The sequence below is a fragment of the Brienomyrus brachyistius genome, chromosome 4 (genome assembly GCF_023856365.1).
Source record: "Brienomyrus brachyistius isolate T26 chromosome 4, BBRACH_0.4, whole genome shotgun sequence".
NCBI classification, from domain to species: domain Eukaryota; kingdom Metazoa; phylum Chordata; class Actinopteri; order Osteoglossiformes; family Mormyridae; genus Brienomyrus; species Brienomyrus brachyistius.
Window position 1 is genome coordinate 37,756,943 of NC_064536.1, and position 142,831 is coordinate 37,899,773.

General features: G+C 48.0%; 4 protein-coding genes and 2 long non-coding RNA genes across 18 annotated transcripts; 3 read left to right on the forward strand and 3 right to left on the reverse strand.

The window, feature by feature from the left end:
• The first annotated feature begins 4,087 nt into the window (after window positions 1-4,087).
• Window positions 4,088-65,616, forward strand: LOC125740868 (disco-interacting protein 2 homolog C-like). 2 transcript variants are annotated; one of them, XM_049012648.1, is made up of 39 exons: window positions 4,088-4,510; window positions 33,945-34,016; window positions 34,847-34,954; window positions 35,772-35,897; window positions 36,590-36,796; window positions 37,498-37,623; window positions 39,891-40,025; window positions 40,128-40,247; window positions 41,133-41,330; window positions 45,137-45,228; window positions 45,666-45,776; window positions 46,601-46,724; window positions 46,944-47,053; window positions 49,419-49,521; window positions 49,679-49,743; window positions 49,833-49,926; window positions 50,257-50,376; window positions 50,939-51,053; window positions 51,855-51,994; window positions 52,102-52,238; window positions 52,580-52,788; window positions 52,936-53,050; window positions 53,231-53,432; window positions 53,955-54,055; window positions 54,215-54,295; window positions 54,825-54,948; window positions 55,061-55,182; window positions 55,320-55,431; window positions 55,578-55,687; window positions 56,900-57,030; window positions 57,156-57,324; window positions 57,775-57,945; window positions 58,489-58,518; window positions 59,943-60,004; window positions 60,419-60,476; window positions 60,574-60,648; window positions 60,731-60,905; window positions 62,840-62,963; window positions 63,859-65,616. In XM_049012648.1, the coding sequence occupies exons 1-39, from the start codon at window positions 4,432-4,434 to the stop codon at window positions 64,109-64,111; spliced, it is 4,806 nt and encodes a 1,601-aa protein (XP_048868605.1). In that variant the 5' UTR covers window positions 4,088-4,431; the 3' UTR covers window positions 64,112-65,616. The 2 variants fall into 2 exon arrangements, with proteins under 2 accessions (XP_048868605.1, XP_048868606.1); XM_049012649.1 differs by lacking the exon at window positions 58,489-58,518.
• A 1,105-nt stretch (window positions 65,617-66,721) lies between these two features.
• Window positions 66,722-67,445, reverse strand: LOC125740879 (uncharacterized). The gene is made up of 3 exons (XR_007397796.1): window positions 67,307-67,445; window positions 67,157-67,231; window positions 66,722-66,831 (listed from the first exon to the last, which is right to left on the reverse strand). It is a non-coding gene; the product is annotated as an uncharacterized LOC125740879 (long non-coding RNA).
• A 2,562-nt stretch (window positions 67,446-70,007) lies between these two features.
• Window positions 70,008-85,374, reverse strand: LOC125740870 (uncharacterized). Of its 8 annotated transcripts, none has more exons than XM_049012658.1 (7): window positions 85,279-85,374; window positions 83,163-83,221; window positions 74,671-74,958; window positions 74,184-74,231; window positions 73,649-73,693; window positions 73,420-73,464; window positions 70,008-72,062 (listed from the first exon to the last, which is right to left on the reverse strand). In XM_049012658.1, the coding sequence occupies exons 2-7, from the start codon at window positions 83,218-83,220 to the stop codon at window positions 71,839-71,841; spliced, it is 708 nt and encodes a 235-aa protein (XP_048868615.1). In that variant the 5' UTR covers window position 83,221; window positions 85,279-85,374; the 3' UTR covers window positions 70,008-71,838. The 8 variants fall into 8 exon arrangements, with proteins under 8 accessions (XP_048868615.1, XP_048868610.1, XP_048868612.1 ...); XM_049012653.1 differs by having other exon boundaries at window positions 74,184-74,311; window positions 74,347-74,958; XM_049012655.1 differs by having other exon boundaries at window positions 74,184-74,311; window positions 74,347-76,228.
• A 5,326-nt stretch (window positions 85,375-90,700) lies between these two features.
• Window positions 90,701-114,239, forward strand: LOC125740878 (uncharacterized). 2 transcript variants are annotated; one of them, XM_049012684.1, is made up of 5 exons: window positions 90,701-90,949; window positions 106,644-106,994; window positions 113,052-113,207; window positions 113,736-113,797; window positions 113,926-114,239. In XM_049012684.1, the coding sequence occupies exons 2-5, from the start codon at window positions 106,793-106,795 to the stop codon at window positions 114,031-114,033; spliced, it is 528 nt and encodes a 175-aa protein (XP_048868641.1). In that variant the 5' UTR covers window positions 90,701-90,949; window positions 106,644-106,792; the 3' UTR covers window positions 114,034-114,239. The 2 variants fall into 2 exon arrangements, with proteins under 2 accessions (XP_048868641.1, XP_048868639.1); XM_049012682.1 differs by lacking the exon at window positions 90,701-90,949 and adding an exon at window positions 105,803-105,930.
• Window positions 92,330-99,421, reverse strand: LOC125740869 (uncharacterized). Of its 3 annotated transcripts, XM_049012652.1 has the most exons (3): window positions 99,220-99,421; window positions 96,992-99,006; window positions 92,330-92,454 (listed from the first exon to the last, which is right to left on the reverse strand). In XM_049012652.1, exons 2-3 carry the CDS (start codon window positions 98,801-98,803, stop codon window positions 92,437-92,439), a joined length of 1,830 nt encoding a protein of 609 aa, XP_048868609.1. In that variant the 5' UTR covers window positions 98,804-99,006; window positions 99,220-99,421; the 3' UTR covers window positions 92,330-92,436. The 3 variants fall into 2 exon arrangements, with proteins under 3 accessions (XP_048868609.1, XP_048868607.1, XP_048868608.1); XM_049012650.1 differs by lacking the exon at window positions 92,330-92,454 and having other exon boundaries at window positions 92,573-99,006.
• A 19,606-nt stretch (window positions 114,240-133,845) lies between the features above and the next one.
• LOC125740880 (uncharacterized) lies at window positions 133,846-134,835 on the forward strand. 2 transcript variants are annotated; one of them, XR_007397798.1, is made up of 3 exons: window positions 133,846-133,891; window positions 134,191-134,365; window positions 134,491-134,835. It is a non-coding gene; the product is annotated as an uncharacterized LOC125740880 (long non-coding RNA). The 2 variants fall into 2 exon arrangements; XR_007397797.1 differs by lacking the exon at window positions 133,846-133,891 and adding an exon at window positions 134,045-134,090.
• The last annotated feature ends 7,996 nt before the right edge of the window (window positions 134,836-142,831 follow it).

Here is a 142,831-nt window from a genome sequence, read left to right on the forward strand (position 1 = left end):
CACATACACACACATTTTATATATATTTATTTATATATATATATATATATATATATATATATACACACATACACACACATTTTATATATATTTATTTTTATTTTTATATATATATACACACACATTTTATATATATTTATTTTTATATATATATATATATATATATATATATATTTTTTTTTTTTTCCCTCACAGATATATATGAGAGGCGGCATGGTGGTGCAGTGGTCAGCACTGTTGCCTCACACCTCTGGGACCCAGGTTCAAGTCTCCACCTGAATCACGTGTGTGTGGAGTTTGCATGTTCTCCCCATGTCGTCATGGGGTTTCCCCCGGGTTCTCCGGTTTCCCCCCACAGTCCAAAAACATGCTGAGGCTGATTGGGCTAAATTGTGAGAGTGAATGGTGTGTGAGTGTGCACTGCGATGGGCTGGCCCCCCATCCTGGGTTGTTCCCTGCCTCGTGCCCATTGCTTCCGAGATAGGCTCCGGACCCCCCGCAACCCAGTAGGATAAGCAGTTTGGAAAATGGATGGATGGATATTTGAATAAAAGTATGTCTATCGATGCTTTATTAACATTTTTTTAAATTCAGATTCTCTTTCTCACTATAACTTTGCATAATGTACCACGATGGAGTACAGCATCTTGGAAGGGCACACTTCCTACGTCTGTGAGAAAGTAGTCCTTGAACCGGGTTCCAATGTCAGCAGCTACTCTAGTAGCTTGGTCAGCAGTGAGACATCCCGGGTCAGTAAGGTTTGAGTCTCCCAGGACCACCTGTCTCCATTCCCCAGGGACTTCCCCCTCATCTACCAAAGAGTGTGATATGTACCCTGGCCCTTCAAACTGGTCACTCACACAGAGAAAATTGGGAAGAGCAACACAGGCTTTGGTGATATCCTGAGCAATGTCAATGGAACACTCCATAGCTTTTCCAAACACCCTCCATTTTGCAGATAAAATGATAAAAGGCATTTTCAACTACACGCCTAGCTCTTGAATGGTAATAATACACTTCTGGTCTGGAGTGAGAGTCCCTAAAACAAAGAAAAAAGAATCTAACAATGTGTTAGTTTTGTTCAAAACAAAATGCTATCATGTTTTTCATGCTTTATCTAGTTGTCAAATACAATTCAGTCACTGTGACATTGCATAAAATCATATAAAATGTTGATAGAATAGCGATAGAATGATGCACACTTACCTGGATAAGGCCGCATAAGATTCACTTTCAGTAGGAAAGCTTCATCACCGACTAAGACCTGGGGGCTATAGTTCTATAGCTCATCCCAGTTGCGGGAAACCGAAGGGTGACAACCAGTCGCTGAGCGTTCCCTATTGGGTCTCTGTGAGTTTGATTGTGTTCAATATGAGGGCGAATTCGACGGAGCAATTCGTCAAACACTTTATGAGACTTTCGGAAATATTCCCGCTGTTTTTCCTCGTCAATATCTCTCATTGGCAAAACCAGAGAAAAGAATTCCCCATTTTGCTAACGAGATCTATTAATTAGTCGAATATACCATCTCCGCGATTTGCGTTTTCTTCTCTGGTGTCATCTCAGTATAATTAGATTAATATTTCTTGTGAAGACATGTTTATTCGTAATAACAGATGACGGCTTTAAGATACAGGTATTCATTCATTTATTTAGTTTGCGGCCTCGACACTGACCCCTGGTGGTAAGGAGTACACATTACAGATTACGACGCACAGTACGGACGCAAGTATATCAGCTCACAGCAAGTGTATTTCTGTCTCACTCGTCAGAACACCGGCGCTGTGATCCTCAAATGCGGAGCTGTAATGATGGCACTTCCACGCTAGGCGGCGACACTCACACAGTCTTCACAGATAGAATTCCGGAGAGCGCCAAAATCCATTAATCTGACACCAGCATGCACTCTCTTTCTCGGCGTCTTGCTTGAAATTCTACGTGACTACAATTGGCTGTGGACACCCGCCTTTCACCTACTAAAACATCCATCCATTTTCCAAACCGCTTATCCTACTGGGTCGCGGGGGGTCCGGGGCCTATCCCGGAAGCAATGGGCACGAGGCAGGGAACAACCCAGGATGGGGGGCCAGCCCATCGCAGGGCACACTCAAACATGCACACCTACGGGCAATTTAGCAACTCCAATTAGCCTCAGCATGTCTTTGGACTGTGGGGGAAAACCGGAGTACCCGGAGGAAACTCCACGACATGGGGAGAACATGCAAACTCCACACACATGTAACCCAGGCGGAGACTTGAACAGAGGTGTGAGGCAACAGTGCTAACCACTGCGCCCCCCCCTTCTAAAACATTTTAACCGAACTGCGGGTAAATGTCTTTCTGTAATATAATTGATTTTAATCCGGGTTCGGGGTGAGTATCCGCTGGCTCGCGCTGTTTACATCTGCCATTCGGCTGTTATCCTCAGAAACCCCCTAAACGTTACAAAGGCGGCCGGCAAAATAAGGGAATCCCGCTGAGAGAGATTGCGTGTGTCAGTGTGGCCCATTGATTACGACCCACTTTGACCCGGTCTGGCTCGACCCCATTACATGGGCTACACAATTTCAACGCAAATATTAGTTATATTTGTCAGAATCACCGCCGATGCGGGCCCTGTCTATCGCCCGTGTGCCTGAGGTTTTCAGCGCGAAGTATCTCGTAAGTTTCTGCATACGTCTTCATTTAATCACCGCCGGACAGCAACAACGAAGTTTCTCTCACCTCTTTAGTCTTATTTGTGGCATCCATGCGTTCAGCGATGGATGGGTAACATAGCGGGGCTGTTATACTGGCCGATATAACAACCGTAAAGGAAGTGCGCTTTTCCGAAGTGGATGTTGTGGGACAGTGAGGGGCTTTTCGGGACGCGTCGAAACGGCAGCTGACGGTGCGTCGCGGTGCAAAAGGAACTGGCGCTCGGATACCGCCTTTATTCCCGAAATCATGTTAAATTTCGCCCGAAAGTGCTTCTGAAAGACTCATATCCATTTATGTGTTATCCGGTTGGCATCCTTAAGCTTCAAAGTAATTATACAGAAACGAGGTGATGTCATTTGAAGATACGGCAAATGCTCTCAGTGAGACCTGGGACCACGGCCAGGTTCGGACCCAGGTCCTTCCCGAGTTAGTACCAGGGCGGTTTGCGATCGGTGCAGCCAGCCTTTCCCCTACACTACAGCCTTGGAGCTGAGCGCGGTGCCTTTTTTGCAATTACCGAAAGTGGGTCACCCGCTGAATGCAACTGGAGGTAACAGAGCTCAGGAAGAAAGTTGTTATTTGGATGGACAACAGTGAGAGAGCCCCGGGCCGGATCCCGGCATTAACAGTGACTGATTCTGTTTCTGCCCTGCGCATCGCACCATCGTGAATCCAGAGTACACGACTGGTCAGTTAACTGATGGAGAGACATTCGCTTGTGCCAAATAGCACACGACATGCAGACCTCATTCGTGACTCAGTTCTTTTTATATGAAACCTGACATGCGATGGATCAACAGGTAAAGGCTTCTGACGGACAGCGTGCCCACATATACTGATTGATTATGAGTTATGGTTCATACCAAACTGGCGGTGACTTGAACCGGAAACCTTTTGGTTAGGCCTGCAAGTCAGAAGACGGATATTGCGAATGTACCAGTGAAAGTTTTCATACCATGTAATAGGAAATCGTCATTTTAAAGAATAAGGTATCAAACTTGGGTGAAAGTCGATGTTTGCAAGAATAACTTAATAATAATAATACTAATAATAAGAGCTATGATTGATTTATTTTCCGTAGATTTTTAATTAATGTGTGAAGATTTACAGACAATGCTGTATACCACGTAATTCGTTTGATTGAAACGCTTTCCTACATTTTAAAAAGTAATTAGACTTAGTCATTTTGCAGTATTTTGTAAATATGACGATACATACGCTTTGCATACCACACAATAATTGCGCTGAGGAATTTTGAATATTTTCCCCCTCAGCATAAGTGGACTATATATTTATCGGAGCGTGCAGGAGGAGGCAGATGTAGCGGTTTATACTGGGTTTGAGCGGCGCTGTAGCGCCCCCGTGTGGTCTGAAGCGGCGCCTTTGTTTGGCCTCGATCACGTGGGCGTGACAGTCGGAGCTGTAGGAGAGCCGCAGACAGGCGCTGCGAAGCGGCAGCAGCCAGCCAGCCCTCCCTCCCTTCGCCAGCACCGACAGCCTACCTTTGCAAGCGACGGACGGCCATGGCGGGGCATCGCTGACGGAGAGCCGCATCGACCCCCCCTCTTTCCTCCTTGCGACCCTTCGGTTCCGTTGTCCCTCGTTTGTCCGGCGCAGCTCAGCTGTGCGGAGTAGAGGAGGAGGCGGGGGAGGCGACGTTGAAAGACTGGGCTAAAAAAAAAGACAGGAAAGAAATACACACACATACAATACAATCATCTGAAAAATAGCATGGCGGATCGTGATACGCTGCATCTTCCTCTGGAGGTCCGAGCGAGGCTGGCGGAGCTGGAGCTCGAGTTATCGGAAGGTAAGCCGCCTAAACATTGCTATGTGGCCGCTGTGCTGGACGACGGGTAGCTCTCCGTGCCTTAGCGCAGCTTTTGCATTTTCTCCGTCGTTAATATTCCCGATGGACCGGATCGCCAACATCCCCGGTTTTGCGTTGAGCCACCGAGATGTGTCCAGTTGGCATTTAACTAGGATACAGTGTGACGATCCCCCTCTCCTTTGCATGCAATGGCAGTCTCTCTTATACATTTAAGATGCCGAGTGACCTTGAGGTTGTGTTTTAAAGGCGATTTTGTCCGGATGCGCTCCCCCCATTCGTTTGGATTGTGATCTTATCGCTGCATAATGTTGCTAACGTGGGATCATACTCCGATCCGATTTAATATGGTGGACTGATGTTGATCGATAACGTGCACTGCTTGTAAACAGTGTGCCTAAGTGCCACGGTTGGCATCTGGATTAAGGACGACCCGAGGTCCATTTGTCACCAAGTCCCCCCTCCCCCCGTATTTTCAGAACCAAGTTGACGGCGCACCAAAGGCAGAGGGGCGATGTGGAGGAAACATCTGCAGTCTTCGGTCCGAGGTTGTTTCTCCACCGAAGCGTGAAATAAAAGCGTATAGTGCCGTGATATTTGGCAGACTACGTTTCTGGGTGAAAATGTCACCTGCTCTCCTGTGTGGGACTATAGATCTGGTGTGTTTTTACTGTTTTTCGTGTGCAGTGGGTGCTGGGGGGCTGGGCAAGGAGTTATTCGTGGTGTTTATATGTAGAACTCAACCATTTAAGGCAACAAAACTCCATCTCACCCCTAAGCAGCATAGAGCCGCCTGCCGTTGTGCAGCTACATAAACCCAGTTTTCCTATGACATGCTGCTCCGTTTTTGTATTTTTTTATTTGCGTTGGGGAAAAAGGTTGTTTGATGTCAAAATATCCCTGCTCATAGTATTAAGTCATAACAAAGACGAGGGCCAACCCTTTCGGACTTAGGCTGATGCAGTCTTACATTCATTTGTGGTTGGTCACCCTTGCCTTTGGCTAACACATCAGTGTATTTTGGTCTTGTTAAAATAAATTTGGATTCTAAACCTTACTTAGGCATTTGTTGAGTGAATGTCTGTTTAAGCAGTGCTTGCATCTCATTGGCACTTTTGGTGGACACGTGCATTTCTGATATTTAATTTTATGGATTTACATTTTCTGATTTTGTTGCCACTGCCATTGGACCCTTCAGGTTCGGTTGTGACTCTCATGTAAGTACAGCTTATTCTATCAGCCTAGCACCTGTCAGGGGAAAAGAGGGACAACCAAAAAAATGGAATTTATACCAAATTCTAGGGTTCACGGTTTCTTTTTAGTATTCAGCTCATGGAAATGGCTTGCTTTGCATCTATGCTGCAATAGGGCGTATGTCTATCCAGGTGTGACCTGCTACTTATGATCTTAGTGAGTTTGCCAGGTGTCCATTCAGAGTGGCTGGTGGTTGGGGTCACACTTGGTGGTGTGTCCGATGGTGGGTGGGGTCACACTTGGTGGTGTGTCCGATGGTGGGTGGGGTCACACTTGGTGGTGTGTCCGACGGGTGTCAGCAATCTAGTGTCACGTCAGTAGGACACAAGGGGAGCCTGTTAGCTTCTCAGAAATGAATATTCGCAGGGGTGCACCACAACTAAAGAATGGTATGTTGTCAAACATCTCCTTCAAAGTCAAGTGCTACAGGTCATATGGTCTGTTTCCAGTAACATTGCTGCTTTAGTATTATAGTTGACCAGAGAGACACTATATGTAACTTACACCGGCTCATTTGGACAGCTTTACATTTCACTGCAGTGATTTATGTGATGAATTTTTTAATATGCTTACAGCTCCCTGATCCTTTGGGACGTGAACTAGTATCCTGGATGTAGTGTTTGTTTTTGTGGTGGGCTGGTATTGGGAGGTGTTTTTGGCTTTGGGGATGATTTTAGATGTTGTTTCTGATAGGTTTGGGCGTTCAGTATTCTGGGAGTGTGTAGCCCCAGTATACCAGTTAAAGGATGTTTCAAGAGCAGAGTTAGCTGGGCAGTGTGTGAACAGGCGCAGCTCTTAATCTCAGCTGCCCCCCCAAGCAAAGCTCTCTAGTCCGTTCCTCCAGTTGTCTCCTGGTTATTCTGCTCGGACCTGTTTTCGGAGAGGAAGCTCTGCCCGTCGATGTGGTCCAGTGGCTGGAACTTCTCCCATTTGTCCTCCGTGAGAGGTTTCCATGGACTCTCATCTATCCCTGTTGGATAGATTTCTCCAGGCCCTGGCGTGTAGTTACGCCCCCGCTGAGAGAGTCCCACTTTCAGCCTGGGCTCCCTGTGGTGAAAGTACCTTAACACGTTAATTTTCTGGAAATCCTCAGTCTGACCAAGGAGAGGCCATCATACTCTGCTCTAACGGGGCTTCGGACTTAATTAATTAGGAGACTTGCCACAGGGGCTGGAGCACCTGACAGGGCCAGACTTTGGAACATTTCTGCACCTGAGAAGTTAAGATGTTTTGCTGGGTTTGGAGGACCCTAGTGAAACTGATATTTTGCTAACGGACTGCATGCAGGTCCAGAACACGGTGCATCGGTTCTTGTATCCCGTGACATTCAGTTTGCTGATCCTGTAGATCTGTGAGGGGAATCGAGGTGCCAGTTCAGCTCCCTGTTTGTTTTAATTAAGACTTGATGGAGCTGGCTGTGTGGGGCTGGTTCATTACCATTTCTTATTCTTAGCTGCCTTTTCAGCCTCGTTAACCTTAATTAGCTCTCTTCTTCGTGTCTGTGTGATGGTGGCCTGTAATCTGTAGGTGGAGTTTCTGTGATGCTGCTATTTTAAGGCCTGCTTCTGTCACCCATCCCATCAAACTTGCATTTCTACTGACGCTTCTTTACTGGTATCATCTCCAAAGTCATATCTCTGGTCCCAGTAGCCTCCTGGGTCTGTCTGGATCTGATGAGCCCCTTCCACTGTAGCACGGGGTCCCAGTCTTGACTGTTACCTTCTGTGTCCTACTCCACCAGCCCCGGCCATAAATGGAGTGCTTGGTCAGATCGCTGGGCTCCTTTCACTGCTGTATTCAGACTCCGTGTTCAGTGTTCCCGGGCCTGTCTCAGCGTGGGCCGCAAGCTCAGCAATGCTGGAGTCATGCGTTTTCTAAGTTTGGAATGATCCACAGCTGTATTATTGTGAGCAGAGAGGCCGACTGCATCATCAGCGTGGGCCGACTTGTGTGATGTGACACCATGGTCATGCTTGTTCAGCTGTAGTTTGATCACTGGGCAGAGCCAACCTGGGGCCGCAGCCTATTGCACCATCAACAAGGGCCCTGGCGTCTCTTTCAGGGCCGAGCTGGCGTCTGTGCACGTAGGCGCGGGCCATGACTCACCACTGTCCTCGGGAGCCATAAAAAGCATCCCTGTGTGTGGTGGCTGAAAGGCTTTTCGTTCTTCATCGTCTTCGCGATTGCCAGCTGTGTGACCATGCCTGGCGGACTATTACAGCTCGGGTCGTATTGATTTCAGTACAAGTTGTTAAGGGATCCCAAATGGACAGGCTACTCCATGTCCCGTTACCATCTATGCGACTGAAAGACGTTCTGGGGGCCCTATGCCTGTTAATAAGAGGCTGTACTCCTCCCCACTCTCTTCCCCGGTGACTAACACATTACTCAGCCCCAGCCGAGCTGCACTCTGTAATAAATGTTTAATGCCTTCATTGGATCCTCACAGAACACTTCATAGATAGCGTCCGGATTATTTTAAGAGCCCGGCTTGGTTTCGGGCTGCTGGGAGTGGTCCGAGCCGACTGGGGAGGGGGTGGGAGGGAGGAATTCTCTGCGATCCTGCACATGGAAATGAAGAGTCAGATGTGCATGGAGGCCTGGCAGCCATCTTGGTGGGGCTTGAATCAGCCCCTTTGTTCGGGTTTTCGCTGGGGCTGCCGCGGTTGCAGAGGCTGTTTCTTGGTCCTGGCCTGGGGGGTGGGGCAGGGCATCATTGGGGTTCAGCTCTGAAAGGAGAAAGGACAGACACACTTAAGGGTGGTGTCCATCAACTAAGGGTCACTGTGAACGATGTGTTGGGTCTTTGGGGCCTGAGGGCGGCGTAGCGCTTTGTCTTAACTCTCCTGCCTGAGTGCCTCTGGTCACCATTGCCTTTGGACTGGCGGTTGCCATGGTGATGCAGCCCCCCCTCAATTGTGTGGGGAGTGGAGGCGCTGCTTTGCAGGCGGGACATGGCTGAGCTATGTACATGAAAAGAGCAGCACCTCAAAAATTCATAGGTGCTCCTCCCCGTGACACTGTGTGAGACATCACTGCATGACACGTTGACCAGTTTGAACCATAACCTACTTCTTAACCTGGGTCTCAGGCTGTCTAAGGGCTGCGGATTCAAATTCTGCACAGGGCCAGCACACCCAGACCTCTAAGTGTGGTGTGTTTGATGCGTGTGTGAGTTATACCGCTGTACCCTACATTATGGCTAATTACATGATGTTACATGAGTTGAAACAAGACATAATAAACAAAATGTGTGGTCTGTGTTTTTAAGCTTCTCTCCTCGTGTAGAACTGAGTGAGGCAGGTGATGTACACCACTCAGCACATACAGCTCTTACATTCTCGTATGTTGTAGACCCCCCACCACCCATACGACTGTTACATTCTTTTCTATTGTAGACTCCCCTGGCCCACATACAGGGGTTACATTCTTTTCTATTGTAGACCCACATCACACATACAGCTGTTACATTCATTTCTGTTGTAGACTCCCGCCCCACCAAATACTCAGCTGTAAGACTGCTTCTTAATGCAGACCTCCCCCCGCCTCTGGCTGGTCTGCAGCATGTTGCATGGCAGATCAAGCCTCTATAGGAATTACTGAGAGAGTGCCCCCGGGGGCGGCATTGATTTTTTTTTTTCTGATGTGGCCCTCTAATGGTTTTCTGGCTGTACTTACACGTGACGTAAATCTCCCAGAGACATGGGAAGCACAAACTGCTCCCGTTGTAAAGCCCTGCCCCTTTTTGTTTGCTGTATGAGGTGTGCTTGTTTGCCATAGACTTACTTCATAGAACTGTGGACGCCCCCAGTTTTGTCCGTCTATCTCCACTTCCTGCCCCGGGGGATGTTGGGATTTTGAGTCTTTCCACTTGTTTAGTCTATCCTCAATTCCCCCCAGTAGCACATAGAGTCCTGGACTGAACACAATGTAGGTGAAGCTCCTTAGCGCAGAATGGTCAGATTTGCACGTGAGAAAAAAGGGCTTAACCTTCAGGTCCGCCTCACAGCATCAGAAACACCTACTGATTGGCTGATACTGTCGTCATGGGGATTCTTGCCTGGTTTGTTTGTTTTTCCATGTATCGTGCTACAGTGGAAAGCAGCTGCACTGGGAACTTTGTTGAGCCTCTGAATTTATGATGGAGAAAGGTGAACACTGGAAAGACATCAAACACTGATGTTACATTTCCAGATGGGTTTGAGCATAGCCAATGAATGTCAGAATGTACACTGCCTTAACTGGAGAATGAACTGTGTAGATCAAATCCCAGTGGAGAATACCAGTCACTTTTGGTTTATACAGTACAGTGTATGAACTCCATAGCACAGTATCCTTTAGAAGCTTGTGTTGCTTTCATGTGTTATGAAATGCAACATGATTCTGATTTATAATCTTGCCTTTGTATAAGAAATTGCTCAGATTTTTTATGGGTTATTTCATATACCTAAAGATCTATTGGCGTCATCAAAAACTAAATTTGGACCAAAACATTTCTTGCTCTCTATTTGTGTACTGTTAGAAATTCTTTGTACTGGCTGTGGCTGAGTGAGCATGAATCACCATGCATTTGTTGCACACAAACCAGTAAAACTCAAATCTCAAATCCTTAAACAGTATGTAGATGGATGGTGAAAATAATTGGTTGGTGACACCAAGCTAATATGTTCTTGACTGTGTCTAAATTCAGGGGCTGCATCTTTCTAAGGCTGCATTCAGAGACTGAGTGCTTTAAAGTGACGTGACAAGGCTGTCCCATTTCAAATGCTCCTTCAAATGAGGTCTAGGAATGCGTCCTTATTTTGCCGAGTTGCAAAGGATCCACCCATTGGATCCTTCGCAGCCAATATATCCCAAGATTCATTGCACGGACCTTCAAAGGATGCAGCTTACAAAGGCTACATAGACTGTGTCGTTGGAAGGACGCAGCCCCCAAATTCGAACACAGCCATAGTTGTAAGGCGCCGTCACTCTGCTTGCCATCTGTTCCATGTTGTATGTTTGGTGTGACCAGACAGCTGTTTTTCTGAATTCATCTTATTAGCTTTTTTTTATATAAAAATATAAAACCCAATAACCAAATTCTGTGGCCCCTTAAAACAGACTTGAATGTCTTTTAACTCCTGATTTAGCTTCAGAATTGTATGAAGAGTTACCGTTGCTTCATACCTGTGTGGGTGGACTGATTAAGAATACAATTCTGGTTCTTTTGTGGTGGTGACCCAAGCATTCCTGGGCCCTGAACGCACTGTTGGTGGTTCTCCACCCTCTGTCAAGGCTCAGCATCGACCTTTGTGGTTTAGGCCATGGTACCTTCTCTTCATCCATTCATTTTAATGTACAGCCACACCTGCTGAAAATTTGTTTTTCAACAAGACAATGGTCCTAAGTCCACATTGAGATTATGGAAGGAAAGATGTGGAGATGTGGATGACCTGGCCCACTCAATCCCCCCACCTAAACCCTATAGAGCTGATTTGGGAAGAGATGGATTGAAGAGTAAGTGGAAGGTAGCTAACTTGTGCCCAGAACTTGTGGAACTCCTTCGGATATGTTTGAGAGGCGTTCCAGATGGATACCTCTGGAAGCTGGTTGACACCACGGCACACAGCGCACAACAACGAAATGTGTTCTCTGCATTTAACCCATACAGTCAAAGTAAAACGTTTGTGAACCCATTGGAATTGTATGGAATGTGTAATTCTCATATAAAACATGGCTGTATCTCCATATAAGTCACAATAATGAACAAACACAGTCTCTTAAAACTAAAGAGACACATATTTTCAGAGAATTTTTGATCATATTGAATAATTCATTCAAACTGAAACTGAAGGTTGGAAAAAGTGAACCCTAAGCTAATCCTAAAAGCTCATTGCAGTCAGAATTTAGCAAACCTGGAGTCAATTTAATGAAAAGAGGTCAGAGGTGTGGGATAGAATTACTGTGATTGATGAAAAACACCCGAAAGGTTGAGTTTGAGCTTTTGACAAGGAGCATATCCAGATGGGAATCATGCCTCGCACAACAGAGCTACGATCAAGAATTGTTCATTTACATAAGGCTGGAAAGGGTTGCAAAGTCATCTCAGATATTTTACATATTCATCAGGCTACTGTTAGGCAAGTTTTCTATAAATGGTGATAATTTGGTATTGTGCCTACTTTGCCTAGAAGTGGGTGCCCTGCCAAGATGACCCCAAGAGCACAATGCAAAGCCATGAATAAGGTAATGAAGAACCCTAGAGCAGCTTTTCTCAAACTTATTTGTCCTGGGGACCAGTTATGTCAGACTTTGGGGCTGCAGGGCCCTGCATAAACGACAGCCCCTAACCGAACCACCCACCCCCCCGCGGATGCGTATCTGCATAGATAGATGGATAGATAGATGAATAGATATTATTACTATAGATAGGTAGTATTACTATTATTATTGTTGTTGTTGTTGTTATTATTACACCACTACCACTACTGTTATTATTACTATAAATATTAGTATTATTAGGGCTTATGCCTATGTAAAAACAATATTAAACATGACCTAACAGGAATGCTTTGGCTAAATTTGAGATTATTGCCAATTAAATATACAGATTAGGCTGTTATTGTTGTAATTATTATTATGTACCTATGCCTATATATAAGAAGTAAGAAACCTAGTTTTTTTCCCCACTTTTTTTGTTTAACTACACTTTTGAACACTGCTAAATGGTGCTGAACGTGCTAATTGACTTTTAACATAAATTAAATTACAGGTCTAGTCACCCACAGGGATTATTTGGCACCAAAAATTTAAAATCGACATTTTAATGTGATGGGTGTGCCTGCTTTCTCGCCTCTGACTGGTGGAAACGAGGGAGGCACGCTGACACTTGGAGCGTGTGTTCTGAGTTCAGCCTGTTTCTGCTCTCGCACAGATACGTGGAGTGGAAGGGCAAAATTGTTTTAACTGCCATCTCATTCAGCTGGAGATATTTCTCATAGCATGACAGCCAGAACTCGGACAGGGACAGCCGGCCGAATTTCGACTGTGACCAAGCATCGCATGACAGCGCCAAAAGTTTATCCTGGATTACAGGTGGCAGATCGATCATCTCTGGATTGGCGAACGGGTCTCGTACCCATTGCTTTTCCATGAGATGGGATTTTGAAGGGGAGTACGAATCGAAATGATGCATTGTTTCTGTAAGGTATTGTGCGATCACTGCGGGCTCCTCCCGCAGATCCACACCCTCATCAGCCAGAGATGACACAGTCGAACATGTCAAACACACCTCTGTTGTCTCTGTTGGTCCAGACCGAGAGCTTTTTGAAGGCCATGATTTTATCGTTGGCCTGAGAAATGTCACACGCTCACAAGTTCATCATGTTGAAATGGTCCAGGATGTCAGAGAGAGAGGCTGCCTTAATAATCCAGGACTGATCTTGCAGATGATCGGCAAGACTGGATTGTTTATTTGTCAAAAAGACCTCAATCTCACATCTTAACTCATATACTCTGCTTACCACTTTACCCCGCGACAGCCTACGAACCTCAGAGTGCAAAAGCAGATGGACATCATCTGTACCCATCTCCTCACGCAGAGCAGTAAATAGACGTGAATTTGTCGGGTTGGCTTTAATGAAGTTCACGATCCGGACCACTTGATTTAGAACTTCATGCTGTTCTGTGGACAAGTGTTTAGAGGCAAGCACCTCTCGATGGATAATGCAGTGCGTTGCCTGGACTGACGGAGAAACCTGCTTTCACCTGAGCTACAACTCCGTTGTGCCTACCGGTCATAGCCGCTGCCCCATCTGTACTGATACCGACACAACGACCCCACAGCAACCCACAAAATATTTCTCCAGTGGTTATGGTCCCTGCCAGTTCCTTACAGAACAAGAAATCCTCATGAAACCGGCCCTCATGAACATATCTGATGTACAGCAGAAGCATAGCTAGCTTAGAAATGTCAGCACTCTCGTCTAATTGAATGGCAAACCAGTCAGATACTTTTGCCCTCTCTATGATTTGCATTTCAATGTCTGCTGCCTTGTCGTCAATTCGGCGACAGACGGTGTCCTTTGACAGCGGGATCTCCTTTACCTTTGCTGCTACAATGGAAGGCAAAGCTAGCTTCTCCCCAATCATGAATGGCTCCTGACATTTGGCTATGTGATGGGACAGAATGTATGACGCCTTTGTAAGTTTTTCATTGTCTGTTAAATTACTTTTCAGCACTTTGTTTGGGTGGCCAATTCATCGCGTTTTCTTTTGAAGAAGTCATCTGATTTATCTTTTAGATGTGCATGTTTTGTTTCCAAATGCCGGCGTAATTTTGATGGTTTCATAGCCTCGTTACTTAGCATAGCTTGGCAGATGACACAGATTGGTTTCAGGGGGGAACTATCGCTAGAAATAAAATTTAATTTAATGTATGAAATGTTGTAATTTCGAGTAAATGGGCGATGCTTTTTTCCCTTTGGCTCATCCTGTAAATCGGCTTCATTTGATGGACGCTTCCGAAAGAAAGAATCCAGACCTGCTTGCTTTGAACATGCCATGATTTATTGACAGCTCTCGTAACGCGTGTGCGTCTGTGAAAAGTTTGGAGTGAATGAGGGCGGGAACGCTGAACATTCTAGAATGCTGAAACAAGGGACGGGCCGTGAAGTTGGGGGGGGGCGGGGAGGGATACGCTGTGACAACAGCGCTGAGATCAGACCTGATCTGACTGAATTTTGATTGGTGCAGAAGCGAGGCTCCGCGGACCAGCAGGAACCCTCTCACGGACCAGCACCAGTACGCGGTCCATAGTTTGAGAAACGCTGCCCTAGAGTGACAGTGAATAACAGGAAGTCAGTTGAACCGAGTAACATCTCTGTTCGTGATTCAACAATATGCAACATACTGAACAAGAAAGGAGTCCATGGCAGGACACCAAGGAGGAAGCCACTGCTGTCAAAAAGAACATTGCTGCATACCTGAAGTTTGCAATAGAGCAGTTGGACACTCCACAGTGATCCTGGGAAAATGTTTTCTGCAGTGATGAAACCGAAATTGAACTATTTGGGAGGAACAAGCAGAACTTCATTTGGCATAAAAAAGGCAGCTGCCTATCACCATCAAAACATTATCCCTACAGTAAAGTATGGTGAAGGGAACATCGTGATTTGGGCCTGCTTTGCTGTGTCAGGACCTGGACAGCTTGCCATCATTGAGGTGAAAATGAATTCCCAAGTTTATCAACAAATTATCCAAGATAATGTGAAGGTGTCTGTCCATCAACTGAAGCTCAGAAGAGGCTGGGTGATGGAACAGGACAATGACCCCAAACATCACAGCAACTCCACAGCACAATGGTTTCAGAAGAACAAAATCTTTGGAGTGGCATAGTCAGAGCCCCTATCTCAATCCTATTGAGATGCTGTGGAATGACTTGCAGAGAGCCATACACAGAAAACAACCAAAGAATATTGAAGAGTTAAAACCGTTCTGCAGGGAAGAATAGGCTAAAATTCCCCCTGCATGAGGTGCAGGTCTGACCTGCAGTTACAGGAAGCGGCTGGTTGAGGTCATTGCTACCAAAGGATGGTCAACCAGTTGTTAAATCCAAAGGTTCACTTACTTTTTCCACTTCCACTGTGAATGTGTTTGTATGTTAAAGACATGAAAGAGTAGATTTTTTTTGTGTATTATTGGCTTAAGCTCATTGTGTATATCAATACCTGTAACTTAGATGAAGATCAGATCACTTTTTATGACCAATTCATGCAGAAATGGAAATGGAGGAGGGCTGTGTATGCATAAACATGATTTGGGGCCAGGTTCATTTGGGACAGGATGCTGTTCACTCACATTAAGCACAAATTCAGATCCCCATTTCACTCAGCTATGTTTTGGACTATAGGAGAGCCATGCTGCATGCTGGGATGGGACGGCATCTTAGGCAAACATTCTGTGTACCTATGCTTGCTCTGGCGGTTTACTGCATACCTTTTCTTTACGTTTGGATACAAGCTTTTTTAAGCTTTTCAAAGAGATGGAGAGAGGAAAAGCGACAGAAAAAGGACTCTGCTGGGAGAAATGATACCCCAACGCCTAGCTACGGTACTCGGACAGACTAAAAACAATTAACATAGATCCATACGACTTACCAGCAGTAAAGTGGATTACGCACCTCAATGCACTACCTCTGCTCACATACCTGGACATTATAAATGACCTTGTATTTGGAATAAGTGCATACACTTTGTGTGAGTTTGAGTTATACATCTCTTGATATTCTGTGATTTATAACGCTGTCATACATATTTACATATGTTGAATTATACGAATATGACATACACACGCACACACACACTAGAAACAAATGTGAGTCCAAGTCTTTAATATTCTCGTATAAAAAGTTGCACTAGAGTGTCTTCATTGAAACCATCCAAAATAAAGTCCGTTTTACTCATGTGATGTGCCCTGGCAACATAAACAACATAAACCAGGTATTGATCGACAGAAACAGTCATCTTACCTTTTAAAACAGGGATGGGATACACATGATCTGGGAGCTGCAATTACATGACATCTTTGTTCAGCTTCTAACATTACGATTAGTGTTTATGGTCAACTGCACAGGCATACGACTGCTATCAGGGACAGGGTCACCGAAGTACACTCAGACAATTTAGTCTAAGAGAGTCACATTCTCATTTCATAGGGCAGAATCATACTGTTTGGAATTTTGAAAGACTGCAGTTTGTATTTGCTGCGTACAATACCAGTAACTTTCTCTTTGTGTGATGTCTTCTCGTCACCACCTCAACCTGCTTCCGTTCGTGTTTTTTCCTTGCAGGAAAGCCGAAAAAAAATGTATTCCATGTATTCCATTGTCCAGTTTTCTCCCTGAATGATAGTGTGACATACCGTTGCGGTTCCTGATGCAGCAGGTTTGACCTGCCATGGTGACGTTTTTCAGAATCACAACAAAAAACCAAAATATGATCCCTGACACAGCAATTGCTTTAAAACAAAGCGTATTAACAGATGTTACCCAAAATTCAATGTGGCGTGTGACGTCCATCACACAGATACTATAGAAAGAAACAGGGTGGAAATTGGAAGAAAACCAGTTTGAGCACTGGGAAAAGGTGTGGAGATGTAACAGTCTCACCCTGCAGACCACTGAGCCAGTCTGGCTTTGAATAGGTCACTTGGAAAGACCGTAATAACGGGCTGCCATGTTTAAGTTTCTTGGACATGAGTGTTTCCAAGACAATTTGGAACACTGTTTTCAGAAATATGAGCCATCCCTTCTGACCACATGCATGCAGGACATGGAATTCCATCCTCCAAACAGTAAATCCGAGCTTATTTACAGAACGTGTTTTCTCTGCAGTCCATGCTTTTGAACTGAGCTTTTATAACGCAGGTGTTCAGTTGTACACCGCGTTGTGGGGAAGTGAATGTCACCTTGTTCCCTGAACTGACAGTGGTGCTGGATGCGGGCCACCATGAAATGGACTGCTGCTTCTTCGTCTCGGTGGACTTGATTCTTAGTGTTTATTGTGTTGTTGAGGGCACTCCCTGTGGAGGCAGGGAAGCCCCCTGTTTTGGACAGAGAAGCATTACCAGCACGGGGCTTTTCTGGAGGACAGCTCATTGGGCAAGGGAACTGGGGTTTTCCCATTATAGTTGTTTACATTGCCTTCTGATATTGAATAAAGAAATTGACTGCATACTGCTGGCCACTGACCGGTGGTATTTTTGCCCTGAAGGTTGTCCTCTGGAAAATAACACAAATAAGCAGGAGGAATGTGACATATCTGATGGTGACCCTTGCTGTTGGTGCAGGAGCACCTCCTGGTGGACGTGGTGGATGAGTGGGCTGCTCTGTAGATGATTTGGAGGAGCCGTCCAGCGCATGCCTGGAACTTGAGGCCCCAAACCCTTTCCTGGGATTCATTTATCTCACTGTCATGATGTGGCACGTTGCCCTTATCGCTGGAGGCTGCCCCCCCCCCCCCCCCCGGTTTGCTGAAATGCTGGTCTGGCCTGGAGTTGGCACTGATCTTGGCCCAGAAAGAAAGGGGGAGCTAGATTTACAGTGATCCTGCCCTCTCCTCAGCCCACCATCAAGGGCTTTCTGGCCTTCTTTGACTGGCCTTACTTGACAAACAGGCTGTTTTGCTGCAGCTGAGAAAAGGTGGTCTGTGGAGGAAGGAATGAAACCTCTGAGCTCAAGTGCAGACACCAGGAAAGCTGATGTCATCATGGTGAACATGAGCCTGTGCTTCCCCCCTTCCACCCACTGAGGGGTTTTTGTGCTTCTACCCATCACAAGTGGAGCCGTGCCTCTTCTGTCTGAGCTGCTGTGGCTCCTCTCCTTCTACTGATTCACTGAGGAGGCCCTTGGTGTATCCTGATACCTAGTGTCAAGCTGCTCGCCTCGCCTCCTCCTCAGTTTTCAGGAGATCCGCGTGTGGAGAGAGGCAGCCTGCCTTAAATCCAGTAGGATCCCTCAGAGTGTTCTGGCAAAGGAAGAACAATCAGGCATGATCATCTGTGTTCAGGGTTCTGTGCATATATGACCCATGATCTGCCTCATTCCGGTTTCCCCTAGCTTGCTTGTACATGGAGGTGACAATGAAATGAACTTTTGCCCTTTGACCCTTGACTGGTGAGAGTCAGGTCAGCAGAGCTCCTGGGGACGGCTGTAAGAAGTGACCTTTCTACCAGTGTGGGTCTTGGTTTTATGTGTAGCTCCACAAGTAGAGCAGTGCACTAACGATGCAAAGGCTTGAACCCTATTTAGTCACTGAAATCCTCTCCATTGTATTCTTAGGTGTGATCTCGGTACTGCCCAGAAGGTAAACAAGCTGGGATGCAGGGATTACTAAACTCGTCATTATAGCTTGAGGCACAATGATGTCTTATTAAGATGCAGATCACAGAGGATGTACGAGTATGTGTGTTGATGCGTGCGTCCATGCGTGTATGTGTCACGTAATGACCTGGGGGCTATTTTTTCATATGGGGATTACTCGTCTAGCCGGATGTTGACGATTTGACATGATCCTGGATCTGTCAGTTATTCGAAACTCTTGCTGGATGTGTTGTCATAGCATCACATCCAAATCCTCAAACCTGCTCGGAGCAGGTTTGTTCTACGTAAACAAGGATTAGCTCACACACTGAACCAGTGTCCGTGCATGGAAATCCAATTTTTTATATAATATATATATATATATATATATATATATATATATATATATATATATATAAATTTTTTATGTTATGAATGGATCCCGCTAGACTAATCTACTACACAGCTGCGTTTGAAAAACTGACTTATCCCGGATGAGTTTCACCGGCATTAACTCATGAGGCACCTGATCTTAGATGATTTAAGCAACGTTTGGAAAATACCCCCCCCGTTCCTTTTCAGCTTGTGGGGACATTTTCCAGGTCCTCACAATATAGGTCTCAATGTTATAAAAATGGTGGTGCAGTGGTTAGCACCGTTGCCACACACCTTTGGGACCCGGGTTCGAGTCTCCGCCTGGGTCCTATGTGTGGAGTTTGCATGTTCTCCCCATGTTATCTTGGGGTTTCCTCCGCGTTCTCCGGTTTCCCCCCACAGTTCAATGACATGCTGAGGCTAATTGGAGTTGCTATACTGCCCATAGGTGTGCATGTGTGTGTGAATGGTGTGTGAGTGTGCCCTGCGATGGGCTGGCCCCCCATCCTGGGTTGTTTCCTGCCTCGTGCCCATTGCTTCCGGGATAGGCTCCGGACCCCCTGCGACTCAGTAGGATAAGCGGTTTGAAAAATGGATGGATGGATGTTATAAAAATCTGTGACTGCAATCAAAAAAACTAAAAAAGCTGAAAGTCTTGTATTTTGTTTGGTTACTTCTGGTTAAGGTTTGGGCTGGGTGGGGGGTTAAGGTTGTTATAGTCAGGATTAAGGTTATGCCCATAGAAATGAATGGAGAGTTCCCACAATGATAGAAATGTATGAACTGTGTGTATATGTTTGTGTGTGTTTCTGGCCCAACCATTGGACAATAGACAATTTCACAGAGTGTCTGCTCAGTACAAAGGCAGGGATCACTGTGGTGCCCATAGCAGTGGCGTGTGTGCATTTGCGTGTCTCTGTGGGCCCCGGTGACATCATCGGCAAGGGAGGGGGTGTCCAGCTGGGAGCCGCCTCAGGATAGGATTTGAGAGTTGCTGCCAGATGGTTGGCTGTTGTTGACCATGGCGTGCTCTGCTCATGTTGCTGTAGTGTCCCCATTAAGTGAAATGGCCTGAGCGTTTTAGCTGGAGAAGTGGTCGGCCTGTCCCGTGCACTTAATGGGGGAGGGCAACCTGGTGTTACGGCAACGTGCAGCATCCACAGAGCAAACGGCACATAAGCTGCATTTCTTCTACCTGAACAGACTCTGTCCGACCTGAATGTGTTTTTCAGGGTGTGGACAGCCTGGATCGTCCTGTGTGAGGTGTCACCTTCTGAAGTCTTTACTGTTTGACCTTCCACAGCGCAGGTTTTAAATCCAGGTCCCACCTGCCTACTGAGTTATAATTCCAGAAATCATTGCCACCAGCTGCAAGCCTCGCACTCCTTAAAAAATTCAGATTTTGTTAATCATGAATACGAAATAAGTATTTAATTGAATTATTATGTTTTTTTTTGTGAAATAAATTGTGATCGGATTTCTGTGCGGTTAATGTCAAAATCGTAACTGAAAGAGGCCGGGTCTGTGTTGCAGAATTCTGAGACACCTGTGACAGTGAGCCCTGGGCGGTGGGAGGGGGGCGGAGGGAGAGCTAGGTGGGGCAGGCTTGGGGGGGGACTGGCTTTGCCTTAATGCCCGCACTTTGGAGTGGGTGCCTGCGATGAATGGACGCTTTGTGCAGTCGATCTCTTATTCTCCACCGACTCACCAGTTAGAGAGGCTGTTTTTTGTTAAAGGAGTCTGGGCTGGTGCTGTCTCAGACAATGTGCTGTGTGTGTGTCTCTGTGTGTCTTTGTGTGTGTGTGTGTGTGTGTGTGTGTGTGATGTGCTTTGGATTTAGATGTGTCTCTAAGCATGGTTTTGACTGTGTGCTGATCTGGTGTTTAGGATAGAAACTGGAGTCAAACAGGGCATATAACCTGTTCTGTGGGTGTGGTGATCAGAAGGTCATGTGACTAGGTCCAACATGCTGTTCACCTCATGGGGGGGTCTCAGTGTGGCAGCCCTCTCAAAATGGTCTTTTTTTTTTAATCCGCTGAGGGCAAAGTACTAAACCCATTCCCTAGGTAACCTGTACCGAAATTTGATCCTGAGGAGGGGGGCCATTGTGGTATTCAGGAAAAAGCTCCAACACGCTGAGTGTCTCTGGCAGGGTGTGCTGGGAAGCAAGTTTCTGGGCTATATTAATAATCACACCCCCTCCCCCCCAGTGCTCTGATCATCACTTTAATATGTTCATATGAGGAGGTTGGCAGTGCCCTGTCTGTTATGGGGGGAGGGGCTTTCAAGGTTTTGTGTGGGGTAGAGGTTGCTGTGCTCCTGAAGTGTGACCAGGCACTTTTCCCCATTGTCTTGTACCCGGGTTGCTTCCTTGACAGCGATGTGTTTCTTATCGGCAGAACAGTCAGCTGGATATGAATAAATGAGTCAGGGATCCTTTGCTATCTGGATTCTTCATGGTAGTCTGATTGGGGGGGGGGTGCCTGATGGATGGTGGCCTGAAAAAGCCCTGGCCAGGGGTCCCTGGAATGTCTCAGGTCATTTTTTTATTGTATTTGGCGTACCTGCCGATACCACAATCCCATCCTGGAGTTCTGTGGCTTGTGTTCAATGAGGTCTGGGGGTCTGAATCATTGTGAGCTAAATTAATGAGATTGGGGAAGAAGCCCACTGATGTGGCGGCCTGCCAGGGCTTGGGGTGGGGTGGGGTGCGGTGGGGGGGCAGTGCCAGTCTAGAAGATTCACGGGGCACCTTCGCAAGCAGAAAGCTGAAATGGAAACACAAAGCGGGGCAAGTGTGCTGGAGTGGGTCTCTGGGGGTGGCGCCTTTCCTGACATTCTTAGTTGGATCCTGTGTGCCGCTGTCTCTCAGGGGGAGGGGGGTGATTTCCCAATCCAATCATCAACATTATTTCAGTAGTTTTGTCTGTAGCTCTGGTTCTGCTCACTTTGAAGGTCAGTGTGTCAGGTTTGGCCGATACTTGAAGTTTTCATGAAGGTGCTACTCGTCTTTCGAGCCGCTGACGCAGGGCCGTCGCTCCAGCTGTCATGCAGTGTCCGACTGTAGCGTGCTGTGATTGCATCGAGGCTCATCAGATGTGATGCCACCAGCTCAAAAACGCGCCGTCTATGCTTTCCATAATCCCATGGCAGCTCTCCTGAGACCTTACAGTGAGGTTTCTCCTCTGTTGCTATGGCGCCAGCAGCCGAGGCTGGATAATGAGTTATTCATTTATGAATCACATCTGTGTCACACTTGAAATGCCAGAGTGCCTCCAGTTTTGATTCGTGGCCCAGCTGCTGAAAGAGGAGGATTCTGGTAGAGCATTTTAATTTTGCTCGTCGGTGAAACACTAGGCTCATTATTTGTGTTATCGGAACATCTTCCCCACAGCAGATGAACCACGTCGCGGTCGGGGTCAGACAGGATGAGTGTGATCCTCAGGTCATGTAGAAAGAGGGAGACGAGGCGGCAAGCTTTCAGCGCCTCTCTTACCCCCACACACATACTTTGGCTGCCCTACCTTTCAGTTGCTTCTCAGGACCGTCCTGCCCTCAGCGGACCTGAACACGGAAGCTGACTGAGATCCAGACACTCGGGGCAGCACATGTCTGGTTATTTGGGAGCTGGAAGAACGATTAGTGTCTTTAGCGGTTGCCGGATTAACCAGAGCTTCTCCTGCTGTTTGAGAGGTGTTAGCTTGAATGTACCAATTAACACTAAATGTGGTGGTAAAAATGAAATCTGCTATGCAGCATCGCTGTAATGTGGAAGCAGGATGCCAGGGTTGAACACCATCCTTCTTCGTCATGACAATGGAAGCTGTTCCGACCAGAGATTTGAAATTTTTCCCTCCAGCCCTAAAGCCTTTCCTGTCTTTCTGGGATTTGACATTGCATTTGGAGTGAGGGTGCTGCCCCCCTATTTCGGAGCTGCAGCAGAGTCTTGGAAGCTTGGTAGCCCCATGCGGTGGTGTAGGGTTAGGGGGTTGCCCCGGCTGGACCTGAGCTCCTCTCCCATTCCCCTGTTTGAAGGGCTCATTGCCTCCAGAAGGGTGCTCATTATTCTGAAGCCGTGAAGATCACCACCCCAAGTGTGCTAAGACCCCTTTCCCTTGATCCATATGTGTCTCTCCTGTGATGTTTGGGGAGTTCTGACTTCCTGAAGGGCTTCTGTGTGACTGACTGACCCACTATGAGTCATTCTCAGTCTTTCCTCTGCTCGGCATCTTGCAAAGACGAAGGACTTTCGCGTCATGGGTGAGTGCTGTGCTGTATACGTTACAAAACACCATCCATCAGCTTGTTTAAGTAATAAATGCCAGCTTGGTCCTGCACTTGGTGGCATTTATTGATAGTTATTATTATTGATGGTTGTGTGACATGAGTTTTATTTGTTACATTGTTTCCTGCCTCCATGCTAAATCCTTCTGAAACGAAAACTGGAAAGCGTGATTCCCCCCACCCTCTTTTCCCTGGAACTGTGGATTTTGACGTGGCGGTGAAATGTTTATGCAGATTCCCAGCAGGAGCGGCCTTTCCCAGAGTTGCAATTTACGCAAGCGAGGAGCAGTCGAGCATGTCACGCACGCACCTCACGCACGCGAGTCCGTCAGCACTCCGTCTCGCCCATATCGCAGGATTAAAAATGGCTGTGCTTGCCACTTGAGGCAGGCGGTTGCTAGGCAACAGTCTCACTCCGTTCCATGGTGTGAATGACGCCAGGCCGGTGGCCTTCCCCATGAGGATCAGAGGCAGAGATCCAGAACACTGGCCTGTCGGACGCATTCTACCGGCCATCCCGCTAACCACCCCGCGTGTTCCTGCGCGCCTGCACATCTGTCACATGTTCATTTGTGACTTTTCTGCATCTCTCACAGAAGCAAGGTACAGTTTTATGACCTGAATTAATAACACAACTGGGGTTATATATTACTGCTGTTCCCGTGCTTTCTAGTTGATTTTAAAATTTACTTTTACTTCAAATGGGGGTTGCTTGATATTTTTGCGGTGACTTTGCCCTTCGGTCCCTTAGCCTGGCCCCTGTGGGGCCTCTCAGTTTGACATGCCCAAATGCTGTTTTCCAGAAAAGGCAGGACGGTGACCAACTTACAACATAGATAAACTGAACAGCGGAAAGGCTGGATGAGCGGTGATGTTTGGTCAGTATCGGGGCACCAGAGGGGGTGTGTGAGCCATGCCTTCGGGCCCTCTGAAATCCTTCGAGTGTTGCTGTTGTACTTCTCAATAATGTGCTGGATCCGACCCACTACAGCAAAGCATCCAGAAACATACAGAGGACATGAGCCGTACAGCAAATCAGGAACACAAACGGGTTTAACAGGCAGCCACAGCGCTAAAGAGAAACGTTTACCCTCTTAAGTACAGAGCGTAACATCGGCTTGGGAGCCCGTTACAGTGCTTTGTCACTGGAGGGCGACCTGTGTAGGACCCTCAGGGGCCCTGTGACTCTGCAGTTGTTCCCTGCACTCAATGGACTGAGCCGGAGGCCGTGAGGCTCCCAGAAGCAGGCGAATAACTGAAAGTAATAATGGCCTGTTTTCTCCATTGTTGGATTAGATTACCTGCCTTGGGACAGTAGGGGGCACAGTGGACACTGGCAACTTAGTGGGCTGTGTGACAGGTGACTTCTGGCCCTCAATCAGTCAACAGGTCCAATTCTTTGGGTTTCAGTCTTGCTGTAATGTATAACTCCATGGGCCTCTGTCAAAGGGACCCAGCCCTGCAGTACCCCGAGAACTTGGGTGACACTCATCCAGGGAGAGCTGTTCTGGAATTTTCCATGGAGAGCTGAGGTGACACCGGAAAAGACTTGGGGAGTGAACCAGTGGTTGAAACAAATATCTCTGAGAGGGGGTAGAACAGTGTCCCTAGAAGGGGGGGGGGGGTCACATGGAGCCCTGGGCAGGGTGGGGCTTGTGACAGCTGTTTCCCGCTTGCCTGAGGATTCCAGACTGCACAGACACAGCCAGTCAGCCAAGTCAGCGCGGTCGTAAATGTTAATCAGCATGAATAATAAATGGCTCTGCCCTCCCTCTCCCCCTCCCTCCCTTGTCACAGGTCTGTCTGGGGGGGGGTTACAGCACTGTGCAGTGGAAGTGTAGTCCCTAGCAATTTATTGTGTGTTAGGGTTAAAAATAGCGCTGTGCTTGGGGCTCCATGACTCAGCCCTTGCCTTCATCATCATCATCTTCATTAGGCAGAGAATGTTCTAGGTCGTTTACTGTGTCTCACAGGTCACTAATAATCATGATGATTTTTTGTTTATTAATAGCAGTCACCATATATAGGTATGAGTTTCCGTGGGGATGGTGACAACCAAATGTGGGGATGCCGTCTGTGTGGCTCACATCTGGAGTCGTCCACATCTCATTTCTCACTCTGTTGCTTAGTAATGTGGTCTCACCTTATTGGTTGGTTCGACTGGCCTTGTGATACAGAGGCACTGACCTAAGGGTCACTCTTGTCTTTACCAAATTGGACCTGATGTCACCCCACGAAACACATGGTCTTGCGAGGATGATCTAGCACGCCCAGCAGCTTTCGATCGCCTGACCCCAGTGTGCTCAAGGGCCTCATGGGGCCTCATATGGAGAATAGCTACTGCCTGCCAAATCCTATCTCTTAGGTGACCATGAGATGGTGCGGGAGTGCAGCATAATGATCAAGGTCTCGATCGCTGGGGGACGCGGGCCGTGTGTCCGAGTTAATGAGGTTCATTATTTACGGTGGCCTCCCGGCTTGGCAGCAAATGGAAGTGTCTCAGTGTTAGGATACAGTAGTCGGAAGGTTGCCGGTTCAAGTCCCAGGGTTGGCAGACCGATTCCACTATCAGGGCCCTGAGCAAGACCCTTAACCCCCAATTTCTCCAGTGACTGTCTGATCCTGCTCTTTCAATAAAAAATAGCATGTTGTTTTGGGTTAAAGTGTTGGCCAATAAAATATATAGAATATATAAGAAATGCCTAGAAAAGATGGACACGTCCTGTCCCAGGATGGCGGAGATGACAGCGGCTTGCCATGCCTACCCGATTGTGCCTTTTGCAGCCTCCCTGAATTATTCTGGATAACTGAACGCCCTAGGTGCTGTGCTCTCAGGAACGGCCGGCCCTTAAAAAACACCATACTGCAGACGTCATTGAATTCCAGCGTGTTTTGATGATTTAATGTGGGCACATAGACTCCCGCTGTGAAGTTAGCTGCCAGCTGCTGGAGGTTAGGCCCCGTTGGGCCCCTGGGGCTCAAGGAGGGGGGGAGGGCTTACTTGCATTCAATGTTTTCAGTCTCCTGCCCCAACCTTCCTTTTCACTTTCCACACCCTCCCACCATTTCCTGTGTGTTTGGGAAAATGTGCTGTGTGAAATGAAAAGGGATGTTTTATTGACTGCCAAATGAATGTCGGGTGCCAAGGTCATGAGGACCAGCCTAGGTCACGCCGTCACCGGTGCGACTGCTGCCCCCACCCCCGATGGTGTCCTCAGCACTGATTCTCCCTGTCCTTGCGACGGCTGCCTCTCTGCTTTCCCTCCTGCCCATCGGTGTATCAGTGTTCACGCTTGTGCAAGCACAGTTCAGACTCCATTGTTTGAATTAGACCGAGTGCCAGCATTCAGCTTGCTCACCTCAGCTGTGGGCCACATGCTCAGGCTTCAAATGCATGCAGCTCCCTATATAGATCACAGAAATGAAACTGTCCTCATCCAAACACATTCCCGGGGAGGGGGAGGCTTTCATTTTGGTCATGTTTTCTTCTTCCTTCTCTGGGCCCGACGGACAGCAGAGTAAGGAGCCACATGCCATCTGTCCATTGGTGCCAGCTGAGTATGCTGTTGGGGATTCTGGGGATTATGTGGGAGGGTCCTGCAGTTTGGGGTGAGTGGCAGTGGCATTGCCAGTGTGCCAGGTCCCCACAGAAGCCCCAGGAGCGTGGCTGGACCCAGCCTTTCCGAGACGCGGGTGAAACTTTGTCAGCTTCATCAGCGACTCCTGCTTCAGGCTGGCGGGTTGTGTGAAGCCAAGCCGCCAGCTAACAAGGGGGTGGCTCTGAAGTAGGAAACAGCCAATAATGGGGAGAGCTGCAAAGGTGAAGTGGCGGCTGTATCCATGCGGTCCCTCTGGGGCCATTTGGAAAGACTACGGGGGGGAAAAGGCATGCAGGGGGAGCTGAGGGTTTTTAAGAGAGAAGCCTCCCTCCCCTGAAGCCATTAATTCCAGGTTATTATTGTTCGGTGATGTAATACGAGTGTCAGTCTCACGCTTTTCAATGCTGGGACAAGCAGAATGCCTTGCGTTTCCAGCACCGTAAGTCAGAGGCGAGCCACTGAACCTGAACCCATAATTAAAGCCTCTGGGGAGGACGGTGGGGCCACTGGAGCTGCAGGCTTGTGGAACACGCATTTCAGTTTAAAAGTTCCTCTGTCTCTGGGCACTTGCACTGAAGTCAACTTTTGCGCAGTATCTGAAGTGTCACGCTTGATGTATCGCTGTTAGTCACCGGTCAGCATTTTGATGAACGCCTGATTGTTAAGGGAGATGTGCCGCATCTCTTGTGCTTTGTCGGGCTTACGATCGCATCAGCGACTCCTGCTTCAGGCTTGTTCAGCAGCTCAGCCTCCAGAACCTTCTGGCGGGGTCTGCTGTGCTGGCATTTGTTGGACCTTGAAAGGAATGACGATTGTTTACTTGAATGTGCTTGAATGTAAATCAAATGAGAATTAAGGCTGTACCAGCCAGCTGATCACATGACCTGTTTACATGACCTGGCCTGATGGGCTCCTTTCTGGTCCTCTTCCCAGGGGTGTGTGTGGCTAAATTGCATCCACAGTGCACTGGGCTGCTTGCCCCCTTCCCTGGCTGAGATGTAGGGTTTGATTCATGGAAGGGGAAATGTTGTGTCCTGGTGTGCAAGGTGGTTGGGGGGAGCAGGGCCATTTAATTATTCTCCTGTAGGGTCTCGGGTCAGGCCTGGGAATAATGGGAAGTGTGGCAAGGCCATCTAAGGTTGTGGCAGCTGTGTGTTCCTGAATCAGATGACTGGCATCCAGATGGTGGTTTATGACATGTAAACTGGCAGCTCTACCTGCTGGGGGAGCTGTAACGCCTGACATCTGGAGGACACCGAGGTGAAAGGGCTGTCCATGCAAACGGCTTCTCTGTTCAAAGGCTCTGCAGCACATTGCAATAAGCTGGGAGGTTCTGGCCTGTCTGGGTAATGGGGATCCTATGGAGGTATTATCACCTGTGGCACAGATTACTGGCCTCTGCTGTACTTGAGGGAAACTGCAGTGTTTAGACATTTAGTTATGGGCACCTTGCTTCTCTGGTGTGATCTGGTTCCATCCATCCATTTCTGCTGGAATACTTGCTCAAAAATTCATGAAGATTCTCCTCATCCAGCACAACTGGTAGAGCACAGGAGATGAGCCTCCAATCGGGTGCCATGGCTGATCATGATCTCCAGGGAGCTCTAATTAATCTCCCGTGGCCGGGATAGGTGTAACATGGGAGGTGGGGCTGGTGCTGCCAGTGCAGCGGAGCAGAGAAACATGGCGGTGTGCATGCTCCAGGCCAGATGGTCTGCACCCAGATGGAAGCTGGTGACACTGAATCTGCTGGCGTGGTGCACAGGGAACAGGGAGGGCCGGGGCAGGCATGGCCTGGGAGCTGGTCAACAAGGGTAGACATGCATCACATGTGAAGTGGAGAGCCTGTGAACGATATCTTCATATCAAGGAGTGCAGGGACACACCCCTGTGGAGAGAGTGAAGATCTGTGCAGTGCCATTTCAGCATTCTGTGATGCCTCTGCCGCGAATGCAGCGTGTTTGGCACGCAAACTGTGTGCTGTGCGAACTTCATTACTGCACTGAGTTCAATGCAGGTTCGTCTGCTGTTAAGTTAATTAGCTCTGGCTGCTGCGGCATAATTACACCTCCCCTCACTCCTTAAGAGGGATTCAGCCTCCAGTCAGAAGAGTTTCCTGGTCTTCTTCAGAAGTACTGATCTGACTGGACTAGTGGGTCACTTCATGGGAGCAGTTATTTGGTTCCCAGGGCAGAGACCCAGATGTGGCCAGGCAGCCTTAATCAAACCCAGAGGGGCCACTCTTAGGGCATCCTAGGCAGGATGATCTGAAGCTTTTACTATCATATGTTCAGAGGAAATCAAAAAATTTGGATAAATAGGGATGTGGAGGAGGTGCAGCCTATAACTGTACAGGATATGATTCTGAATTTACCTTCAAATGGAAACTGTATTCAAAGCCAAATCATCTTCATTCTGTCCTGAAAATACGCACTCTGTTAAGACCCGGCGAGTGAGCAAGTCCGTCTGTCTTCCGCGTGGTCGGTGGTGATGAGTGCATGAAAATGACATCTTTAACACGAAAGCAGGGGGAGGGGCAGTACCTCCACACTGTGACGCACATTCCCCAGGGCAGTCAGTACGTTAACATGCACACTAAGAAAATCAAATTATTGTGTTACTTCAACGAAAACCAGACTTTTAAAGTACATGTAAACATGTTAGTCCGACTGAAATTGTACTAAATCGAATTTCTCTTAGTCGGACTAAGACACTCAGATAATGCGATTGGGAATCAGTTTACTCCTGGATGTATACGTTCAGTTGGATTTAAACTGGCTTAGGTGCTCAGTTAAGCTCCACAGTTTCCTCCCCAAGCTTTGACCTGGAAGTAAGAGAAGTCGTCAGTACACAGAAGAAGCTTGGAGCATAGCAGAGGACATACAGCATGTATGAAATATACAGCGTGTAAAGCTGTCCAGTTCACTGCTCAACTAAAAGGTGCTTTTCTACGGCACTAGGTACTGTACTTTTGGTACTTGAAGAAGGTACTAAAAGTACGGTACTTCAAGGTGTTTGTTGTCTACTGACATAAAAACTGGTACCTGACGCCGAATGACATCACAATGTGAGGCAGGGTATTTTGTACTGAATTCGAAAAATGGTTGTGGTAGGACTGGATTGTGTGCGATATCAATACTAACATGGAATGTTATGCAATTCAATTCTTACTCGCTAGTCAGCTAGATTAAGATCAGGCTTTTTCTTATCTTCAATTTGGTATGGCTATTATAATGCATGGAGTTTAAGTCTTGCTGAAACATTTTTACTCTGTCATAGGAAAAGAAACCTAGAAAGTTTTGCAATTTTAATTAATTTTGATTATTCCTTTTCAAATTTATCTAGTATTTGTTTACAAATCAGTTTAGAGTTTACCTCATCTGCTTTTGCATAAGTGGTACATGCATTCTCAGAGACAATCATAATCATTTTCATCCTTGCTGTTTAAATCACTTCTAGATGGCTTCGTGAGAAATTTTTGTTGAACTCCTTTTTTTGTTTCATAAATACCCCAATATTGATTACAACAAAATCACATTGCAATATTTGAAATATTTCCAATACCGTGCTGTCATAGTATATTATACAAAATACTTTATTTCTTGTTATGCTATCCTGATCTTGTTGCATCTGTTGTTCTGACCAGATCACAATTGATGCTTGTGTCACTTCATTTGTCCATGCATCCATTATTAATAGTTTTATTATTTTTTATGTCTGTGATGTAATAGGTCACCCGGATAAAGCCCAGTTCTAACAAGCTGAAAAAAGCCATTTCGCCACCTATTGTAGCAGAGTTGGACATACTTTGGTCAATAAATCGATTTCCCTCCTATGCGTGTATACTGGCACAAGGGCAATAGTCTGATTAAATGGCAAGGTTGAGCTATAACCTTAGCTTGACTTAGCTGTGCATGTAAACATACTGAGTGTCAGAGCTTCAAAGATGAGCTTCCAGAGATCAATCAGACAGCCAGTGGTGTCCCTTATGAGGGACTTTATGTAGCAAAGGCCTCCTGTTTTCTGTTGTCAGTGCCTGAGTTTGATAAAGGTCCAGGTGAACTTGCACGTTTGTCCTCATGCACTGCAGTACCTCACACACTAATTTTGTTTTGTGTGCACTGCCAACAGGCAGCTCTGGATTAGGCAGGACCTGTATGTGCTGTGGCTAGGATAGGTTACTGACTGGTTAAGCGTTTTGGTGCCTCACTGCTGCTTTGAGCATTTGCTTTTTTTCTGTGGTCCACACTCTGGACTGCGATCTGTGTTATGAGCCAAGTGGCCCACTGTTTGCACCCGTCCCCCACCCTGCCAAATGTACTGTTTCGAGACAAGTTGGAGTGACAGATTGGTCCCTCCAGTGTCCCGAGGAACACATTTAGAGATGAGAATGAAAGTGATGGAGAGATGAAGTCCACACTCTCATAAATAGCACAGGGACACGGAGGAGACCTTGCCACCCAGTTGGGCTTATGCCTCCTTGTTTCCACCAGGCTTGCATGTTTTTTCAGACGAAGGTGAGGGGGGGGGGGTGTAATTGGGCTGATGGACCCGTTGGCGGGATACATGTTGTGCTGCAATTGGAATACCACTGAGACCCTCAGCAGGAAGGCGCAGCCCCGCTGGCTGGAAGGCAAATGACCTGCATTTTCCGGGGAATCTGGCTCCTGGGGTTTGCGGTGTTTGGGCCCAAAAGCACTGCGTTCGTTGGTATTTTTAGTGAGTAATTGCTACATCCGCACACTGTTCACCATGCCCCCCCCCCCTGCCAGGAGCAGTACAGGCTTATACAATCCAAAGCCCAAACTGCAAACTTAAGGGGCACTCTCAATGCTCTGGTGACATCGCCCCGCCCCAATTCCCCAGCAGGCCATTCTGCCTCTTCTGGTCCGGATGTGCGCTTATGGGCCAGAGCGGGACTGCTGTTGCAGGGAGAGGCCTTTGCTCCCCTCTAATGAGGTGCTGGACCTCTCCGACCTGTCAGCCCCATGTGTCAGCAGAAAGAGAAAAGCTTGCGCGCTGCTGGCTTGCCGGCGAGGCGTCTTTGCAGCGGGGCGTCCGTATGAGTGCAGGGCGGCTGACTGCGTGAGGTCCACACAAGCGCGTCTCAGCATTCACTGTTTTCTGATTTGAGAGATGTGGACGGCCACTTGGGGTTTCTGGGGTGTAGGCGCTGGGCCTTGCGGTGTGGGCCAGGGGACTCTGGCAGCGCCGCATGTGTTATTATCACTTGCTGCGATGCTGCGTGTGGAACGGAAAAAGACACGGTGGCAAATGAATGCATGTAGGACAAACACAGGAGTCGCTCTTCGCCTCCTGAGGACTGGGGTCAGCTGCGATCCCGGGAGAACGGTGACGTCCACGATATGAAATGCTCCTGATTTTGTGATATATTTGGATGACTGCATTTTGCGAGTCTTGCCTGCTGTCAATGTTTGCAGTCTGGCTGTACGTGCCGGGGTGGGGGTGGTCCGGCTTCAGCACTGCCGCTCTGCTCCCAGCTCCCCACTTCCACTGACGCCTCTCCTGTCTGTGCGCGTGTTTCTCTTCCCAAGTGCGAAGATCGGTGCTGGGGGGCGGTAGTAAACCAGCTTCTTATGCACTTTCCAAGCACCTCACTGAGTCAGAAGCCCCTCCCGCTAGCGATGCAGCGGCCACTGTTTCCCGATTTAAACCTGCCGCGCGGAATGACTTTCCGGAGGCTTATCTGTCCACTGCGGCTTTGCGCCATTTATTTTTAGCTCTGATGCTCGGCTCTGGATCGAAGGGGCTGCTCATCCTCCATGCGGTAGCCCAGCCACCTTCAGGTGAGGGAGCGACGTGCCGAGGGAGGGGTGACACAGATGGGAGCGCTTCTCGTGCATATCCTGAAATAAATGCCCGTTGTCATCCCCAGAATATCCTGGTGTCCCTCCCAGCACAGACTGACTGGGTCACTGTTGAAGTGTCTGAATGTGGCCTTTGCTGCCTGGGGCTCACCGACGCCACCTTCAGGTTCATCATGTGGTGGAATACTGCAGCACTCACTGCTTTGCTTGGCCTTGTGGTTTCATCCTCGTCCCCCCTCGTCCTGAGGAGCCATTCTCCTCCTGCCTCCACCCTACAGTTCCTTCGGTTTGTTTTGGGGACCGTAGAGCCCCTTTTTTAGAGTGTGATGCTGACAGCCAGGTGCTGATAGCCAGCAGAGATATTCAAGCATACTACCCCCTTCCTCGGCCTGTTAGGTTTCTGTTCCCCGGGAGCCATGGCAGTGGTGCTGAGCCTCCACGCCACTTCCTGTCCTCGCCATGACAGTAATTCCTTTTTATTGCCGGCCTTTATTGACCCATGCTACTAAGCTTCTGGGCTTTTAAATCAGAGACATACAGAGAGCTGCAGCTTCCTCTCGTGCGTCTGTGAGAGAGCGAGCGCTGTCAGGCTTTGCCAATAACCCCGGTAGGACGTTGAGTACATTAACCCACGGAGCTGAAATGCACTTTTAATAAATGATGCGGACTTTGGTAAAAGTAGGTCAGACGGCATGGTGCGGCGTGGACCCGCTGTTTGGCTCATGAAAGAATAACGCAGAACGGTTCCCCGACTGGGGCAGCCACTCAGCACTTCCCGTGGGCAGATACAGTGGGCCCCACTTCTGTACATTTCTGGGTCTGTTTCTTGATGGGGTGCAGTGTTTGGTCACTGGAGGTTTTTCCTGCTTAGTAATAATATAGCTTAAATCCTCATGGTTCAGCTGTATGTTTCTCTGGGGCATCCAGCTACTCCCTTGCAGGCGTCCCTTTCTGCTAGTCTCCGCAGCCCGTGTGCCATCCCACAGCATCCTCCAATGCTTACTGTCACGGCACAGAGCAGCACAGGCCACTCTACCACTTCATCCTGCCTATGCTTCTCCTGTTCATGTCACCGTATAGTTATAGGCCCAGTGGTTATACCCTCCCTTTGATTTACAAGGCCACACTTCCCCCATTGTGACCTCTAACAGTCTTCAGTCTTGTGTCTGTCACGTTCGGGGGGATTTGCCGCATGGGGCCTGGCCCAGCTGACGGTGGTCTGCTCTCTCCTCCAGGTGACATCACCCAGAAAGGCTATGAGAAGAAGCGCTCGAAACTGCTTGGGGCTTACCTGCCACAGCCGCCAGGTAAGAAGAATTTGGGAATCGGCGGAAGCTTGAGGTTCCTGATTTGCATAGATGGAAATCTGTGTATCTTCTTCCTCTTTGAGGTTGATTCTGTGTGTGTCTTATCTTATCTTTCCCATCTCATAAGAGCCCAATGCCTATCCCTGCCCCTGTCCCTGCCCCTCTTCCTGCCCCTGTCCCTGCCTCTCTTCCTGCCCCTGTCCCTGCCCCTGTCCCTGCCTCTCTTCCTGCCCCTGTCCCTGCCTCTCTTCCTGCCCCTGTCCCTGCCCCTGTCCCTGCCTCTGTCCCTGCCTCTCTTCCTGCCCCTGTCCCTGCCTCTGTCCCTGCCTCTCTTCCTGCCCCTGTCCCTGCCTCTATCCCTGTCCCTGCCTCTGTCCCTGCCTCTATCCCTGTCCCTGCCCCTGTCCCTTATGCACTAACACCAAAACTGGCTGTTGTTCATGACAGATAGCCAGCTCCAGAAACAAAGCTGGGCTAAGCGTGGTGTGAAGAGACAGAGGAAATCTTATACCCAGAATTCACCAGCCCCCTCCTTCAGTGGCACATCAAACCGTGATAGGCCATCTTGTGGACTAATCTGCTTGTGAAGTTGTTCCCCTCTTAAATAATGGAAGTCTGTTCTGAGGTGCTGGTGGAGCTAGTGGATGCTGGGGCATGTTTCTGCTTTTCAGGGAGGTCAGGCCTCGGAATTCGGGACTCGTGGTCTGATGGAGAGGGGCCTAGTGTGCCTGTCCTGCCGGCAGCTCTGACAGATTACTCACGCACACTGGACACACAGACACTCTCACTCTCTCTCAGCCTGCCTCCTCTGGCCCATTCCTATCCCACAGGGGTGGAGCCACCCATGGCCCCGGACCGCCGTGCTGCCCTGATGCCGTCGTCCTCTCGCTACCACCGGCGGCGCTCCTCAGGATCCCGGGATGAGCGCTACAGATCAGGTCTGTCTGTCTGACTGTGTGTCTGTCTCTTTGTTTGTGTGTGTGTGTCTGTATGTGTGTTTGTCTGTGCTGTTTTTCTCCGCCTTGAACTCCATCCTGATGGGGAATGTGTACAGTGCAGGTGTCAGAGTCACTTTGGGACCCCAAGGGTCCATGTGGCTTCTGCGCATCCCGTAGTCTGTGGGGTTACTTCCTGAAGCTCTTCTGTACCCATCTGGCCTTGTGGTTCGGCTCAGTCGTATCCGAAGTTGGGACTTGGATCCAGATACTTTTTTTCTTCCATTTAACACGCTTTTTTTTAAACATGCACTTAACAGCTTTTCTGCTAAAGACAGACGCGAAACAGTTCTCACTCGCGGCGAGTCCGTGTCCCTCTGTAACTCTGGCTCGGGTACCAGTGAATTTGGCATCAGTGGGTCCCCCAAAGCTGCACCTTGGCTCCCTTCGTGTCCTGATCACTCCTAGTGTGACAGTGTTTTAAATGTATTGAGTGCTTCAATTTAAGAGAAGATCTATAATTAGCACGAGTTAAAATTAGCAACTAGCCATAAGTCTTGGCATCACTCAGACACAGCCATGCAGCGGTGATGAGCCCGGATCCAACCGGCCCAATCCTGCCCACCTCTCCAGTGCTGGCGGGCGAGCTGGACAGTCATAGTCACTTCCGTGCAGCCGTTGCTATGCACCTGTGACACGCTGAGGGGTTGCCAGGCAACACAGCATCACTGACACCGTCTGTCTCGCTCTCAGCTGCCGTGGCTCACTCTTTCTTTCTCTCTCTCTCTTCCTCACTCCCCCTCCCCCCCCCCCCACACAGATGTGCACACAGAAGCCGTCCAAGCAGCACTGGCCAAGCACAAGGAGCGTAAGATGGCGGTGCCCATGCCCTCGAAGCGGCGCTCCCTGGTGGTGCAGACCTCCATGGATGCGTACACCCCCCCAGGTGAGCAGCGGGTCCTCTGCGAGGCCCTGGGCTGAGGGCCACATCCTTTAGGGAGTCAGTGAGGGGAGGGTCCCATTCCTGGCTCTTTGAACGTACTGATTCTGTGACCACGCCCTGGGGGAGTGGTTGGCTAGGCCACGAAGATGTGAGGCAGGTAACGGATCAGCACCAGCTCTGGTCTGAGAGAGGCGCCTGCTTTCTTCCTGGGCCGGGCCCATGTTACTAGCCAGCTGGATCCCGCCGGTCCTGACCTGGTTATGTCACAGCTGGCACGACTGGCGGTAATGTTAAGATGGAATGCTGTTCCATCTTGATGGGGATGCCGTGGGGACCGCAGCCTTCAGACGTGCCTGGGGATGGGGAAATATTTGATCACCTTCCCATTATTTGATCAGGGCCTTCCCATTATTCCTTGGGGGGGGCATGTGACTAACTGCCATATTAATCCACATTGAAGACCCACCTCAATCAAAACATCTCCCATTCTATTGCCTTGGTCGCTACTTGATATGCGAACCATATGCAAATTGCCCCCCCATCACCTGGGCTCAATCCCCCCCCATAACAGGCCTGTTACATAAGGAGAGAGGGTGTTCATTACGAAGCCTTATGCTCTGTTCTGGGGTTGTCTTTGCTGGGCCCACATTGTCATGGTTACAGTCCCCTAACCCTGTTTTAACCCCTATCCTCAGACACGTCATCAGGCTCGGAGGAGGAGGGCTGCATCCCTGGGGGCGGCACCCCCAGCTCCAGTCAGGGCAGCGTCAGCATGGAGCACTGGATCAGCCGAGCCATCCACGGCTCCACGCCATCCTCCACCACGTCATCATCGTCCTCGCAGAGCGGGGGCAGCAGTGCCGCCAGTCGCCTGGCCGACGTCATGGCCCACGCACACGCCGGTGAGTCCAGAGGCTCCACTTCACGCTTGTCTTGCTTCTTGTTTCATTTCCCATGATGCACTTGGCATTCTTTGGCCATAGGCGGGGCATGGAGACCACCACATGTTAAGTCGCTCGTATGTAGGTTAGTTAACTTTAGGGTGATTCATTGGGGGGGTATGCGGTTAGAGTGCTTAAAGCATTGTGGACTGTTGACGGTCGGCTTGCTTTTGAAACCCCCCCCCCCGGACCTTTGGACATTTGTCAGGTCGTATGAGTGCAGGAGGTTTCTTAGTTTGGTCAGAATTGAAGAATACATATCAGTTTCAAATGGCAAAGCCCAGGTGTAATGTGTCATTTACACTTATATTTATTCATGCAGGTGGACACACCTAGTTTTGCTCCTTTTCCAGACACACACCTTGTCACACATCCCCTGAAATATCTGCATCCCAAAAGGAGCATTTTTAATGTCATGTTGGCTTTTTCATCCAGATGGCTGACAAGTCGTGTCTCTATCGTTTGCTGATTTGTTTGTTTTTTTTCTGTTTTTGCCCAGTTCTGATTTTGTGCCTTCAGACTTTGCCACATTTTGCCTCCATTCCAGTGCCCATATAGGCTGAGACCCTTTAGCTAGTGACCCCTCCCTCCCTTCCACACTGTACACTGTACACTGTACACTGGCACTTCTAAAGCCCCTGGTTCTCTGTTCTACCCTCCAGGCCCAATAGCGCACCTCTCGCTGAGGAGGAAGGTCGCGCCAGGCCCACTCGAGAATGGCAGCTCATTCCGCCGGTCCTGCGAATTTGGATCAGAACTCAGCTGGCCCCCGCCTCTGGAGTCAGAGGGTCAGTATGCCTCAGACATGGCCCCCTGATCTCGGCTCCCTCGACCTCGATGGATCACCGCACCTGGGGTCTAACTTTTTCTTTTATATTTCAGTCTGGGGTGAGGGGGGTATCAGTGTATCATATGCACTAGAGTAACCAGGTGACATGGTCATATGGAATTCATACCGATGGCTAACTGGTCAGACAGGATGTACAATACCGAAACATGGGGGCTGGAGGTTCACTTCAGGTACAGTAACTGTGCTAATTATTGATTAAAGAGCTTCCTGGTCAGTAATACGTGTCCCATGGGCCATTGCCTGTGACGTGTTCTTCGTGCCTTTATTTCATGGATCACTGTCCATCTTGGATTCATGGCCGTGTTCATCTACTTGAATGGCTGCTCTGCCGTCGGCCTTTCGGTTTGTCTAGGGCAGGGGTCTGCAACTCCGGTCCTGGAGGGCTATCGTCCAGTAGGGTTTCCATCTTACCTGGCTTCTGATGAGCCACATCTGTTCTTAGGTAAATACCAGAGAACAGGTGTGGCTCATCAGAAGCCAGGTGGGATAGAAAACCTACTGGATGGTAGCCCTACTGGACCGGAGTTGGAGACGCCTGGTCTAAGGGAATGTTTGTAATGTGAGGCATATTTGTGTCCTCCTTTACAGTTGGGAGCTGACCATGAAATGATGTCCGTTACAGAAATCCCAGGGAGCTGTATTTCCGCTGAGAGTTGGGGAAAACTCACTTGTTTGTCAGATGGATGGCTGCTTTCTTGTAGCTTGGCAGCAATGTTTGGGCTGCTGTAGCAGTTAGTGGGTTGGGAAGGGGAAGTGCTCACCACTCCATCAAGTCCTGACTGCAGTATCTGGGCAGGGCGGGGGGGGTAGTGGGGCAGCAGGAGTCAATGTCCCAAAGGTCTTATTGGAGTGGCACTGGGCACTGTGGCTTTGCCTTCAAACTGGAGGACCTTCACAAAAGTTTAGCGAAAAACAACGTGGATTTTACCTAAGGAAGAGTGTAATTATAAAGCTGGCTGTCAGTTTACAGGATTATGATGGAGAATTTGTAAACCCTGTAGATTACAGAATGAGAGCTGTGTTCTGCTCGATTGTTGTGATTCGTTCATTAGTAACAGCACTATGACTTCACACAGATCTGTGTAGTGAAAGATCATGAGTGCAGTATTTTGGAGAGGAAACAGAATCTCTAAACCAGGGGTGCCCAGTACAGCGATCCCGATCTACTGGTCGATCACAGAGGTAGGGTGGGTAGATCGCACAAATGGGATGGATGGATGATGCGTTCAACTGCGCCAGCTGCTGCAAAACTCCAGCAAGCGACCGAGTCGCCTAGTCAGCCTCCAGCTTATTTCTACTGAACTTACGAAAGGGTATAAAACTGAATGGGGGAGCTGGACCAAGTAAGAAGCCGAAAACCGACCACTTCCATACGGAATGGCTGTTTTTTTTCACAATGTCATATTCGAAGTGCGTTTGCTTCATCTGTCAGTCTACCGTTGCTATTCCGAAGAAGGGAAGTGTGGAGCGGCATTTTCAAACTGTTCATAAAAACTACGGCATTAACTTCCCTCCGAAAAGTGAGCTCAGAAAGAGAAAGGTGAAGGAACTAAAATCCCAGTTAAATAAAAAAATGCTTATTTATCCCAAAGGGAATAATAATAATAATAATAATAATAATGATAATAAAGAATATTTGGTATATCTATAAATAAATATATGTTTTGCATTTCTATAGTAGGTAGATCATTTTGACTTGGTCATTTATAAGTAGCTCTCAAGCGGAAAATGTGTGGGACCCCTGCTCTAAACTAATCGACCCTTTTTATTTCTCAGCTCACTTCCTTAGCTTTATTCTCCTAAATGATGGGCTCCCAAACAGTTCAGCCTATGACCCCCCCCCCCCTCAGAATTTCACAACCCACATTTCACAGAGGGGGATTCCTCTTGGTCGATTTATTGCTATTGATTGCTTTTTTTAAATATTATTATAAACATATTGTAGAAATCATCTTGTGACCGTTACTGTAAGAGCCCCCTGTCCTAGATGAATGCTGAAGTGTTCATTTCTGCATTGGATGTGGGTGTAATTGACCGACTGTCCTCTCCATGCTGTAGGAAGTGGGGTGGTGGGGGGGGTGTGTGTCCTTGGCTGTTACCTGGAGGTGTGTTAATCAGAATATATCACGTCTGCTTCACACGCGTTCGAGCCACAAGTGCTCACACACCTGGGGAGTCACTCTGACTGGGTTCCATCCCCCACAGAAAACCACTCTGCACCCCCCGACTTGACCACGTATGCCTCAGAGCACCCTGCCCATGTGGAGAGGCCCCAAGTATCCACCATGCCCCGGACGGCCCCAAAGTATGGCAATGCAGAGCTCATGGAGACCGGCGACGGTGAGTGTGTGGTTGCCAGGGGCCACGTCAGCGTGCGCTTGGGCGGGGTGTCCTCCCGTGTCTCTACGTCATCCACACATGTCTGAACCCCCGCTCCCCCAGGGGTCCCAGTCAGCAGCAGGGTGTCGGCTAAGATCCAGCAGCTCGTGAACACCCTCAAACAGCCCAAGCGGCCCCCCCTGCGCGAGTTCTTCGTGGATGATTTTGAGGAGCTTCTAGAAGGTTTGCTGTTTTCATGCTCAGTTGCATGTATGTGTCTATGTTGGTTTGTATTTATGACATTGTGGGAACCAAACCATGTAAACGTTCGAAAACAAAAAGCAAAACTTCTAAATTGATTCTGTACTGAACAGGAAGCCAGTGTACAGGGGCTAAAACCGGTGTAATATGTTCAAATTTATCTTATCCACTCAAAATCCTAGCTACAGCATTCTGGACCAATGGAAACTTTCAGTAATGGGTTTACTCCAATGTAAAGACAACTGCAGTAGTTATGGCGAGACGTAATAAAAAAAAAATTATATCTCAAAATGTATTATAGAAAGAAAGGGATTAACTTTGGATAGAATTCTGTGCTGATTAAAGCAGCTTTTAAGAACTGAAGAAATTTGTATATCAAATTTGAAATTACTGTCCAAACCCACTACTCGGTTCTGTTCTCACAATGTGATAAAACTTGTTACTTTTTAGTTTGTGGGGATATCTTCCAGGTCTCCATGATATAAACCTCAAGTTTATAACTATCTATGAATACAGTGAAAAAAACTAAAAATGGCAAGCCTTGTGTTTTGTTTGGTTACTTACAGTCAAGGTTATGTTGGGTAGGGTTATTGTTAGGGTTAGGGTTAAGGCTGTCATACTTAGGGTTAGGGTTAGGCTCACAAAAATGAATGGAGAGTTGCCACAATGATAAGAATGTATTAACTTTGTTTGTCTGCATGTGCATGTTTTAATGTGAATAATACAATGCCGGAGTGCTGTCAGGTCAGCTGAGGGAGTGTCCACTGTCCCTTCAACCTGTGGGTGGATGATAGCAGCTTAGGAGCTTTTCTGGTGTGGGGGGGTGTTAGGTGGTGCTGGAGGGTGCTAACAGGCTTCTCCTTGCAGTCCAGCAGCCGGACCCCAACCAACCGCGGCCCGAGGGGGCCCAGATGCTGATCATGCGGGGTGAGCAGCTCGGGGTGGTGACTAACTGGCCCCCTTCCCTGGAAGCGGCACTGCAGCGTTGGGGCACCATCTCGCCCAAGGCTCCCTGTCTGACCACCATGGACACCAATGGCAAAGCCATCTACGTCCTTACCTACGGTAGGCAGACCACCTTTCACCAGCATCCAAGGCTTGTTGGGGTACACAGTGTTAGCTGATTGGGTGGGTGAGGCCATGGATGGTGTTGTCTGATTCGATGTTAGGCCTGGAGAGTGACTTTGATTTCAGAGTATAACTCTTGCAAGTGGTAAATCCACTCACATTTCAGGGCTTGAATTTTAGTGTGGGATTGTGGGTCTTGTGCACAATTTAATAGATTCCTGCAAATTTAGCACATTTACAGCGACGTCTAATATTATTCAGCCATTGTTTACAGTGGTGCAGAATGTGCGTTGTCTTTCACCCCGTCTCCCTACAAGACATGAGCCTCGATCGATACCACCTGCCCAATTTGTACTTCACACGTCTGCATATGCACAGCTTTACACTTTACAGCACTTTACGATGGTGCCCGATTTGTACCACTTCATTTCATGACATTTTCACAGCCCAACATGATTTAAGTTACCAGAGTAGTGGTACTTCAATAGTACAGACGGTGGCCAAAGGTTTTGAGAATGATACAAATATTGATTTTCACAGTCTGCTGTCTCAGTTTTCATGATGCCAATTTGCATAAACTCCAGAATATTATGAAGAGTGATCAGATGAATTGCAATTTCTTTGCGAAGACCCTCTTTGCCAAAATGAACATAATCCCAAAAAAAACAATTCCACTGCATTTCAGCCCTTCCGCAAAAGGACCTGCTGACATCATTTCAGTGAGTCTCTTGTAAACACAGGTGAGAGCGTTGACGAGGACAAGCATGTAGGGTGGTGCTTGAAATCATTGTTCTTCCTCTGTGAACCATGGTTACCTGCAAACATGTGCAGTCATCATTCCTTTGCACAAAAAGGGCTTCACAGGCAAGGATATTGCTGCTAGTAAGATTGCACCTAAATCAGCCATTTATTGGATAATCAAGAACTTCAAGGAGAGAGGTTCAATTGTTGTGAAGAAGGCTTCAGGGCGCCCAAGAAAGTCCAGCAAACACCTGGACCATCACCTAGAGTTGATTCAGGTGCGGGATCTTGGCACCACCAGTGCACAGCTTGCTGAGGAACAGCAGCAGGCAGCAGTGAATGCATCTGCACACACAGTGAGACGAAGAATTTGGAAGATGGCCTGGTGTCAAGAAGGGCAGCAAAGAAGCAACTTATCTCCAATAAAAACATCAAGGACAGACTGATATTCTGCAAAAGTTACAGGGATTGGACTGCTGAGGACTGGGGTAAAGTAATTTTCTCTGATGAATCTCCGATTGCTTGAGGCATCTGGAAAAAATATTGTCCAGAGAAGAAAAGGTGAGCACTACTATCAGTCCTGTGTCATTCCAACAGTAAAGCATCCTGAAACCATTCATGTGTGAGGTTGCTTCTTAGCCAAGGGAGTGGGCTCACTCACAATTTTGCCTAAGAACACAGCCATGAATAAAGAATGATACCAAAACATCCTCGGAGAGCAACTTCTCCCAACCGTCCAAGAACAGTTTGGTGTCGAACAATGCCTTTTCCAGCATGATGGAGCACTGTGCCATAAGGCAAAAGTGATAACTTAAGCGGCGTAGGGAACAAAACATCAACATTTTGGGTCCATGGCCAGGAAACTCCCCAGACCTTAATCGCATTGAGAACTTGTGGCCAATCCTTAAGAGGCGGGTGGACAAACAAAAACCCACAAATTCTGACAAGCATTGATTATGCAAGTCAAGGATTTGGCCGAGAAGTTGATTGACAGCAGCCAGGGCGAATTGCAGAGGTCTTGAATAAGAAGGGCCAACACTGCAAAAAACCGACTCTTTACATGAACTTAATGTAATTGTCAATAAAAACCTTTGACATTCATGAAATGCTTGTAATTATACTTCAGTATACCACAGAAACATCTGATAAAAAGATCTACAAACAAGATCTACTCAAGTTGCTAGTGTAGTTAACAACTATGCTTTTTGGGAAATGTAGCCCTGATCCTGTTAATATTTCTTTTCATGCCATCAAGTTCATGTTATGGGCTGCTTCTGAATGATCTCCACCAGCCCAGAGTGGGACACTCAGCCAGCTCTTGCGATTTTTGGATTCTTTGTGTTCTCTGTTTAATAAAAGTTCAGTATAGCACCTGCCTTTGTGTTTGAGTGGATGTTTGTGGGTCTTGTTAGGTACCCCAGCTGTGATGGGGTGACTGCATATGTCCCTGACGGCCGTCACTATTATGCTGCGGCGAAGTCTGTGAATTATGCCATTAGGATAAACAGCTACAGATAAATATGTTATTTTGTCCAGTCTATCTGATCCCACTGATTTGGAGTAATATAAATATGACTGCAATAAACGAAAAATACGCCAAACTTCTCAGTTTGTATTCCAAAATATACTGTCACTGGATAGCAGCAGGGGTGGCATGGTGGTGCAGTGGTTAGCACTGTTGCCTCAAACCTCTGGGACCCGGGTTTGAGTCTCCACCTGGGTCACATGTGTGTGAAGTTTGCATGTTCTCCCCATGTCGTCGTGGGGTTTCCCCCGGGTACTCCGGTTTCCCCCCACAGTCCAAAAACATGCTGAGGCTAATTGGAGTTGCTAAATTGCCCGTAGAAGTGCATGTGTGAGTGACTGTTGTGTGAGTGTGCCCTGTGATGGGCTGGCCCCCCATCCTGGGTTGTTCCCTGCCTCGTGCCCATTGCTTCCGGGATAGGCTCCGGACCTCCCGCGACCCAGTAGGAACAGCAGATTGGAAAATGGATGGATGGATGGATAGCAGCAATTTCAAACTGATGGAAATTTAAACCAGCCTTTCAGATATGGGATATTTAAGTTTTAGTCTTTGATGGTGTGTTTCGTTTCACTGTGTTTGTTTCTGGGCGCCTTGGCCTCCTGCTGATGTGTCATGGTCAGGAGGACACACTCCCATGGCTTCTCACTGCAGTCACACATATGAGCAGCTTGCCCTTGTTGCTCCTGTTGCTGACCCCTGGGGAGTAGATGCTTGTTCTAGTCTGTGTCCAGGCCAAGAGCAGCTTGAGAAGATGCTGCGTTGTATATGGAGAAATAAACAGCCTATTAAATCACCGATCAGAAGGGGGGATTCCCCAGATGTCTTGGGGGTTCCCCTGTTTAGTGACTGAATTGTGTCTTCTGGAGAACAGAAATGACCTTTCACCTGTGCTCTATGAGGAAATCAGAGCTGCTCCATGCTCAATCAAAGGACACATCGGTCTGCTAAATGTCATGGGTGGGATGGGGGGGCTGGTGGTCTGTGTGCCATTCAGATGTCACGGCTGGGTGCTCACCTCTCTGTGCTGTTTCTCCAGCCCCCACATGGACCCCCCCCACCCCCCTGCCACAGAGTCCCTGGTGGTAAGGTGTACGCTGGTTTATCTCGTCCCTGGTGTGCAGTGCTGACGCTCTCTGCTGCTCCTGTCTGTGTGCTGTGAGCTCTCAGATGGTTAACAAGCGTTAACCAAACTGGGTATGGGGTTTAGCCTATGGCTAGCACAGCCGGTTAGCCCTTACTTGATGCTTGATATGTTGACGGCTGTCCCAGGGGAATCAGGCCCCAGCGTTACCAGCAGGCAGGGTACAGGATGGGAGCTGGCTGGTGCTGGTGCGCACAAGCATGGGCTCAAAATACCCACACTGTGTGTGCACCTGTCCGTTTTCCTGGAATCTTCCATTTCCTTACAGTATGCTTTTATTTTGAATAGTTTGGCTGTCGTTTCCAGCTGTTTTCCAGTTCTCTCAGCCATCCCCAAGTCGCAGGCTTCACGCTCTCCTCTGTATCTTATGGCAGCATGGTGTGTCTGTCCCCACAGGCAAGCTGTGGACGCGCAGCATGAAGGTGGCCTACAACCTGCTGCACAAGCTGGGGACCAAGCAGGAGCCCATGCTCAGACCAGGGGACCGGGTGAGTGCGAGGAGCCGCTCCGTCCGTACACGGTGCGCCAGGCATGACGCTGATGGCGGCTTTCAGCTACCTTCACCGCTGCGGCTTGATGGATTTCCCCATCTCACGTGTTCTCTGCCGTCCCGGCGGAAAATGGAGTGACTTTGGAGTGGGGCCCAGAGCTTTCTTGTTAACTGCAGGGGCAAGATTAATTAGAGTGGAGTAGTTATTTTAGAAAGTTAGTATTGACTCCAGTCCCTAATGAAAATGTTTATGGGGTCCCTAGGCACAGCAGGGGGAGAGGCCTGGGGATTTAGCTGAGCAGACTGTCTGTCAGGCTTCTGGAAGATTGAGGGGAACTGCAGGCACTCAGGAAAAAGAGCAAGAACTCATTAAAGACCAGGCGCAACCTGCACTCAAAGCGATGACCTGGCTAACGCCGGCCTTCTGTTCCATAGGTGGCGCTAGTGTTTCCCAACAATGACCCAGCGGCCTTCATGGTGGCGTTCTACGGCTGCCTTCTAGCCGAGGTGGTCCCTGTACCAATTGAAGTGCCACTGACGAGGAAGGTGAGGGTCCAGCTGGAGCAGAATCCCTGTTGGATCATCTGGACAGTGATGTCATCGCTTACTGGTCATGTGACATGCCAGAATGCAACACTACCGCGCGCTCCAAGATTTTTAAATAACTGCTCAGGACACAACAAATAAACATGTCTGCACAGTGAAAGGAAGGAAAGCCACTCTGTGATTATGCTAATGGTTTACTTTTACCATGATGTTTTTATTTTTTTTCTATACTCTCACTTGGAGGGTCATGAATAATTCAGCGGGCACCCAGTGGGGCAGAGGTGATGTTAGAGCACGTGTACCGTCAGCTAACAGCGTCGCCGGGGCTGCTCTCCGCTGGCCGGCTATGACGAGCCCTCCACCACACCGTCCGATTTCCTCTCTGTAATCGTTTTCTTCCTCCTTCCCCTGTTCGCAAGTCCACCAGCTGCCCGTCTGCCTGTCAAGGATGACGCCTCGCCTGCACGGTTATTTATTTGAGGCGTAACGCGTGGGGGGGAAGTCCACACTGCCCCGATGTTGACATCACGCCCCCACTATCGCTCCAGCTTGCACCAAGACTTTCCCACGGGTAGCACACTGGTGTTGTCCTGGTGTGCGCCTGTGATGTTATCCTGTCTTTCCCAGTAACTGGTGCGATAAACACCTTTGTTCTCAAACACATTTGCAGCGTGACATGACGCCCCCCCCCCCCCTGTTATCTGATCGGTTCTGCTCTCCTGTATGTCATATACATTTTCCCGGATTTATCTGGCGGTTTGATCCATGTTCTCGGGTTCCTGTGCTGTGGCTGAGAGCTCCACTTCCTGTCCCCGCCCCCGCAGGATGCTGGGAGCCAGCAGATCGGCTTCCTCCTGGGCAGCTGCGGTGTCACCGTGGCTCTGACCAGCGATGCCTGCCACAAGGGACTGCCGAAGAGCGCCACCGGCGAGATCCCACAGTTCAAAGGTCAGCTGTCACGTTCCGTCCAAGTGGGGGTCATCAGGTCACTTATGCCCACCAGTTCTGAGAAAGACACACAATGCCTTGCGCAACCTTGTGTTGTGGTGCAGAGGCAAACTTGTGGCTGTCTGACATGTCTGCAGAGGCGTAAACAGTCCCCTTGGCTTTGCTGAACAGTGCAGTTGATTCCAGAATGATCCTGGGTCTCCACTCCCCCTCCCCCAGGTTGGCCGAAGCTTCTCTGGTTCGTCACAGAGTCCAAGCACCTGTCCAAGCCCCCAAGGGACTGGTTCCCCCACATCAAGGACGCTAACAACGACACGGCCTACATTGAGGTAGGGCTCATGCCCAATTTAACAATGACACGACCCACATAGAGGTCAGGCTCGAGCCCAGTTTAACATCGATGTGGCCTACATTGACGTTGGGCTCAAGCTTAGTTTAACCCTCTGGAGCTGACGATTCCGCGTATATTTCTTGTGTATTTCAGTTTATAACTTGCTAATATCTAGTAGAAACATGAAAAAAACATGCTGACTAAATTCGTAATCTGTCTTCTTTTCAAAACATCAATTGTCGGAAGTATTAAAGTTTTTAAAATTAGGTTAAATCGGCAAAAAAGTAAACCATGTCACATTACTTTGTTTTACCTGCATTGGGGGTGTGTAGTGCCGCCCTCACCTGAAGATCGCTATTCACATTCTAAATAGCCACATTTCCGCGTATTCAAATCGCATTTGCATGGTTTGATGAACAACGCAGCGGTGAAACGCCATCCAGATACATCCCCATCAGCACCAAAAAGGGGGGGGGGGGTGTGTGCACAGGTGTGAATAGCTCATGCATACACATGCGAGCTCCTACATATTCGATGGAAGGAGCCCAGAAATAGTGACATGAGTTTGGTTTTTCTTATTTATCCAATTGAATGTTGCAACTACACCATTTAGTCACTTCGTGTAGCCAAGACTTTGGTGATCAGATATCTGGGATCAAACCAAACTGCCACCATTGCTTACTATGTACTTTTATAATGTTCCAAACTGCATTCTGCAATGTCTATTCTTTGATGTCATATTACAAACTTCACATAAATCTGCCATATTTACAAAGTATATAAATATCAAGATTAATAAGTTTAATGCCAAAACAAATATATAAGAAATAACATCAACGTCGGGCTTGAGCGTAGTTTAACAGCGATGTGGCCTACATCGACGCCGGGCTCGGCCTACATCGACGATGGGCTCGGCCTACATCGACGCTGGGCTCGGCCTACATCAACGTCGGGCTCGAGCGCAGTTTAACAGCGATATGGCCTACATCTACGTCACGTTCGGCCTACATCTAGGTCGGTCTTCAGCGACGTAGTAACTACTACTTTATTGATTCCGAAGGAAATTCCAAAAGTTACAGTAGCAGCACACAAAAAGTGACATCACTGTACATATGCAAAAAGACAGAGGACACAGTGCTGTACTAAAGCACACAATACAATAAAAGCTAAATTGCATTGTAGAAAAAAAATATGCAAACATTGAAATACACACTATTGTAGAGGGCTGGCGACTGAGCGGGGAGAGGGGGTCAGGGGGATGCTTGTTGTTGTATTTGATGAAGGCTGGGAGACCTGAAGACCCCGAAAGACTGGGGTCTCCTCAGGAAGTAAAGGCGACCCAAACCCTTTTTATACAGGGCCTCTGTGTTCACCGTCACCCGTTCACCAGTCTGTTATCCAGGTGCACTCCTAGGTACCTGTATGTGTCCACCACTTCCACATCCTCTCCATCAATAGTAATTGAAGACAGGGGACTTTTTGATCTCCTGAAATCAAGCACTATCTTTTTGGTCTTCACAATGTTGAGCAGTAGCTGGTTTCTATTGCACCACTCAGCAAAGTCCTTCACCAGCTTCCTGTATTCCCCCTGCTGACCTAACCAACTATGGCCATGTCATTAGAAAATTCAGCCGCATGAAAAAGTCAGCCACATGGACAGTGAATAGGAAGGGAGATAAGACTTGTCGCCTAGGGAGCCCCTGTGTTGCTCACAGCCATGGAGTCTTACACACTGCGGTCTGCCCGTCACCTAATCCACAATCCAGGAGACAATGGGTGTGTCCACATGCATGAGACAAAGTTTCTCCCTTAACAACGCTGGCAGTATGGTGCTGAACGCATTTGGGAAATCAAAAAACATGATCCTCACAGTGCTGTCAGCCTTGTCCAGGTGGGGGTAGGATCTACCCTGCAGGGAGATCACCCCTTCATCCACTCCAGTTTGGTCTTGATAGGCAAACTGCAGGGGATCCAGAAATGTGTTGACCATCAATTTGAGGTGAGCCAGGACAAGCCTTTCTGAGGTCTTCACGAAGTGATATGTCAGAGCTACAAGTCGATAGTCATTAAGGGCCGAGGGTTGTCTCTTCTGGAGGACAGGAACCAGGCATGATGTCTTCCACATTTTATATTATGCGCAGCCAATTTTTTATACAATTTTTTCTAACGTGGCCTACATCAAGGTCAAGGTTGAGCCCAGTTTTCCCAACCATTAGAAAAAATGTGAACATATTGCCCATAGGTCAGAAGTCACGGGCCTCTCCTGTTTTGTTGGGCATATCTAATGTGCCGATGCTTCAGTTTGGACCAACTACTGAAATTCGGTCATATGACACGGCTGCATTTGATGTCACCCCCCACAGTACAAGACGTGCAAGGACGGCAGCGTGCTTGGTGTGACGGTGATGCGGATCGCCCTGCTGACGCACTGCCAGGCGCTGACGCAGTCCTGCGGATATACCGAAGGTAGAGCCCGCCCTGCTACGTGCCTGCTGTTCCCGAGTCCCTGATTCAAGATAAAAACAACCTGTGTGGGAAGTCGAAAGGTAACCTTGATGCAACCTGTTAGCATGCTAACCCGCCGTCATGACCCTGTCCCCATCTGCCTGCCCATTCCCTCTAGCCGAGACCATGGTGAATGTCCTGGACTTTAAGAAGGACGTGGGCCTGTGGCACGGCATCCTCACGGTGAGCGCCCCCTACCACCCAGAGCTGCACCGCGGACGCCTTACCGTCCTTTTTTGAGAGGTTGAAGGTGATGTCGCCCCGTCCTGCAGAGCGTCATGAACATGATGCACGTGATCAGCATCCCCTACGCGCTCATGAAGGTTAACCCCCTGTCCTGGATCCAGAAAGTGTGTCAGTATAAAGGTGAGCCTTTGGTCGCTGTGGCGACCTGCCCGTTTACCACTGAACGAGCTAGAAAAGCTGGCTGAGTTCCCTCCGAAAGGACGGCCGCGCAAGGTCTCAGTCTCAGGGCTGACTTCTTCCAGCAGACACAGCTGTACACAAAAGCACAAATAGATACAGCGGCAAGTGGGTCCCACGCACACTGTATTTTCTAGAAGGTTCTGGGTTAAACTGAAAACAGAGATGCTGTTACAAATCCATGAATCTCCTCCGGAGTTTACAGTGTCCAGCTGTTTAATGGCGTGTTTTTAATATCTCTTACCCCGACCTGACCTGTTTCCGGTCGGCCAGCCAAAGTGGCGTGTGTGAAGTCCCGGGACATGCACTGGGCCCTGGTGGCCCATCGTGACCAACGTGACATCAACCTGAGCTCGCTGCGCATGCTGGTGGTAGCCGACGGCTCGAACCCCTGTGAGTCATGCGGCGTGTTCCCACGCACCCACACATACGCAGACACGCTTGGCATGTTCTGCACCATCATACCTTTCTGTGGACCAACCATAAACACCCTGGCTTACTCAAGGTACCTCCTACGTCTTCAGTGGACCTTCTCGGCTGCATTGCCTGCATCTGCTTAGAGACCTACGCCAAAAACACTTGCACAAAAGCAGACGACTGTAAAGGGGCACCTTAAAGGGGGGGGACGTTAGGATGAGTAGTGTCCAAAAAAATCTGGAGAACAATTGGATTGGTCTGGGTTGGGGGCCCAATATGTTGTTCTTGCATCGGGCCCAAACTTCCTAGCAACACCCCTGACTGTTCCTACATTTTTAGAGTAAAGACATTAGTGGGGTGGCTGTTGTTTCTTGGGAAACCACAATCTGCAGTGGGGGTGCCGCAGACAGCCTATGTGCCTAAATCTCCTCTCCTGGGGCCCCATGAAGTAGAATTTCAAGTTACCTTCAAGTGAGTGTCAGCCAACTGCTGCTTTCCAGAGGATGAAACTGTTTTCCCCCAACTTTGTTTCCTCCAGGGTCAATCTCATCTTGCGATGCCTTTCTCAACGTCTTCCAGAGCAAGGGACTTCGGCCAGAGGTCATCTGCCCCTGCGCCAGCTCCCCCGAGGCTCTGACTGTGGCTATCAGGAGGTACTCACCGTCGCCGCCCTGGAGGCTGTACCCGGTACCTCTAGCCATACTCCCAATCCAGCTTGTGATTCATGCTGAATGGTTGCAGGGCTTAATCATTATAACTGCTCTGTTTTTAATGGGATGTTACAGTTGTGGAAAACAGAACAGACTGCCTCTCTTGATGAGAAGCACAGTGCCTTGCGGTCACGATGCAGTCAGTGAATTGGCTGAGCCGCTCACGTAAAGCAAAATGCATCTACAAACATTATCTTAGCTCAGTCACATCTAGGCGTCTGACGACAGCTCCGTCTTCAGTCTGACTGCCGTGCCAGGCGGGGCAGAGAGCCCTGTGTCTGCAGTTTGTACCTGCGGATCTGTATGTGTAAAGTCATAGACTTTAAATGCTCAGCCTTGCCCCTAGTGTGGGCTCACTCTGTGTCTCCATGTCTGGTGTAGGCTGAACCACTGCAAATGTGATGTGATTGCCCATATGGGTATAAGGTGGGTGGGGCTTAAATGCAGTAGAGTCAGTGGGGATAAAGGTTGGAGGCAGGGGTCAGAGGTGCAGTAAAAGCTGAATGTTGAGCCCGCTTTGTCCTGGGCCCACAGGTGTTCCTCATAAATAGCAGGCCCATGAATTCAGGCCGATGATGTCATTTCATCATGTGACCCTCCCCCCGTTACTTCCTGTTTGCCTGTTCCATAGCACATATCCTTCGACATGTCACCAGGCCTCCCTGTTAGAGGACGGGTCCCCGGAAGTGCTAGGGGGCGGGCTGGACTATGAAATGGCCAATTCTGATTGGTTTGTGTTTGCAGGCCCACTGAGGACAGCAATCAGCCCCCTGGCCGAGGCGTACTGTCCATGCATGGTCTGAGCCACGGCGTGATCCGCGTGGACACAGAGGAGCGCCTCTCCGTTCTCACCGTGCAGGATGTGGGCACGGCCATGCCAGGCGGTATGAGGACCCGCCCCTTATGCTAACGTGCTGCTTATCAGACCTTTGGTGTGTCGGCTGCAGCTGCTTCCCTGCCTCAGCTTGTGCTCTTTGGCTCTTTACGGCAGCCCTCCTGTGCGTGGTCAAACCGGACGGCGTGCCTCAGCTGTGCCAGACGGATGAGGTCGGCGAGCTGTGTGTCTGCTCCGTTGCCACGGGGACGTCCTACTATGGCCTTTCCGGGATGACCAAGAATACCTTTGAGGTGAGCGCAACACCTTTTTGGTGTGGGCATGGCTTTAACACAGCTGAGTGGATGTAATTGATGAGTGGGGGTGGGGGAATTAATGGGTGGGGCCTAAGCACTGCAGAGTGTGGGTGTGCCCTGACTGCAGTGGGGGGGGGCGTAAACACAGCAAGGTGAGTATAATCAGTCAGTGAGTATGGCCTGGTTACAGTGGGTCATGTTTAAACAGCAGATTTGGTGTAATGTGTGAGTTGGGAGTGGCCTGTATGTAATGGACAGGGCATTAGGTCAGAGGCAGAGCTGAGTGGTACGATTAAGGCCGAATGATTTCCTATTGCCACTCTGTCTTGTGCCGGCAGGTGTTCCCCATGAGCAGCTCCGGTGCCCCCATCAGCGAGTATCCCTTCACCCGCACCGGCCTGCTGGGCTTCGTGGGCCCTGGGGGCCTCGCCTTCATTGCAGGCAAGATGGACGGCCTCATGGTGGTGAGCGGGCGACGGCACAACGCCGATGACCTTGTTGCCACGGCGCTGGCTGTTGAGCCAATGAAGTTCGTCTACAGGGGCAGGTAGGCTGTCACAGTGGCAACCGGCCATCAACGCAATATAGACAGTGTCATTGAAAGTAGCGTGACTGTAATGGGTATGGACAGGAGCACATGGTCCGCGTAACGCTTCAGCACTCTCACAGAATAATGCCCCCCTGTGGCCTGCAGGATTGCAGTGTTTTCCATCACTGTGCTGCACGACGAGCGCATCGTGGTGGTGGCCGAGCAGAGGCCCGACTCCACCGAGGAGGACAGCTTTCAGTGGATGAGCCGGGTGCTGCAGGTACGAGGCGACCACTGCTGTGGCGATCCGGCTTCGCTCCGCTTCCTGCAGGTGGCGCCAGCGAGCCGACTCATGAACGCATTTTCCTTTCCGGTCGTCGCTGATGCCTGTAAACATTTGCATAAGCATTTGTATAACGTCGGTCTGCATAATCAGCTTGGCCTCTGTGCTGTCTCCCAGGCGATAGACAGCATTCACGCTGTGGGCGTCTTCTGTCTGGCCCTGGTGCCCGCCAATACGCTGCCCAAGACACCACTGGGGGGCATTCACCTGTCGGAGACCAAGCAGCTGTTCCTAGAAGGGGCGCTACACCCCTGCAATGTGCTCATGTGCCCCCATACCTGCGTAACCAACCTGCCCAAGCCTAGGCAGAAGCAGCCAGGTCAGTGTTGTGGAATTTAGTGGGTAGGGGAGGGGGGGGGGGCTCACTAGAGGAAATGATGTCATAACTGTAACAGGGAAATAATGTCATGACCAACAAAAAGAAATGGTATCATTGGCGACATAAGGAAATGATGTCATTGCCGACAGGGGGATGAGGGGTGGTATCACTGCCTTCACAGCCAGGAGGCTATAAAGAATTAGGCTTCGCCCCCCCCCCTCCCTTACCCTATCAGTTTGTAGGGCTTCAGTCCAAAATAGGTGTGGGGGACACAGTGTGCTCCGTGCTGGGGCTGCCATTTCGAATGCATGACAGAGCCCCATGACACCAGCACGTGCTGAGCGCAAGTAGCTGCAGTACAGCTTACCAGCCAGGAGGGGGTGCAGCAGTCAAGAGCATCAGCCATCATCACTATGCTCAGCGGGAAGGTGCCCATGGTTACACATGTAATCCCTGGCTTTCATGTGCGTGTGTGACATGCTGAGTTTGTACATGTTTAATGTTTGGACCCTTGTCCCTCAGAGATTGGGCCGGCCTCCGTCATGGTGGGCAACCTGGTGTCAGGGAAGCGCATCGCCCAAGCCAGCGGACGGGACCTCAGCCAGATGGAGGACAACGACCAGGCAAGACAGCGCGTGTGCCAGCGAGCATGAGAGCGAGCCGACAGCTCCCCCTAGGGGGCATCCTTCGAGATTGCAGATGGTGTCCGTGTAGATGCTGAGGCTGTGTGCCTGCTGCTCTGGGCCTCCTCTGACCACCCCTCCCTTGTTCTTCTCCTACAGTTCCTCTTCCTATCAGAGGTGCTGCAGTGGCGATCACAAACCACCCCTGACCACGTCTTGTTCACACTGCTGAGCTCCAGGGTAAGGGCCTTCAGCGAACGCTAGCTCCCATCTCTGAGGAGATGCATTTGGGGGCCAGTAGGTGGCACTGTGTGGGTCAACAGTGACAGCTTGCTATAGTTTAGTTCACAGCCGAACGGTTTGCTCTCAGCAAAAGTGGAAAATCTGCTAAAACGTCTCATAATATACTGATATTTCACACCATTAACATACAGGACTGAAAAACCCGCGTTCCAAAAGCCGTCTGCTCTGTGCCTATCTCAGAGCGCCGGGCTATGCCTAAGATTCCTGCAGCAACATTCGCACCCCGCAAGCGATCTGCTTCTTTCCATCCAGAAATGCGAATCAGAAACGGAAGCAGCGCAACCAGGCTGGTGCTCAGCCAGTCTGGGCATGTGCTATATTTACCGAGCAGAGCGCCCTTTGCGTGCCGAGCAGGTGCCCCCGCCATGCGGAGTCTCAGACACGGCCCGGTCCAGATGTGCCGGGAGCCGGTTCTGTGAGATGTGGAATTGCCTTCCACTGACATTCCCATGCTGTGTCTGTGTAGGGTGCCATCGCCAGCTCACTCACCTGCCTGCAACTGCATAAGAGGGCGGAGAAGATCGCCGCTCTGCTGGCCGAGCGAGCTCACCTGCAGGATGGAGACCATGTGGCTTTGGTTTACCCCCCGGGTGGGGCTCTCTTATATTGCCACCCTTTCTGATATGTTAAGACCCATCAGGATACCATTGAGTTCAGCCAGATACTGAAGGATGCCCCCTGCCTCTCCCGCCCCGCCCACAGGTGTGGACCTGATCGCGGCCTTCTACGGCTGCCTGTATGCAGGCTGCGTGCCCATCACAGTGCGGCCGCCGCACCCCCAGAACATCGCCACTACCCTGCCCACCGTCAAGATGATCGTGGAGGTAAGCAGTAGCAGCACGTGGCCTGGTTTATATCCAGCTAGAGTCACAGGCGTCAGTCAGGGTCTGGAGTCACAGCTGTGTGTATCTATCCTGTGGTGTTATTGAGGGCCTGTGTCTATGTGCATGTTCCACCACAGGTGAGTCGCTCAGCCTGTGTCATGACGACACAGGTTATCTGCAAGCTGCTGCGGTCCAAGGAGGCAATGGCTGCCGTGGATGTGAGGACGTGGCCCCCTGTGCTGGACACAGGTGAAGCAGACCCCTCCCCAAATCACTGCTCTGCCACTCAGAGACCGATTCCTTATGCTTGTTGAATAGAATGTCAAGCCCTTAAGACAATCCAGCCGTAATGCCCTCCCCCTGAATCTGCTAACTGATCCACCTCTGCCTGGCAGACGATTTGCCAAAGAAGAGACCGCCCCAGCTGTACAAGCCCTCAAACCCTGACACGCTGGCCTACCTGGACTTCAGCGTGTCCACCACAGGCATGCTGGCAGGGGTTAAGGTACTTTCTGCACATCTCCTGTAGACCTTCTGTACACCTCCCACACACCTTCTACACACCTCTCGTACATCTCCCGTATATCTCATCCCCTGTATACCTCCCAGACACCTCCTGTACACCTCTCGTGTACCTCCTGCACACCTCCCATACACCTCCCCCACATCTCTTGTATACCTCCTACACACCTCCTGTACACCTCCCATGTACCTCCTGCACACCTCTCATACACCTCCCACACATCTCTTGCATACCTCCCACACACCTTCCATACACCTCCCGCACACGTCCTGTATACCTATCACACATCTCCTGTACACCTCCTACACACCTCCCATACATCTCCTGTACTCCTCCTACACACCTTCCATACACCTCCCGCACACGTCCTGTATACCTATCACACATCTCCTGTACACCTCCTACACACCTCCCATACATCTCCTGTACTCCTCCTACACACCTCCCATACATGTCCTGTACTCCTACACACCTCCCGTACACCTCCCATACATCTCCTGCACTCCTCCTACACACCTCCCGTACACCTCCCACACATCTCCTGTACACCTCCTACACACCTCCCGTTCATCTCCCATACATCTCCCGGACACCTCCCACACACCTTTTGTATATAGATACTACGAGTCCCTTGAGAATCTGCATCCTGTCTCCACCATACTGCTGTCAGTGCTTTGTGCGTTATTCATTGAATAGCTATTCAGAAGTGCCTTTCTTCCTCAAGGCTTTATGAGTATTGGCTCAGAGACTAAAGCAGACCCTAAGAAGAGTACCGCTGAAGAGGGCCGCAAAAGGGTGTCCCCATGTAGGAGAGAGGGATCAGGGCATGTAATTCAGCTGTCGTCCGACACCATGATGGTGACCCACTGATTAAGACGCGTTAAACAGCGCCGCAGTGCGAGTCCTTTCAGATTCCTCAGATGGCGTCAGTAGTCACCTGTTTGCCTGCCGGCCTGTTATAGCTTATTGTTTATTATTAGAATTAAATTCACTGTCGGCTCACAATAGTGAGAAGGTGCGATCATGTGAATAATTAACATTTGTTTTATCTGAGTGAAACCTTTGGCGTTTCAGACGGAAACCCTGCTGTCGTGATTGCATTTCCCTTAAGAGTGAAACACAGGTGTCACACCCCATACCCACCAGCGTGAGGCGCTTACCCTGAGCCTGTCCTGCTCTCCCCTCCTCCTGCAGATGTCCCACGCGGCTACCAGTGCCCTCTGCCGCTCGGTGAAGCTGCAGTGTGAGCTATACCCATCCCGCGAGGTAGCCATCTGCCTGGACCCCTACTGCGGCTTGGGCTTTGTTCTCTGGTGCCTTTGCAGGTCAGCGGCTCGGGGGACGTTAATAAAGCTCCTCTGGGCTTTCAGTGTGTGAGTTCTGCTGACGGTTCGAATGGCCGTCCTGCTCAGGTGCTGCTGTACCCACGTGTCCCCTCCCTCTGTTTCAGTGTGTACTCTGGTCACCAGTCCATCCTGATCCCACCCTCGGAGCTGGAGGCCAACCCAGCGCTCTGGCTGCTGGCTGTCAGCCAGTACCGTGTGCGGGACACCTTCTGCTCGTACTCCGTCATGGAGCTGTGCACCAAAGGCCTGGGGCTGCAGACTGAGTCGCTCAAGGTAACTCTGTCCCCTGTGTGATGGGCATACAGCAGGGGGGTGTGGGCACCCCCAGCTTTACGCAGAGGGGGTGTAACAGCAGCGCATCAGGGCTGAGTTCTGGTTTGTCAGTAATGGAGAGAGAGAGTAGAGGCCACGTGCCTCCCCCCTCCCAGTGAGCTTGTCAAGAGGAGTGGTCTATTATGGGAGGGAGGTCAACCTGGTGTGGGGTCCCACGCGATCAGAGCGGGGTCTCGCACGATCAGAGCGGGGTGCCACGTGATCAGAGCGGGGTTCTGTTCTTCAGGCGTGAGAGGTGCCGTATTAAGGTTGTGTGGTACGTCCTGTGAGAGCGTCACTTTCAGCTCAGGTCTAAGCCCAGAAAGCCTCTGCATGGGGGCATTAGTCTAGAATCCTGCCAATCACGATGCCCTGTGACCTCCTACCTACCCTCCGTCCCTCCCCCTTCAGTCACGGGGCCTGGACCTGTCCCGCGTGAGGACCTGTGTGGTGGTGGCTGAGGAGAGGCCCAGGATAGCCCTCACCCAGTCCTTCTCCAAGCTCTTCAAGGACCTGGGCCTCCACCCGCGGGCAGTCAGCACCTCCTTCGGCTGCCGAGTCAACCTGGCCATCTGCCTGCAGGTGGGTCTCATGGTCTCAGCGCGGGCGGGAGTCCGGGTCACTGTGGGGCATCACACGCGTCTTGTACAATCCGTGATCTCTTTGGGGCTCGAGGAGAATAATGGAGAATAAGGCCATGGAGGACGGGGCTCGTCAGCCGGCTCTCAGACTGCCGCCCCACACAGGCAGATCGGCCCGGAACACAGGCGCTTGCTGCCTCCTGGCCCGCTGGATCAGGGACTCCCTCCGCCTCGGGGTGCGGGCTGGTGTTCGGGGAGTAATGTCTGATCACAGCTGACTTTAATGCTGTACACCACACGATGGCTCGCTTTGATGATGCATGAAGGGTGCCACCTTGCCCCCGTGTCCAAGACAACGCCCATAGGTTCTTTTTGCTGGGTCACGGGGATGGGGGTGGGTTTGTTTTATTTGGTCTTAGGTGTTACGTCACATCTTCCACATTTGACATTTTTGCTTTTTTTTTGTTTCTGTTTTTGTTCGCTTTCTGCACCCCCCCACGCCCGTGTCTCTCACACTCCCCCCCTCCCCTCCCCGCTGCTATAGCCACACAGGCTGGGGAAGATGGCTGACCAGGTAGGGAATTCTCCCAGGCCTCCTGCCACCCCCTCAGTTCCCCCCCCGGGGCAGGATAAGGGGCATGGGGTGCCTCTTTGCGAGCAGGGAGGCCGTGGACGCGCGGGGCTCAGTCGCTGTGACTGTCGTTTCTATGGCTCCGTGCAGGAGGCCTGGTCTCAAACCCCCAATATACCAAGGCAGGGGTTCGCACAGCTCACAGGGTCCGAGACGCTTCCTCCTCTGTAGATGCCGGGCATGAAAGGCAGCAGCAAAGTCTGGGAAAGCGAGATACTACAGCCAGGAGATTTCATTATTTTTAATGACTGACACAGCAGCAGAGTTCAGGTGTGGCTCTACCTTTGAGTTCCGGGGCTTCAGTGACTCTTGGTTAATGGCCAGCACCGCCGCTCCCTGGCACCGCGACCCTGCCCCTCCCCCGCCTCCCCGCACTGCTCCCTAATAGGCCAGCCCCGCTGACGCCTGCTCTGCTGCTCTTTGGGGCCCCCTGGTGGTGACACTGGTGCTTCTGTGCAGTCTTCCATGTCTTGATTGATTTCTCGGTCTGCTTGGGTTTTTTTTTTGCTGTTAAGTCTGAGGCTCCGCCGTGCTTTGCCAGATGTGACTAGAAAACACACACGCTCACCCATCTGGCCCGTTGGTGGGGTAAGAGGGGCGGCCTCTCTCGCTGTACAGGTGGCTGTGGGCCACTGATCCACGTGATGTCACTTTCTGCAGCCTCAGTGCCTCCTGTGCTGTGCTCTCTGAGCCCCCGGTGTATGTGGCTGGCTGGAACTACCCTGGTCTCCTATTTGGGCTCATACCCCCCCCATGATCCCCTTTTTAAACCCCCCCCCCCCCCCTTCCGGCATGCTTGGTCCAGCCTGCTCTGTCCGTCCTGGTTGTGGAATCTGGGTGATTCAGTCACTTCTCCTTTCTCTGTGACTGGGGGGTCTTTTTGTCTTCTGCTTGCTGGCTGCCCCATGGGTCACCCTTCATTTATCGGGCTTCTTCATGCAGCTTCAGAACCGTCATGGTGGGTCCGATGGACCCGAGAGTCGCTCTTTTGCTGTGTAGTTCCCCAGTTCCAGTCCTGGGGGACCAGAATCCAGCTCAGCGTGTAGATGTCCCTGTTCAAACATATTTGTATCAGCTAATTACCAGGAAATCTGCAAACTTTGTTGAATTCTGGCTCTCCAGCACTAGAACTGGGGAACTATGCGGTACAGTGACAGTATGACAGGTTGTGAATTAGTACCCTAACATACACTGTACTGTGACCACATTATGATCAGTCTGTTCGGTGATCAGTTACTGGATTGTCATCAGTTTGCTCTGTTACTCGTGTGGTGACGTTTGGTGTTTAACCCGCTAGTGCTGCAGGGGACCCTGTGATAGACGGATCACGTGACGTGACAGTGACCCGGTGCCGCTTTGCCTTTCAGGGCACCTCGGGACCAGATCCCACCACGGTGTACGTCGACATGCGGGCCCTGAGGCATGACAGGTGAGCCCGGACGCCCTCCCCCCCCCGGCCAGAGCAGAGCAGCCCTAACCACATCAACTGGTTTAGACAGTGGCTTAGAAGACCAACCAAGGATAGATGAAGTGTTTGACAGCAGGTCTCAGATCTGAGTCCTTCTGCTGAACCCGTGGATAGGAAGCCAAAGGAAGCCTGGGTGTGAGTGTGACTTAAAGGATGATGGCTGATAATCCGGCATTTTCTATTGGTCCGCTCGTTCCATGGCGTTGCTCCTCGGGTCACACATGTCGGCTTATCTTTAATCCTCTCGATGATGCCGAGTCCCCCGGGCCCTGTCATGATGATGTTAAATGCAATATCTTAGTGGCCCGTCTTCTGTTTGAATGAGAGTGAAGGTGGCCTGGGATCTGTTTCACATGCTGCTCTCCTCTGGCACAGGGTTCGACTGGTGGAGAGAGGATCACCGCACAGCCTGCCCCTCATGGAATCCGGGAAGGTGAGCCTCCCCCCCAGTCTGAGGGACGCAGCTTATTAAGCAATCGCCTAAGATGGCTCCTGAATATAAGCTGATGGTTTGATGTGTCATCCTTCAGATTCTGCCCGGAGTCCGGATCATCATTGCTAACCCGGAGACCAAGGGCCCCCTGGGGGACTCTCACCTCGGGGAGGTCCGATAAGCTTGTTTTGCAAACAGTTTCTGTGGTGTAGATCCGGCCACGTGTCGCTAACCCCCCTCCGGCCTCCCCGTAGATCTGGGTGCAGAGCGGACACAATGCCAGCGGCTACTTCACGGTGTATGGTGACGAGTCCCTGCAGTCGGACCACTTCAGCTCGCGGCTGAGCTTCGGCGACACGCAGACGGTGTGGGCCCGCACCGGCTACCTGGGCTTCCTGCGGCGCACTGAGCTGACGGACGCCAGCGGAGGTGGGTACGGGCCGGGCCGGGCCAGACTGTCCTCTCAGAACAGGGCGACAGATTAGGGTAAATTTAGTACGGTACAGAGAACAGAATTTGTTTTTAAATGATCAATTATTAAAACTAGGGTTAGTGCTAGGGTTATAAATCGGTGTGCTCATATTACCAACCAATATGAGCTTATTTAAAATAAATTGGTGTCTGCGTTTATAACTGCCAATAAATGACAATTAAAAACAGGTAGAGAGATGGAAGACGGATCCTTCACCCATGTTAGGAGTGCTGCTGTTGTGTAGTTTGTCCACCAAAGGGCACACTGCAGCCGCCCTGCACACCTGATTGGAATGCAGCAAATCACGTTTTCCCTGGCAGGCTCTCAGTCACACACCTCCTTTAACGTCCATTAGTGGTACAGTCGAACCTCGTTACTACGTACAAGACGGGATATCAAAAACATGTACGTTATAAGCATAGAACGTTGTAACCGCAAGATGGATGAAAGAACTCACGAAATATCATGTAAATGATAAAACTTTAATAGAACAGACCCTTAAATTTACTACAAAACAAACGAACACATTATTACATGTTAAATAATTCGACAAAGCTCATTTGGATCCTTGAAAATTTCCTTAAATTACTCACGATTACTTGGTGCCGGCCGGCGATAAACGGCAACGAAAATACACAACGGCTGGTCAAAATGGATTTTTAAAATAAACATTCGCATCCAAATTGGCATTTGGCCTGAAAATATTAATGATATTATGATATTAAATCATAAAATCCTTTACTTCCATTATTATTCTGAATTCACAATTACCGGCATGACCGGTATTTCAAAAGGTTTAATAAACAAAGAATACGCACACAACACCTAACAAGCCATTACTACGCAGTCCAGTAACGATCGGTCAAGGCAACTCATTTAACGCGGGCAGTTACAACGCGATAGACAAATGTGCATTGTTGGGCGAAGATCAGGTAGATGTAGCGACACAAGTTGTGGTGGGAGGGGAGAGCGCTGTACATTGTAACGATGGTTAGTTTTCGTATTTCTAGAAATTTGGATGTTGTATCGAAGTTTACGCTGTAAGGGTGTACGCTGTAAACAATGGCTGCTATTGGAATAATACATAGGCTAAAAACGGGAATTAGAAACCTACACGTTGAAAAGGTGAAAACGTTGTATCCGGGGTACGTAGTAACGAGGTTCGACTGTAGTACACTACAGTTTATAATGGATCCAAATATATACACGCAAATGTTTTTATACATTTGACCCTATTATCAAAACCAATATTTTGTTGTATTTTATATATTTATGACAATAAAAAGTTTATTTTTAAAGTACATTATGTAATTTTATCTTGGTGAGGACTGCACATAAATGTTGGAAAATATTTATGTAATGTATTTTTGAAAAAAAAAAATTTAATCAGTACTGGTAAATCCCCCAAACACAATTAGGAACAGTTGCAAACCAAAACCAATGTATCTGTCGACTTGTGTGGATAACACAACCTGAGCTGCTGATTTGCACATTATAAAAATGAATATGTAAAACATTTAAAAATCAAAAAGATAACAACATAACAATCACAATGAACTAAATCCAGTGTTCATACCTCGTATTTGTAGCGATTAAGACCCCTATAGCCTTCATTATTTTTTTTTTTAGCTCTGCCTGAATTTCCTGGTAAAAGCACACTGAAATGATGTTTGTCTCAAATGAGTTAACATGTTTGCTTGCGTTTCAGCAGCCAACAGAGTCTTGGTCTCATTAACTACTCTCTCTTCAGTGCTGATGTACTTTATTGGGAACCAAATTCCAAATTTCCAAACCCCTGATGACTGATTATGTTCCAAACTTTACACAATGAAAATATGTATGATTACAGCCCTAATGGCAGGCTATCACACTGTGCGGTTTGTCCAATCAGATCGGCACGACGCCCTTTATGTGGTGGGGGCTCTGGATGAGGCCATGGAGCTCAGGGGCATGCGGTACCATCCGATCGACATCGAGACGTCAGTGATCCGAACCCACAAGAGCATTACGGAATGGTGAGGAACCGGAATAACAGCAAGATTGGCCCAGGTCTGGGGTGCAAAACATGGGGTGGTTAAACGCACATCGGTCAGGATATCAGGATGTAACAATTAGAGGTGAACCGATTGTATCAGGCAGCTATCGGGATCGGCCAGTACAGCAGCAATCGGCCATTGATCAAAGGTTAAAAATAAGCTGATATTTACCTCCGATAATTGCCTTTAAAACGATGACCCATATTGCTATACACACCCGTATACTACCCAGTTAGAAAATGTCTGTTGTGTGGAATTATTTTAACATTGTAAGAAATCCATTTTGTGAACATTACTCTGCTGAAATTTCACGAGGAGGATCTAGTAATAGCCATTTCAACACCAAGAGTGTTGAAGAGCCAAGAGTATAAAAGTATCCCAGAAAAACAAATGTGTTCCAACAAAGAAGGCTGCAGACCTGCCAAATAATGCTGGTCTGCCAGTAACCAATAGCAAAAGAAAATTCAGTGTAGAAAAGATTTTACTCAGAAAATTACGGAGCTCATCACACTTGATGATCAGCCTTTCTCGTTTGATAAAACGTATACAGTTATAGAATATACTGCTCTGCGGTTTGGTGTGATTTTCATATTTTTGGAATGTAATTAATTTATTTTAAAATTTATTTGGATGGAGTGTACTTTTAAACTTATTTAAGCAGAACCTCCCAAGCAATTGGTATCATATTGGTCTAGTTTTTGAAACAATCAGCTGTCAGCCAGAAATTTCCTTTTTGATACGTCACTACTAGTAATGATGCAGAGTATTTCATAGGGCAGAGAAAGCCATGGACGTTCAGTGTGGCCCAAAACGCTCTGCAGCGCATCCTCAGTGCTTATCAAAGTGGTTACTTTGATTACTGCTTGTGTCGCAGCGCGGTCTTCACCTGGACCAACCTGCTGGTGGTGGTCGTGGAGCTGGACGGCTCAGAGCAGGAGGCGTTGGACCTGGTGCCACTGGTGACCAACTCCGTGCTGGAGGAGCACTACCTGATCGTGGGCGTGGTGGTGGTTGTGGACGTGGGCGTCATCCCCATCAACTCGCGTGGCGAGAAACAGCGCATGCACCTGCGAGACGGCTTCCTGGCCGACCAACTGGACCCCATCTATGTGGCCTACAACATGTAGAGCAAGATGATGCGAACAAAGGATCAGGGCAGCAAGAGGAGTAAAGGACCCAGCAGAAAGCTGTCCACTTCAGCGCCCAATCAAAATGCACCCAGGAATTGGAGAGGATGGTTTGGTCTCCTTGGTGTCTGAGGCTTGGGAGACGAGGACTGGATCAGTCTCACATCTTATACGACTGGCGGGGAGACAGAGACCCCAGTGTGTGAGGCACTGCTTCTCTCTCGCTCGGGTTTGGCTTTTTTTTTTGTGTCTGACGTTTTATCTTTTAATCTCTGGCCGCATTTTTCCTTTCTTTTTTTTTATTTTTAAGAAAATCTGTCCTCTAAGAGGTGAGGGTGTTTTTAAATACCGTGTTTTACGGCGTTTGATGTTTGTGGAACATGCTACAACATGCTACGGGAACAGATACACCACCATGAAAGGCCATGTCCTTAAAGATTGTGAGCAGGTGTCACATGTCTGTTGAATGTCTGTTGTGTTCCCAAAATTCTATTGCATTTTCTGCCCCCCCAGGTTTATGAGCCGAGGACACCCCCATTTCCCGAATCTTCCTTTCATAGTGTCACATGACCACAAAGGAAGAGGGGATGTCAGGCTGGGTCATATCATGTAATTATGTACAAAACTTAATTTATTTCGCTATCTTTAGAGGTTTCTGAGGGGAGACATTTTTAAGGACGTTTCACCCTCTGAATCTGTCTCAATATAACACAGAATCTCACACTGAATGAATGATATTGAATATTGAGTATATATATGAATATAAATATATAAATAAAAACAAATATATCTATATCTATAAAGAGCCCCAGGTCACAGCAGTAACTGGCTAGTTCCTGGTAGCATGGAGTCTCTCATAGGTGGAGCTGAATTTGCTGTGTTGTTGGGGTGCTGCATGTGCAAGTCAGAGGGCATTTAAATCGCCCCCAAGGGAGACAGAAACAGTAGGATTGGACCTTTGAACTGGGGGGAGGAGAAGTTTATGTACTGAGTGCCAAGGTGGACCAGAAGCGTGCCTGTTAGAGATTCGGGAAGGGCCAGTCCAGACAGAGCAGTGCAGAATTCTGATGGGCCCGTCACCTTGTCTACTCGTGATCTGAGCGAATGTCCCCTGCTCATCGCAGGATTCCAGACAAGGTGAGCAGAGCAGCGAACACCTTGCAATACATTCTGGGAAACGTAGGCATGGTGATGGAGCTCCAATTCGCCCAATGGGGCCTCAGATTCACCACTGATGAGGCAGGTGCTCTGCTGGCCGCGTCAGGGGCCCCTTCAAGGGGTTGGGGGCCAGTCTGATAAGTGGCGGGGGACCATCGGGATCACTTTGCTGCTGCGGGGAGTGTAGCCTTTTCACAGAGCCTGACCGAGTGGGTTTATGCGAGCTGTGTCACACGTTTCCTGTTTTTTTTTCCTGTTTGTTTTTGTTGTTCCTGTTTTAATATGTCTTACGGTTTGTTTTGGAAGCACTGATGATGTCAATCCCAATAAAGGAGATTTTTTTTTTTCCTATTCGTCAGAGATTTTGTGCACGCGTCATTTCCACTTGACCTTTGACCTCGAGGCTGTGTGTGTCCACAGCATCTGTAAATAGTGACTGGATGAAAGTGCATCTACGAATACGTCTACAGGGTAACACTTTAGGGATACAAATAATGTAGTATTAAGCTACTACTTATGTATTTTATTAACTACAAACTAAGTGTTAGTTACATTCTGATCTCAAGAAGTTAGTGGTACACTGCTTTAGAGTGAAATGTTTTAAAATCATAATTACTGATTGACATTAAGAGAAATATTGTCAATATAGCAGAAAATGTGTGTTCTGTAAAGTAGGTTTTCATGAAAAAGTTTCCCAGTCCATTATTTTAAAGCCTCTACAGTAAACTTCCAAACTAGTGAGTGTAATAGTCAGTATATCACATGGTATTGACCTTTCTAACAGAATAATTGACATTGACAAAATAAATTGTCAACATGGCAGAAAATGCATTATATTAGCAACACTGATTAGTGTAAAAAAGGGCATTACTTTAAAAACTAAACAGTAAAATACCGTGAAACTCAGGATATTGTTAAGCTTAAATATTGTTGAATGGTGCAGCCAAAATCGATGATTCCTAAAAAAAATGAATGAATACAGATTTGTTTAAAAATATAGAGTAGTCTCTTAGATATTACCGCCATGGAAAAAATTAAGAAATCAAACACATTGACTTGCACTCAGATTGCACCCAACCATTTCCGTACCAACTCTAAAAATTTAATTATGACGGTTTTTTTCATAACAGAAAAATGACATCTTGAAAACCTTCTGTGAGCCTTCAGTTTGGCAAACACAGTGCCCTCTACAGGTTTCTGTTGAAACAGCACCTCCTGTGTAGGTGGCACAGATCCTGTGAATGAGAAACTGCTGAACAAGAAACTAACTTCAGCCTAATTGCTGGTTGCACGGGACTGGTAAGTGTCACACTACTACTTAAATACAGTAGGTACAACAGGAAATGATCCCCTTACAGCTACCCTTGCAAATAGAAATATGACGTCAGTACAAGTAAGGAAGAAGCTACACATCCGGGCCCCCTGAGAAAATGTCACCTTGGGCCCCCTGAGAAAATGTCCCCTTGGGCCCCCTGAGAAAATGTCACCTTGGGCCCCCTGAGAAAATGTCACCTTGGGCCCCCTGAGAAAATGCTGCCTTGGGCCCCCTGAGAAAATGTCGCCTTGGGCCCCCTGAGAAAATGCCGCCTTGGGCCCCCTGAGAAAATGTCACCTTGGGTCCCCTGAGAAAATGCCGCCTTGGGCCCCCTGAGAAAATGTCACCTTGGGCCCCCTGAGAAAATGCTGCCTTGGGCCCCCTGAGAAAATGTCACCTTGGGCCCCCTGAGAAAATGTCACCTTGGGCCCCCTGAGAAAATGCTGCCTTGGGCCCCCTGAGAAAATGCCGCCTTGGGCCCCCTGAGAAAATGTCACCTTGGGCCCCCTGAGAAAATGTCACCTTGGGCCCCCTGAGAAAATGTCACCTTGGGCCCCCTGAGAAAATGTCACCTTGGGCCCCCTGAGAAAATGTCACCTTGGGCCCCCTGAGAAAATGCTGCCTTGGGCCCCCTGAGAAAATGCCGCCTTGGGCCCCCTGAGAAAATGTCACCTTGGGCCCCCTGAGAAAATGCTGCCTTGGGCCCCCTGAGAAAATGTCACCTTGGGCCCCCTGAGAAAATGTCGCCTTGGGCCCCCTGAGAAAATGCCGCCTTGGGTCCCCTGAGAAAATGTCCCCTTGGGTCCCCTGCTCTGACACTTTCAATCGCTCAGCTGATTTTGCCAAGGTTGGGGGGGGGTCCCTGAATCTGTCATGGTATCCAAGCCCCTCCGACGCCCCTGAAGACAAGGAACAGAAATGAGGTGATAATTGTGATATATAGTAAACCGCCTTGGTTAGTATATCAAATGAACATAAAACTGCTAAATGACATAAATAAAAGAAACTAGCTATGATAACTTTTTGTTATTATAGTGTCAGTATGAACAAAAGCATTATTGACACATATGTTATACATGATATTAGCATTTAATCAGTACCTCACATAGAAAACAATCCACCTGCAGACTGTTATGGTCAAATTGTCTTTTAATAAGATATGACTTGGTCACTTGATTTTTACTAGTGAAAATAACATTCAAACTAATAAAAATTACTTTTTACTAATAAGAATATGAATTCTAGATATCTGTAATTAAATTTAACTTTTCCAAAACCTGTTGGGCAGGAGGCAGGTCCCACTCAGATTTGTCCACCCCCCCCCCCCCCCACGACATGCCCTTTAACTTGTTCCTACTTTTATTTCAAGGCTCCAAAGACCAGCAGATGGCAGACTAGTATGTGAGCAGAGTGACACTTCAAATGAAAATCACCCTGAGTGAAGTCCAGCAGGGATAATTGTACATTTTATTTCCCCTATTCCTCCTGGGGGGTGATGCCTGGAGACCTCAATCTATGAAGATGTCCAACATACCCTACTACATGTGACGTCGCCACCACCAGTGACGTCCCTGCATCCAGCTCGCCCATCTGCCTGTGTCATCTGTCATGTCTGACACTACTGCCTTACCTCTAGTTGCCTGGCGGTTGGAAGAAGACTCGGCATTGGCTTGTCATCTTCCCTGCTTTCCAGTTTGTCCCAATCATAAGACTTGGGAAATATGTGACTTGACTCTTATTTGACTATCCCTGCCGGCCCCTGGAGGTTGGGCTCCCCCTTTGAGTCTGGTCCCTCCCAAGGTTTCTTCCTTCTTGGGAGTTTTTCCTTGCCACTGTCGCCTTTGGCTTGCTCACTGGGGGCTTTGGGTGCGGATGCTGTAAAGCTCTTTGAAACAATGTAATGTTGTGATAATGCGCTATATAAAAATTAATTTGTTGTTGTTGTATTTAAACAGTGCTATAGAATGGCCGAACGGAATGGATTCATAATGCAAATTTACGCGAGAATGCTAATTCCGCTAGTGTTTGATGCTAACATAAGATAGCAAAAAGCCCGAAGTCTAAGACTGTGTGTGTTTGTATGTGCGCGGTCATATATGTATTACATTGTAGGGATCAAATGTCCCCACAATGTGAATAAAACCTATTTTGAACTTGTGAGGACATTTTTTCAGTCATTATTTTGTACAAAATGTTGGGTACACCATCAGTACATGAATTATTAGTTAAATCTGTTCTTGTGATATTGCAGTGAATCTCTCATTCAGTTTTTAAAGAATGATTAAAATCCACAAAATACCATTTTTAGACATGCCATGTGCTATCTAGTTAGGGGTTAGCAAATTGAGTAAAGGCACAAAATGTCAATTGTGTTGCCATGAACTCTGTTTATCCTGGTTTAAACAGTTTAGCGATAGCACTGACAATGAGTAAGAGGCAAATATGCTCCAGCTACGTTAAAGAATTTTGCATCGTTTTACATTTATAAATTTTTGTTCTAGGTAGATGAAGCTGTCAGCAGAAACTTGTGGGAATGACACCACAACGTCCTAAAACAGACCTTGAACTACAGATATCCAGATTACATTAGTGCAGGCTTAGATCAGCACATAGGTCCATGGGTCTGTAATTATTTTATACAGAGTAACTATGCAGTAAGACTGTAGATTGAGAAATTTGCAGTTCTTTGTTAGGATTTTCAATTTGAATTTAAATGTTTCAAACAAAGGTTATGACAAAGAAAAATACAAAATAGGAGAACTCCAAATTATACATAGTTACATATTAAAGATTTTGTTGAAAAAGAGCCAGCAGTCTTTCAATGACAAGTGTGCTTCCTGACCGTTAAGCCACCACTGCCCAACTGCTGTCTGAAAAGAGCAGAAACACCCCCAGGGACTGACATGCAGGGGTTCGAAGGCTGTTTCATAACGTGCTGATGAAAAAGACACAAGTACCAAGACACTAAAGAAGACAGAGTGTGTCAGATGTCACAAAGTGTGTCAGGAAAGATCACAGAAAAAATACACAGACCTCACTTGGCTTTCCAAGAAAGTGTTTTGACAAAAGGAACCAAATTGAACCGTCTGTCTTTGGAAAAAAATATTTTTAATTAGTGGCAATTTAAAAACATTAACACACATGACCTCGGGCTGCATGTGCACTTTACAAGGCAACATGGTGTCCACAGTGGAAACAGTGAGGAGAAAATACAGGGTGAACAGTATATACTTCATAATAGTTGACATTGGTTTTAGTGTTTGTTAGGAGAAAGCGCCGTAGCTTTCACTCCTACAATCTAGTTATGTCAGGAGAAAGCGCCGTAGCTTTCACTCCTACAATCTCCAGTGTGAGGAAGCGCCGCAGCTTACTACTCACACACTTCCACTTTTAGGACCCAGGAATAACGAGACAGCACACGTCTTTCTGTTTTACTTGCGCAAGGGTGCCCACTTCAGGTGCAACAGACAGTATCTGCGCCTCTGTTGAGTGTCACACCGGACAGTCCCTTGGCTTCTTTATTTATAGGGTAGGGGAGGGGTTACATGGGTCTTGTCTTTAAACTAGTCAATGCTGTGTGAGGCCTCCGTGAAACAGGGTTAATACAAAGCATTACATTTCTCAAGGTGGGCCCCCTGCTATGTTGACAGAATCTGTTTCCTTTCTCAAGGTCTCTTATTCCTGCTTCACAATCTGGTAGGCCCCTGTGAGGACATCTTGTCTGCAACCCTTTCTGGGCCATGGGTTAGTTGTTAAGGGTTGCACGTACACATATAGGAGGATAATAATATGATAAAATACACAGATACACTCTAACAGTGTTACCTGCAAATTATGTTCTAGCCTTCAGTCCATTAGAAGCCCTGCTCGGCCTCTAACACTGACCTGCTCCAGAATTTAGTAAAAGATTCCAAGTAGAAAAAAACAGCAGAAAATGACGATATAAAAAACACAAAAGTTCTAATCCATTTCAAGTTGTTTTCCAATTATAATGCCATTAAAAGAAATATATAATATTTCCACATGGCTGCCAGTCGAACTGTGCATTTTCTGCTTGTGTACATGAATAACCAAGCAGCCACCGCTCAAAGCATGCTGACATCGAAGTCTGCAAGAGTCAAATTATCATTATCCTGCCACGTCAGCAGGGAGAAGCACGACCCAGAATGCAGCTGATGCAGGGAAACCCTATGACTTTTGGGAAACAAACAAAACCGGAGACAGCAAGACAATGATGGAACTAAGGATTACACAGCAAGGAAGGAACTTACATACAGTCACTAACTAGGGCTAACAAGACACAGCTGGGAGCGCTACACACTACACATGGGGGCTGGAAGGGAAGGTAAGGCGTCGGCGAAGCACATCTGAGGGGAAACAAACATTGGGCAAAAAGCAAACACTACCTCTGTTTACATGTTTACCTCAGAGTTATCTGTGTTTACCCATGTTAACACAATGTGTCAACTGCACACACACACCCAAGTTGGTCTACCTATCTGAATGGGGACCGTCCATTAAATTCTATGGGAAAAACCCTTATCTCAATCACAACGCCCCTAACCTCTATCCAACCCTAACCTTAATTTTTATTTTTGATTGCATTCACAGATTTTTATAAAACAGAGGTTATCCAAATGGGGACCTGAAGAAGTGTCTCCAAAAGTTTCAGGTTTGTGCAACCTGCAAACTCCCCTCTCTCTCTCTCTCTCTCTCTCTCTCTCTCTCACACACACACACACACACACACACACACACAGGAGCATTATCCATCCATCCATTTTCCAAACCGCTTATCCTACTGGGTTGCGGGGCGTCCAGAGCCTATACTGGAAGCAATGGGCACGAGGCAGGGAACAACCCAGGATGGGGGGGCCAGCCCATCGCAGGGCACACTCACACACCATTCACTCACACATGCACACCTACGGGAAATTTTGCAACTCAAATTAGCCTCAGTATGTCTTTGGACTGTGGGGGGAAACCAGAGTACCCGGAGGAAACCCCACAACGACATGGGGAGAACATGCAAACTCCACACACATATAACCCAGGCGGAGACTCGAACCCGGGTCCCAGAGGTGAAAGGCAACAGTGCTAACCACTGCACCACCATGCCGCCCCCCAGGAGCATTATATTCATGTAATATACAAATAATATTAGAGCTAAACTTGCAAAGTAGATTTAAGTACAATATCACATTTCATGTAAGTGGCACAAGCAGTTATAGAAAACCAAGTTATTATTCATTATTCAGCCTGTTTTCTCTGGTTCCTCCATCCTCTCAGCACTGCTGTCCCCAACAGGGCCAGAGGCAGCATTAATCAGGGGATGTTCAGATGGTCCCGGATCAGGCAGATTTTCATCTCCTTGTCGATTCCACTGTCTTTTGAAAAAAACTGCAGCCCCCACTACAGCCACCACAGCCATCACAGCCACCACGATCCCCACAATCACGTTTCCTCCTGAAGACGCCCCTGCAGAGAGCAGAGAGATTAGTAAGTGTCCAGACACATTTTCACACAGACACTCGATCCTCAGTCAGTGTAAAACATCACTGAAGCAGCCAGTAGAGCCGCATTACAAAGCTGACAGCCCGACCCAGAGCAGCTTTCCCTCTGACCCCTTTCTGCAGCTGTGACAGACCCTCCTCAGAGGTACAACAGCAGGCCCCCTGGGGCTCAGATCCACACCTTTAAGCACCCAGACAGCCAGTCTGACACAGTATCACTCATGAAATGCTAAATGCTAATAGCGCAGGATGGCCAAGCTGTGAGGAGTGTGTATCTGCTGTGAGCTGTGGGCACTGGGGGGCGCTACATCACGAGCGAGACCCTCTGACAGCTTCACCCCCTGCGGATGGGTTAGAACCAATGGGACCATTTAATCCTGGCAAAAACCATCAATTCAGGTAATTTTGTACAAGAGGTGATTATTGCAGTATTGATTGTGCTGAATTCAAATATTTAATCATCGAATCCATCAGAATTTACTCATGACACAAGGATTTTGAGTGACACAGAATTAAACCTGCATGTATATTTACAGCGTATGTGCATGGTAGAGGTGACTCATACAGGTATAAGTGTGTGATTTCCTGCTGCATTTGGCCTCAGGAACATCCCTCTTAAGGGTCCAGCAGAACTCAGCCAGCATACTGGGACATACTGGGACTCCACTTGCCTTCATATCATTTTTCCATATCAGATAGACAGCAGGACTCTATCCCAACGCATCCAAACATGTTACAGCCTGTAAACTCTGGCAAAACAGACTCACAGTACTTTGTGCTCTTCTCTAAAGTCCTAAACATGTTCAGAAATAAAAATAGAATTGTTTCTCCCAAATGACTCTTAAAGATGCCCCATACATTCTTCACAAGGAATTACACACTATCAATGTAGCCTAAAAATACTAAAAAACTAGGGGTGAGAGCAAAATTCAAAGCCCATTTCTTACATCAGCATTAAATAGTACATAAACACCCCTTAATTGTTCAGTGAAAAAAATTTTTTGACCCGTGTTATGCAAAATACCTGCGTTCTAAACATTATAAAGTAATTATAACAACTGGCCGTTTCTCAAAAGCCTGTGATCTGAAAAGTTATTTCTGTGATCAGCGTCACCAAAAATTATAAAGGAAACAAAAAACTTGTAAACATCACTAAGCATTAGCATGTAAATAGATATTAAGAATCCACCATTAGAGGTAGGTAGGTGCTGTAGCGTAGTGTGTAAGTGTAATGTCATGCGAGTGTCTGTCTCATGGCAAGAACTAGGTTCAGTCCATAACTATACAGAGATGACACTGGAGCACACAGGGTATAAACTCACCTGGAGGGTTTTCATAAGAATCCTGTTTGTCTTTGGTTTTGGACTCTGGTATAACAAACAGAGTACCGGACACATTTACACCCAAACACTAATATCAACCAAAATTCAAAAAGTGACCCCTTCACTTTTTACACAGTAACAACTAAAATGATTGTCTACCATCACATCAGATTAATACAGGAATCACACTGGAGCAGAAGCATGTTTATCATACAGGGGATAAACTCACCTGGAGGATCTTCTCTCTCTCTGTATGGCCTGCAAAAAGGACGACCTGATCCGGGAGGGAAAAGAGAAACTAATCAGCAGATCCTGTGTGAATTCTGACAGTTTATTCCTTTGGATTTGTGCCAAACCCTGTCATACAGCCATCATCTCTGAACACTAACCATGCATTACATACTAGAGCCCGAATGATACAGGATTTTCCAATACGGACACTGCATTCGAAATCTGTGGATTTAAAAAGCGATAATTATATATTGTCTGTTTTTTTTCCAGAAACACATAAACAATTTTACATGTAATAAAATGTTACATGTAGTTATTTAAAAGTCCTCAAGACAAAATAAATATACAGATTAAAAATAAACTTGTTTTATTGTCACAAATAGGATTTTGTACAATGAAATATATAAAAGTTTTGATAAGGGTCAAAAAGTTTAAAATTACAAAAAAGAAAAATCAGATTGAGAACTAACAGTGTGATTTCTCAGTTCTCTCACATTTCATTTAAAATTACAACTAAATAAACCTGCACTGACCTCCAGGGGGCATCACTGCATCCCTTTGCTTCCGGTCTCCTGCAGGTTCTGCAGGGACAGAAGCAGCAGAGTCAGAGTGAGCCTGTAACTCAGAGCTGCAGCAGAGAGCTGGGGGCCGGGGGATAAAGGCGGCCCGCAGAGAGCTGGGGGCCGGGGGATAAAGGCGGCCTGCAGAGAGCCGGGGGATAAAGGCGGCCTGCAGAGAGCCGGGGGATAAAGGCGGCCTGCAGAGAGCCGGGGGATAAAGGCGGCCTGCAGAGAGCCGGGGGATAAAGGCGGCCTGCAGAGAGCCGGGGGATAAAGGCGGCCTGCAGAGAGCCGGGGGATAAAGGCGGCCTGCAGAGGGATCCCTACTGCTCTCAGCTTCTGGGTCACGGTTCTGTTCATGCGGGTCGGGGGGCAGACTGAGCTGTAGGAGGCTCTGCCCCACAGAGACGGGTCTCGGGGGGTATTAGGGGGAAGGGGAACCATCAGAATGGTCACTTACCATCAACAATAAGGCGAATGGTTTGTATATCTCCACCATTGATTCGACACATATACACCCCGGCATCGTCTTTTCTGACAGGATTAATGGCCAAAGAGAAGTTGTTCTGTTGGATGGATCCAAGCCGAATTCGATTCACATGATGACCAGCTTCACACCAGCTCCCATTTTTATATGAACAGACAGGCCTGCCTCCAAACACCCACAGAACATCAGCCTCCTTGGTGTCTGTAGCTGCTGGTCCATCACAGGGCAGCGTGACAGTGTCTCCAACATGACAGACGATACCTGATTAATATACAGTACAATACAAAGTCATTACAATGTTATTACACTACAGAACAAAGTCATATCTACTGATATAAGTTAAGGCATTACTATGCAATGCAGAAGCATCAACACTGTCTAGAAGGGCGGCCGACATCTCTGGGCTCGGGCCCATCAGAGATGGAGAGCAGAAATCACATTTTATGGTTCAAAAAGCCAATATATCAAATAGTCTTTGGAAAAGCAGAAATGGTGTTCTTGGGGCCAAAGAAAAAAGGACCATCCAAGCTGTTATCAGGGCCAGGTCCAAAAGCCAGTGCCAGTCATGGTTTGTGGGGGGGGGGGGGGGTGCAAATTATGGAGGAACAGATGCTGCCATGCAGAAGTTTCTAAGGATGTCCCTGAATTTTCCCGCAGGTCAGTGTCAAACCACATTCTGCCCAGATTACAGGTGCATGGCTGCTTGTGCAGAGAGTGCAGGTACCAGACTGGGCTGCAGTCCTGACTCGTCTCTGACTGTCCATCTGAGATGCATTAGGAAGCGCAAATACCCCTGGCGCCGAAGGAGTCGGCAGCCTCTCCAGTAGCTCTGTACCACCGTGCTTTTATTTTATTTTTAAACCCTTTTTCTTTACTTTACTTTCTATCTCTCCACGGAGACATGGTGCGTATTTACGTATCCCATGGATACAGCACTTTTTAGAACCACAACATTAGCGAGTTCTTTCGTTTATTCGAGAGAAGAGCTGCTGGCGCTGAAAACAACAGCACGGACCGACATACGACACCACATTCCGCCGGAGCCGAAGAGGAGATACCGAGGCTGCAGGGCCGGAGCGAAGCTTAAGGCGAGGACAGCGGAGCACCGGAGGCGTTTTAAACCATCTATCCCTTCAGTGATTACGGGCAACGTAAACTCGCTGCAAAATAAGATGGATGAGCTGCATGCACTGAACAATCAGCGGTTGTACCGGGAGTCCAGCTTATTCATCTTCACGGAGACGTGGCTAACCGAGCTAACGCCAGAGGCTAACGTGGACCTGCGCGGTTTTGCGTCTGTGAGAGCCGACAGAGACGCAGAAGCCTGCGGGAAAAGCAGAGGAGGGGGACTGATTGTCTACATTAACAACAGATGGTGTAATCCGGGGCATGTCTCCGTTAAAGCGTCTTCATGCTGCCCAGACCTGGAGCTGCTAGTCGTTAGCATGCGGCCATATTATTTGCCTCGGGAGCTCAGTCACGTGATCTGTGTGTGTGTTTACATTCCTCCGAGGGCAGACGCGGCCACTGCCTGTGAAAAAATACACATAGTTACAGCAAGACTGCAGACACAGCACCCTGAGGCCTTCATTATAATAACTGGAGATTTTAATCACGTCACTTTGGACTATACACTGGCGTCTTTTTACCAGTTCGTGGATTGCCCCACACGGAACAACAGGACAATTGACCTTCTGTATGCTAATATGAGGGATGCATACAGAGCCACCCCCCTCCCCCCATTAGGGAAGTCAGACCACAACCTGGTCTACCTAAAACCCCAATATACACCCCTGGTTCAAAGGCAGCCTGTCACCACACGCTCCATCAGGAGATGGACCCCTGAAATGGAGGATGCCCTGAGAGACTGCTACGACACCACGGACTGGGATGTGTTACTGAGCACACATGGTGAGGACATAGAGGGGGTAACACACTGTCTAACAGATTACCTCAATTTCTGTGTAGACGTGGTCGCCCCTGCTAAGACGGTACGGTCTTACCCTAATAACAAACCGTGGGTGACACAGGAAGTCAAAGCTGTCCTCAACAAAAAGAAGAAAGCCTTCAGGAACAGAGACAAGGAGGAGATGAAAACAGCACAGAGGAAGGTAAAACAATGTGTAAGGGAGGCAAAGGACACATACAGGAGGAAGGTAGAGCAGAAGCTGGGGGAGAACAATATGAGGGACGTCTGGAAGGGTGTGAAAACCATCATAGGTTACAACACCAAGAACGGCACAGCGGGGGGGACTGTGGAGAAGGCAAACGAACTCAACTTTGTTTGACCAGCCCACAGCAACCCCACCCCCTCCTCTTCCTCCCTCAAACCCCCTCCTCCAACACCTCCAACACCAAGGTGATTCCACCCCCACCCCCTCCTCCTCCCAGCCACTTCACAGCGTCACAGCAGACCAGGTCAGGGGACAACTGAGGAAGCTTCGCCCCAGGAAGGCAGCAGGCCCAGATAAGGTGTGCCCCAGGCTACTAAAAACCTGTGCTGCTGAACTCGGGGAGCCGCTACAACGTGTCTTCAACCTCAGTCTACGACTGGGGAGAGTGCCTGCGCTCTGGAAGACATCCTGCATTGTCCCAGTTCCAAAAAAGAACAGGCCCAGTGAGCTGAATGACTACCGACCGGTGGCACTCACGTCACATCTGATGAAGACTCTGGAGCGGCTCTTTCTCAACCTTCTTAGACCCCAAGTACAACATGCTCAGGACCCCCTACAGTTTGCCTACCAGACAGATGTCGGTGTGGAGGATGCCGTACTGTACCTCCTACACCGAGCCCATTCACACCTGGACAAGGAAAAAGGCACTGTCAGAATCCTGTTCCTGGATTTCTCTAGTGCCTTTAATACAATTCGGCCCTGTCTGCTCCATGAAAAAATGTCCAGAATGCAGGTAGATCCCTGCCTAGCTGCCTGGATCCACAATTATCTCACGGATAGACATCAGTACGTCAGGCTGAAGGACGTCACCTCTGACACTGTAGTAAGTAGCACAGGAGCACCACAGGGAACTGTGCTATCCCCTCTGCTCTTCACCCTGTACACCTCAGACTTCTGCTATAACTCGGAACTATGTCACATCCAGAAGTTTGCAGATGACACAGCCATCATGGGGTGTATCAGGGACGACCAAGAAGAGGAGTACAGAGGTCTGGTGATGAACTTTGTAGCTTGGTGCCACACAAACCACCTGCAGCTTAACACCTCAAAAACTAAGGAGCTGGTCATTGACTTTGGGAGGTCCAGACCAAGTCCACGACCAGTTCTGATCAGGGAAGAGGAAGTGGAGGTGGTCAACTCATACAAGTACCTAGGACTGTGGGTGGATAACAAACTGGACTGGACAATCAACACACAGCACCTGTACAAAAAGGGTCAAAGCAGACTGTACTTCCTGAGGAGGCTGCGGTCCTTCAACATCTGCAGGAAGCTCCTGTGGATGTTCTACCAGTCTGTGGTTGCCAGTGTCCTCTTTTACGCTGTTGTGTGCTGGGGGAGCAGCACAGCAAAGAGGGACTTATCCAGGCTGGAAAAACTAGTCAGGAAGGCCGGCTCGGTAGTCGGCATGAAGCTGGACTCTCTGTTGACAGTGGCTGAGAAGAGGACTCTCAACAAACTGCTGTCCATTATGGACAATGTTAGGCACCCTCTGCACACTGTCATAAACAAACAGAGGAGCCTGTTCAGTGACAGGATGCTTCTCCCCAAGTCCAGAACCAACAGACTTTAAAAACTCCTTTGTCCCACACGCCATCAAACTGTTCAACTGCTCACTGAGGGAGAGGAGGAGGGGAAACAGGAGGTCAGAGTAGGACGGGGAGAAACAGGAACAATAAATTGCACCAGACAATCGAACATTCGGACTGTGCAATGGACCACATAACTGTGCAATCTCATGTGCAATACCGCAATATCTATTTGGCTCTTACTTTAGTACGTGTATTTTAAATTCTCTTATATTGTATTTTTTATTGTATTTGTAACTTGTAATATGCTGGTGTACTGCTGCTGGAAACTAGAATTTCCCAGAGGAACCTTCCCGAGGGATTAATAAAGTTCTATCTATCTAAATACTGCACTTACAGCCCCGTACAACTGTGCAGATGCAGACCTGCACAATGGACGAATGGGGGGAAATTCTGCTGGCTAAACAACCAGCTGGTGTCTTTGCACTAATCACATACCACAGCTTAACTTCAGCTTAAATATCATCATACAGCAGGTAGAGTTTACACCATACCAAGTACGATACTTTTGCTTTTCCACTGACATCTAGTCGAGTACCAGTGCAAAAGGTTCCAGTACTAAAAGGGCCAAACCAGCTGGAGTAATTCTTTGGTACTTTGGGGTGGTACTTGAAATGCTTTCTTTGTCAATTGGTTATGCAAGTGGCCTGCCGCTGAAATACAATACAAATGGCGCCTTGAAAAAAAAAAAAGAGGAAATAATGATAAATGAAGTAAAAAAAAAAAAAAAGTGATTTGGTCGAAAGAACATATAAGAACATAAGAACTATACAAACGAGAGGAGGCCATTCGGCCCATCAAGCTCGCTTGGGGAGAACTTAACTATACTGAACAAAAATATAAACGCAACACTCTTGTTTCTGCTCCCATTTTTCATGAGATGGACTTAAAGATCTACAATTCATTCCAGATACACAATATTACCATTTCTCTCAAACATTTCTCACAAATCAGTCTAAATGTGTGATAGTGAGCACTTCTGCTTTGCTGAGATAATCCATCCCACCTCACAGGTGTGCCACATCAAGATGCTGATCTGACATCATGGGTAGTGCACAGGTGTACCTTATACTGCCCACAATAAAAGGCCACCCTGGAATGTGCAGTTTTTTGCTTTATTGGGGGTCTGGGGACTCAGAACCGGTCAGTATCTGGTGTGACCACCATTTGCCTCATGCAATGCAACACATCTTCTTCGCATAGAGTTTATCAGATTGTCAATTGTGGCCTGTGGAATGTTGGTCCACTCCTCTTCAATGGCTGTGCGAAGTTGTTGGATATTAGTGGGAACTGGTACACGCTGTCGTATACGCCGGTCAAGCACATCCCAAACATGCTCAACGGGTGACATGTCCGGTGAGTATGCTGGCCATGCAAGAACTGGGACATTTTCAGCTTCCAAGAACTGTGTACAGATCCTTGCAACATGGGGCCGTGCATTATCTGTCTGAGTGGCTGGTCTCAGACGATCTTGGAGGTGAACCTGCTGGATGTGGAGGTCCTGGGCTGGTGTGGTTACACGTGGTCTGCGGTTGTGAGGCCGGCTGGATGTACTGCCATATTCTCTGAAACGCCTTTGGAGACGGCTTATGGTTGAGAAATGAACATTCAATGCACGAGCAACAGATCTGGTTGACATTCCTGCTGTCCGCATGCCAATTGCACGCTCCCTCAATGCTTGTGGCATCTGTGGCATTTTGCTGTGAGACAAAACTGCACATTCCAGGGTGGCCTTTTATTGTGGGCAGTATAAGGTACACCTGTGCACTACCCATGATGTCAGATCAGCATCTTGATGTGGCACACCTGTGAGGTGGGATGGATTATCTCAGCAAAGCAGAAGTGCTCACTATCACACATTTAGACTGATTTGTGAGAAATGTTTGAGAGAAATGGTAATATTGTGTATCTGGAATGAATTGTAGATCTTTAAGTCCATCTCATGAAAAATGGGAGCAAAAACAAAAGTGTTGCGTTTATATTTTTGTTCAGTGTAATAGCTCAGAGTTGTTAAAATCTTATCTAGCTCCGATTTAAAGGAACCTAAGGATTCAGCTTGCACAACGTTATCAGGAAGACTATTCCATACTCTGACTACATGCTGTGTAAAGAAGTGCTTCCGTAAATCCAGTTTGAAATGTTCTCCCGCTAATTTCCACCTATGGCCACGAGTTCGTGTATTTAAACTAATGCTGAAGTAACTATTTGGTTGAACAGCATCCAAACCTGTTAGAATCTTATATACCTGGATCATGTCCCCCCTCAGTCTCCTTTGCTTGAGACTGAACAGATTTAGCTCAAGTAACCGTTCCTCGTATGACATTCCTCTAAGACCAAGAATCATTTTTGTGGCCCTACGCTGCACCTTTTCTAAGGCCAAAATGTCCTTTTTAAGATATGGTGACCAAACCTGCACACAATATTCTAGGTGAGGTCTCACCAGGGAATTGTATAATCTTAGCATTACCTCCCTTGACTTAAACTCCACACACCTGGAGATATACCCCAACATCCTATTGGCCTTTTTTATTGTTTCCCCACACTGGCGAGAATGGGACATGGAAGCATCAACATACACACCAAGGTCTTTCTCATGATCAGCTACCTTTATTTCAGTGACACCCATGAAATACCTGTACTTTATATTTCTGCTCCCTAGATGGAGTACCTTACATTTGTCTACGTTAAATTTCATCTGCCAGGTATTGGCCCAGTCACTAATTAAATCAAGATCCCGCTGTAGCTTCTGAGCCGCTAATTCAGTATCTACTTCACCACCCACCTTGGTGTCATCTGCAAATGTCACCAGTTTACTGTATATATTGGTATCTATATCATTTATGTAAATTAGAAACAATAGTGGTCCTAAAATCGAACCCTGCGGTACCCCACTATGGATGCAGGCCCACTGTGACATTGTGCCTCTTATAACTACTCGCTGTTTCCTATTTGTTAACCAGTTATCAATCCAGGTCGCTACGGTACCTAAAATACCTGTCGCTTTGAGTTTAAGTAGGAGCCTCTTGTGGGGGACAACATCAAAAGCCGAGATACAACAAAAAGATCCGGATGGCCTGACAAGACATTAAAAAGTATTTTGTTGAATATACAGTGGTGGCCAAAATTATTAGAACACCTGACAGATCTGAAAATATTTACCTTTTTTGCCTCCAGAACAAGATTTAATTTCATAATGTTCATGAAATATGCAGATGGTTGCACTGAGTACAACAAATATCAGATGAAGTGAGTCCTACTGGTTTCATCCACTTTTAACTTTAATATTTGGTGTGTCCATCTTTTGTAGCAATTACAGCAGCACAGCTCTCTGGCATAGTGTCAATATATTTCCTGAGAACTTCAGCATTAATGTTACCCCATGCCTTCTGCAACTCAAGCCAATGGCTTTCCTTTGAACGTACAATACATCTGTGCAGCGGTTACTCCAGCCAGCATAAAAAAGGGCCTTTATTCGAACCTGTTCCTCACTCATTACCTCCTTCTTCACCTTAGCCATGTTCAAAGAGAACTACTTCTAGGGGCTTTGAATTTAAACCAATTGGTTGTGCAGCCTCAGTGACAAACCCTGATGTTACCAATCACTTAATGAGCAGGACAGACCTTGTACATTCATAAACATCACACAGCTGTGCCCTAAGACTCTGGCATTACCATCAATTTAACCATAATCACACCTGACAGTGATCACAAGTAATTTGGCGGCTTCTCTGAAGGAACATGGTTGTGTGACATTGACAGTGAAATAGGCCTAAAGACCTAAATCTCCTTATGAAACCTCTATTCTATGGTTTATAGAGCATAGTGATGACTTTGTAGATATTTCTTTTGTTTTATGGGTATTTTAATGGCCAACTCAACAAAAACTGAAACCTCTTAAATATGCCAAGTGTTTTAATACTTTTGACCGCCACTAAACTAATTCAGGTCGCATATAGCATGATGTCCTAGTGATGTGATTTAGTTATAATAGATATTGGGGTACTTACAAAACAAAAAAAGGAGTTTGAGTGATTTAAATGGCAAGGATGAAAATGATTATGATTTTTTTTGTATGCAGCGCTCATACAAAAGCAGCGTACAGTAGGTAGTATAAACTGATTTTTAAACATACAGGAATCTATAAAAGGAATAATTAAAATTGCTAAGCTTGCCAGGTGATTTTTTTCTATGACAGAGTAACAGAGTAAAAATATTTTAGTGAAACTTTAACCCCCGCACTGTAATGTCCATACAGAATTGAAAGTAAGAAAAAGCCTTATTTTAATATAGCTGCTAGCGATGTAAGAATTGGATGTGCATAAAATGCAATGCTGGTATTAAAATAGCCAGTCATCCAGCCCTATAATGTACTACAGCCATTTTTTTTTTATTTCAGTACAAAATACCCGCCTCGCGCTGTGATGTCATTCGGTGCTGGTACCAGTTTTTACGGCAGTGGAAAACCAAAACTTTGAAATACCGAAAGTTTGGTACCTGGTGTGGTGGAAAAACGTCCTAAGTTACAGTCCTTAAAGCACAACAGACACACAAAGTGAGAGACCAGACTCCCCCCCCCCCCCGAACAGGAGAATGTTACACCAGACACCCCCATCAGATACTCAAATCACCACATAATTAACAAAGTAGAGAAGCACTGACATACACAGCTAATTACACACAGGGTCAGTGTGGGGTGTTTACTTACCCTGTGAACTGGCACCTGGGAGACAGTGACCAAGGCAGAGAATCAGCAGAATGAACATCCTGCAGTTAGAGAAGATCCGAGATGAAAGAGGTCAGGATTCACAGGTATGAAAGGATGGGAATAAAAACACAAACTCAGGCTGGTGTTCTGAAAGTTTTTCCTGCCTAAAATATTGTCATACCGATAGCATAACTTCATAACCATATCTGAAATTTTGTCCTGCAGTGAGAGAATATCCTACCAGCACATGCTTTGAGATTAAAACAGATTGATATCAACCCTTTACTGGCCATTGCACATGTATGAACATAGGTACATAGGAATTCATCGATTTGCCTACATCATCTTAGCTCAGGAGTCACAGCACAGGTTAAGGGCCTTGCTAAAGGGCCCACAGACATGTGACTATTCTGCTGCAGCCTGGGCTCAAACCGACATCCTTCCGATCCCAGGAACAGAGCCACACACCACCACTGACGTTGCCATAAATCACACCATATTGTACTTCCTGTAGTGTTTGCAGCATTAATACATTGAATACGGCTACAATATAAAAACCCCAAATGCAGATAAGTTTGACACTGGCCAGCTAAATGCCTGAGTGAGAGGCATCCAGTGTGTGGTTTCTTAGATATTCCTGGGGGGGGGGGGGGGGGAGAAAAATTTGGCTGCCAACTGCTAAAGGAAGACAAACTGGTCATTTGTCACTACAAGTAGTATGTTCTCTCTTTCCAACTTAGAGCTATCAAACCAACCCTAACATACTGCGTACATTGAAGAAAATCTTTCAGGAATCCTTTGAAGATACACACCTCTACAGTACTAAAGGCAAGGTGCCAAATGATATACAGCAGTTAACTCCACCAACCCAAAAGACATTGGAAAATGACATTTAATTAAATGTGTTAGAAACTAATATCCATCACATCCCATCCTCGATAACACCGGGCTTCAAAAAACTAAGCCTAGTAAAAACCTGAATATTAAATGAGCAAAATGAATTGATTTGCTCTTCTATCCCAAGTCACCATCTAAGAGAATGAGGCCACTACCCATTATATCTGCTGCAGGGAAAATACACTCCTAAAACCACTAGGATAGCTGTCACCTTCTCTAATTATGTTGTGCAGCCTAGCAACCAATTCAGTTGGTTTAATTAGACATAAGATAATTTTGTCAGAATAGAACATAATTGAGTTATTTTCAGACCACAAAGTCAATACAACAGCTTCACTTTGTGTGGAACCACTGTATGATTCCTTAAAAGGTTATGAAAATATATGGATAGGAAAATGGCAAAGAAAACGTTTATAATTCTTGACTTGGTGACCTTATTAGGTGAGACCCCATCAATGTTAGTTTTCTGTCTTTATCAGTACAATGTATTTTAACCACTTATCTGATTGTACAAGTAATATTAAATGTATACTGGTGTGCTTCTATATCATACTATTATATCACAGCAGAAGCGAGCCACAACACGAATGCGAAAGATGCAACGCTAAGGAGAGGGGCCTAACTGCAGAGGCCTGTACAGCGGAGATCCTCCCGGAGATACGTCACCTCCATAGTTGGGAGCGTGTCGTTACAACAGTCATGGCAGAAAGAATGGATCACTTTCTGAAGTACAAATTATTTTGAAAGTAGTACATTTTATGTAGCTTGTCATTGCAAAACTGAATTTATCTGCACGACTATTCTAATTATTCATCAGGGATAAACCAGAGTAAACCATACGTAATGCATTTCCTTTGCTCTTCACTTTCAGTTTATGCTACGAATGCGTTTTGGCGTTGGAGTAACGAAAAATAAAGGAAAACAAAAAACAGCTCTCTCATTGCGTCCATTTTGCTCCCACTTAACCACTTGAACACACGTCATATTCCATGGTAAATAGGATTTCCCAACTCTCTAGTCGGGTCTCCCTAATCGGACTTGAATGCAGCATAAATAACCAGCTTTAGCCTCGTGTTTGCTGGGCAAGTCATCAGGACACGAAAGCCTGCACGCTAAATACCTTTAAAGTTCGATAATACGGTGAAAACTCTTATCAATTAAATACTACGAACTAACGACCGAAGTTTAACACTGAACACAATGACGTACAACAGTTCACCTGCAAAATATCTCATTTCAGAGATTTCTCTGGCGCTGCAGCTCCCCTGAAGCCCCGGAAACTGGCATGCCCCCCCCCCTGAATTGGGAATTCCTGTTTGGAAAGGAAGGAATCCACTCAACTCCGACCTCAAAACTCAAGATGGCTGCGCTCTTTATCAACTGATGTCACAGTTGTAGTTTTATACTGCTTATTAGCACTTACGTCTTCTTTTGGCTCAATAAATCGGTCATATGTAACAGAGTGAACGTTCATCTCCCTTTATTTTATATAATCACCCGAAGATGTACCAGACCCATTTTTTTAATACCTGTTTGCGGGGCTGATGTTTGTTTCTGTGATTACCAGGAATAAAACTGGGACTGACCCTGACGGGACGCAGGACAATCGGAGTTCGTCGGAAAGCGTTTGCTAGAATAATAAAATAAAACTTATTTGCAGATTTGTGGCGTAATCGAGGTAGAGGAGGTTGGCATAAACTGGTTTGTGATCAGGATGGCGGAGCAGGTAGCTATGTTACAATCACCGCGTTCAGAGGGAGCGATTTTCTCCAGGTAGCCTGCTAACGTGGTTGGGTCTTGCCTATGAGTGTCTCCGAGAAAGCACGCTTTCTATTAGTTGTTTGAGGCGGATTTCCCAGGGAATCCCTGCTATAACGTAGAGGAAATGCCCATCCACAACATCGTTTTCGAATTTTTCACATCTGTCAACAATTTCCATTGATTCGAACGTACTGAAAATTTGTCTCATATTCGGCCGGTTCTAACTCTCCAACGGTGTTTATGACACTATCCTAAAGTACATTGACATTTTATACTATGTTTAAACTATACACTGACAAAGTTTTATGAAAAATACATGTCCAGAAGGTACTTTTTTAGGGACCGAAACGAATGGTGGTACGATCAGCGAATCCATCATGGCGGACGAAAATCCTGGAAAAAGGCCAAACATCCAGACATAAATAAAGCACCCCAAGGACATTTTATATTAGTTTAATCGCAACATTATTTACCTCACCCAGAATCATAGTTTAGATCTCGATAAAATGTCTAAATGTGATTTCTTTCCCTCTTTAAAGGATAATGAGTACTTTTCAAGCTTTAGTTATTCTCTTTTCCAGCTAAGAAATGAGATATAACTCTTATGTTAACAAAGAAGCATGGAATTTCATGGATATAGAGTAGTATCCTTGTGTGGTAACCATCCGCTCAATGCCTCATCAACCTTGAAGATTCCCTCAAATCATACTTTCATTAGAAAGGAAGGGGTTAATTTAGGTTAATACAATGTGAAAATACTCTAATTATCTTGTCCTATTCATAAGCTGCAAAAAGGTACCTCACTTGTGCAATTTGGATAAGAATTAAGCAAGTTATTTTGAAGAGAAGCGTCCAAGAATCAGATCACAAAGTCAAGTACTAGTTCCTATTGTTTTTCAATGACCGAATCAATGGCTATTTTTCACTAATTAAAAATGCATAAAATCACTAATATTTGGCCTAGAAAAATATTTTTTTACTGTTGGAAAGCTCTTTCTAAGACAGTTCCAATGAAGGTAGTGCCATAAAAATCTATAAAAGCTGATTTTTTTGTAACAAAGCTACTTTGGTGAATGGACTCCGGCATTTAGTAGAAGGGGAAGCAGGAGAAACATCCCACTTGCTAGACAGGGGTGCGTTCCTGAAACCATAGTTCGAACTACGGAGATAACGACACTTCGAACTTACGCAATACGATGCATCGTTAAACGATGCGGGTGTTTCCCAAAACCATATTTCGAATGACCGTTCGCAAGCACTATCGTTAAGTTGTGTAGTTCGAACCACAGCTCTCGAGGTAGAAAGAGCAATGGATATTCAGCGAGTTAAAACTATCAACAATTTAAGCTATGCAGAGGCAGTGAAGAGGGTTCCAGGAAAGAACGGAACTTCCAGAGTTTACCAAAAATCAGCATTTGGGATAGGTCAAAGAGAAGAAAGTGATACGACACTGACAATAGACAAGTTGATTCTGTTTATTGCATATATGATTAATTGCACTGATCAGGTTAAACATAAAATGGAGAAAATTTTTATATTTGTGAGGAGAGCAGAGAAATTCTTGCCAATAAAAGACCTGTCTGGTGGACCTAGCAATGGGACAAACGGATTATTTTACAGTGGAATGCAAGAAGTCTCATAGCAAATGGACAAGAGTTTAAAGGTTTTATTGACGGTCTTGGACAGAAACCAGATGTTATTTGTGTTCAGGAAACCTGACTTAAGCCCACACTATATTTTGTTATTAAAGGCTATGATAGCATCCAGAGAGACTGAGAGGAGGGAAATGGAGGGGGTTGTATAACGTTTTTTAAGCAAGGAATGCAGTATAGGCTATTGCGGACAAGTATAGAATTTTCTGCATATTTAAGTGTTTGATGGACTACCGGACTGAGGGTTATTGTATATTGGTTGTTCTTTCTGAATATGTTTGAATGTATTATGTTTGGTGTCAATTAGTGTCATTTAGTAAATGTTTTAAAGTTAACTGCGTCATTGTTTATTGCGGAGAAGAAGATTGCACCAAACATAGTCTATGCTAGCTTAGCACAGGCTCTGACTGGATCGCAGCGAAAAAAGGGAGAGGACAAACGAAATCAGGGCCCCCCGGTTAGTGATAATACAGTGTACGACCCCATTGAGGGCCGACGGGGGCGCTACAGAGGGAACTGGTTTTTATTCAAGGAAAAATAAGCATATTAGCTAAAAAAGAAATGCATTATGTGCTTTTGTTTGAGGGCTGGTGCTACAGTTATCAGAAGACTGTATTGGGCCACTGGCCTCAGTATAGGGAGGCCAGTATGCAGTCAGGCTGGAGATGCCGCTGCAGATGTGGGTCCAAGCACTGTAGCCCACAAACCCTTTTAATTTATTCTGCAGTTTGTTTTGGTAGAATTTCATTAGATGGATTTGCAGTTATATAGATTATTGTGTATAGTTGAGATATAATCAGGATGCACCCACCAGAGGTCAAACCTCCAACAATCCCCCCAAGTGTGGTACCCCAGGGAACCCAATCACTTCATAGCCTTGGCATCCCATCTGATGAAGAGCATGGAGAGAATTGTTCTCAACCATCTTCGACACCTTGTGAGCAGTGAGATGGCCCCCCCTTAGTACACGTATAGGCTGGGTATTGGAGTGGAGGATGTGATCCCTGTTATCGCTTTGGGCTACGCCTGGCTGTGCCCCACAGGAGGGAAGAGCCCTGTTATCACTTTGGGCTACGCCTGGCTGTGCCCCACAGGAGGGCGGACCCCTGTTATCACTTTGGGCTACGCCTGGCTGTGCCCCACAGGAGGGCGGACCCCTGTTATCACTTTGGGCTACGCCTGGCTGTGCCCCACAGGAGGGCGGACCCCTGTTATCGCTTTGGGCTACGCCTGGCTGTGCCCCACTGGAGGGCGGACCCCTGTTATCGCTTTGGGCTACGCCTGGCTGTGCCCCACAGGAGGCAAGGACCCCTGTTATCGCTTTGGGCTACGCCTGGCTGTGCCCCACAGAAGGGAGGACCCTGGTTATCGCTTTGGGCTACGCCTGGCTGTGCCCCACACGAGGCCGGACCCCTGTTATCGCATCGGGCTACGCCGGGCTGTGCCCCACAGGTCCAGACCTGAACCTGGCTCCAGGGCAGGACCCGGTGTCTCTAATCCATGTGAGGTACATGGGATTTAATCTCTTCCAAGTCTGAATCATACTTAATCTGGCTGCTCATCTAAGACCAGTTTGACTTGGGAAGCTTGAACGGGGCAGTGGTGGCCTAATGGATAGGGAAGCACACTTGAAATTGAATGATTGCTCTTTCAAATCCCCAACCAGCAAGGCTCCACTAAGGAACCCTGAGCAAGGTATGACCCCCCCAAGCACTGCTCCCTGCTATGTCGCTATGTTACAACTTCACATATGGGTTAAATTCAGAGAGCACATTTCGTTGCTGTGCACTGTGTGCTGTCAACAGCCTAATTCTCAAAACTCCTCCACTGTTATAACATGGCAATTCATGGATTTCCATGTTACTTTTCAAAAAATGTCAAGTACTGTTTAGCTACCTGATATGTACATATGTACCTATAACCGGAGGCCAAAGACAGTTCTCTCCCCCCCCCCCCCCCTTGAGATGTGTTTATTCATGTGATTTGTGACCACATTCTTTGGTTTATTTTGTATTCCTTTAAAGTGGTAAAACAAAAGAAAGGCAAATGAACATACTTCATGTTTGGCTCCTGTTAGGATGTGCTACTCTCAGGAGCCAGAAGGGGGAGCTGAACCCCAGCCTGCTACATCCTCTTTCCCCTCTTCAAGCCACACCCATTGGCTGCTTCTCTACAAAGCGGAGGGATTGGCTTACATGTGGTCAGTACAAACCGGAAGTTCACTGCTGTATACATATGCGAGACTCACTGCACATGGCAGTTCAACAGTGACAGCTGAGCTCAGCATGGGGGGTCCGGAGGCCAAAGACGGACTCTGCCCTCCCTCTTTGAGACATTTTTATTTATGTGATTTCCAGGCTCATTTTTAAGTGTCCTAAGGTGGTTTAGTGGGGTTGGATGCTGAAAGTCCCTCAGCACAGTGATGTCACCATGGGGCCCTGAGCAAGACCCTTAACACTAACTGCAAGTGCACTTCGCTTTGGATTAAAGCGTCTATGTAATATAATAAATAAATAAGTAAATAAAGTAAATAACCGTTGGACCAGGAGAAAGCCTTCGATTAGGTAGATCAGCCCTTCCTGTTTCAAGTGTTGGGTAAGTTTGGCTTTGGGCCTAATTACCTGTAGTAGATACACACCTTTTACAATGAAGTTGGGAGCCATGATGGCTGCCTTAGTGACTTGGTGCCTCAGCTGAGTGGAGTGAGGTAGGGATGTCCACTCTCCCCCTTCCTCTACGTGCTCTATATAGAGTCACTGACATGCACCATTAGCGCCCACACCGGGTGGATGGTTTTCCTGTGCCAGGAAGTTGGGGGAAAATGACTAAACTGACCCAGTATGCAGACGACACTATGCTTTTCATCTGCTCAGGTCAGTCTCTTGGTCACGCCTTGAGCCTCGTTCATGTGTTCGGTAGGGCCTCCAGCGCAGCACACAACCTCAGTAAGTTGGTGACCAAGTATTTTGGCAGCTGAAAGGCAAGGAAGGAAGTCGCACGTGGTCTCACCCTCTGTGACAGATCTCTCAAAGTATTGGGGGTCAACTGCTTCTCAGATGGTGCTTCAGGAGAGAGGACTAACGATGTTTTTAACCTCGTCTGAAAGGGGCTGGTATGACTGTGTGTGTAGGGAAGTGGTGTATCTCAGAAAGAACAGTGGGGGAGGGACATTTCTAACTTCCCTCTCAATCTTGACTGTCTGTTCTTCTCACAGCTCTGCGTGTGCCTGCCAGCTCCCCTTGAGTTACCCCAACCTCAGCCCCAAGGCTGAGACCCTGCTGGCCCACTACAGCCATACTGTGAAGTGGAGTAAGTCCATCCTGTCAGAACAGAGGCCCTGACCAAGCGGAGAATCTTTTACAAGCCTTTGTTTGGTAGAGTAGGGGTCCTCAGGTAATAAACAGGACACATGGGCTAGAATCCAGCCCAAGGATTTGGATCACCGGCTGCAGGCCTTGAACTGGCAGGGCCTCCATGGTAAGCAAGCACTGTGTTTTGGTTGATTAACCTGTAAACTTATTTAACAACAACAGTCTTGTGTATCTCATGCGTTTTACATTGTTTGTGATCAACTCTATTTTAGTCCCAAAGTCACTGATTTTATTCATTTTAGAGATTTGTGTGCCCCTGATTTAGCTTGACCCTTGTGTAGAGATATGAGGTCAGTGTGTTCCTCTTTTAAAGGTTTACATTTTTAATGTCTTGTATTTAAGGTGACATCTTAACTGTTTAATGGCTATAGTTATTTTAATTGAATGAACATTGGTTTTATGAATTTTTGATTATGGTAATTTTATGGATTATTGCATGGTTTTATTATTAACAAAGTATTTGCCGAAATGATGACATGTGGGATACCATTGTGACATCACACAGTAAGTGTGCCAGTTAAATTAACACTGCATGGTGTTTATATGGTTCCCACTGATCACTGTTACATTTAAACACTTTACAGAGTTTACTGAGTGTTGTTCTATAGTGTTGAACTTTATTAGCTCTTAGAGTGTTCAATTGACATCATAGAGTGTTAAATCACTGTGACTCCACCTCTTCCCAGATTGCAAACCCATATTGGTGGCACACAGGTACAAAAGTGGGTGGCCCCTATCTGCGCCATTTTAATGTGCAGTCATTTGATCTCATTTGGGCAGTCTGCTACTGGGTTTGATTAACCGACCATCAGGAGAAAGACTCTGACAAATATGGCCTTTTCTCTTTTCATGTGAACTTTATGTCAAGTTAGCTTTGATTTTCCAGCACATTTCATTTTTTCAGCACACTGTGTTCATGAAAGCTGAACACGTGCTTCTTCTTCCTAATTCTTACCTTATTTGTGCTTTATAGTTGGAATGTTAGACGAAGAACACTGAAAATGTTCATTAGTTTTTTTAAGCATGAATAAGTTAGCAGGGCTCAGAGAAGGTGAGAGCTCCCCTAGTGGCTACAGGAGTGTGTTTTCCCTAAAGCAGACATAATGAGTGGTGGCCTCATTCCTTTTAGACGACAACTTTGGGTGGAAGAACAAATCAAATCATTTTGCTCATTTAATATTCAGATCTTTATTATTTTTAATTTTAGAAATCAAGGCTTATTATTTCAAGTATGGCATGCCGCAAATTAGTCTCACATTTTTCTGTTTGTCATTTTTTGGGTTCTTTGTGGTCTCTGAGTTGATTTATGCCAGGTGGTTTGTATCATCTAGTGATTATTTTGTGTGTGTGGTACTAAAGAAATTTTGATGGGCTTTTTAAATGGTTGATGTACTTCAGGTCTTTTCTGAAAATATCTAAGTATTGTAAGGGTTTTGTAGGGGAAAAGACAACGCTGTTGCGGAATCAGATGCAGAGTGACTTTAATATAAATGTTCTGCCCTCTGCGTCAAACGCCTTGCTTGACTCGGCAGTCAGATAACGTTTCCCAAAAGACAACAGACTCAGACGGTAATGTTTATCCTTTACTGTTGCTTATGGAATGACGTAAAACTGCAAAATATACAAATTACATAACGGTAAGTATACAAAAATAATGATATGTACACATACAAGCACGACTGGGACCTGCTTCCCTAAATCATAAAGGTAATACAATCATTTAAATAAAGAATAAAGTTATATATCCAACATGTAAATTAACATGGATATAACGTATATATATGTAGACATAAGTAAAATAATAATTGTACAATGTATACATACCGAATGTGCCTTCAAATCAACTTAAATCAGGGAGCGATAACAGCCATGACCATGTGCTCTTTGGTATTACTGCTAGACTCACATTTTTAACGTCATCAAACAAGGACACTAACGCTAAGTGTAGTACCAATCTTTGTCCAGAAGGTGGCACTAAACTGCAACTCTATACAAGGTTAAATGTGACTATCTCAATAGAACAGCACACTCCCCGTCTGGTATTCTAAAAATACCAAACTCTCTCTTCCTTTTAATTTTTAACATCCTGTTTAGGATCGTCATGGAGGAGTAGTATCATCTCATTAATTGGTCTGAGAAACAATTTGGGACCATCTTTCCCAATGATCCTCACTTGTACTTTCCTGACTCGTCCATCCTGACCAGGGTAAGTTTCCGTTATGATACCCAAGGGCCAGTCATTCCGTTTGGACTGAGAGTCTTTGAGCAGGACTATACATCCTTTGGAGACGTTGGGTTGTTGATGTTGCCACTTCCGCCTGTACTGTAGTGTAGCGAGGTACTGTTTACGCCATCTGTCCCAAAACATACTTGCAAGGCTTTGAACCATACGCCACTGTTGTTTGTATAGACCAGGCTTCTCAAAATTCCCAGGAGGAAGTAAGTCGGTACCAGACTTTTGGGTAAGTAATGTTGCTGGTGTTAAGATGAAAGGATCCGCCGGATCAGTCGACACAGGTATCAAAGGTCTGTTGTTTATAATGGCAGTGACTTCGGCCATAAAGGTGGAAAGTACCTCATGAGTGAGTTTGGAGGACGTCGTCTGAAGGAGCATAGAATCCAAGATCTTACGAGTGAGTCCAATCATCCTTTCCCACGCTCCACCCATATGCGATGAATGGGGAGGGTTGAATGTCCACACACACCCCTGATCTGACAGGAAACGTTCCACTGCCTTTTCATCCACATTAGAAGATATCTGTAGATCTTTACAAGCTCCAATGAAATTAGTTCCTCTATCTGAGCGAATCTGTTTCACTGGACCCCGGATTGCCAAGAACCTCCTTAAGGCATTAATAAAGCTAGAAGTACTCAGAGATTCAATCACCTCTATGTGAATGGCCCTGATACTTAGACACGTGAATAACACTGCCCATCTTTTATTTTCTGCTATGCCACCTCTTGTTTTTCGAGCAGACACTGACCAGGGCCCGAACACATCTATTCCCACATGTGTGAAAGGAGGCTCTGCACTGAGTCTGTCTTTGGGCAGATCTGCCATCTTTTGAGTTTCACTACCCCGCCTGAGTCTACGACATACAACACAGGAATGGATGAGACTGCTCACCCGTCTTTTACCTCCTATTATCCAATAGCCGGCAGATCTTATCGCACCCTCTGTAAGGTGACGACCTTGGTGATGAGTTTGCTCATGAAAGTGTCGTATCAGGAGTAAGGCTACATGGCTCTTACCAGGTATGATGAGGGGCCTCTTTTCTCCAGAGCTTAAATCGGCATTGAGCAGACGACCACCAATCCTTAAGAGACCACTTTCATCCACGAAAGGGTCTAGTTTCTGAAGCGTGCTAGTTTTTGGAAGCGATTTGTTCTGTTTCAGACACTGCAACTCTTCAGCGTACATTTCCCGTTGTATGGCTTTCACAACAACAACTTTGCTCTGATGTATTGTGTCAGTACTCAGGGGCAACTCACAACAGTGCCAACCCTTGCACGTTGGAGTGCTGCTGTTCGGGTCCTGCTTGTAAGAGCATGCAATGTGAATCAACTTGCCTATAGCTCTGATCAAACGACTCCAATCAGAAAATCGTTCAAAGCGTTTTGAGACAGTGGTGTTCAACACTGTTACATGTGTACGAATTTCTACATCCTGCTCAGGATCGACAAGTGCATAGGGAGCTTTAGCGACAGTCTCTGTCTTTGGTCGATGCAAAAATGCAGGTCCACTGAACCAGATTGTGTTTTGCAACTTCATGGGTGCTATGGGCCGTGTTGCAATATCCGCAGGGTTATGCTCTGAACTTACATAATGCCACTGATCTGGAGTAGTGCTTCTCCGAATTCTCTGTATTCGGTTGCTCACATAGACATGAAATCTGCGTTCCTCATTGTAGATATAGCCAAGAACAACTCGACTATCTGTGTAGAAGTTTATCTTGTCAAACTTAACAGCAATCTCCTCAGTAATGGTTTCCATTATGTTCACAGCCAACACTGCCGCACATAATTCCAGTCGCGGTATAGTGAGCTCTGGTCGTGGAGCTAACCTTGCTTTGCCTGCGATGAACCCTATATGACAGTTACCATCTGAGTCAACTGTTTTTAGGTAAGCGACTGCTGCAATTATTTTCTCTGAAGCATCAGAAAACACAGAGAGCTCTGTGAATTTGGCATCTGACAGTGATGTTGATCCATAACTTCTTGGCACTTGCACATGTTGCAAATCTTGCAGAGAGTTTTTCCATGACTCCCATAGCTCTTGATTGCTCACAGGCAAGGGTGAATCCCAGTCAGTAAAGTTTCCGGTCAATTCCCTCAATAGTACTTTGCCTTGAACTGTAACAGGAGCTACGAATCCTAACGGATCGTACAAGCTGTTTATCACCGAAAGCAGTCCACGTCTAGTACAAGGTTTCTTATCATTCTGAACTTGGAAGTTGAAACAATCCGTATCCAAATTCCAAAGTAGGCCAAGACTGCGCTGCGTGGGAAGTGAATTGACGCCTATATCCAGATCCTTTAATGCGTTGGCATAATCCTCAGACGGAAACGCTCTCATGACTTCCTTACTGTTTGAAGCCAACTTATGCAACTTCAAATTGGAATTGGCCAGCATGTCCTGTGTCCGTTTTAGCAAGCTGATGGCCATTTCTGGAGTGGCTAAGGATTTCAGTCCATCATCCATATAGAAGTCTTGCTCTACGAACTGTCTGACATCTTGTCCGAACTCCTTTTCTCCTGCTTGAGCTGCACGTCGAAGACAGTAAATGGCCACTGCTGGAGATGGGCTGTTGCCAAATACATGTACCTTCATACGGTATTCGGTGGGTTCATTCTCTGGGTTATTGTCACGAAACCAAAGGAATCTGAGGTAGTCCCTATCTGCAGGTCGAACTTTGAAGCAGTAGAACATTTGTTTTATGTCTACCATGAAAGCGACTGGGTCTTTGCGGAATCGCATGAGAACTCCAAGGAGACTATTATTGAGGTCTGGACCTGACAAAAGAACCCCATTTAACGAGACGCCTTTATATTGAGCACTTGAGTCAAAGACTACTCGAATCTGGGATGGCTTTCTGGGATGGTAAACTCCAAAAGAAGGCAAATACCAACACTGTTCTTTAGGACTGACCGGAGCAGCTGTCTCTGCATGATCATTTTGGAATAGACTTTCCATAAAAGCTACAAAGTCCTTTTCCATTTCTGGCTTCTTTCTGAAAGAACGCTTAAGCGCATTAAGACGTTCCACAGCTTGTGGACCGTTGTTTGGTAGATATTGTCTTGGCTGCTTGAATGGGAGTGGGGCGACCCATGAATTTTCATCATCTTGGTAGACTTCACTGTCCATAATCTGGAGAAATAGTTTGTCCTCGATAGATAGAGCTACTTTCTCATCATCTTTTGTTCTCTGAAATACATCCCATTCCTTTAGACCTTGAATGCTCTACCTGAACCAAGGCTCAGAAGGTGACACCTTCTGCGATTTCTCCTTTATGTTAAAATTATTAGGACATGGATAAAAATGCGTACACTGTCCATTTTCCAGAATGTTGGTGTGATAAGCTTGGACAAAGTTAGGTTTGTGAATTTTCCCAAGGCACATATCCCCAATAATTACCCACCCTAAGTCCAACTTTTGGGCGAAGGGGGCATTTGGTGGACCATTTACTTGTTTATGGGCTTTGTGGACCCTGATAATGTCTCTGCCTAATAGCAGAAGAATCGGAGCATGATGGTCAGGCCGTGGAATGTACCTTGCAAGATGTCTTAAGTGCCTGTGCCTACTGATCACTTCTGGACTGGGAATTTCCGAGCGATTGTCTGGAATTTCATTGCACTCTAGAAGCACAGGTAAGGGTAAGACTACGCTTCCATCAAAAGATTCCACTTGAAAGCCTTGAGCTAGTCTGCCTTCAGTTACCATCGTACCTGCACATGTTTTGAGGGTATAGGCTATGTTACATTCTGTAATATCAAACAAATCGAAGAATTCTGGTCTTGCGAGTGACCTGTTGCTTTGGTCATCTAGTATAACATATGCTTTGACCGCTTTCTCTGGATTATTTTCAGGATAGACTTTCACAAGACAAACCTTTGAGCAAGAACGTGGAAGTTGACTATTTCCACATACCTCTGTACAAGCTGAAGATACCTCTGGTACCACAGGAATGTCTTCATTCATTGTTTGAATCTCCACTCCCGGGTGTTTTGCAACAGTCGCCCATGGTGCTAGGCCTGGATGAAGCGCTGCTATGTGGGTAGTGCTTCCACATTCTGAACATTTAATGACTTTGTCGCAGTTCTTTGCCATGTGTGAAATGGAGCTGCAACATTTGAAGCATATGCCTTGCTGTTTGAGCAACAATTTTCTCTGTTCCATAGATTTCATCCGGAATCCTCTACATCTGGACAGTGGATGGGGCTTCTCATGCAAAAAGCAATGTTTAGCAGGATTTATCTTATTTTTGGGTTCAGTGGTAGCCGATGAATTCTCAGAAGAGACCTGGGTTTTGTGTGTCGCAACAGCTCTGGGAAAAACTGATTTATTTAACTGTTTGTTTGGTCTGCGCGACTCTTCCTGCACAGTTGTAAGGGAGAAACTTGGATCATTGCGCATTTTTGCTTGCTGGCATACAAAATCTACTAAGAACTCGAAAGGTGGAAAAGAAACACTATAGTCCTCTTTGTATTTAGATCCCACTGTCAGCCACTTCTCTTGTAAGTTAAATGGCAGCTTTTGTATAATTGGATTTACGCCTCGTGCTGTATCTAGATAGGAAAGACCCATCAGATCCCCATCCTGCATAGCTGCTTGAATCTCCATAAGCAAATCTCCCAGCTCACGCAATCTGCAATTGTCTCTGTTTGATATTTTTGGGAAATTCTCCAGTTTCCTGAAGAGAGAACTTTCTACCATTTCCGGTGAGCCGTATGTTTCATAAAGCCTTTTCCAGATAAGTTTGAGCCCTTGTGCTGGGTAGTTAATGTGGACAGCTCTGATGCGTCTTGCCTGCTCAGCTGACTCACATCCCAGCCATCTTACCAGCAAGTCCATTTCTTCGCTTGGAGAAAGGTCAAGGTCTTTAGTAACATTCAAGAATGATGCTCTCCATGCTCTGAAGTTCTCTGGTTTATCGTTAAACTGTGTAAGGCCAGTAGACACTAATTCACGTCTTGCAATGAACCTGACCACATCAGACATTTGATTATTTGCATACAAGTGAGTAGTTGGTGTTGTTTGAAAATAGTCATGTGGTACCTGTCTGTCTCTGCTCCTCTCTCCACTATCTTGACCTGCTGCAGCATATGTGTGAGGAACATCCTTTGGCGGCTGTGGGAATGCCTTACGTCGACTAGGGAGTGTAAGAGGCATACCAATAGACTGAGAAAAGGCATGGTTCTGTATGCTCTCCACATTAACAGCCTGAAAACTGGATGGTGTGGCATATAAAGCACTCTGACCTTCCTGCGGCACATAGAATGGAGTAGACGGTGGTTGTTGCTTTCCTGACACCCTTTTGTCCTTGTTATCATAAAACGGGCCATCCAGGACTGGCATCTCAGCTTCCTCAACATCAACTATCTGTTTTGATATGTAATCCTGCGTGCGTTCTGTTGCATCCTCTGTAGATAGTTCCATTAAACTGGATTTTCTTGTGTTTCCTAATTCTGCAGCTGTTTCTAAAGCCTCTGCCTTCGCTTGTATAGCAGCAGCTCTCTTCTCCAGTTGTAAAGCCTTTAATGAAGCCTCAAGTTGTGCTTGTTGTATTTTTAGCTCACTTTCTCTTCCAGCAAAAGCTATCTCCGCCTTAGTTGCTTCAGCCTCTGCTCTAGCCATTACAGCAGCCGTGATTACCGCTGCCGAGCCACGTGAGTAATGTGACGAACATGATGCCTTCGATGCCCGCTTCCGTGATCCAGACTTGGAGCTTGGATCAGACATTGTTGACAGACGCTCATGAGCTGACGTGCTCCCCGCCGTGGAGTCATAAACCGGAAGTTGATCGCTAAAGATATTCGTTTTACTGTTCTGCCCTCTGCGTCAAACGCCTTGCTTGACTCGGCAGTCAGATAACGTTTCCCAAAAGACAACAGACTCAGACGGTAATGTTTATCCTTTACTGTTGCTTATGGAATGACGTAAAACTGCAAAATATACAAATTACATAACGGTAAGTATACAAAAATAATGATATGTACACATACAAGCACGACTGGGACCTGCTTCCCTAAATCATAAAGGTAATACAATCATTTAAATAAAGAATAAAGTTATATATCCAACATGTAAATTAACATGGATATAACGTATATATATGTAGACATAAGTAAAATAATAATTGTACAATGTATACATACCGAATGTGCCTTCAAATCAACTTAAATCAGGGAGCGATAACAGCCATGACCATGTGCTCTTTGGTATTACTGCTAGACTCACATTTTTAACGTCATCAAACAAGGACACTAACGCTAAGTGTAGTACCAATCTTTGTCCAGAAGGTGGCACTAAACTGCAACTCTATACAAGGTTAAATGTGACTATCTCAATAGAACAGCACAATAAAAGAAGGCTGATATATCCAAGACGCTGACAGGATCGTTGTCGTGGGGCAGGCTGGGGTTGGGCGATGTGCGGAGTCGATCTTGGGGCTGGCAAGGCTCCTGGTCCGGGTACAGGTGCGGTCAGGCGATTCACGTCGGGCATCAGTGGGGCTGAACAAAAACTCGGGGGCAATGAGGCAGAACATGGGTCAGAAAACTCAGAGAAGCAGAAATCGGAAAACGCTCGAACTCAGAGAAAACTGTAGAAGATGTCGCATCAGAGTGCAAGATCCGATGGCTAAAATAGTCTCCCTTGATTGGAAAACCTGCAACAGCTTGCGGTAGATGGTTGCACAGAAAACCGGAGAAACTGGACAACCCGGTATAACTGCGCGAAACTGACAGCTCGTAAAAATGGAGAAAAGTGGATGATGGAATCCCCGGAGGCGTGGACTTCCTGACGTCAGTAGGGGATCCCCAGGGTTAATCCATGAAAAGTATACATTTATGTTGTTTGTTTCTACCACATAATCTCTGAGCTGAACCATAGAGGCCAACAAAAGGAAGTTAAGCTCTCTCACCCAGGCATTGACTAGCATCACAAGAGCAGATCCCACTAAGATTCATTCCTGCAGCTGTAGCAACCGTAATGCTATCTGAGTTTTTTGTACTCTTGCCCTATTTAACACCAAACCAGGAGCTGCATAGCAAAGGGAGTCACAGCTCTCCTAACACATTTCTGCCTATAATACCTATCAACCTTGTAATTAAATGGCCTTACATCAACAAATACACCCCCCCCCCCCCCATTAAAATACGTACCACTCTGGAAACACGTTTTGTAAATCTCCAAGAGTTTTTCTCTGATTCAATACCGGCATTAAATAATATGTAAGGAAAACAGCAAGAACAAGCTTTGTGTGGCATATAGAAACACAGAGCTGTACTGTAATTGCCAAAAACAATCAGACCTAAGCTAACATCCATCCATCCATTTTCCAAACCGCTTACCCTTCTGGGACGAGGGCAGTCTGGAGCCTATCTGGGAAGCAATGGGCACGAGGCAGGGAACAACCCAGGACAGGGGGCCAGCCCATCGCAGGGCACACTCACACACCAGTCACTCACACATGCCCTCCTATGGGCAATTTAGCAAGTCCAATTAGCCTCAGCATGTCTTTGGACTGTGGAGGGAAACCGGAGAACCCGGAGGAAACCCCACGACGACACGGGGAGTACATGCAAACCCTAAGCTAACAAAGCTTCAATATAAAACTAGAAAAGACCATAAGGTCGATTTTGGTAAGAGGCTTTTCCGTGGTGGTAGAATACTCTGGCATGGCTCTTATGATCCTCATTTGTGTTTCTGTGTGCATAGTAAGATGGGGCAGATATGGGCCACCCATATGGGATTGCAGTCTGGGAAGCGGTGGAGTCACGGTGATTAACACTGTATGGTGCCAACTGGACACTATGAGAGCTAATGAAGTTTAACAATATAAAACAACACTCAGTGAACTCTGAAAAGCGGTTAAATGTAACACTGATTGACGAGAACCATATAAACACCATGCAGTGATAATTTAACACTGGTACATTTGCTGTGGAAGTTGACGTGATCACATTCTGACTAGTATAAAAATGAAAAATAAGCCTGCATCTACCGGATGTGAAACAGGAGCCCAAAGCACATGACCATCGGGGAGAGCTGAATTTGCACACAGACTCGCCGATGTTTAACTCACAAGTTGGCAGTGAGGTTAACACGTTGCTGAAATGCAGGCAAACCGTTGCTGCAAAGCTCAGCATCATATCTGCAATACTCTGCTGATGCGTGAGATTTCTATGTTGTGCCTTGTACACTTTAACTTGCAGTATTATGATGTGTGAAAAGCTCATGTGTACACAAAACTTAACATACAAGCCTGACATGTTCCTATGAATTTAATAAAATTTTATATTTAATAAAAGCCTCCTTGTCTATCTTTTGCTTTAATATTTATTTGTTACTTATATGTGTGAAAACAGCAGCCTCTCGAGCCAGACACATGAGTAGCACTGACCTCTATGGTGTCTCTGAAATGCACCCTTCTCGTCGAGCACTAGGGGAACCTGGGGGTATTTCTCAATATGCGTGCTTGACCATACTTATGTTCTCACATACCCATTTTATGCCATCTTCCATTGCTGAAGACCAGGTCCAATACTCAAGAACGAAAGTATGGAGGATGGTAAAAATCCCTGAATGTGGTTCTTGCCCCACATTAAATGTCAAGGATTCATCAGGTGCGTCCTCACCAAACGTTACCAATCCCATAATTCATTGCATCCAAGTTTGTTCTTGGGAGGAAAGTTGCCAAGACCACAAGTCTGACCTTTGTGTTCATGGTACTGAGAAATATCCTGGGCCTGGAGTCTTAAAAAGAAGCCTGTCTTCTGGTACACTGATACAAAGAGCCTGCAGATACTGGTTACCGCACCCACTTGGTCATGTAGCCTCGTTGGTGAGGTGGGGGGAGGGTGATTTCAGCATAAGACTGCTGATGTTTAGCTGTTCTGAAGAACATGGCAGGAAGTGGTTTTGAAAGTCGTCTGCAAGGGTCCTGAGGTCCTCAAGAGACAGACTTAATGCACTGATAGAGAGGGAGAGATATAGACAGGGAGAGACAAAGAGAGACATCAGCCCCAAGCAAACTGAACCACGCCTGGGGTCCTGAACTGAAGCCGGTCCCTCAGCATTCAGCTGGTCAGCAGCACAGGGAGGCAGTTTTGTGTAGGTATCATTCATATCATTCATAGTGATGTCAAAGTATGGGGGGGGTGTAAACTTCATTGGGGTCATCAGGTGGGCACTTCATATCACTGGTGTTTCGGTGATGAGCCCACTATACCTCCAGAGGGCTCATCGGCAATGCCTGGCGTTCCAGGTGTGCCTCCCTCTGCTTTCAATCCTCCTGACCCTCTGTTGTTACTTTAGGGCCCAGGAGTTGTCTTGCCTTTTCACCCACAGCCATCGGCTTGCATGTTCTGCTGCTCCTGAGAGGGCTTTGATAGCCTGTCATTGGGCTTGGCCTTGAATAGCAAGATCCTTAAGTAGACTGATGGTTAACTTGCCCATGAAGCTTCTGCAACCAACTTCCACTGGGCAAATCTTGGCTTTCCAACCACGCTGTTCGGCGTCTGCTGCTAGGTCCATGTACTTTAGACTCTTGCATTCATAGGCCTCCCCCACAGCATCCTCCCAGGGAACAGTGAGCTCTTTGATGCACACATAGCGGAGTGTCGAGGACCAGAGCACAAGATCTGGTCTGAGGTTTGTTGTGGCAATCTCTGATGGGAAGCAAAGCCTTTGATTCAGATCAGCCACCAACTTCAACTCTCGTGCCCCTCTGAGCTGGCCGATGTCTGATGTTGTAGGAACTATGGCTGGCTTTGCCCCTTCTCAGATGACTGCTCTAGCAGGTGCAGGATGGAATGATGGAGGAGGCACGGCATTGGTCTTTGTCCGACTGGTCCTCAGAGCAGCTGCCAGGCACTTCGGAACTTGGTTATGCCGCCACATGTACCGACCCTGTGACAGGCTTGTTTTGCAGCCGACCAGAATATGCTTGAGGTTTGCAAGGGATGGACAGAGGGGGCACGTGGGGTCTTCTCCGTACCATTGGTTGAGGTTAGAAGGGGAGGGCAGGGTATCGTATATGGCCCGTTGAATGAAGCTCATGTGAAATGCCTCCATGCCCATCAACTCCCTCCAATAGAATTTCCTACTCTCGACACCCTCCCATCTCATCCACTGCCTTGCTGAGCTGAAGTTGCCTTATGCATGGATGGTTTGCTCTCCCCAAGGCCGAGGCCTCCCCTCCTCTGTTGCACTAATCAAGTGATGTCTCTGTGTCTGAGGTCTGGCTCTGCCTGCTGAATAGCTGCAGTTGAGGTCCACTTCTTTCCGGTCGCAAGAGTAGGATCTGCTTGAGCCACACAGGGGTCTCTGGATCCTGTGAGTGTCATCTCCAACATCACTTTGGAGCACTTGAACTCCTCTGTGATGCTGGAAACAGGAAGTTCAAGCACACCTCTTCCATACAGCACGATGTTACTGAAGCATCTTGGGAGGCCCAGCCATTTTTGGTCATATGAGCTGACCACCCTCTCAAGTTTCTCAACCTTTGAGATTGGGACCTCATAGATGGTCAGAAGCCACATGAGGCGGGGTAATAGTCCAAATTGAAAAAGCTTCATTCTGCCTGGGAGCATAGTCTTGTTGATACCCTCCAGTCCCTGTATGGTTTCTTCCACTTGTTTGGTGTCCCTGAGGGTTGCATCATATCAATATCCTCTTTACTCTTTACTGGCTTCTCTGACACTGTTGGTCTGGGCTCCCCGTAAACTTAAAACTGGTGTTCCACCAGCCTTCCCTTAAAGACTGAGATGCTCCTAGACTTGCTCGGCTTTAGTTCCATTGGAGCCCACTGGATGTTCTCTTGCAGCTTGTTCAACAGCCGTTTAGCACATGCCTTGGTTGTGGTGAGTACGGTCACGTCATCCATATACACTCGTATATCCATATATGGGAGGGATACGAAGACTAGTTTTGAGCTTAGGCCCCCCTACCACCCACCGAGAGGCTCGGATAATGTCCTCCATCGCCATTGTGAAGACGAGAGGTAAGATTGTGCACCATACCATTATCCCTCTTTCTAGTCGTTGCCATGATGTGGTGTGTTCATCTATAGACAGGCATAGCTGCATATCTTGGAAGTAGGATTTGAAAAGGCTGGTGATTCCTTCTGGGACGCTGAAAAAGTCAAAAGCTGTCCATAGGAGACTGTGAGGCACTGGCGAGGTCCAAGAATATGACATGGAGGTCTTTTCCACCCTTTTTGGCAGCTTGGATTTGATGCCATATCATGTTGGTCCAAGCAGCCTGAGAAGCCTGGAATGCCTGCCTTCTGTATTGAGGTATCGATGTAGTGGTTCTTCTCCAGGTATACAGTCAGCATATGGGCCACAACACTGAAGATTTTGCCTTCAACATTCAATAGGACTGAATAGAAATGACATGGAGAATACAGTATGAAAGCAGTATGAATGTGCATATACAGTATACAGGGTAAGTAAATTAAGCAAGTCATATTGTGCAATTTAAGGCAAGTTGTGCAAGAATGTAATACGTGTGTAAAAGTCCACGTATGCATAGATGTAGACATATTTACATAATAGCAGCCATAATGGGATCGGAATGAATAAATATAAAGTGTTATGTAGTGCAGTGCAGGATGTGCAGTAGAGAGTCAAGTGTGGGGGGTGGCAGCGTGCTGTTCAGGAGCCGGACGGCTTGGGGGAAGAAGCTATTGCACAGTCGTGCAGACCTGCTCCTGATGCTGCAGAATCTTCTTCCGGATGGAAGAGGGATAAATAGTTTGTGGGTGGGATGGTACCGGTTAGTCTAAATGCTGGTGGCCTTACGGATGCAGCGGGAAGTGTAAGTGTCCTGCAGGCTGGGGAGAGAGCTGCTGATAATGCTCTCAGCAGTCTGCACAATCCTCTGAAGTTCTCTGAACGGAGCTGTAATCTGCATTATACTCTTTCTTTTTCAGAGATACCTGGTCTTAGAGGAATGTCATACGAGGAACGGTTACTTGAGCTAAATCTGTTCAGTCTCAAGCAAAGGAGACTGAGGGGGGACATGATCCAGGTATATAAGATTCTAACAGGTTTGGATGCTGTTCAACCAAATAGTTACTTCAGCATTAGTTTAAATACACGAACTCGTGGCCATAGGTGGAAATTAGTGGGAGAACATTTCAAGCTGGATTTAAGGAAGCACTTCTTTACACAGCGCGTAGTCAGAGTATGGAATGGCCTTCCTGATAATGTAGTGCAAGCTGAATCCTTGGGTTCCTTTAAATCAGAGCTAGATAAGATAACGACTCTGAGCTATTAGTTTAGTTTTCCCCAAGCGAGCTTGATGGGCCGAATGGCCTCCTCTCGTTTGTATAGTTCTTATGTTCTTATCATTAAAAACAGACCAGAACTTTCTCAGGCACAAACGTCCCTGTATCTACAGCCCCCTGGACCAGCCTGCCCCCAGAACCACACAAACACGGGTACGAGAGAGTCCAACTGGCCCCCCAGGGATTGTGTTCTGAGAGCCTAACTTAGCAGCTCTTGTGTTCTGCTAAACTGTCAGTGCTGTGCTGTGTTCACTCACTTCCTCTGTGACCTGCTGTTTATTTCTGTATTTCGTGTGAATCTCTGTGGTGAACAGAGTCCAGCATTAAAGGACCAGCAGGTAGTTCAGTACAAACTGCTCCTGCTATAATATCCGGGTTATAACAGAGCAGAGCTGTGAGTGTGAGATGTTGTTAACTTCACACTTTTGGCTAACAGGCTTCAGTATCTATATTTCCTTTTGTGATCTGACTCTCAACGTAGTACTTAACAAATTCAGCCTTGTATTGGAATGAAGATAGCTTCCTAAAACTTAAATCTGCTTTAAAATGTTTTTCGGTCTCGCATTCCTTTGTAAGTATGAACGATTTAACATTTCATGGTGTTTTTGATATTTTAATGTTTATAGTGTTTAGTATTTCCAGATATGTCTCTGATCGATGTTTATGTTCATATTAAATATATCAAACATAACTACAATATTATTACAAAAAATACAATCAAAATTAAACTGAAAATGCTGATAATAATGTCAGTATTATTGGTCGTTAATGATGTAACCTGAAGAAATGACGCCATAGAGCCGAGGCTGTGATACTGAGAATAACGCGACTGTTTGAATACAGAGATGCTGACTATTATCTTAATTTCAATAAAATGCAACAACGCAAGTTAATGTTTTAAAGGAAAGGTTGATATTTAAGTCTCTTCAGGGGTGAAAGCCTTTTACTCACTTCTCATTTATGGTACAAAGCCTTTCACACAATCCTCAACACTTGTAGGAATTTATAAACAGATGTGATGTGAGACAGAAATAATCTTAGAGCATATTGTTCATTTACAAACAGCTTCTTACTAAACATGTGAACCATTTTCTTTGTAATGACAAACAATTCAAACTTTTCTTGATTTTAGCGGTTGCAGATTCAGGGTAGTAATGTCCCAGGGGATGCAGGTCACTATTTTAAATATCTTAATGCAGAAGTCTGTTTATTATTACCACAACACTTTATAGCTTAATTCAGCTTTTATTAATATCATATTTACTCTGTTTTCTGTGTCTCCAGGTTGCAGTGCTGCTCTGGTGACCCAGGCTGAGAAGCCGGCGGTGATAGAGGTCCTGCCTGGAGGAGCAGCCACTCTGCCTTGTGGGATCCCTGTAAATACGGAGGTTTACTGGTTTTCCCTGCAGTCAGACCACATACCAGTCAGAGTCATGGACCTTAAATACAGAGCTGGATATGATGTGAATCCTGTTAACATCAGAGATGAATACAGAGGGAGGCTGTTTCCTGTTTCACACTCTAACACACACAGTCTGCAGCTGAAGAACATCACTGAGGCAGATCTGCTGATCTATTGCTGTATCCAAAGCAGTGATCTAAAGTTTGGAAACTGTACAAAGCTCAATTTCACAGGTAATTTAATTTAATTTGATTCAATTCAACGCCAAGTGACTCAGATTATGGTAAATGTACAACTATGGGGCGCCAAGTGTCAAGCTCATTTTTGTGTATAAAATACATTCTGTGCCATAAAAAACATTATTTAGTGACTAAATCAAATAATTCTTTCCGGCATTCTGTCCACAAGAGCAAAAAGACTTTACTTTCTTTCATGCACAGAAATAAAAAAGGAATGTTTCATTTTGTTGACAGAATTGGTATCAGCATTTTGCATTTCGTGGACAGAAGAAAGTCTTTTTGTGGATGAAATTGATTCTGTGGAATCACAAAATGCCTTTCGTCAGGAGAGGGGGGTAGTACCTTCCAATGAGCAGTAGGCGGAGAGCTGGCTTTGATTTTGCAGACGCATGAAATTACGTTTAACTTGCATTTAAATCTAATAAAAATACAAATGGGCTCATACTTTTACTGTTGTATGTACTCATTTGTGTCACAATTTTTTTAATTACATTTTTGTATTTTTAAGCCAAGCCAATGAAAGATCTCAGCGCTGATTCTCTCCATTTGTACGCTATGTTCCCATGCCATTTTCCCCAGAATGACACTGTGCCTGATAGTTCAGATCAGACATACTGGGTAGCCTGCCTATAATATGCAACAATAAAATGGCGAATATGAATGGATTAACACAAGGAGTCACAGACTGTCTGCCGATCCTCGTAGAATCGCTGACGTAGCTACAGTTACTCAACCCTATTACAGGCCTCTTTATTTAACATACACATTCTTGCATGGATTGCGGCAGCTACAGGGGGATAACTCTGCTCTCAGTGGCAGGTGAAGTCCTTGCTATTGGTCATTCTCAATAGGATCCATCATCACTTGCTCACCTGGGTTTGCTCAGTCTGCATTTGTACCTAAAAAAAATCTACCATTGACTGCATCTTGGCACTAAGGGGTCTCATTGAGTACAAACATGAATTTCAGCAGAATTTCTTTGCAGCATTTGTTGATTTTCACAACAGTTGATCAAGCTGCCCCGTAACACATTGTGAGACTTCATGGGATCCTCCCAAAGTTGCTGGAGAAGATGGCTGACCTCAAACCTGTTACTGTGTGTGCTGTGCAGAGTAGGGGCAGAACCTCTGTGTTCTACCAAGTTGATTCTGTGTTCTTGCTATTCTGCTGCATATTCTGTTCAATGCTTGCATGGACTGGGTGTTGAGCAGGGTTACGGGGTCCAACAACTGTGTGGAATCTGTTGGTGAAGAAGGATTCACTGATCTTGACTGCCAATGATGCTGTGATCTTTGTGGAATCAATGGAGGGTCTGATCAGAGCTCTTGAGAGACTGACTGAGGATACTGAATGTCTGGGTTTGCGATTGTCTTGAATAAAAACTAAGATTCAGCCCTTTAATGATCTCTTGGGCACAGCCATCCTCAGTGTGTCTGTCCATGGAAATGTTGACCACATCCAGAGGTTCAGTTACCTTGGCAGAGACATTCCTGTCTGGTGACTCTTCTTATGAAGTCAGCAGATGGACTGCGAGAGCATGGAGGGTCATGAGGTCATTGAATACTTTTGCAAAAGGACAAAGGTCAAAGGCTTCCGAGTCCTGCTGTTCCCTGTTTTGCTGTATGGCTGTGAGACATGGACTCTATCCAGTGATTTGAGATGAAGACTGGACTCCTTTGATACTGGACGGTCTTTGGGTAACCTGACCTGTCCGGCGAGGGAGCAGATGACATGGCATATTAGATGGGCAGCCCACTGTAAGGTGTTATGTCACAGATTTGGTGTTATGAAGGCTAATAAACATTTTTAACCAGAGTACTGATTCAATTAAGGCTTTGAAAAGTCTTATATTGAAGTCTAGTTGTACAGCTTCCCTGGTGGTTTAACACTGAATTTTTAGTACAGTAAGTCCCTGGGTTAAGAACGTCCAACCTATGAACTTGCAATTTCTGCTACGTTGGGACGGGGAAGCAGGTGAAAGGAGCCATGAATATAGGCAAATGGGATTTATTGAGGGAGAACAGGCAGACATGCAACGTGAATGACAGACCTGGGGAAACCCCCCCCCCCCAAGGCACGCATCAAGGGAAGCGATGGACAGGACAAGACTGGGAAAGCAGGACATGAAAAACAAGACAAAAGAATCACTGAGGCACAGGGAACAGAACCGAAACACAAAACAAGCACAAGGGCAAAAGCCAGGACAACACCCAACACAAGACGAGAAATGCAGACAGGCAGACCAGGAAGGGAGACACAGGGGAAACACCAACGGATGGGACAAAAGGACCGAGAGTGAACACGGGACAGAGGGACAAGGAGCAGAGACAGGAGGGACAGATGGACCAGGAGCAAAGACAGGAGGCCAGATGGGAAAGATCGAGGGGTAAAGGGGAGCCAGAGGGAGTCACAGCGGGCAACGGGCGGCAGCCGGAGGCAGGGACGGATTACGGACCGGGCCAGCGGGGCCGCTGCCTAGGGGCCCTTGGGGTGCAGGGGGGCCCCTAGCCCAAAACAATTTGCAACGCTTATCAACAATGTATTTTCGTTTGTCTATTTTAGAGGGCCTACATTCTTTGATCCTCTGCCTACAAGGGCCCCTGACCCTATAGGGAGGGCGTTTGGCTGCCAAGGGCCCTTGAATTGTGGTGGTTTTGGTGGTGGTGGTGGTGGTGGTGGGGGGGGCCCTCGCGAACGGTTTGCCCCGGGGCCCACACGACCCATAATCCGTCCCTGGCCGGAGGGGCCGCAGGCGACCGAAATGCCAAAGCTGGAATGACCCCGGGAGGCCGGGAGGCAGGAGCTGAAGGGGACCACGAGGGGGCCGAGGAGGAAGTCAGAGGGACCAATGGAGGGGGCAAGGAGGAAGCTGCAGGGGGCACCAACGGAGGTGAGGAGGGAGCAGAATGGGACCACGGAGAAGGCAAGGAGGAAGGGAAAGCCGCAGCAGGCGACAGCGCAGCCACAGCAGACGGAGGCGCCGTCCATCGACGAGTTATAGTGGAGGGCCCTGCAGGCGAATGACGAGTCAAAGTGGGGTAACCCACAGGCGGCCGAGGAGGGGTCCCACGAAGGGTCCCACTCGAGCTTGGACCACTAGCTGGGACCTCGGGCGGAGTAGGCGCCTCAGGGACGGGAGGAACAGAGACAGGAGGAGCGGGCGGAGCAGGGACAGGAGTGGAGGTGGCGCCGCAGCAGGACAGAAACATCAGGCGCCGGCATTGCCCCTTTTAGCACCCATGTATGATATAGCAGGGGGGCAGCTAATTCAGCCCACTGGGAGCAGTGCTAGGGGGCGGTACCTTGCTAATCAGGGTTTGATTTTTTCAATTGATTTTAAGTGTGTCTCTATAGCCATTAGACCACCACTGTACATTTTATAGTGCTGTGACACACACGCACAGACACACATACACACACACACTTCGTTTCTCTTTCTCTAGTACAATACTGTAGTTTTCTTTTATAATTACTGTATTATTATTATTATTATTATTATCCATCCATCCATTTTCCAAACCACTTATCCTACTAGGTCGTGGGGGGTCCAGAGCCTATCCTGGAAGCAATAGGCACGAGGCAGGGAACAACCCAGGATAGGGGGCCAGCCCATCGCAGGGCACATTCACACACCATTCACTCACACATGCACACCTATGGGCAATTTAGCAAGTCCAAACAGCCTTGGCATGTTTTTGGACTGTGGGGGGGAAACCGGAGTACCCGGAGGAAACCCCACGACGACATGGGGAGAACATGCAAACTCCACACACAAGTGACCCAGGCGTCAAGCAAGCAGGCTGAATGAGCCATGAACACTGTTTCGTATACAGAGACATGCGCGTTCATCCCGCTGTGCTTCTCTGGAGACACAAAACTGCCTCCCTGTGCTGCTGACCGGCTGAATGCCGAGGGACCGGCTTCAGTTCAGGACCCCAGGCGTGGTTCAGTTTGCTTGGGGCTGATGTCTCTCTTTGTCTCTCCCTGTCTATATCTCTCCCTCTCTATCAGTGCATTAAGTCTGTCTCTTGAGGACCTCAGGACCCTTGCAGACGACTTTCAAAACCACTTCCTGCCATGTTCTTCAGAACAGCTAAACATCAGCAGTCTTATGCTGAAATCACCCTCCCCCCACCTCACCAACGAGGCTACATGACCAAGTGGGTGCGGTAACCAGTATCTGCAGGCTCTTTGTATCAGTGTACCAGAAGACAGGCTTCTTTTTAAGACTCCAGGCCCAGGATATTTCTCAGTACCATGAACACAAAGGTCAGACTTGTGGTCTTGGCAACTTTCCTCCCAAGAACAAACTTGGGTGCAGTGAATTATGGGATTGGTGTCGTTTGGTGAGGACGCACCTCATGAATCCTTGACATTTAATGTGGGGCAAGAACCACATTCAGGGATTTTTACCATCCCCCATACTTTCGTTCTTGAGTATTGGACCTGGTCTTCAGCAATGGAAGATGGCATAAAATGGGTATGTGAGAACATAAGTACGGTCAAGCACGCATATTGAGAAATACCCCCAGATTCCCCTAGTGCTCAACGAGAAGGGTGCATTTCAGAGACACCACAGAGGTCAGTGCTACTCATGTGTCTGGCTCGAGAGGCTGCTGTTTTCACACATATAAGTAACAAATAAATATTAAAGCAAAAGATAGACAAGGAGGCTTTTATTAAATATAAAATTTTATTAAATTCATAGGAACATGTCAGGCTTGTATGTTAAGTTTTGTGTTGTAAGTTCAGCATGTTTTTGGACTGTGGGGGGAAACCGGAGTACCCGGAGGAAACCCCACGATGACATGAGGAGAACATGCAAACTCTGCACACATGTAACTCAGGCGGAGACTCGATCCTGGGTCCCAGAGGTGTGAGGCAACAGTGCTAATCACTGCACCACCATGCTGCCCCATTATTATCCAACCATCCATCCATCCAGCCATCCATCCATCCATCCATTTTCCAAACCGCTTATCCTACTGGGTCACGGGGGGTCAGGAGCCTATCCTGGAAGCAATGGGCACGAGGCAGGGAACCACCCAGGATGGGGGGCCAGCCCATCGCAGGGCACACTCACACGCCATTCACTCACACATGCCCCATTATTATAATAATAATAATAATTATTATTATTAATAATAATAATAATAATAATATTGTGCTCTTTTTGTTGTGTTTAAGATGTTTCAGTGTATTTGGAAGTGTTTATTAAGTGTTTTCCATGCATAGAAAGGTAAAATACATACTGTACACCCTATATACTAAGCATTTGAATAAGAACTTGAAGTACTTGTTCCGACTTAACAACAAATTTGACTTAAAGACAGACTTAGGATTGGATCTCTTTTATAACACTGTCTAGTTGTGTCTGGCTAACTGAAGACCTTCATCAGTCAAGCTATCAGTCCTCACTACGGCTGCCGCTTTCGATTGTAAGAAATAAAGGAGGCTACCCCACCCTCTGATAAAAGGGTAAAATTTTTGGGGGGGTTGATCATGCACTCCGGGGCAAATCGTCTCTCATAGTAGTTCAGAACAGGACACAGCATTTAATTCTTCAATGCAGGGTGATTTAAGGTCCCATGAAAGCATTTCGTATTGGGTCCCCAACCCAGATAAGTCACATTCCTCATATTCCTTAAGTATCTAATCATCTGCTAAACACATGAGATGAGTTGAGATGAGATGACATTGAAGTCCAAGGGTTTAATGAGGCAGAAAATGTTTTGCTCCACTGAAGTTTCTTTTATAAACCTAAAGGTGGTGCTGTTTTACACAAAATGCATACATTTCTGTTCTGTTTGTAACTTTTTGTCCGAGTACCATAGCGTGGACCATTTTTCCTCCTTTCTATACCTGTCGTCATGGTTTTTTCAATCACGGATGGATGAACATGTAAGGAGGGACTGGGGTTTATCGGGACAGGAAAGCTGGACCTGCATCCTCTGTCTTCCTGGGCAGAGAGGCAGGGGCTGCCCATGGAGCAGGTGGCTAACAGGTGGCTTGGAAGTCATGAACATGATGATTATACTCTGATGTTTACAGAACCTCCTGGAGGCCAGTCCACTCCCCACCCTCAGTCCGAGACCCTGAACCCTGAGCCCTGTACCCCTGACCTCCTGCCTTGGATTCTCCTGCCTTGTGTCGCCCTTCTCACTGGTACCATCTCATCACTCTGCTGCTATTTCTATCATAACCAAGGTCAGACATATTTGATGTCACTGTGTTATGTGTTCCCTGTCTGTTTGGTCTGTTTGCATCTCATTCAGCCCCAGACTGGGCCATAGCAGATGTGCAGTCTGTTAGGTACAGACACTATACATTTCCTGTGGGCTGTGTGTTAATACACTGTGATACAGTGTAACTCTGACTTTCTTCCTTAGCTAAAGGCCAGTGGGGCTCAGTGGGTCACACCTGCAGGACTGCTGAGCAGTGAAAGTGCCAAAGTTACACCCAGTATCAGCTGCCTTAGTGTCACTCTTTATATAAAATATTAGTAGCTTAAATATTCAGGCATACATCAGCTGTGGCTGGAAATCTTTATGTCTGACCATTGTTTTATTGTATTTCCTGTTTTAATACCTCAAACCTGCGGCCAGTCTCTTTGTAACACAAGTGTGTCCAGCATGCAAGGTGCAGTGAGACAGTGTGAGAGCAGCAGCCCTTATCAGCAGGGCTGGTAGAGCACCCTGTGCACTCTGTGAATGACGTCACTCTTAACTGTTTCAGCGGCGCTGAGGAAGAGCTCTGACTCACAGCAGAGGGGAAGCAGGACCAGCCGACATGATGAGGTACTGTCACTGACAGGGCTTTCTGTGGCCTTCAGACCACAGCGGAATCGTCTCTCTTCTTATCTATAACAAAATAAACTTCACCAGGTGTTTTCGTCTTCTTTTGAAAATAAAACATTTCTTTACAGGAAAAACTTGAGGTCCAGTATGTATCAGTGAAGTTTAAATCATCCATGAAGCAAGTCCAAAAGAGAGCAGAGGATGAACAGGATACTGTTTATGCCGGAATTAAGTGACAGGCATGAAATGCTGAGCAGAGAACAGAAAACAGACACAAGGAAAGATTCATAAACGGGAAGATTTAGTGTTGAATTTGAAGTTATTTTTGAATTTATTGGAATTGTTTTTATTTATTGACTAGTTAAATTTGGCAAGCATGATTATCCCGACTTGGACATAACCAGATACTGAATAAAATTCTACAAATTGGTTACCGCAATAAGCTTGTTACTGCACTGATTTGTTCAGCTCATTCAATGACCATGGTGCAGGCTGTGAGTAAATACAGGTGCATCTCAAGGAATTATAATATCATTGAAAAGTTAATTTATTTCAGTAATAATTGAATTCAAAAAGTGAAACATATTAATATTAAATTAAGGATGCTATATTTTTTGCCTGTGCCATTTTCATTTGTTTAATTATATAAAATATTCAGCTGAATCAATAATCAAAAGCAAAGCCTGATTTGTGTAAAATATGGAGCATGCAAGGGTTGCATGGTGGCGCAGTGGTTAGCACTGCTGCCTCCCAGTAAGAAGGTCCTGGGTTTGGTCCTTGTTCTTTTCAGTGTAGTTTGTATGCTCTCCCCGTGTTTACGTGGGGCTTCGGTTTCCTCCCACAGTCCAAAAGCACGCAGGCTGGCTGATTAGCGAGTTTAAATTGGCCCTGTCGTGTATTGGCACCTGCCCAGGGTTGATTCCTGGTATAGGCTCCAGTGGCTTGTACTACGAAGCGGGGTTACTGGCTTATCGGGGTAACTTGTTGGATTTAAGGTAGTCTGGGTAAAATGTAAGTGAACAAATATGCAATCTATTTAAACTGTGCTACCTTAAATCTGACTAGTTACCCCGATAAGCCAGTGACCCCGCTTCGTAGTACAGGCCACAGGTGACCCCCCAGTTGGGATTAAGTGGTTACAGTGATGGATGGATGGAATAAACAATTATGGATTCCATTAAACTTTTGTCAGTTTCAAGTCATTTCAGAGAGAGTTTTGTTTTTTGTGGAAGGGAACCAACAAATTCATCCATGTGCGTGTGTTTGTGTGTGTGTGTGTGTGTGTGTATATATATATATATATATATATATATATATATACCTCTCCTTGAGCCGACACCTTATCGTGGTGGAGGGGTTTGCATGTTCCAGTGATCTCAGGAGCTATGTTGTCTGGGGCTTTATGCCCCTGGTAGGGTCACCCAAGGCAAAGGTCCTGGGTGAGGAAACAGACAAAGTGCGGCTCAGAAGATTCCTATGAAGGACAAGATTTTGGACTCACGGCTTCCCTTGCCCGGACGCGGGTCACCGGGGTCCCCCCCTGGAGCCAGGCCTGGGGGTGGGGCTCGAGGGCGAGCGCCTGGTGGCCAGGCCTACACTCATGGGGCCTGGTCGGGCACAGCCCGAACAAGGCACGTGGGTCCCCCCTCCAATGGGCTCACCACCCATGGGAGGGGCCATAGGGGTCGGGTGCGATGCAAGCTGGGCGGCAGCCAAAGGCAGGGACCTTGGCGGTCCGATCCTCGGCTGCAGAAGCTAGCTCTAGGGACATGGAATGTCACCTCTCTGATGGGGAAGGAGCCTGAGCTGGTGCGCGAGGTCGCGAAGTTCCGGCTAGATATAGTCGGACTCACCTCGACGCACGGCTTGGGCTCTGGAACCAGTCTCCTTGAGGGGGGTTGGACCCTTTTCCACTCTGGAGTTGCCCACGGGTAGAGGCGCCGAGCGGGGGTGGCATACTTAATGGGGGGATGGGTCCTGACTGTTGTTTGCGCTTATGTGCCAAACGCCAGTTCAGAATACCCACCCTTTTTGGAATCCTTGGAAGGGGTGTTGGAAAGCGCTCCTCCTGGGGACTCTCTTGTTCTGCTGGGAGACTTCAATGCTCACGTGGGCAATGACAGTGAGACCTGGAGGGGCGTGATTGGGAGGAACGGCCCCCCCGACCTGAACCCGAGCGGTGCTTTGTTATTGGACTTCTGTGCTCGTCATGGATTGTCCATAATGAACACCATGTTCAAACATAAGGGTGTCCACATGTGCACTTGGCACCAGGACACCCTAGGCCGCAGTTCGATGATCGACTTTGTAGTCGTGTCGTCGGACTTGCGGCCGCATGTTTTGGACACTCGGGTGAAGAGAGGGGCGGAGCTGTCAACTGATCACTCCCTGGTGGTGGGTTGGCTCCGCTGGTGGGGGAGGAAGCCGGCCAGGCCTGGCAGGTCCAAGCGTGTAGTGAGGGTCTGCTGGGAACGTCTGGTGGAACCCCCTGTCAGGAGGAGTTTCAACTCCTACCTCCGGTAGAACTTCTCCCATATCCCGGGGGAGGCGGGGGACATTGAGTCCGAATGGGCCATGTTCCGCGCCTCCATTGTGGAGGCGGCTGACCAGAGCTGCGGCCGTAAGGTGGTCGGTGCCTGTCGCGGCGGCAATCCTCGAACCCGCTGGTGGACACCAGTGGTGAGGGATGCCGTCAAGCTGAAGAAGGATTCCTATCGGGCCTTTTTGGCCTATGGGACTCCAGACGCAGCTGACGGCTACCGGCAGGCCAAGCGGGATGCGGCTTTGGCGGTTGCTGAAGCAAAAACTCGGGTGTGGGAGGAGTTTGGCGAGGCCATGGAAAACAACTTCCGGACGGCTTCAAGGAGGTTCTGGTCCACCATCCGGCGGCTCAGGGCGGGGAAGCGGTGCAACATCAACACAGTGGTGGGGATGGTGTGCTGCTGACCTCAACTCGGGACATTCTGGGTCGGTGGAGGGAATACTTTGAAGACCTTCTCAATCCCACCGACACGCCTTCCGATATGGAAGCAGGGTGTGGGGACTTGAGGGTGGACTCGCCTATCTCTGGGGCGGAGGTTGCTGAGGTGGTTAAAAAGCTCCTCGGTGGCCGGGCCCCGGGGGTGGATGAGATCCGCCCGGAGTTCCTCAAGGCTCTGGATGTTGTGGGGCTGTCCTGGCTGACACGCGTCTGCAGCATCTGCATCGGGGGCAGTGCCTTTGGACTAGCAGACCGGGGTGGTGGTCCCCCTCTTTAAGAAGGGGGACCGGAGGGTTTGCTCCAACTATAGGGGGATCACACTCCTCAGCCTCCCTGGTAAGGTCTATTCGGGGGTCCTGGAGAGGAGGGTCCGCCGGATTGTTGAACCTCGGATTCAGGAGGAGCAGTGTGGTTTTCGCCCTGGCCGTGGAACAGTGGACCAGCTCTATACTCTCAGCAGGGTTTTGGAGGGCTCATGGGAGTTTGCCCGACCAGTCTACATGTGTTTTGTGGACTTGGAGAAGGCATTCGACCGTGTCCCTCGGGGAGTCCTGTGGGGGGTGCTCCGGGAGTATGGGGTACCGGGCTTCCTTTTAAGGGCAGTTCGGTCCCTGTATGACCGGTGCCAGAGCCTGGTCCGCATGGGCGGCAATAAGTCGGACTCGTTTCCAGTGAGGGTTGGACTCCGTCAGGGCTGCCCTTTGTCACCGATTCTGTTCATAGTTTTTATGGACAGAATTTCTAGGCGCAGCCAGGGCGTTGAGGGTGTCCGGTTTGGTGGCCTCAGGATTGGGTCTCTGCTTTTTGCAGATGATGTGGTTCTGTTGGCCTCATCGGACCGTGACCTTCGACTCTCATTGGGACGGTTCGCAGCCGAGTGTGAAGCGGCTGTGATGAGGATCAGCACCTCCAAATCCGAGACCATGGTTCTCAGCCGGAAAAGGGTAGAATGCTCTCTCCGGGTTGGGGATGGGGTCCTTCCCTAAGTGGAGGAGTTTAAGTATCTCGGGGTCTTGTTCACTAGTGGGGGAACAATGGAGCGGGAGATCGACAGGCGGATTGGTGCGGCGTCAGCAGTGATGCGGGCGCTGCATCGGTCTGTCATGGTGAAGAGAGAGCTGAGCCAAAAGGCGAAGCTCTCGATTTACCAGTCGATCTACGTTCCTACCCTCACCTATGGTCATGAGCTATGGGTAGTGACCGAAAGAACGAGATCGCGGGTACAAGCGGCCGAAATGAGTTTCCTCCGCAGGGTGGCTGGGCTCTCCCTTAGAGATAGGGTGAGGAGCTCAGTCATTCGGGAGGGACTCAGAGTAGAGCCGCTGCTCCTCCGCATCGAGAGGAGCCAGATGAGGTGGCTTGGGCATCTGATTAGGATGCCTCCTGGACGCCTCCCTGGTGAGGTGTTCCGGGCATGTCCCACTGGGAGGAGGCCCCAGGGAAGACCCAGGACACGCTGGAGAGACTATGTCTCTCGGCTGGCCTGGGAACGCCTCGGGGTCCCCCCAGAGGAGCTGGATAAAGTGGCCGGGGAGAGGGAAGTCTGGGTCTCCCTGCTGAGACTGCTGCCCCCACGACCCGACCCCGGATTCAGCGGTAGATAATGGATGGATGGATGGATATATATATATAAACTTTAATTGCTGTCTATCACTTAATCAAGTTACCAAATGGATGCAAAATCAAAGATATTCATTTCCGCCTGGCACTAACCATGTATTCCTTCACAGTACTAAGCCACAGAAAGGTCCCTAATGAAGCCCCTGCATTTACACATCATAGAGACTCTATTATCAACATTTATAAGTATGTAGTGCCTGGAAATTTTTATATTAGATGAGACCAAAAATTGAGAAATTTCAATAGGCTCAAGTAGTTTTTCCTCATAAAAAGGACGATAAAGACTCTGACAGCATTTAAACATCAAATTATGACATATCTGAGTAGCTCAGAATATCCTGAAAACAAAACCATGCAGCATATGTGGTCAATCCATGCAGATACCATATCGTCAGCCTAAAATCAAAGGAATAGAAAAGCGCTCATAAATGGATAATGTTGAAAAGGCAATTTTCTAACATTTCCTAATAACTTCCTAACAATTCCTAACAACATTGCAAGAATTCCTAACTAGATTATAACAATTCTTAACATTCCCTAACCAGGTCCTAAGTTAGATTCGAACACTGTGCCCAGAGGGGGCAAAAGAGCAAATCAGTTGAAACAGATGATGGGTTAAAGGAACCAATCAGCAATCAATGTTTTATGATTGGATTATTGTCATGTGACAAGCACAGTATCGCCCGTTTTCGACTGCAAAAGTAAGAGTAAGAGACTGGTAAGAGTAAAAACGGTATGTACCAGCAGATTTATACATTTAAGAATCTTAGTAAATATTTTTATTTACTTTCCGGGTGTCATGCCCAGCTCGTATGATCCTTGTGTGTGCCACACCCCCCTGATTATCCACGTGTGCTTCCCTGATTGTACCCAGCTGTACCCTGTTGTTTGGTCTCTTTCAGTCCATGTCTTACCTCAGTTCCTCGTCTGTCATTGATGTTAGTTGTCGTCTGATGTTTCCTGCCCCGAGTCCTTTAATTAAACCCCTAGTTCTGCCCTGTATTCTGCTTGCCTGCCTGATCCTTGCCTGCCTGATCCTTGCCTGCCTGCCTGTCTGTGCGATTACCCGCGTTCAGCGAAAACATAACACCGGGTGTGTTATTGAAATTGTCAGTGTATGTGTTTCCAGAATCATCCAAAAAGACGATTGTGAGTCTTGTGTGGCTTATCATATTTTATCCATATTTTGAACAATTCAAATAATAAACAATGTACAAACAATATGAACCGCAGGGGAAAAATGCAGGAAAGTTGCCACGTTTTTGGTGACATATATATCATTAGGAAGCTCAAATCTGTCTCGCATTTACCCAGATATTTCACATTGGCAGAAAGGTAAACCCAACGCTGGCAACAGAGGCAGAAAGGAGCTCGAGGTCAGGGCAACTGCAGGCAGACCCCGCCACACAGAGCAGCACAGTTGCCGGGCTACTGCAGGCAGACTCCGCCCCACAGAGCAGCTCAGGTGCATGGCGGCTGCAAGCAGACTCCGCCCCACAGTGCAGCTCAGATGCAGGGCGTAGGAGGTACAACAGAAGCTTTTGCCACCAATTGATGAACTATACACCAATCTTGGCTCATGGTTGCAAAAAGGAGACAAGGTCCTGGACATCTTCAGATGTGGCCGAGCGTCATCTTTTCATTGCCACCAGTGCACCTTTATCCCAGGTGAGTATAAATTATACTACTTTGACATGATTTCTATCCGTTACATGTCTGCCATTGAATTAAATTCATAAGAACATAATTTCATAAAGTCATCACTTAATAAATACATAACCGATATTGTGGGGCTCAAAAAGACCCCTTATGATGAGTAAAAACACGGATCTACGTTTTCCCTCGCCTAGACGCGGGTCACCGGGGCCCCCTCTGGAGCCAGGCCTGGGGGTGGGACTCGATGGCGAGCGCCTGGTGGCCAGGCCTGCACCCATGGGGCCTGGTCGGGCCCAGCCCGAAGAAGGAACGTGGGTCCCCCCTCCAATGGGCTCACCACCTGTAGGAACGGCCAATGGGGTCGGGTGCAGTGCGAGTTGGGCAGTGGCTGAAGCCGGGTACCTTGGCGGTCTGATCCTCGGCTGCAGAAGCTGGCTCTAGGGACATGGAATGTGACCTCTCTGGTGGGGAAGGAGCCTGAGCTGGTGCGTGAGGCTGTGAGGTTCCGACTATATGTAGTCGGGCTCACCTCAACGCGCGGCTTGGGCTCTGGAACCAGTCTCCTCAAAGGGGGCTGGACCCTCTTCCACTCTGGAGTTGCTCATGGGGAGAGGCACCGAGCAGGGGTGAGCATACAGTACTTACTGTATTGCCCCCTGGCTGGGCACCTGTACATTGGGGTTTACTGCGGTGGACGAAAGGGTAGCCTCCCTTCGCCTTCGGGTGGGGAGACGGGTCCTGACTGTTGTTTGTGCTTATGCACTAAACAGCAGTTCAGAATACCCACTCTTTTTGGAGTCCTTGGAAGGGGTGTTGAAGAGTGCTCCTCCCGGGGTCTCTCTTTTTCTGCTGGGGGACTTCAATTCTCAAGTGGGCAATGACAGTGAGACCTGGAGGGGCGTGATTGGGAGGAATGGCCCCCCCCGATCTGAACCCGAGTGGTGTTTTGTTATTGGACTTCTGTGCTCATCATGGATTGTCCATAATAAACACCACGTTCAAGCGTAAGGGTGTCCATATGTGCACTTGGCACCAGGACACCCAAGGAGCAGTTCGATGATCGACTTGGTCGTGTCATCGGACTTGCGGCCGCATGCATTGGACACTCGGGTGAGGAGAAGGACGGAGCTGTCAACTGATCACCACCTGCTGGTGTGTTGGCACTGCTGGTGGGGGAGGAAGCCGGCCAGGCTTGGCAGACCCAAGTCTGCTGGGAACGCCTGGTGTAATCCCCTGTCAGGAGGAGTTTCAACTCCTGCCTCCGGCAGAACTTCGCCCATGTCCCAGGGGAGGAAGGGGACATTGAGTCTGAATGGGCCATGTTCTGTGCTTCCATTGTGGAGGCGGCTGACTGGAGCTGTAGCAGTAAGGTGGCCGGTGCCTGTCACAGCGGCAATCCCCAAACCCGCTAGTGGACACCGGCGGTGAGGGATACTGTCAAGATGAAGAAGGAGTCCTATCGGGCCTTTTTGGCCTGTGGGACTCCGGAGGCAGCTTATAGGTACCGGCGGGCCAAGCGGAACGCGGCTTCGGCAGTCGCTGAGCGAAAAACTGGGAGGGTTGTGGGTCGGTGGAAGGAATACTTCAAAGCAAACCGACACGCCTTCCAATTAGGAAGCAGAGTCTGGGGATGGTGTGCTGCTGACCTCAACTCGGGACGTTCTGGGTCGGTGGAGGGAATACTTCGAAGACCTTCTCAATCCCACCGACACGCCTTCCGATATGGAAGCAGGGTGTGGGGACTTGGGGGTGGACTCGCCTATCTCTGGGGCCGAGGTCGCTGAGGGGGTTAAAAAGCTCCTTGGTGGCCGGGCCTCGGGGGTGGATGAGATTCGCCTGGAGTTCTTCAAGGCTCTGGATGTTGCGGGGCTGTCTTGGTTGACACGTATCTGCAGCATCGCGTGGACATCGGGGGCGGTGCCTCTGGATTGGTAGACCGGGGTGGTGGTCCCCCTCTTCAAGAAGGGGGACCGGAAGGTGTGTAGGGGCTACCTTATAAGGGCTGTTCCATCCCTGTACAACTGGTGGCAGAGCTTGGACCACATTGTCGGCAGTAAGTCGCACTCATTCCCGGTGAGGGTTGGACTCCGCCAGGGCTGACCTTTGTCACTGATTCTGTTCATAACTTTTATGGACAGAATTTCTAGGCGCAGCCAGGGCATTGAGGGTGTCCGGTTTGGTGACCTCAGGATTAGGTCTCTGCTTTTTGCAGACGATGTGGTTCTGTTGGCCTCATCAGACCGTGACCTTTGGCTCTCACTGGGACAGCTCGCAGCCGAGTGTGAAGCGGCTGGGATGAAAATCAGCACCTCCAAATCCAAGACCATGGTCCTCAGCTGGAAAAGGGTGGAGTGCCCCCTCCGGGTCAGGGAGGAGGTCCTTCCCCAAGTGGAGTTTAAGTATCTCAGGGTCTTGTTCACGAGTGAGGGAAGGATGGAGCGGGAGATCGACAAGTGGATCAGTGCAGCATCAGCAGTGATGCTGGCGCTGCATTGGTCTGTCATGATGAAGAAGGAGCTGAGCCAAAAGATGAAGCTCTCGATTTACCATTTGATCTACGTTCCTACCCTCACCTATGGTCATGAGCTATGGGTAGTGACCGAAAGAACGAGATCGCGAGTGCAAGCGGCTGAAATGAGTTTCTATGCAGGGTGGCTGGGCTCTCCCTTAGAGATAGGGTGAGGAGCTTGGTCATCCGAGTAGAGCCACTGCTCCTCCGCATTGAGAGGAGCCAGATGAGGTGGCTTGGGCAACTGCTTAGGATGCTTCCTGGACGCCTCCCTGGTGAGGTGTTCCTGGCATGTCCCACTGGGAGAAGGCTCCGGGGAAGACCCAGGACACGCTGGAGGTACTATGTCTCTCAGCTGGCCAGGGAACGCCTCGGGATTCCCCCAGAGGAGCTAGATGAAGTGGCCTGGGAGAGGGGTGTCTGGGTTTCCCTGCTGAGACTGCTGCCCCTGAGACTCGACCTCAGATCAAGAAGAAGATAATGGATGGATGGATTTAGGTGCATGTCTGTTCTTATAATTCAAAATATCCTTTTTTTCCCATTTTGTAATGTTTCTTTATGGCAGAAGAATTTACTTGCTCAGTCTGACAGGGGTGACCTGCTGGCTCTACAACGGCACAGTGTACTTGGCATCATTCTGCTTGACCTGCAGACTGAAGATCAGGAGGAAGAGTGTCTTGATGTCACGATAAGTGATGTAGCTGACACTGTCAGTAGGAGTCCACCAGAAGCCCCCCAGTTTGGAGATGATTTGAACACTTCAGCCAATGGCAGTCCTTTTCCCCATGGTGATTGAGCCAGCGCAGCAACATCTCAGGAAATCTGACCACTTTATGATATCAATTATTGTTGTTATGGCTGCTGTTTGTATTTTTGTGTTGCATGCTTATAAACCAGTGAATTTTTACTGAGGGAATTTTAAATTGAAATGGTTGTTTTTATAATCGTTTCTACCTTGCACATTTACAGGAGACAAGTCATGAAGATAGCAGTCTCTCTAACAGTTCTCTCAGTCGAGGAAGAAGATTACTTACCGAGGACAGTTCCTCTTGTGGACCTGGCACATCATCTCGGGTAATGTGTTTAAGAACTTATTTCATTCTGATTAATGATTAATGTTGTCTGATATATATCTCCATTGTTTTATATGATACTTTTAACTCATATGAAAGGTGCTTTGGTTGTTTATCTTTCAGGATAGCCGATGTGATGCCAGGGGTGTTCCAGGATAGGAAGCAGTTGATAACTTAGCGATGTACCTTCTCAACCTGAACCACACGATAACTGCCTTGTCAACATCCCCTGATTAATGGTGCCTCTGGCCCTCTTGGGGATGGAGGAAACAGAAAAACAGGCAGAATAATGAATAATAACTTTATTTTCTGTAACTGCTTGTGCCACTTACATGAAATGTGATATTGTGCTTAATTCTGCTTTGCAACTTTAGCTCTCATATTACCTGAGTTATACATGAATATAATGCTTCTGTGTGTGTGTGTGTGTGTGTGTGTGTGTGTGTGTGTTGGGGGGGGGGGGGTATTACATTGTGGCGACCAAACCTGAAACTTCCTACCGAACCAGGTATTTCACCAATTGAGTTTTTGTAATTGTCCAAAATATTTTTAAATGTTATTTTCTCACTGACAATGGGGGACATAATGTGTACATACAGCTAAAGAACTGGACTTATTTTATTTTCCTCGGAGTAATGTGAAAAAAGGTATAGAAAATTAAAGAAAATGAAAGTTTTGGAATGGCTCAGCCAGAGCCCAGACCTAAATCCAGCTGAAAATCTGTGGGGTGACCTGAAGAGGGCTGTGCACAAGAGATGCCCTGTCTGACAGAGTTGGAGCACTTCTGCAAGGAAAAGTGGACAAATATGACCAAGTCAAGATGTGGCATGAATGCTGAAAAAAGACTTAATGCTGTAATTACAGTTGAGGACAAAATGATTAGCCCTCCTATGAAATTTGAAGTTTCTTCAAGAAGTGCATTTTTAACAGAACAAGGAATTTTCAACATAGCATTTCCGAACATATTAGTTTTCTTTAGAAGGAATAAATTATTTATATTTGCACACAATAGCAGAATTATTTCAGAAAAAAAAAACAAAAATGACCAGGGACAATATTATTAGTCCCCTATAAGAAATGACAATTTATAGGGCCATTGTACAAGCCACTTATGTATAACGATGTGCTTCACAAGTGATTTAACTTAACAATTAAGTTAATACCGAAGGTATAAAACTGAGTGTAAAATCCTCAGTAAGGGTCATTCAGCTGTCATGTGAGAAAGCACCATGCCAAAAACAAAAGACATCAGCTTGGACTTGAGAAAAAGATTTGTTGATGCACACAAAGCAGGAGAAGGATATACAAAGTTATCACAGTGTTTCCAAGTGTCAAGACTTGGAGTAAGAGGTATAATCCAGAAATTCAAAGAGAGCCACACAGTACAGAGCCTGGCAGAGGTAGGAAGCGAAAGATCCTGGAAAGGAAACTAGTGAGAGATGTGTGTAAAGACCCCAGAACAACATAAAAGAATGACTTGGCCAAGTCGGGGATTGTGGTCTCAAAGAAGACAATCACTAGAGCTCTACACAGGAATGGACTTCGAGGTTGCAGACCAAGAAGGACTCCACTACCGCAGAAGAGACACATTCAAGCCAGACTAAAGTATTCTCAGAACAACCTGGAGAAAGATGATGCATACTGGAGGCATGTCCTATGGTCAGATGAGACTGAACTAGAGCTCTTTGGCCATAGAGACACTGCTTATGTTTGGAGGAGGAAGGGAGGCGTATAACCCAAAGAACACCGTCCCCACAGTGAAACACGGTGGTGGGAGCATTATGCTGTGGGGATGCTTCAGTGCATCAGGAAATGGAAATCCTGTCAAGGTGGAAGGAATTATGAAGAAAGAAAAATATGTGGAGAACCTTAAGCAGTCAGCAGCAAAACACGACAAAGATCCCAAACATACGTCTCTCCTGGTGAAGAACTATCTCTAGAAGACCAAAGTGAACGTGATGCACAAAGCCCCGACTTAAATCCAACAGAAAATCTGTGGGGTGAACTAAAGAAGAAGGTCCACGCCAAAAGGACATCAAATCTGGAGGAGCTTGAGAGATTTGCCAAAGAAGAAGGGGCTGCGACTCCTCAGATGACCTGTCAGAGACTTGTTGAAAACTACAACAAACAACTGCGGGCTGTTATCCAACAAAAAGGATATACAATTGACTATTAATATCCGGAGGGCTAATCATTTTCACCATGATAGTTTTTGGTTTCTGTGGAATATTTTCACTTCTGTGTGAAAAGTAAAATAATGTAAGCATCCAAAATAAAACTGAGATGTCTAAAAAAGCCATGTTAAATATTATTTGCTCTATTTAACAGCACTTGGGAAATGCTTTTAAAAGAATGAGATTTTCATAGGTGGCCCAATAATTTTGTCCTGAACTATATATCAAAAAGTGCTTCAGCAAAGTACTGTCAAACCTCGTTACTACGTACCCCGGATACAACGTTTTCACCTTTTCAACGTACAGGTTTCTAATTCCCGTTTTTAGCCTATGTATTATTCCAATAGCAGCCATTGTTTACAGCGTACACCCTTACAGCGTAAACTTCGGTACAACATCCAAATCTCTAGAGAAAATATGAAAACTAACCATCGTTACAAGGTACAGCGCTCTCCCCGCCCACCACAACTTGTGTCGCTACATCTACCTGTATCTACCTGATCTTCGCCCGACAATGCACATGTGTCTATTGCGTTGTAACTTTCCCGTGTTAAATGAGTTGCCTTGACCGATCGTTACTGGACTGCGTAGTAATGGCTTGTTAAGTGTTGTGTGCGTATTCTTTGTTTATTAAACCTTGTGAAATACCGGTCATGCCGGTAATTGTGAATTCAGAATAATAATGGAAGTAAAGGATTTTATGATTTAATTTGACCAATATTTCATTAGTATTTTCAGGCCAAATGCCAATTTGGATGCAAATATTTATTTTAAAAATCCATTTTGACCAGCCGTTGTGTATTTTCGTTGCCGTTTATCGCCGGCCGGCACTAAGTAATCGTGAGTAATTTAAGGAAAATTTCAAGGATCCAAATGAGCTTTGTTGAATTATTAAACAAGTAATAATGTGTTTGTTTGTTTTGTAGTCAATTTAAGGGTCTGTTCTATTAAAGTTTTATCATTTACATGGATATTTCGTGAGTTCTTTCATCCATCTTGCACTAAGTGGTTACAACGTTCTATGCTTATAACGTACATGTTTTTGATATCCCGTCTTGTACATAGTAACGAGGTTCGATTGTATTAGTTTAAGGGTGTGCAGACATATGCAACCAGCTTATTGTCTTTTTGAGACAGGCCGAGGGACAGGCGAAGGGGATGAGGAGGGAGTTGGATGGGGCACCAGGGGAGGCGACAAGGAAGCAGGAGGGGACACTGGTGAAGGCAAGGAGGGAGGGGGAGCTGCAGCAGGTGACGGCGTAGCCACAGCCGGCAAAGGCGACATTCACCAACACGCCGGAGTGGGGGGACCCACAGGCGACCGAGGAGTTGAAGCAGGGGAACCCGCAGGCAACTGACGAGGCGTCGGAGTCGGGACCGAGGCTGGGCGATGAGGCGTCGAAGGGGGACCTGCAGGCAACAGCTGAACCCGAGCCCCAGGACCCGCAGGCGCCCCCGAGCCCCAGCCAAGGTAAGCGAGGGCGAACCAGGGGGCAGGGTGGGTGGGACCTTAGCCCTGAGCCTGTGTCCTCTCCCCTTTCGGGACACAGAAAGGTGGGGTTTAGGCCGGGATTGACCACTCCGGGGCGAGGGCAGAGGAGACATGAGGGAGGTTCCCAGGGGGTTTCATTCGAGCTCCTCCACCTCAAAGGAGGAAGGAGCGGTGGTCAGACTGTCCGAGACCTCCTCAGGGACTGGTGCTATGGGGACTGGAGCCGGGTCAGGGACTGGGGCATGGGCCACAGGGGCTGTAGTCACAGGGGCTGGAGTCATAAGTGCGGGCGGAGCCGGAGGCTGAGGGGCTTCGGGCACCGCCACCTCTGGGCCAGCAGGGGGTGCCGCAGGGGTCAGAGCCGTGCTAGGCAGTTCAGGCACGGACAGGACAGGCAGTTCAGGCAGGGACAGAACAGGCAGATCAGGCGCCGGCAGGACGTCGGGGAGCGCCGCTAGGGTTGGTGCCATATAAGCGGGCACTGCCCCTTTAAGAGTCCCGGGGATCTGCGGAATAGTGTCCCACATAACTCTAGCCCCCCAATTCGCCAGCCGCACCACCCGATACTGGTAAGACGCTAGAGACAGCGGCTGATCAGGGGCGAACCATACCGGTTCATGGGTCGGGAGGAATGGCAGCGGAGAGAGAGCGCCCAGGAGGATCGTCGGGGCTTCAGCTGGCCTCTCCTTCGGCCTCCTCCTCCTCTTTCTCTGGCCTGCAGCGGTGGAGAGAGGCTGTGCCTTACCGTAGCCTCCGCAAAACACAGAGCGGCTAACTGGGCCCTCCTCTTGGCTATCTGCTGCAGCTGCAACCACAGATTCCCGCGTACCTCCCCTAGGTACGCGTCTCCGGCCAGGGACATCCGCGCCAGAAGGTTGCCACTCTGCTTGACCACCTCCAGTGCCACCGGGTCCTCCTGGACCTCAGACTGTTTGAGCCAATATATTACCTCTTGCAGCAAACCCAGATGCTGGCTCTCAATCTGCTGCGGCATATTGGCTTATTTTGGGTCGATCATTCTGTCAGGATTCGCGGTGGATGGGCAGGCTGAAAATGGCAAAGGACGAGGCAGGTAGGCGGAAGACGGGAAAATGAGGGTTTATTAGGGATGACGGGGTATAGCAACGCACATTACAACAATGACCGACATCAGACAGGGCAAGACGTGGACTGATATAGAAGAGACAAGTTGAAACAACAGGGAACAGCTGGGCACAATCAGGGAAGCACATGTAGATGATGAGGGGGCACACATGAGGATCGGACGAGCTGGGTGTGACAGGACGCGGGTGTCACTATTATCGCTCTGTGTTCACACTGAACAAATGTCAACCTATACCTCACTTCCTGTGAATTCCCACAGTGCATCTCACCGTGGTTGTGTTACATCCACCCATCCACCACCATAACCGCTTAATCTAAGCCGGGGTTGCAGGGGGGACCGGAGCCTAAACGTGTGTTTAAAATACATTAAGTTGCATCTATTTAAAGTGTATTAAGTATAAATTAAGCTGGGTTAAAAGAATACAAAGTTAGTACATTGAATATACTTTTAGTGTATTAAATCCATATCATTACTTTAGTATATTAAAAATGCTGTAAGCTGAGTCAAAAAAGCCTGATTAAAGTATACTATAAATTGTGTTTGCTTAAGTATGTTAATACAATGGTGTCTGCGTTTCACAAACACTGTGGCCTACGAACAATTTGGTTCGCAACCAAAAATTTCATGAAAAAAATGCATTGGTTTGGTACAAAATTTGGTTGATGAACAGATTCCTTGACCAGATTCCTTTTTTTATACTAGTGTAGCACCAGCGGAGCGCATATCCCAGCATGCCCTGCGTGCAAGTATAAATACACCGAACTGCAAGATGCACACACGTTGGGAAATTTTGCGATCTCCGAGACAATCATAATCACTGGACTGATTCATAGTCTAGTGCGTATGCGAGAAATTAAACAAAAAATGTGGCAAGAGCAGAAAAGCAAACAAGAACTGTTCACTTTATACATGCTACCTCTTGGTAACATTAGAAATCATGGTATTGGGTTTCATTGTTATGCAGACTGTCTATTAGATATCCGGTGCTGGATGGCAAAAACAATTCCTTATGTTAAACAGAAAAAACAGAAGTTCTGGTAATTGGTCCCAAGGCTGCAAGAAATACGTTTCACCACCTCAACGTTGGTAACCTTCCTACACAACCTAACATGGTGGTTAGAAATCTTGGCGTTCTTGTTGATTCAGATCTATGCTTTGATTCTTACATAAGAAGTATTACTAGAACTGTGTTTTATCATCTACGGAACACAGCCAAGCTTCGGAAGATGCTCTCACTTCATGATACAAAAAAATTAATACATGCCTTTGTATGTACCAGACTGGATTACTATAATGCCCTTCTTTCTGGTTGCCCGTCTGCATCCTTGCATAAAGTTCAGTTGGTACAGAATGCTGCAGCCAGAGTTCTAACAAACACTAAAAAATTTGATCTTATTACACCAGTCTTATCCTCTCTTCATTGGCTGCCAGTTAAGTCTCGAATTGACTATAAAATACTGCTATTAACCTATAAAGCACTGGGGGTATGCCGCCTGGAGACCCCAATTTATCAAGATATCCTGCACATCCTGCTATATGCGACATCTCCACTACGCATGATGTCCTTCTGTCCAGCTCGCCCTTCTGCCTGTCATCTTCCATGTATGACCCGCTGCCTTACTACTGGTCGCCCTGCGATCTGAAGGAGCGCCAACACTGGCTTGTCATCACCTCCTTGCTCCCCAGTTGTGACTCATATTTTATGACTTAGACTGTGTGACTTAGCCATCTCTCCGATTTGACTCTCCCTGCCGGCCCCTGGAGGTTTGGGCTTCCCCTTTGAGTCTGGTGCCTCCCAAGGTTTCTTCCTTCTAGGGAGTTTTTCCTTGCCTCTGTCGCCTATGGCTTACTCACTGGGGGCTTTGGGTGGGGATGCTCTAAAGCGCTTTGAGATAATGTAATGTTGTGAAAAAATAAATTTGTTTGTTTGTTGTTTGTCTGTTGGCATAAGCCACGGCAACACCAATAACATGTGACAGATTCTGATGGTAGATAAGTTATACATTTGGCTATATAGTTAATTTTCAACTCAAATATTCTGTGGCATGACAAATAACACTTCTCTGTCTGGCAGTCTGATGGACCAGTCTGGTTACCTACCTGACTGCATTGTGCCAACTGTAAAGGTTGGTGGAGGGGGGCTAATGGTATGGGGTTGTTTTTCAGGAGTTGTGCTAGACCCCTTAGTTCCAGTTAAGGAAACTCCTAATGCTTCAGTATACCAAGACATTTTGGACAATTATATGCTTCCAACTCTGTGTTAAGTTTGAGGAAGGCCCTTTCTGTTCTAGCATTACTATGCCCCAGTGTGCAAACCAAGGTCCATAAAGACAAGGTTGGGTGAGTTTTGTGTGGAAGAACTTGACTGGCCCGCACAGAACCCTGACCCCAACCCCATCGACCACCTTTGGGCTGAACTAGAACGGAGGCTGAATCAGGCCTTCACATCCAACATCAGTGTCTGACCTCACAAATGGCCTTCTGGATGAATGGGTAAAAATTTCCACAGAAATCTTGTGTAAATCTTGTGGAAAGCCTTCCTAGAAGAGTGGCAGCTGTTATAGCTGCAAAGTGGGGGACCAACTCCATATTGATGCCTATGGATTTAGAATGGGATGTCATAAAAGTTCTTGCAGACATAACGGCCAGGTGTCTCAGTGCTTTTGTCCATATCATGAATACATTTAAATTATAACTTAAAAGTCCTATCACTCCTGCACCGAGCCCTACAGCCACCCAGCCACATCCAGCCAGTTCCCACTCTGCCTCTCCTGGTCTGATAGCTGTGTATGTCTCCATCACGTACGGATCCAGCGGAACTGGAGGCTCAACAGAACCGCCAAGAGAAGAATTTGGGTGAGTAACTACAACGGTAACTAGGGATTCACCGATTTCATTTTTTTTTCAGACTGAGTACGAGTAGATTTCAAGCTGACACAGAGAGGAAAGCGCCCTCTTGTGGTGCATGGTTTGTATGGCCAGGAGGAGCTGCTGTTTCCTCCACAACTTCAAACAACAGAACCACAAGATCTCTGGTCAGTTTGTAATACAGCTGCCCTCTAGCAAAATGAAAATCAAACACAATTGACATCTGATTATTTTTATTTTTACAGAGCCCATTTTCTCAGAGCTCCTCCAGAGCTCTTCTCATTGGTGCTTTTATTATAGGCATAGGTAGGCAATTGCCTGGGGCCTCGTCTGCGTTTTGCCTGGTCTGGCGACTTGCAAACACAGTGAATTCAAAGACAAAACACACATTAAAAATCACATATGAATCAGAACAGTGGTCATAGTGTAACAACAGATTCCCTCATACTATCTCCAGTTGCCCCGGTCTCAAACTGTAAATAAACGCGTTATTTGTTGAATTGTAGTTTTTTACTCTGCATTCCAAGGCTGGTTTAATATCCTTAATATTTTTCAAACATGCTTCCGGGTTTGTGATAATGTCATTGATCTCATTGTTTGATTGGCTGTTTGTTCCTTCCGTCTTTGAGGAAATCCAGGTTATTGGATGTTCCACAGGTCCATCAAGAGGAAGGATAACTAGTCACCATATTTAGGGATGGTTGGTTAAAAACACTTACTAATCAGCTAGACTGAACCAGCTGGCTTGCATGAGAGCTTGATTTGTTCCTAAGGGCCTGCTGTACATATTGAACGCTCTGTGTGTGTGTGTGTGTGTGTGCGTGCATAGAAGTGAATGAGCAGGCCCCATAAGGATAGGTATACCCTACATGTGCGTGCGTGTGTGTGTGTGTGTGTGTGTGTGTGTGTGTGCAGTTGACATTTTTACCCATGGATAACTTCACTGATGTTTTCTTTGAAACAAATTTAAATAGAATTAAAAATTCTAACAAAGAACTGCAATTTTCTCAATCTACCTATGTCTTACTGCATAATTACTCTGTATAAAATAATTACAGACCCATGGATTTATGCGCTCATCGAAGCCTGCACTAATGTAATCTGGATATCCATAGTTCAGGGTCTCTTTTAGGACATGTGGTGGTGTCATTCCCACAAGTTTCTGCCTTCTTGCTCTGCACCTCCAGTACCTACACTTGTATCTTTGCATCATTTCACCCAAATCGCCCACTCTGCTTGCATTTCTCCTTTTCTGCTACCTATTTCTGTCTTTTTGCTAATTTTCTGCCCTTTCTACAGTCGGCATTTCACTGTACCCTGTACTGAAGTATCCTTTACGTTAAAACGACCAAGACATCATAAAAATGCAAAATTCTTTAATGTAATTGGAAAATACTCGCTATTGTTTAACTGTTTAGACCATAAAAAGAGCTAATGGTAACACAATTTTCCACCATTTTGTGCTATAACTGAATTTGCTAACCCCTAACTAGATAGCACATGGCATGTCTAAAAATGGCATTTTGTGGATTTTAATCATATCATTCTTTAAAAACTGAATGAGATTCACTGCAATATCACAAGAACAGATTTAACTAATAATTCATGTACTGTTGGTGTACCCAACATTTTGTACAAAATAATGACTGAAAAAATGTCCTCACAAGTTCAAAATAGGTTTTATTCACATTGTGGGGACATTTGATCCTATATGACCGCGCACATACAAACACACACAGTTTTAGACTTCGGACTTTTTGCCGTCTTATGTTAGCATCAGGGGCGGCATGGTGGTGCAGTGGTTAGCACTGTCGCCTCACACCTCTGGGCCCCGGGTTTGAGTCTCCACCAGTTCTACTCATGTCGTCTTGGGGTTTCCTCCAGGTACTCCGGTTTCCCCCCACAGTCCAAAGACATGCTGAGGCTAATTGGACTTTCTAAATTGCCCGTAGGTGTGCATGTGTGAGTGAATGGTGTGTGAGTGTGCCCGGCGATGGACTGGCCCCCATCCTGGGTTGTTCCCTGCCTCGTGCCCATTGCTTCCGGGATAGGCTCCGGACCCCCTGTAACCCAGTAGGATAAGCGATTTGGAAAATGGACCAATGGATGGAAGGATCAAACACTAGCAAAATTAGCATTCTCTTGCGTAAATTTGCATTATGAATCCATTCCGTTCGGCCATTCTATAGCACTGTTTAAATCCCTGCTGGACTTCACTCAGGGTGATTTTCATTTGAAGTGTTACTCTGCTCACATGCTAGTCTGCCATCTGCTGGTCTTTGGAGCCTTGAAATAAAAGTAGGAACAAGTTAAAGGGCACCGCATTTTCTCAGGGGGCCCAAGGCGAAATTTTCTCAGGGGATCCAAGGCGGCATTTTCTCAGGGGGCCCAAGGTGACATTTTCTCAGGGGATCCAAGGCGGCATTTTCTCAGGGGGCCCAAGGCGACATTTTCTCAGGGGGCCCAAGGCGGCATTTTCTCAGGGGGCCCAAGGCGGCATTTTCTCAGGGGGCCCAAGGCGACATTTTCTCAGGGGGCCCAAGGCGGCATTTTCTCAGGGGCCCAAGGTGGCATTTTCTCAGGGGGCCCAAGGTGACATTTTCTCAGGGGGCCCAAGGTGACATTTTCTCAGGGGGCCCGAGGCGACATTTTCTCAGGGGGCCCGAGGCGGCATTTTCTCAGGGGACCCAAGGTGACATTTTCTCAGGGGGCCCAAGGCGGCATTTTCTCAGGGGACCCAAGGCGGCATTTTCTCAGGGGCCCAAGGTGGCATTTTCTCAGGGGGCCCAAGGTGACATTTTCTCAGGGGGCCCAAGGTGACATTTTCTCAGGGGACCCAAGGTGACATTTTCTCAGGGGACCCAAGGCGACATTTTCTCAGGGGACCCAAGGTGACATTTTCTCAGGGGACCCAAGGCGACATTTTCTCAGGGGGCCCAAGGCGACATTTTCTCAGGGGGCCCAAGGTGACATTTTCTCAGGGGGCCCAAGGCGACATTTTCTCAGGGGACCCAAGGTGACATTTTCTCAGGGGACCCAAGGCGACATTTTCTCAGGGGGCCCAAGGTGACATTTTCTCAGGGGGCCCAAGGTGACATTTTCTCACGGGGCCCAAGGCGACATTTTCTCAGGGGGCCCAAGGTGACATTTTCTCAGGGGGCCCAAGGTGACATTTTCTCAGGGGGCCCAAGGTGACATTTTCTCACGGGGCCCAAGGCGACATTTTCTCAGGGGGCCCAAGGCGGCATTTTCTCAGGGGGCCCAAGGCGAAATTTTCTCAGGGGATCCAAGGCGGCATTTTCTCAGGGGGCCCAAGGTGACATTTTCTCAGGGGGCCCAAGGTGACATTTTCTCAGGGGGCCCGGATGTGTAGCTTCTTCCTTACTTGTACTGACGCCATATTTCTATTTGCAAGGGTAGCTGTAAGGGGATAATTTCCTGTTGTACCTACTGTATTTAAGTAGCAGTGTGACACTTACCAGTCCCGTGCAACCAGCAATTAGGCTGAAGTTAGTTTCTTGTTCAGCAGTTTCTCATTCACAGAATCTGTGCCACCTACACAGGAGGGTCACCGGGGCCCCCCCCGGAGCCAGGCCTGGGGGTGGGGCTCGATGGCGAGCGCTTGGTGGCCAGGCCTACACCCATGGGGCCTGGTCGGGCGCAGCCCGAACAAGGCACGTGGGTCCCCCCTCCAATGGGCTCACCACCCATGGGAGGGGCCATAGGGGTCGGGTGCGAGGTGATCTGGGCGGCGGCCAAAGGCGGGGACCTTGGCGGTCCGATCCTCGGCTGCAGAAGCTAGCTCTAGGGACATGGAATGTCACCTTTCTGATGGGGAAAGAGCCTGAGCTGGTGCGCGAAGTTGTGAAGTTCCGGCTAGATATAGTCGGACTCACCTCGACGCACGGCTTGGGCTCTGGAACCAGTCTCCTTGAGGGGGGTTGGACCCTTTTCCACTCTGGAGTTGCCCGCGGAGAGAGGCGCCGAGCGGGCGTGGGCATACTTATTGCCCCCAGGCTGGGTGCCTGTACGTTGGGGTTTACCGCAGTGGATGAGAGGGTAGCCTCCCTTGGCCTTCGGGTGGGGGGACGGGTACTGACTGTTGTTTGCGCTTATGCGCCAAACAGCAGTTCAGAATACACACCCTTTTTGGAGTCCTTGGAAGGGGTGTTGGAGAGCGCTCCTCCTGGGGACTCCCTTGTTCTGCTGGGGGACTTCAATGCTCACGTGGGCAACGACAGTGAGACCTGGAGGGGCGTGATTGGGAGGAACGGCCCCCCCGGTCTGAACCCGAGCGGTGTTTTGTTATTGGACTTCTGTGCTCGTCACGGACTGTCCATAATGAACACCATGTTCAGGCATAAGGGTGTCCATATGTGCACTTGGCACCAGGACACCCTAGGCCGCAGTTCGATGATCGACTTTGTAGTCGTGTCGTCGGACTTGCGGCCGCATGTTTTGGACACTCGGGTGAAGAGAGGGGCGGAGCTGTCAACCGATCACTACCTGGTGGTGGGTTGGCTCCGCTGGTGGGGGAGGAAGCCGGCCAGGCCTGGCAAGCCCAAGCGTATAGTGAGGGTCTGCTGGGAACGTCTGGTGGAATCCCCTGTCAGGGAGAGTTTCAACTCCTACCTCCAGCAGAACTTGTCCCATATCCCGGGGGAGGCGGGGGACATTGAGTCCGAATGGGCCATGTTCTGTGCCTCCATTGTGGAGGCAGCTGACCGGAGCTGCGGCCGTAAGGTGGTCGGTGCCTGTCGCGGCGGCAATCCCCGAACCCGCTGGTGGACACCGGTGGTAAGGGATGCCGTCAAGCTGAAGAAGGAGTCTTATCGGGCCTTTCTGGCCTGTGGGACTCCAGACGCAGCTGACGGCTACCAGCAGGCCAAGCGGGATGCGGCTTTGGCGGTCGCTGAGGCAAAAACTCGGGTGTGGGAGGAGTTTGGTGAGGCCATAGAGAACGACTTCCGGACGGCTTCGAGGAGACTCTGGTCCACCATCCGGCGGCTCCGGGCGGGAAAGCGGTGCAGCATCAACACTATTTATGGTGGGGATGGTGCGCTGCTGACCTCAGCTCGGGACGTTTTGGGTCGGTGGAGGGAGTACTTCGAAGACCTCCTCAATCCCACCGACACGCCTTCCGATATGGAAGCAGAGTGTGGGGACTTGGGGGTGGACTCGCCTATCTCGGGGGTGGAGGTCGCTGAGGTGGTCAAAAAGCTCCTCGGTGGCCGGGCCCCGGGGGTGGACGAGATTCGCCCAGAGTTCCTCAAGGCTCTGGATGCTGCGGGGCTGTCCTGTTTGACACGCATCTGCAGCATCGCGTGGACATCAGGAGCAGTGCCTCTGGATTGGCAGACTGGGGTGGTGGTCCCCCTCTTTAAGAAGGGGGACCGGAGGGTGTGCTCCAACTACAGGGGGATCACACTCCTCACCCTCCCTGGTAAGGTCTATTCGGGGGTCCTGGAAAGGAGGGTCCGCCGGATTGTCGAACCTCGGATTCAGGAGGAGCAGTGTGGTTTTCGCCCTGGCCGTGGAACAGTGGACCAGCTCTATACTCTCAGCAGGGTTCTGGAGGGTTCATGGGAGTTTGCCCGACCAGTCTACATGTGTTTTGTGGACTTGGAGAAGGCATTCGACCGTGTCCCTCGAGGGGTCCTGTGGGGAGTGTCTCCGGGAGTATGGGGTACCGGGCTCCCTTTTAAGGGCGGTTCGGTCCCTGTATGACCGGTGCCAGAGTTTGGTCCGCATGGGCGGCAATAAGTCGGACTCGTTTCCGGTGAGGGTTGGACTCCGTCAGGGCTGGCCTTTGTCACCGATTCTGTTCATAGTTTTTATGGACAGAATTTCTAGGCGCAGCCAGGGCGTTGAGGGCGTCCGGTTCGGTGACCTCAGGATTAGGTCTCTGCTTTTTGCGGATGATGTGGTTCTGTTGGCTTCATCGAACCGTGACCTTCAGCTCTCACTGGAGCAGTTCGCAGCCGAGTGCAAAGCGGCTGGGATGAGAATCAGCACCTCCAAATCCGAGACCATGGTTCTCAGCCGGAAAAGGGTAGAATGCTCTCTCCGGGTTGGGGATGGGGTCCTCCCCCAAGTGGAGGAGTTTAAGTATCTCGGGATCTTGTTCACGAGTGGGGGAACGATGGAGCGGGAGATCGACAGGCGGATCGGTGCGGCGTCATCAGTCATGCGGGCGCTGCATCGGTCTGTCATGGTGAAGAGAGAGCTGAGCCAAAAGGCGAAGCTCTCGATTTACCAGTCGATCTATGTTCCTACCCTCACCTATGGTCATGAGCTTTGGGTAGTGACCGAAAGAACGAGATCGCGGGTACAAGCGGCCGAAATGAGTTTCCTCCGCAGGGTGGCTGGGCTCTCCCTTAGAGATAGGGTGAGGAGCTCAGTCATTCGGGAGGGACTCGGAGTAGAGCCGCTGCTCCTCCGCATCGAGAGGAGCCAGATGAGGTGGCTCGGGCATCTGATCAGGATGCCTCCGGGACGCCTCCCTGGGGAGGTATTCCGGGCATGTCCCACTGGGAGGAGACCCCGGGGAAGACCCAGGACACGCTGGAGAGACTATGTCTCTCGGCTGGCCTGGGAACGCCTCGGGATCCCCCCAGAGGAGCTGGACGAAGTGGCCGGGGAGAGGGAAGTCTGGGTCTCCCTGCTGAGGCTGCTGCCCCCGCGACCTGACCCCGGATTAAGCAGGAGATGATGGATGGATGGATGGATATTAAAAATATATATATTTATATGGTCTTTCTGTATGGCGAATTTTCACCTATCGCATTTAAAGCTTGTGGGAGGGGTATTTTAAGGCTTAAACTATTAAAAAATATATTTATTTATGTGGTCTTTCTATATCACGGATTTTCACCTATCGCTGCTGGTTCTGAAACGTAACTTCCGCGATAGGTGGGGATCACTGTATTTGGGTTTTCGTCACAGCCACTGCTCATTATATCTGCTCTAGGGAGAATGCACTCCTGTAGCCACTAGGGGCAGCTTTCAGTTTCTCTGAGCCATACTAAGTAATTAATTACTGTAGCTGACCTGGTCAAGCAGGTTTCATAATGTATGTCAATGAGCACTGCCTTTACACTGGCACTCCTGCAGGGAGGGCTGGCTTCCCACTGGTTACTCTCACTGTCTCTTAGTCATGCTGTCATGTTCCAAAGGAGAAATATCACGTCTTTCTCAAATCTGACCACAGTGACCTGTGCAGGGTGCCATTCCGTTATCTTCTGCATTTCTGTCCTGAAGGAAAACTAATTGCATTTAAGCACTTTTAAGGCATTCTCTGTCATATAGCAAATCCATTCATGTTCCACTGTAACCGAATCACCTTGAACATCCTTGGATTTGATCAAACCCAGCAAGATGCCCAGTTTGTCAATATTTCCCAATGCACCCCACCATAGTTTTCCTCTATCCCTCCAAGTCACAGCTATGACACCACATACAGACACCGTGACACGTTACAGCCTGAATACCTATACAAGAGTGAATACGAGCACATTTCCACACAAACATTAAGCATTCATTCGGCATACATTTATACATTTCCAAAAGGTAAATTATGAATAACAACATGAAAAAAGCAACAACCAATAAGGACTGAGTCACGGAACGGAGAACAGAGGTCACAGGTGGGGCTCGGCACAGGTGAGGAAGAGGAGCAGGACCGGCATTAGTGGGGTGTCAGGAGTGATTTTAGTGATTTAGAGGCCTCAGGCAAAGAGCAGTGTGAGGCCCTTCTCAATCTCGCTTAACGTGCTCATAGCTAGTGAACAAAAACTATCTGGAGGCAGCTCTTTTCAGTTTACAAGACCACATATCTAAAGGACAGACCCAAATGAGAACTCTACCTGAAGAACTTCAAATGACCTTCAGTCAGTTAAAGGAGATGATATGGCATCGAAAAATAATATGGCATTATAATTATATAATCTTTGATTCTTCCAAGATAAAAGAGTAGGATATGCTGTTTGATAAAGCATTTGAACATCCACAAAGTGTGTGTTTGTAAATGCATGGTCATGTGTATATTACATTGTGGGAACCAAATGTAATACCATTATTTTGTGCAAAATGTTGAGGGTAAACCGACAGTAGATTAATTATTAGTCAAATCTGTCATGGTGATATTGCAGTAAGTGTCATGCCCGGCTCGTCCGCTCCTCGTGTGTGCCACGCCCCCTGCCTTCCCACGTGCATTTCCTTGATTGTACCCTGCTGTATCTGCTTACTTTGATTAGTCTTGTCTGGTTTTAAGTCCTGGTCTTACCTGTTAGCGTTGTCTGTCATTGATGTTAGTCGGCGTGCCATGTTCCCGAGTCCTCGTCCTCCCAATAAATCCCCGTTTGCCCTAAGTCTGCCTGCTTGCTTGCCTCTCCGCTCATCACCTTACCCGTGCGCCGCTACCGCCGAAGGATATCGTGACAGAATGACAGACCTCGCAAAGAAGCGGAGCAAGCACATTCCGGAAGAACCGGAACTCCGTCTGGGAGCCTGCGCGTTGGCCAGGCTTTGGCCCTTGAGCGAGGAGGAGGTGGATGAATCCCTGCTACTGTGGCCATCCGAACCGGACGCCACGGAGTTGCCACCGCCGCTCGAGCGGAATTACTTCCGGCCTGAGCGGGTGGCGAACAAAGGGGCCGCCACTGTAAGAGATGCCATCCCGCGAATCCCGCGGCGTCTTAAAGGGACCAAGCCCGTCTCATCTGTGCCGGCTCAGCTCGTACCACCGCTTACGGCAGAGACACTCCGGCCGGAGGTAATCGCTCCAACCCCGACTCACATTACCCAGTTCTTCACCCTCCAGGGGTTATACTGGAGGGTGAGGGATGAACTGGCCGGGCAGATGTCGCCCGAAGCGGCCCAGCTCGTGATGCAGCTAGAGGAGGGGTTCGCTGCGTTCACTCCTGCTTCCCCCCCGGAAGTCCTGGAGCAGTTCGCAGCGGATCTCCGAGGGCTGCTCCTGCTCCGGAGAGCGGTGGATCCCGCTCCAGAACGGCCGTCGCTGCCCGCGGACCCCTCTCCAGTACAGCCGCCCGTGCAGCCGCCATTGCCGGCGGACCCTGCTCCCGTGCAGCCGCCTGCGCAGCCGCCTTCGCTGCCTCCTGCAGATCCCGGGCCGGCGCCCCCACTGCAGCCACCTGCAGATCCCGGGCCGGCGCCCCCACTGCAGCCACCTGCAGATCCCGGGCCGGCGCCCCCACTGCAGCCACCTGCTGATCCCGGGCCGGCGCCTCCACTGCAGCCACCTGCAGATCCCGGGCCGGCGCCCCCACTGCAGCCACCTGCAGCTCCCGGGCCGGCGCCCCCACTGCAGCCACCTGCAGCTCCCGGGCCGGCGCCCCCACTGCAGCCACCTGCAGTTCCTGACCGCGCTCCAGTTCCTGACCGCGCTCCAGTTCCTGACCGCGCTCCAGTTCCTGACCGCGCTCCAGTTCCTGCAGAGGCACCCCCTCTGCAGCCGCCTGCTGCAGCTCCCGGGCAGGCGCCCCCACTGCAGCCACCTGCTGCAGCTCCAGGGCAGGTGCCCCCACTGCAGCCACCTGCAGCTCCAGGGCAGGCGCCCCCTCTGCAGCCGCCTGCTGCAGCTCCCGGGCCGGCGCCCCCACTGCAGCCACCTCCAGTTCCTGACCGCGCTCCAGTTCCTGACCGCGCTCCAGTTCCTGACCGCGCTCCAGTTCCTGACCGCGCTCCAGTTCCCGGGCAGGCGCCCCCCCCGCGGCCTGACCGTGTTCCTGTCCCGGCGCCCCGGCGACCTGACCGTGTTCCTGTCCCGGCGCCCCGGCGGCATGCAGCAGCTCCAGAGGCGCCCCCTCCGCCTGCAGCAGCTCCAGAGGCGCCCCCTCCGCCTGCAGCAGCTCCAGAGGCGCCCCCTCCGCCTGCAGCAGCTCCAGAGGCGCCCCCTCCGCCTGCAGCAGCTCCAGAGGCGCCCCCTCCGCCTGCAGCAGCTCCAGAGGCGCCCCCTCCGCCTGCAGCAGCTCCAGAGGCGTCCCCTCCGCCTGCAGCAGCTCCAGTCCCTGTCCTAGTCCCCGAGGTGGTCCTGGACAACTCCATCTTGGCTCCTCCCTCTTCGGAGGTGGAGGAGCTGGAATGGGACCCCTCGGGGACAGAACTCGTAACCCCTTGTCCCTCGCCCCGGCGAGATCGACCCCGAACTAGGGTCGGCCTGTCTGTGTCCCGCAGGGGAAGGGGACACAGACGCAGGGCTGGGGTCCCGCCCGCCCTGCCCCCTGGCTCGCCCTCCCTCGCCTGCGCTGGGGCTCGGTTGGCGCCTGCGGGTCCTGGCCCTCCGGGTCGGCTGTCGCCTGCAGGTCCCTCTCCGGTGCCTCGTCGCCCTGCCTCGCTCCCCTCTCTGGGTCCTGGTCGGTCGCCTGGGGGTTCCCCGACGGCGGCTCCTCGGTCGCCTGCGGGGCCCTTACCTCCGGCCCTTTCCCGGACGTCGCCGCCTGCTGCGGCTCCCCCCTCCTCCGGGCCTTCGCCCTGGCCCCTTCCTACTCCCTCGTCCCCTTCCCCGGTGCTCCCTCCTGCTCCCTCCCTGGCCCCTCCGCGGGTCCCTCGCCCTGTCTCCTCGGCCCCTCCGGGGTCCCCTCCGGCTCCGGCCTCCCGGCCGCCTGCGGCCCCTCCGGCTGCCTCCCGTCGCCCGCTGGGGCTCCCTCGGGCTCCCCTCTGTTCCCCCTCCTTGTCTCCCTTCGCTCCTCCCTTTGTCCCTTCGGTCCTCTCTCCTCCTTCCGCCTTTGTCCCACCTCTCTCTGCTCTCTCCGGCTCTGTTCCTCCTGTCTTTGCTGCCCGTCCTCCTCTGTGCCCTCCGTTCACTCCTGGCCCTTGTGTCCCGCCTGTTCCTTCTGTGTCCCCTCTCTTTCTCTGTCGGTCCGTGTTCCCCGTCCTCTGTCAGGTTTTGTCCCTGGTCCTGTCTTTGTGCCTGTTCTGTCTCTCTGTTTAGTTCCCGGTCTTTTGTTCTTGGTTTTGGGTTTTGTTTTTCAGGTCTTGGTCCCCTCGTCCCGTTCGTCGCCTCCTCCTGGGCGCGCCCGGTGCAGCGCGCCTTTGGGGGGGGGCTCTGTCATGCCCGGCTCGTCCGCTCCTCGTGTGTGCCACGCCCCCTGCCTTCCCACGTGCATTTCCTTGATTGTACCCTGCTGTATCTGCTTACTTTGATTAGTCTTGTCTGGTTTTAAGTCCTGGTCTTACCTGTTAGCGTTGTCTGTCATTGATGTTAGTCGGCGTGCCATGTTCCCGAGTCCTCGTCCTCCCAATAAATCCCCGTTTGCCCTAAGTCTGCCTGCTTGCTTGCCTCTCCGCTCATCACCTTACCCGTGCGCCGCTACCGCCGAAGGATATCGTGACAAGTAAGTATCTCATTCTATTTTTAAAGAACAATAACACAAAATCCATGAAATGCCATTTTTAGACATGCCATGTGCTACAGTATCTAGTTTGCATTTAACAAATAGAGTTAAGGCACAAAATGGTGGAAAATGTCAGTTGTGTTACCATCAACTCTGTTCATGGTTGAGACAGTTTGACGATAACAGAGTTGACAATGAGT

Coding starts and splice junctions, on each gene's coding strand:
- LOC125740868 (XM_049012648.1), top strand. CDS start 4,432: ATGGCGGATCGTGATACGCTGCATCTTCCTCTGGAGGTCCGAGCGAGG. Junction 37,624..39,890: donor CCCGCCTCTGGAGTCAGAGG/GTCAGTATGCCT, acceptor CATCCCCCACAG/AAAACCACTCTGCACCCCCC. Junction 51,054..51,854: donor CTGACTGTGGCTATCAGGAG/GTACTCACCGTC, acceptor TTGTGTTTGCAG/GCCCACTGAGGACAGCAATC.
- LOC125740870 (XM_049012653.1), bottom strand. CDS start 74,654: ATGGTTCCCCTTCCCCCTAATACCCCCCGAGACCCGTCTCTGTGGGGC. Junction 73,465..73,648: donor AGAGAGAGAAGATCCTCCAG/GTGAGTTTATCC, acceptor TTGTTATACCAG/AGTCCAAAACCAAAGACAAA. Junction 72,063..73,419: donor TTCTTATGAAAACCCTCCAG/GTGAGTTTATAC, acceptor TGCTCTCTGCAG/GGGCGTCTTCAGGAGGAAAC.
- LOC125740869 (XM_049012650.1), bottom strand. CDS start 96,208: ATGGACAGTGAAGTCTACCAAGATGATGAAAATTCATGGGTCGCCCCA.
- LOC125740878 (XM_049012682.1), top strand. CDS start 105,906: ATGTTTTTCGGTCTCGCATTCCTTT. Junction 113,208..113,735: donor CTATTTCTATCATAACCAAG/GTCAGACATATT, acceptor TAACTGTTTCAG/CGGCGCTGAGGAAGAGCTCT. Junction 113,798..113,925: donor GGACCAGCCGACATGATGAG/GTACTGTCACTG, acceptor ATTTCTTTACAG/GAAAAACTTGAGGTCCAGTA.